Raw genomic sequence first — 116299 nt, 5'->3', positions numbered from 1 at the left:
GGGTAGGGCTCCTGTTGAACCCGAGGGGCACAGACAGGAACTTCTCTTCCACACATGAGCTATCCACACGTGTTCTAAAAATAGAGGGGAAACATCCGACAGAAGTAGGTATTCAGGGTTTTTGCATTATTATGTAAATCTATAAATCTGATAAGCCAGAGACACATCTGGTATCTCTGCTGCCGGGTCTTAACCCCTTCACCCTCCTGCCCATCCCAAGGTATGGGTTTTCTTAGAGTAAAAAATGTATTTTGATATAAGAAGTCTTTATCTCAGATTCTGGAGCTAGCAACAGTTGGGAGATGGTTATTTGGGGTGTGGGGAGGACTGGAGTTACACTTTAGTGTAACAATGATGATTTGTTTTAAAATGTCATCTCTCATGGTGAATTAACTGGTTTCATTCTGTTTGACTTTTTTGAGCCATGCTGGAAACCCTGTAATTTTTCTTAACAGTACCATTTGTTAGGCAAAACTAACCTGTGGAACAGTCTGCCGTGAGATAAAGTTTTCCCTACAGGTATTTGAAAGTCTAGGTTTGCATTAGAGAGGATAAAAGATTGTGATGGGATGTGTAATGTCACATCTCTGGTTTTATTTGGGAACAGAGATGAGGAGTAAAATGGCTCTCAAGAATTCTACTTCCTTTCCATTGGGGGATTCCTGCAGCTTCCCAGACTGCTCTGCCCTGGGGAGGGAAGGGGGCTGATGAGCAGAGCCATGATGCACTGCCTCCTTGTTTCACTGTTAGAAATTTGGCTGGTTTTTGGAATATTTCTCAATCAAAATACCAACATCTCCAGAGTGCCTTTATGGTGGAGAACAGGGCTCTCAATACATTGATGCTGCCTCTTCTGGGTTGTAGCGACAAACTGCAGTGGGAGGGAGATGTTGGGCTTTCCAGGTGAGCCAGGACCATGTGGTTGACTTCAATGTATACATAGTTTGTAGCCCTGTTAATCAAAAATCTGTGAAGATGATCTGAGGTGGTATTCTAATGAAGTCCAGGCCTGATAACGGAGCTGAGCTCTTTAATGTCAGTTGTGGGATATTTACATATCTGTATGGAGCAGGCTGTTAGTTAAATATTGATTTAGCAGAGGAGCTGTATTCTCTTCCTGTTCGAGCTGACTGCAAACACTGTGCTGCAGGTGGTAGGGACAGGCTTGTTGAGTTTTCCTTTATTTTAATTTAGAAGCAGTTTAGTACGAAGGGCAAGGAATAATATTTAAACTTCAAGAAACAAAATACTGTTTTTCAAACCAAGTCCTATTTGGTGGCACCAAACCTCGCTTAAATCTGACCAAATCTTCAAGCAAAGTGGTAAAAGTGTGTGATGGAGAGATCCTGGCAGTAGAAAAATTGAAGGGGCATATTTTTAAAACTGCCCAAACCCAATTTGCAGTGTTTATTTCAGGATGCAGGAGCCTCACGCTGCTCCTGTTTTGTATTTGGCTTCACCGTTTCATTGTGATGAAGCAGAGCACCAGGGCTGGTTATCGCTTGTCACCCAAAGATCCTCTCTGCAAATCCCCTTGTGTCAGCTACGTTTTGTGCTTTAGTGTCTACTGTGGCCATATGGACATCTGTTTGACAGGAGCCTGTGACCCTCAAGCAGCTTGATGAGTCATGGAAAGAGTGAACTCACCCGTATAGAGTTAATCTGTCCTCTGATAGAGCTGATTTCTGCTTGACAGGCGCTGCTCAGTTACATAGTGTCTGACCTGGCTATTGAAACCAAGCAAACAGCAGAACACGGCTTGCAAAAGAGCTGTCTCTTAGGATGGAGGGGGAACATGGACATTCATGAGCTGTTACTCGTTTAGGCTGGTAAATACTAAAACTTCTGTATATCATTGTTCAATCTCTCTCAAGAATAATTGTCTTTTGACAGAGATGTGCACACTCAACAGATACAGTGTGCTTGGTAAAGCTGACTGTTCTAAATAATGCTGATTTCTTTAAGGGAAGAATGTATTTTAATTGTTTTGGTTTTCTGTTTGTAAGCATTTGCCTGGCTTAAGAACAATCATTTTCTAATCTGATGATGGCAAGTAGAAGTGGTTCAAAGTGCAAAGTTCAAAGGGTTTAGGAATAGTGTGGTCATACCTATGCTTCTGGTTCAGTAGCCCCTGAAATTTGTTTAGTTATTTATAGTCCTCCTCTTAGTGCATCAACGTATAGATTCAGCAGAGATGCAAGGGACTGCCCTATCATTTAAGTGAAGTAAATAATAAATAGAAGACCTTATAGCTTGGTGAATATTTGTTGTGGTTGCATATAAAGGAACAGAACCAGGTTGCTGTTGTTGAGGGAGCACTGATGTTGACTGCATAAGCAGTAGCATTATATGATGTTTTTTGAGCATTGTGGCAATCTCTTTTGGACAGATCCTCTTGTAGCAGTGATGGCCACCTCTATTCCCTGCTGTAATCCAGGTGACTACACATGCTATCTGGGGAAACAATTGTTTGTGGAAGTTGTAGTGGGTAAAATAAAGCTGGCTCATGATGAAATCCTCTTTAGTGTAAAAAATACCTTCGTTTCTATGCTTCGTAAGTTGCAATGGCTCATTGATTTGTAAGAGCAATTCAGGGTCTGGTTTTGATCTTCAAGCCCCTCAGGTGAGAGTGGAGCTTTTGCATGAGGCATTTTTCCTTCCACCTCCTGTGTGACTGTGATTGCTGTGGTCACCTGAGGTACATGTGTGCCTGCACACCTCCCCTTCTCCCTTCAATGGCAGCTCGGGGACATGGGACTGCAGAAGTCTTAGGTGAGCATTCTTTGCTCTGAAGTGCTTTCTGAGCCCATATCTCCAGAGCAGGAAATGTTCTGGTTGTCTCAAAGAAACCACAAAGAAAACAAAAAACCCCAAAACCTTCAAACCAAAACAAACAAAAAATCCAACAAAACAAACAATACCCCGCCCCCCCCCAAAAAAACAGCCAACCACTGTTTGTCCTTCCATTTCTTAAATATAACAATTTATAGTTGTGTAAGCTGGAAATTTAAGCATTGCTCAGGAAATGTGAGAGTAATATTCTGAATGAAATGTTGACTTATCCAGAAAGACTAATACCCACTTAACATTCCAGCAAGTAATAATAAATACCATACTTATACAATAAAGCTTTAACACTGCTTTCAAGACATAAATATTTAACACTTCATTTTCAGCCAATGCGGAATAGAAATGGCAGCAAGGCAAGCTTGTGATGAGGTTTTCAGCCAAAGCTGACTGAAATATAAACAAGTGGAAGATTAATAACTTAAAATTATTTTGGACATTTATACATAGGAAAAGATTAAAACCATCCAGTAAGTTCAGCTGTCCAATTTCCATTTCATCAGGTCTGGCTTCTTAAACAAAGTTCACTTAAACCTGGAATTACTGTAGCTCCTCAGGTTTTGGGTTTTTCGCAGCCAATGTCACATGCATCAACTGCATGAGCTGAAAACAATGTGACTGTGTACACTGACATCGTTCTCTGTTAGGACTCCAAGAATTGTCTCTGAGCTGTCCATCCAGCACATCTTTGTCCAGAATCAGATTTCTTCACCCGACTCCACGTCCCAACTACAGGATTCCAGCTGCTCATCCTTTGGAAACTCAACCTCAATGTCGTAGATGAAATCTGGGTCATCCTTCTTCTTCCTGTTCTTTTCAAAGAGCTCATCCATGATCCTCTTCCTTTTGTCTAGCTCCCTGTCATCCAGTTTGTTCATATCCTCTTCTGGGTCAATGGCCTTTTCCTGCCGAAACTTTTCCAAGCTCTCAGCCAGGCTCTCTCCTCTCAAATGACCCTTCAGCAAACTGTACAGCTTCTGCAACTGACACAGTGAGACTCCTTCCAGGTAAGCCTTGTGCCGAGAGTTATTCTTCAGCTGCTCAGCAGCCATGCTGCAGTCTAAAGAGAAAGCCATCATGAAGACTTACAGGTATCCTCCCAAACCCTCATGAGTGAGATGTCCAGACTTAGCAGAGCCACGACCGAGGTTAAGACGTAGCCCTGGGCTTCTCAGGGGAGACAATGTTACCCCAAAACAGCCCCTCTTTGCACTCCCTGCATGCTGGTAAGCTACCCAGTGGCTACTAAAAATGCTATTACCAACTACCTGTTGCTCTCACTGTGTCTGGAGGGGAAAGGGAGAATGCTACAAGTAAGCACACCACACCTGAGAACATGGAGAAATTCCTGACAGGCATGATCCGCTGGCGAGTCTTATCCTTGCTGGCTTCTGTGTAGATCAAGATAATGGATGGAGGCTCAAAGCAGACGCCACACTTCTTTGCAACATAAGTCATTCCAGTTCTTCCTGCTGGCTGAAGTGTGCTCAGCTTTATGAGAGATGTCTTCAGCAATGTCCAAGCTCACCGAAAAATGGGGAAAGAAAAAAGGGACAGAAAGTGTGACTTAGTACTGTTATTTTTATCAAGATCAGAGTGGTACAAAATCAGAAAACCATGCAGCCAAGGTGTAAGTTTCCCCAGTTTCACTGGAAGCTGAGCATGTCTCTACGTGCTCTGTAGCCCAGTAGCAGGGTGCAGAATGATTCCCAACTGCTGGTTAAGACTTCTGTCACTGCTTGGCTGGGATTACCTTTTAGTCTAACAGCTAAGTACTACACAGTCAAATGTTAACTAAAGTATGTTTGGGTTTTTTTTTAATACTTAGTCCTTTTTTAAAGTGAAAAATGTCATAAGATAGTAAATCAACATATTACAGTTTCTTCACAAGCAGTGTTTACTGCATGTTATATCCATTGCTCTGGAAAGCCAGGAATTGCTTACCTACCAAACCCTACCAAACCCTTTGCTGCTCTAACCGCCAGGCTTTTAACTTTGCATTGCCCTGTAGTTCACATGGAAGCTCCATGTGTGACGTCAGAGAGAATCTGACTTTTCAGTAATGATATAACAATACCGTTTTGCTGTCAGGTTATCTGAGCCTATTTGAAAAATATATCTTTAGAAAAAATGCGGGTAACACAAAAATTTGAAACGTCCTGGAACTCCACTGAAAGAGTTCCCACAAAACTAACCTGAATATTGCAGGAGATGCAACAAAGACAAAATCCTATTATACATACTTGGATTTGCTGTGAAAAGATACAAACTGACTGATATGTTTCAAGTATCATTTTTGTGTCTCTGTCACAAACCTGGGGATATCATACTCCTTATTTCATACGGTAAGGGAGAACCTATCAGTGCGTTAGTTAGCTATGACATGAAGAAGGTTAGGAAGTTAATCCATCATCATCCTTTTTAGGGTTATCTGAAGTATTCTGTCTTGCAGGAGGAGAGGGGAATGTTCATCTGACTGGCAGCAGCAACTTCTCTTTTTATGCATTATTGCATTTGTCTGTACCCAAAATGCTCTTGAGAACAACTCGGTGTCAGCTCTGCTCTTGGCTTCATCCTCGCTTTGAGTCAGATAAAATGTTAGAGGAGACTTAAGGATCTAAATCTGCTGCAGATCCTTCGTACCCAGTGTAGGGCACCAAATAACACCAAATGTGTTATTTTTCTTCTGGTTTTAAATAAGTGAAAATATTCCAAATGTGAAGGTTATCTCCTCCAACTGCCCTACAGACTGCAGTAATAAGAAATTTTACCCCCCAAAAAAATAACGTATGTCTCCACATCAAGAAAAATTGTGTTCTTCTTCAAAAGTTTACTGCAAAGTGGGGTAAAAACTCTTCCTTGTTAAAAAAAAATATAGTAAAGAGTTCAATTGTCCAATAATATTCTCAATACTGAAAATTTACTGCAGCTGCTTCTACCTTTTGCTTTTAAATAGTTCTGAGTCAGGCAGAAAAGCAGAATTCTCTCAAGAGCCACTTTTACCATCTGAAAATGAGAAATGATGCTTCAAACTGAGCTGAAATAACTTTTTGAAGGGTCACTGGTGATCATTAGAGTGAGTCTCCACCTCTGAAATGGGAAAGAAATCCTTAGACAAGAAATACAAACATAAGAAGCTGTTTGGATCCACGTAAAAGAGGAGAAAGAGGTTTCATATCACTAGGTAAGGCAAGCAGTAGACCTCTGCTACCAGGCGTGAAAGACTGGCTTCAGGAGCTCTGAAACACAAACAGGTGAGTGTTTTTGACCTGCCAACCTCTGTGCTGCAGAGGTCTACTTTTGCAGTTCAAAACCCGCTTTTCTATCGCTTGTTTCTGCCAGATGAATAATCCATCGGGGTGGAAGCCTAAACGTTGAGGGAGAAGAGGTAAGCGGGGAAAGATGGGGCTCGCCCTTCCGCCTCTCGCCCCTTCCCCTCACCTCGGGCAGGAAAGCGTTCCGCGGAAGCAGCGGCCTTCTGCCGGCGCAGGAGACGAGAGGCGGCGGCCAGGGCGGGCCCCGTATCCACGGTCTCCGTGCTGTGGTTGCCATGGCCCCCGGCGGCGAAGGCCCCCTCTGGGCTGCCGGATTTAGCGCCTGCGGGATGCCGCAGCTCTCGGCTGGCCCCTACCGCTGGAGATCCCCGCAACAGGTGAGAACAGCGGCGGAACTGAAGCGCCGGGGCAGAATTTAGCGGTGAGTCCCGCTGTCGCCGCGTAGCGAGGGGCAGGTATGTCCTCTGGAATCAGGCGGGCTCCGTGGGCGCTCGGAACGGGAGTCAGGCCGTGTGGAGCGGGCCTCGCAATGGCTGGCTGCCTGCGGTGGTGGGGAGAGGCGCTGCTCAGTGCCGGGCTGGCCGCGTTCCTCTGCGCCCTCCGTAAGAGCCGGGCTGGCTTGGGCGCGAGGCAGCAGCTCCCCGTTGTCCCTGCCGAGGGTCGGGGGTTAGGCGGGAGCATGGGAAGCTCCTTTCGCTTCCTGCTGCTGCTGGTGCTGGGGCTGAGGGAGCCGGCCGGGCAGCCTCGGGCCAGTGCAGAAGTGGTGGAGGCTCGTCGAGCAGTGAGCTAATAAACTTCTGTTGTTGGTCTCAGTGAATTGCTGTTACCCCTCTCTGTGAGAGATTTTGCAGATAGTGTGCTTATAGTTTATATTTATACGTACACATGTATTATATTTTGCTTGTTAAAGTTGTCTGTCCGTGTGATAATGATGTGTGCTTATGCTGTTACTTGTTCATTCTGTGCTCTTAGGTGTGCAGGCTGTTTGTGAGGGTGCCACTGTCACACAGGAGCTTTTGAAAGAGGGGTTTCACAGGTAAGGTGTGAAAGCTGCATCAGAATAATGTGCAGGGTAATTTTACCTGTGAAGAAGCTTCTCTTAATTCATGCATAGTTGTATCCGTGCACTGAGGTGTTGATGTGTAGGCATGGTTAGGCACTAGGATATATTAGCATGATCAAGTAACTGACAATTGCAAGCTATAGTGGAGGAGGAATAGGAGGTGCTTTTCTGAGAACTGTGGAGGCTGCTGGTAGTACTGAGGCGTTAACAAAGAAGCAAAACTTCATTTTGGTTATGGATGTGGAGTTAGGGTGAACTGCCTCATCCTAACTAGAGAAGCACAGCATGGCTCGAGAGGGATCCATTTCTGAATTGATTGCACATAGTGAGAGTTGCAGCTCGTTTCTGCACATTCGAGAGTATATTTCTTGTGGGGGGAAAGAGGGGTTGTCATCTTTTGAAGCATGGGTATAAATGTTTTGCTTCTGTTGCTTGTTTTAAGGGACCTGCTTTTGAAGGTAGATCTTGGTGTAGTGGGGGAGCATGCAGGAGGATGCACAGTGGCAGCTAGGACTCATCTTCCACCAGGAATCTACGTGGATCCCTATGAGCTGGCATCACTACAGCAGCACAATTTAACAAAGGTAACAACCTCAAAGCTAAGACATCTGGAGGTGCTCAGATAAGGATGCTCAGGAAGTTGTAATCTCTGGTCATCTGGCTCATTGAACCAAGGTCATGAACTCCTTTTCCTGGAAGGAGGTGCCATGCAGTATCATCTTCATGACATCTCATTGTATCTCTTGGCTTGATCAGCATCACCTGGTGCTCAAGAGTATTTTATGTTGTGAGAAAACTCATGGGTTGAGATAAAGACAGTTTAACAGGTAAAGCAAAAGGCACACACACAAGCAAAGCTAAACAAAGAATGCATTCAGTATTTCCCATGGAAAGGCAGGTGTTCAGCCATCTCCAGGACAGCAGGCCTCCATGACATGTAACCGCCACTTGGGAATACAAACACCACCGCTCTGTCAGTCCTCTTCTTTCTTCCCCAGTTTTATATGCTGAGCATGACACCATATTGTATGGAATATCCCTCTGGTCAGTTGGGGTCAGCTGTCCTGGCTGTGTCCGCTCCCAACTCCTTGCGCACCCCAGCCTGCTCGCTGGTGGGGTGGTGTGAGGAGCAGAAAATGCCTTGACTCTGTGTAGGCACTGCTCAGCAGTAATGACATGTCCCTGTGTTATCAACCAGTTTCCAGCACAAATCCAAAACGTAGCCCCATACAGCTATTATGAAGAAAATTAACTCTACCCCAGCCAAAACCAGCACAGGACAGAATTTTCTTCCTGACCATGAAATTAGGCCCAGTGTTAGAAAACAGAGTAAGGAAAATACTTTTTCCTTCTGTTGCTGCAAGTAGGTCACTACAGCAGACAGTGGCGTCGTAAATCCCAGAATCATGCACAACATGTGCATATGTTATTTTTTATCTGTTGTGGTTTAAGCACATCTCTCTTTTGTGGGGAGTCTGATCTGTATCTTTCTTTACTTGCAGGCAGTTCTGATTCCTGATGTTGTTGACTTGGAGGCTCCTGAGTACTTAGCCACAGATCTTCTAGTTCTGCTGTACCTGGAACCTGACCCTTGGTGTTCTCACTGCTTTACAGCTACCTTGCCTGTGCACAGCCGGTACCACCGGCCGGCAGAAGACAGTGAGGAAGCATTGGTTATTCTGAAGAGCCCAGAAGTACTGGTCTGCTGCTGTGACAGTGAGATTCTTGTTACCTGTTCTACTGGGGAGAGAGGAGTAACAGTGGGCAATATGGAGGTTGGAATCTGGTTCTGTATTTGTCTTCTGGAGATGGAGCTCTCAGTAGTCATGTGAACATGAAGGGAAGATAGCGGCCCTGATAAAGACCCCCATTCTTCCCTTTTGAATGCTGCTGCTGCCTGACCAAAGGCAGATTAATTGTTAATGCACTTCTTGGTGTTGTGCTGCTGCTGTTGTACCATTGTGCTGTAGCAGGCAGCACTGGCAGTTGATTTGTTTGTCACAATCCTTGGCTTGTGAAGAGTTGGGTGCTCGCATGGCTTTTTCAGTGTTTCTCTTGGCAGCTGAACCCATGCAGGACTTACTTAATATTCACTGTCAGGTATTTAGAGTAATCAGTGTATTCTGATGGTTTGTAACACTTCCTGCATTCCCTGCATGGTAAGGGAGGGATGTAGAAAACTCTGTGCCTGAAGGTTAGAATGGTTGGAGTCTCAGACTCCTGTGAAACAAGAACCTGATATCCACTGACAGTATTTTAAATTACATGGATAATGAAATCCTAGATTTTTGCTACAAATTGTATTTCCTTTCACAAAATCATTCTTACTTGCTGCCAAGTCAAACGTGCTAATGACTCTCAGCTACTTTATCATCATTTGCGCATTATTTGAGCAATAATTTTCTGGGATAGACTTAAGGGCAGGGAAGACTGCCTGGTCAATTAAAAAGGGTATGAAGTCTTCCTATTTTTCTGCCACATTTACTACTTATGTAAATAGTAAATAATAAAAAATAAAACATATTTATTTTTCATATGAAAGCATTTGAAGTGTTGGAGGAGAGTTCGTGCATGTGCCAGCACGAGGCCAACAAGAAATTAAAGAATGACTTTGTTTTGGGGGAAGAGAAATAATAACTGTATGGCTGAAGTTGAGGGGTCTACAGGCTAATGATGAATTCTTTGTCTTGTTAAGGATGGAAGGGCCAAGATACCACACAGGTGAAATTGTTTCTTGGGTACTACTGTATTGGAAAGAGTTGCAAAGTACACGAGGAGGACTGGCCAGTACCACTGACTGTGCAGATTAGTTAGCACATTTCTGTCAGTGCTTTTTCACCTAGTGGCTTTCAGGGATTAGATTCTGTCAAGCTGTTGTGGAGGAAAGATACCTCATTTGGAAAAGCGTTGCAGACTGTATTGCTTCATCCCACATGGATCTTGCTGATGCATTAACATCTTCTGCAGATCACCTGCCAGCAGAGTGTTGGAAACCTGCTGAAGTGGAAGCTGCCTGCTCAGGCAAAAATGCTGGCCCCTGTCAGTGGTACAGTGTAACACACAAGTCTGTGAGTTCTTATTTCTGTGGGAATTCTTGCTTCTAACAATTGCTGCCTTTTCTTTTTCCTTGTGAATAGCAACTTCCATAGCACAGGAACTAATCAGTAAAAGACTAGTTGTGCAATTCCCTCTTAGGGAAGCTCCTTTCTTCCTTTCTGATTGGCTTTTAGTGGAGGTTATCCTGCCCTTCTGACATACTTGTAATAACTCTGCTTTTCTGGTCTTTATGATGAGCACATCCTCCCCTTTTTTTTTCCTTAATAGTTAACTTGGAATTCCAGGATATAATTGGCACTGGTCAAACTAAGAAAAGTCTTTACAACATAGGTGCTTCAGAAGAGTAGTGAAATGGAAAACTACTTTATACCCAAACTAAAGGAGGAGTAAAACTGCAGAGATTGACGGGACGGAATAGCATCTTAAAAAAAAAAGGTCACTTCTATTTGATTGGTTGTTACCTGATTGGCTCAGTATCTAGGAAAACACATAGTCTCTTTATTCTAGGTCAAAACCAAGGAAAGTGGGATCTGTAGTGTTGTCAGCAACTGCCTTTGATACTCAAAAGGGTTGCAGTAGCGAAGAGATTCAGAAATAAGACTTCATTTGGCTCATAACAAATTTCTTGGTTTTGTAACAACACATCACACATCAAAGAGAGAAACCAAATAGTTGTTCACCTTGGAGAAAATTGGCTTCTTGGTGGTCGGTGAAATGCTCATAAATTGATTTTGAGCAGATAAATTTATTGTGCTTTGTACTGCAGGAGCAGCTGGGGCTCCATTTGCTGTAAACAGTTTTCATTTTGAGTCCCAGAAGAAGCCTTAGGAAAGGGCTAATTAAATATATTTAATAATCGTCCAAGTTGCAGTCAAAATATATAGCTTGTTAAATGTGGTCATCCATTTATTTTTCTTTTTAGGCACATGAGGAATCCATTCTGCAGGTTCCAGTGGGGCTCAGGCAACATAGTTCCATGGTGTGTGCTGTGACTCTTCTTGCCACAGTGCTCTGTTCCAGTCTGATTCTCGCAGCCGTGTGCAAATATGGACAATTCTCTGAGGTGACCTGCTCAGAATAAAGAAATATGGAATGACTGACCTCCATCCAGCAAAACTTAAAAGTATTACATCTGCTTCCTAAATGAATCCTATTTTACTGTTATTTCGATATAAGTAATGTGCGAGGGTCCCATAATGGGTTATAATCATTTGGCCCAGTTCTTACAAACACCTTTCACACACCAGAACCTGTGGTGTGTTCATACCCATAGCCTGTGGGTATGAGAAACATCAACTAGTCATTAAATTTCTGAATTTTAAGCTCGTTGTCCAGATGTGTTATGTATGAATTTGCGAAGAGACATTCTGTGCTTGCAGAAGGCTTAAATAATCTCTCCCATTCTAATAACTGGGAGCGATTAGTTGCTCTTGGTCAAATTGGTTTAGAAAGAACTTAGAAAACTTGAAAAGAAATTTCACTCTATTTCAGAAGTGGGAAGAAGTAACCCTTGGAAGATAAAAACTGGTGAAAAGATACTAAGTAGAAGCAAAAAAAGACTTGCATTGGGCTGTCAGAACAGCTGATAAATACAAGGAAATGGGAAGGAAAATACTTGACGGAAACCCCGTGTTGCTCTGGATTGACAGAAGGGGTCGGCTGCTGTTTCTTCTCGTTGTCAGTAGGGGGCATTATGAGTTTACGGTAACTCCTGGGACTGTTGGTGGAGAAAATAGGTTTTATTTTCTATAAGCCGAGAGTAAGTCAGTAAAAGCAGGTGATTTTTGGGAGAGTGTGTGTGAGGGGATGAATGAAAATTCTGGTTTTCAAATTCTGTCCTCTTTTGAGGGCTCACTGTGCAGCCAAGGCTTCTCATCATCAGAATCGGCCTTTCATCACTGTCCAGCTGTAGGTTCAGGATCCCTCGGGCATCTTTCTTCTGCTTCTGCTGAATTCAATAGAGAGCTCGTCTTGTGACTTCGCCCACGACAGGTTGGCAAGTGCTCTGACACTGGGCTCTTGTTTTCCCTCGACTGTGCTGAATGACGGTGGCTGCGCCAGTCCTTCATCTGCTACCTCAGAGGAGTCATGCTCTGCATCTGCTTGGGGGAAGGGAGACACTGAACTGAACAATTGCAGTGAGATTTCGTGGCCTGTTTAACCACATCACAGTAGGGCTGTGGACCAGCGTAGTAATGCTTGTCTGCAAGTGGGATTTTTAGTTCCCTGAGTTGAGTTTTTACACTCTCTGTTACAAAGGTAAGTCATTCTGTGTTGCAGTCTGACCCTTAGAAAGGCAACATCTCAGGTTGTCACCCAGCTCTGGCAGGTCTCTTATCACCTGAAAGCTCATGGTTTCTTTGTTTGTTTGGTTTTGCTTTTTTTAACATAATACCAGTTGAGTATCACAAGTTGAGTTCCTTAGCTAAAACAAACTGCCTGGTATCATAGCCTAGTGTAAGAAAATATTAATATCTTTTGGACAAAGGAGAGAAAATACGGTAAGTGGATGACTTGGGAACCTGTACAAGTGAAGATGTGAGAATGGAAACCCACATTAGTGGTAAGATGCCATAGGAGAAACTGAGGCAGGAGGGGCTTGAATTACAGGGGGCTTGGCACTGTCAGGACTAAACAAATAGTTGACTTCAGAAGGGTTTAAAAGTGCACTAATAATTTTGGTTGGCATGTGGCTCAGTGTATGTAAAATACATGAAGATCCCATCAATAAGCTTTTCAGCTCAACTTGAGTAATTCTTATTCTGATCAATGTAAACTATGAGAGAAATCACAGAACTTCTCAATGGATGCTGGTTTTATATCTGTAACATTTGTATTATAAATATAGTAGAGAAGTTTTTGGGGTGGGTTTCTTGGTGGTTTTGGGGTGGTTTTGTTTGTTTTTTTTTTTGTTATTGTTATTTTGGGGGTTTTGTAAGTTTTTTTTTTCAAAGCTGTAAATAAATCTAATAACTCTTGTAAGCGTTAAGTATGAAGGAACTTGCCAGTTAAGCTTTCTTTCCCATACTGAAAATTGCTGTCATTAGCAGGCATGCCCTGATGGTGTGCCAGACACTGGAGGATGCAGGTGCCAGTCCTACAGGGATCACTTGCAGACACAGAGGATGAGCTGCAAAGCAGTTGTTGCCCTTTGGAAAAATCCTGGCAACTTTGGAGACAGAAATGAGTGAATTCTCAGCAAGAGAACACAGATAGAGAGGATGGACACAAACATTATCTATCATTAATGTGTGTAAGGCCTGAATCAGAGCAATGTAAGAAAAGGGGTAGGTAGGGGTGTTAAAGACCATGTTAGGAGTTAAGATTTTCTGAATCACAAAACAGCCTTCCTAGTTGGTTTAAAAAGATGTGCCTGGGGAGGGAGACAGAAGATTGGGAGGGGGGAAAGGATTCTGAGAGTGGTTTGTAGTGGCAGCTGACCGAGTTTAGGGGTACAAGGTTGAAGCAGCAAGAGGTAGGGAGACCTTACAGGGAAGGGAAGTGGAGCTGAGGGAAGTGTGAAGTTCAGAAACCTGCTGTGGTTTGTTGAGAGATACATGCAGAGATGAATTAGCAAAAGCTTGATCCTGGGAAGATCAACTATGGCATTGAGTCAGAATCGGAAAGTAACATAGCAACATGCAAAGAGAAGTGAAGATGATGGCTTTGCCTGTAGTAGGAAGCAGACCAAAGCAGTCTATACCAGCTTAGAGCAGGGTCACTCTGGAGTACTGTTCCTGAAAGAATGGGGCTGAAATAAGGCAGGTCTGTAGAGGTGAGTTTTCTGTGACCATTGCAGTAACTCTGCTGCCACCAGCCCTGTTCGCTCAGTAAGCCGGGGCAGACCTCAAGGAGCCACTGACACACAGATGAAACCATTGTGCTGTGCCAAACCAGTTTTCCTCTCACAAAATGAAGCACTGAGTTAATAATCTCAAATTTAAATGCCAGAAGATAGAAGCAAAGCATGAGGAAGAACCAGTTTACAAGTGCTCTGCTTCTGTTTTTCTAGTCTGGTGGGTTTCTGCCCTGCAGCTGGCTATAGCCCACCAGAAAAGAAGTCATGTATGTAAAGCCTAACGACGTGCCCCAAAACAGCCCTGCTGTGCCTTCGGCGTCTGAAGGCGGAAGCAGGCCCCGAGCACTGACGCCGCAGCCCCTCCTGCGCCCGTCCCTCAGCGGAGAGGCGGAGCGGCAGGACCCCGCCGCGGACACCCGCTTCCGGCGCAGGCGCGGCGCCCGCCGGGAGTTGTAGTCACCTGAGCGTCGCCCCGCCCCCGCCCGCCCTAGCGGGCTGTGGCCACGCGCGGCGGTTCCGCTTCCCCTCCGGCTCCTGCCGCCGCCGCTGCCGCCTCGGTGGGTCCCGACGCCGCCGCCATTGCAGAGGCGCCGAGTGGCGGCCGCGCCCCGCTCAGCCCGTCCGTCCTCCGAGGCGGCAGGCGCCGCCCCAGCCCGGTGAGTCCGCTCCCACCTGCCGGCCGCGCCTTCCGTCCTTTGTGGAGCCCGTCGGGCTGGGCCTGAGGCGGGCGGCGAACTCGGGGCGGCGGCTTCTCAACCCCCCCCGCCCCGCTCCCGCTTCACGGCGCTTCCGGCAGCGCGGGGCCGCTGTCCCTGCCGCGCCAGGCACCGAGGGCGGCCGGGCCGAGAGCGCCTCGCCTGGTCTGGCTTCAGCAGCGCGGTGGTGCGGGACCGGAGATCGGCCCCGGCTTCCTGCAGACCGTAGTGGGCCCCGCCTCGGCCCCCCGCCTCCGGGAGCCCGCCCCGAGGGGACTTGCCGCCTGGGGGGGCTGTTCGTGCTTGGGGGGCTGATTAAAACCTCGTTAGTCCCGGAGGGGAAGCAGCGGTTCGGGTATTGCTGTTACAAGTCCTTACGGAAAGAAATGTGGTGTTTAAGTAGCGAAGCGGAGTGCAGAGCCCTGCCCGTCCCGTGCAGCGAGTGCAGGCGATGCGGGCACTGCAGGTTGTTGGATGGATCGCTTGTCTTTGCTCTGGTACCTGCATTGCCATTAGCCCACGTCTTTTCGTGCCAGTTACAAAGTTACAAACCAATGCTTGGGTTTTTTTCTCCTCCCTGTGTTTTCTGCTTTATTTTTGTTACTGCTTTTGGTATTTATTCAGTCAAAGCCATGCTGGATGGTTTAGTTGTTTAATGAGAGGCTCTTCGGGGAGCAGCTGAAATCAAATAAAGTTGATTTTAGCCTGGTACGTGGGAGCAGCTGCCCAAAGGTTTGTTTGGGAGCAGAGAGTTCACCAGCTGGCTTTCAAGGAGCAGTCTCGCAATTTGCCTGTAGCCAAAACAAACCGGTTGGTTCACTGCTGCCTTACGATGAGTGAAGACAGTCCAGATACTGCAGTATTTTAATATTCGTTATTTTGGAGGTCTTGCAATAATAGCAATGTTAGGTGCAATTGAAACACAGCATTTTGTGGGGTTTTTAATTTTACTTATTTCCATCTTTCTCTTGTTTTGTCTTTTTTTATACTTGAAAAAAGGGAGCTGCTCTTGTGGAAGTCGAGGACCCACCTTGCAGTATGGAGTGTCCTCACAATGTGTTCTCAGGAATGGTACCCCCATAAAAAAAATGGGGACTAGCTCCTTCATTTAGGAGATGGAGGTGATTTAACTTGCAGAGATACTGCGGAGGCAGGCTAAGAAATACCCGTGTGTAGCCAAATGGGCTGTTGCAGTTTTAATGTTACTAGAGAACTGATGAATCAGTGATTTCATTCTTACAGACTAATGGGCTGAAAGAGAAGCAACATAGAAATGTAAAAAGGCGAAGCCTTTGTGTTATGAGTTTTTGAGCATAATCTTTTAAAATAATAGCATTTAAAAAAATTGGCTGAGTAATATTTTAGAGGAAGGAAAGCCTTACGCTAAAGTTCACTGATTGGATATTTCAGTTCTTGAGGCCGGAACAGAAATGCTTGAGAACAAGTAACAAATCTGTGTTGTTGAAGTTGGATGTGCTGACATAGTTGTTACAACAAAACTGATAGGCTATTAAATGGGGAATAACGCTTTTTGTGGATGTATCTTGCACTTTTAACACCATGCAATGTATTTTGGTGGATCTGAGGTGTGTGACAAGCATGGCAGCGTGTCACAGGCTGATTTACTGGGATGAAGCTTGCACAAAGTTAGATGTTGGACCTTTGGCCAACTGTTGGGGAGCTTCTTTCCTGAGGCACTTGCTTGTGTTCCCTCTCTGGGATGGATGCTGGAGTGGCTGGGTGAACGCTTTGCCTGTATATGGTAGGTCACATCCTGTGCTTGTTTTAAAATGTATCCTTTTAAAAACTCATGTGTACTTGTGTTGTTTAACTCAGCCTTTCAGTTGTGTTTAAGAAAAAAAATTACTCAAGCACCTTTGGTTTCTCAACAACTTCAGAATAAGTGTTAAGGGTATTGACGCTGCAGATTTTTGTTCTTGTGGTGATGTGAAAAGCCATGGGGATCCGAATCTAGGTCTGTGTGTTTTATTAACAAAAGATACTTCTGCTTCAGAGTCCTTGTATCAGTCGTTTGGTTTTGGTTGTTGGTTGGGTTTTGGTCATTTCTTGGTTGGTTTTTTTTTCTCCTTTACTATGTGTTTTTTTTTTTTCTTTTACATTTTATCCGTTTTCTGCATTAGGAGGTTTCTAAGGCACTGGAAGCCTCCCTGTGAGTTTTGTGCGAGTATATTCTTGTTTCTTACAACACACACATCTATTGACATGTCTGTGTGACAGTTACAAGAAAGAAAAAGCTATTTGTTCTGAAAACAACCCCTTCGTTACAGAGACACTGTTCTAGATGGCCAGGCCCAGTGATAACACAAGCAGAGATGCAAGTCCTGAGGTCAGAAATTGGGATGAAGGCAGAAAGCTTTGAAAGTGAGTTGACTCACCAAAACATCCAAGGATAGGTAGCAGAGGCAAGGTGATGGGGTGAGCAAGGGGAAGGAAAGGTCTGCAGCAGCCAGGCACCATATATTAGCATGCATCCTAATGTATTTGTGCTGACAGTTGGGAAAGGGCATCTGAGTTGCCAGAAGAAGGTGGTTGTGGAGCTTTCCCTTCCTTTTCTAGAAATGTAGTTGCCATGATCAGTTCTGCTCTGTTCTTGTGAAACCAGGGGCACTCTCTTGGACTTGGGGTGAGATTCAGAAAGGCTGCATCAAGCTCAATATTTAGTTTTCCAAGAAGGCACCTCCTTCCTTAAATCTAAATCAAATTTGTCTGTCTAGCTCAAAACTTGGAGAGAGCTTTGTGATTGCAGAATGTTGTCTTGGGGAGGTTTCTGTACCTGCTGTGGTAGTAACAGTACATTTTCAGTTAAGTTTTAATGTGATAAACGCTGAGGTTACCACTTGCTATGTGCAGTGCTGCTAAAGGTAGCTAATGGCACCCAGCACTTGAGTACCAGGCTGAGCTACTAGATCCATTCTCAGAAACGATGCAGTCCTCTTAATGCAGTGCTTGACTGGGTGCTGTGTTGATTCTGCCTCTTGGCAAGGTCAGTTTGACCATGGAGGAGGCTGCATCTTCTGCGAGCTTTCAGTATTTGCCGGACTTTGTTAGGCAAAAATCAAGTGTTTTCTCCAACTTGCTGGTATAGCAAGAACAGAGTGGAAGGGGTGCACAAGCGTGTGTGAGCAAGAGGGAAGCTCTGAACTCTTGGTGTAGTGTGGGGGCAGCCATGCTTGTGCAGGAGGGTGATAGGTAGTAGGTGGGAAGAGGAAAGGAGTCCAGGGTACTTGCCTTGTGGCAAAGGGCAAGAAACCCTTAGGCAAGGCACTGATTTTGAAGGCCTTTTAGCAAAGGAAACACTGCAGCGTTCCCAGAAGACCTGAGGATTCTTACTGTGCTTTGCTGTTAGGAATTATGGTGTCTTGAGGTTGTGATCTTGTAAGATTTTAGAAAGCTCTTATTTGTATTTAAATGCAGGTGGTAAAAGGCAGTAGGTGTTTTCAGGTGAGAATAAGAGATTTCCTTCTGACCTGCCTAGCTGGGGCCCAGGTTGCAAGTTGTAGACTGAGCTCTCTCTTAATGCAAGTCTTCAAGCCTTACTTCACCACTCAAGGTTTGCCAGATTTCAGAGCATGATTTTACCTGAAGTTGTGACTTACTTCAATTGGACAATATGCACATTAGTGCTTGTTATTTTGACTGATTAAGTGGATGGTGTCTGTCACTAAGAGCTGGAAGCACTGGATTTGGTCTCAATTCTGTATCTGACTTGCCAAGGTTTTTTTAAGTTGATCATACTATTTTCTCAGCTTCTTTCTATTTTCTCAGCTGGGAATGGGGATTAATCAGGCTCTGAGAGTGTCTCACGCAGCAGGTCAGGCAGAGATGTACATGTTAGGAACATGCCTTAAAATTGACATGAGTTTTATTTGTGCTGTTAAGTTTTGGGTAATTAAACACTATCTATGAATTCAAAAGGAGTTCCTCATGCTTTTGAAAGGCTGAGGTTATGGTATATTAAAACACTTCAGAAATTGCTGATGCTTCTTTTTATTTCTTTTTATTTTATTTTGTCAAATGGATGTATCTAACATGTTCATGAATTTCAAAATGCTCTTAAAAAATCTTCGCTTCAGCTGCTAATAATGTACTGGTGCTTAGAATTGTTTTAATTGAACACACCTTATTAGGGAAATATAATATTTTTAAGACTCCTGGAAAATCTTGGGTGCTTCATATAATAGATAGGTCGTTGTTTCCCAAAGTTAAGCCCAGCCTTGGTGTTGGTGTAGCTCTGGCAATAACAAGTTTGCACAAAGTTGAATGCTTAAAAAACATGAGTTTGCTACTGAAATACTTCATGTTGTCCTGGAAGACACGTGTTTACCTCTTGCCAACAACTGTATATATTTGACTCTTTGGTCAGGGCTGTTCTCTCTGCCAATTAGCAAAAATCATTTGCTATCTCTAAAGGAGTTATTTCTATAAGACAGGTTTAATTCTTTCTAATTCTGTAGTTTCATTTCAAAGAAAAGCAGCTGTAGGAAAGAACTAATGTGTTAGGGCAGTGGTGAGTGTGATTTAGAAGTGGTGTACTGTGTCAAGAAAGGGATTTAATATAATGTGAACCAGAATGGGAGCAGCTGGCAGGTGCATTAAGGAATGGAAAAACACTAAAAAGTTTCCAAGTCAACCTTTTTTCTTTCTTTTTCCTTTCAAGTTTTCTGCTTCCTGTTTGGGTGCTGGATATTTGACTCACTGTGTACCCGCAGGAGTGCGTAACTGTCAGCATATGTAGGCTTTCCCCTTGCTTCTCTAAGGAGCGAAGTTAGACTTTTATCCAACAGCATGAGGTTTATTTTAGAAACAAATGTAATACTTTACACTCCAAGTTGTATTCTTTATTTACAATCCTTCTAGAACTGTGTTAGCTAACAGGTATCTCTTTTGGACCTGCCTGTCTACTGCAAAAGGGCTATCCTCATTTAAAGGGTTCTTCTGGAATTTGGGCTTCAGAGAGAAGCCGGCTGGGCAGTTTCCTGTGGGAATAGCTCATTGGAAGGGATTGAACTGGAAATACACTTCAGTTTGTGTATTATCTGCTTTAGGATGTAAAAAAAAAATAATTAAGTTATATTAATGCTTTAAAGTGAACAACTTTTAAAATTCCAAAGCATTGCTGAAAAGGTAAAAGGAGAAAAAAGTGTCTTTCAGCTTTTAATTCTGTTTTAAACTGTTTGACAGATCAGGAATTTATAAAACAATGAATTAAATATTTTTGACCTTTTTGCCAGGATTCAGCACATCAGAATTGAGGAAAAACAATTTCTGGCCCAATTCCAGGTGCTGCTGAAAAGGGCCTCTTTGGAAGTTAGAAGGTCATGGAAAGGATCTCCCTCTCTTGCTACAGGCAGGTCACATCCGTCTGACAGCCTAGATCCGGGCTGCGTAAAACACTAATCGCAAACACTCCCTGAAGGTACTGGAGAAGGGGCCAAGTGGTGAGAACAGTCATCCGTGCAGGGTCTCAGCACACGTCTCTAAGTGCTCTTTTTGGCCATGGAAACGTTATTCTAAATGCGCATGTGGCATGGAGGATGTGATTTTAGTTTTGCAGGTTGTGTAGTTTAGGAATACGGAATGTAGCAATGGGGTTAGTGCTCAGCTTGGGCAACTTCAAAACATCTGGATCTTAGTTGAATCTTCTTCTGAACCTGGTTGACTTCCTGCATGATCTCGGGTGGCTGTTGCACTGTGTTTGCTTATGTTAGGTCAACAGGCTGATTGCTCATGAGATATTTAGTGGTTTATACTAGTGTTAAGTAAGCTGAGTGCTTGACATTAAGGCCATTTGACTGCAATGAATTTAGACCAGAAATAGGGGTGCTGCTTGATTTGACACCAAGGTAAATGTGAGAACAGCCGTTTGGGTTAGAGGGGGAAAGGAGAGGGTATTGTTCTCCCCAGCCCTAAACCAGTTGTTTCTACCCATTCTGATAAGCTGGCACTGCTGCATCCCTGAGTGTGGTGATCTGGGTTAGGGAATTAAATTGATGGGAAAGGAATCACTAATGTTAAACATGACTTGAAAATTCTGCTCAGTGATCTGACACTAACGGCCCAGTTTGTAGTAGCTGGAAAGCTGCATGTTTGGCTTTGTACCTTTCTTGTATGTTTCTGAGCTTTTGGGAATGTTACTTCAGATCAAACACAAAAGTGAACAAATGGGTGTTTATTTGTACATCTCGTCACAAAATCCTAGCATCATTTTCTATTGCATAGAAAATAGGTTCCTAATGTTCCCCCCTCCATGTATGAAATACTTGCTGTCACTATTACAAACATGAGTTATGTGAAATGTGTGATTTTTCAGAGTTGGGAGAGCATCACAAAGTGTGAAATACTTAGTCTTTTATGCTGTTGTCTTGCTTTTTCTGCTCAAGGATGCAAGTCAAGTTCAGGGTTTTCACACATGTTTAGCAACAGGAACAGTTAATTTTAATCTGGTGTGAACATGCTAAGACTCTTATATTAATGACCAAGCTTACAAATTAATTCTTAGTGGTAAAGAGGGCCTTGACAGCCACACTCAGGAAATTGATGCAAGTAACTCCTCCTGATTTTTGTTGCTGGCATGTTGCAAAGTAAATGGCAGAGCAATGAGATGAGGATTATTTCACAGGAACCAAGTATGTCTTGGCAGTGCTGTGACTCGTTGCTTTTGTGAATGCCACTTTTTCTTTCTAGCCCTTCTAGACCTATTTTATATAGACTAGATTTTGTATATGTGGTAGAGTACTGGTTTTGTGTTTTGGGGTTTTTTTAAGACTGGGTCAGTGTTGAGATTTTTTTATGTAGATTATTTTTCCAGGTAGCTGTTGGAAATGGAAAATAAAAATGCAGAATATTTCAGTATGGCTGGTTTGGATGCTCTCTTCACAAGCAGGGCTGTGTGTTCTAGTGAGTGGCTGTGATATCTTTAATCTTCTTATTTATTAATAATTATTGCCTTGTAAAATATTTTACTTCTGAGAGGCATAATTCTCATTCTCCTTGGCTTGTTGTGTACATGATGGACAGTCTTACAGTCTTTTTGCAGCACAAACAAACGTACTCATGCTTGGTAAAACTGGATTGAGTATTACTCATAGAAGAAGTTAAGGCACCTGATAAACCTAAATGATAACACATCCACAGCAATACTACTAGAGCTTGGAGCTCTGGTACTTTGGCAGTACTTTTCTCTCAGGTCTTATTTGGTGAAGTGATGGGTGATGGTTGTACTTTACTTCCTTATTCTTTCAAAGCCTATGGGCTGCAATGAGATGCCAGCTTTCTAAATTTAAGATTGCATCTTAACTGGAGAAATCTCTTTGTTTCAAGGATCTTGGTCAAGATTGAAAACAGATATAACTCTTGTTCCATGTCACTGATTAATGATTGTGTTTCCTATGCTGCTGAAAGAGCTTTCTCTTCCTAACCCTTAAAGTCTTTGTCATTTTGTCAAATAACTTGTCAGTCAACCTCAATGTTTGAGGTCTTAATTGTCCCTTTCTCTTGTTTATGTTTTTAATTTGCTAAATGAGGTACTGAATATCAATGCTTTCTCCTGGGCTTCACATTTGCTGCCCATGTGCTCATACATACCTGGTCAGTGGTGGATGATAGGCCATTTTCCAGTGACCAGTGTGATGGCAAGTGACTGCTCAAAGGGATATTTTGTGGGCTGTCTCTTTGTTGCCAAGTTTAATAGAAATCCTTATCTCTATTTTACTCTATTGAAATGGCTTACTGAAATTTGCTTCCTGTTTTCTTAACAGAATTGAAAGGATCTGAGAAAATTTTCCCTTAGATGAAAAACTCATGGAAAGTTGACCATTTCTAAAGGTATTATATTGAGGTCAACCTTTTCCATAGCTACATGAAATTTTATGAGAGGAAACTATTTTTTTTATTTTTATTTTTATTAGTTTTGAATTTTCATAATCACAGAATTTGTAAGTTTTCCATGCTCATTTGTTGCAAAAAAAAAAAAGTGTTATGTTCATACTTTCAGACTCACTGGTATTAGCTAATAGTATGGTAAATTAAAAAGAGGAGGCCTTGGTAGGTACAAAATTGTTGTGCTGAATCAGGCTGTCTGTGTCTCGCCCAAGGTTCTGACTGCAGTCTCAGTGGATATCTGCTTCAGTGTAAGGACTCTCTTAAATGACTTTTTGGAGGTGGGATGACTTGCTTCAGCTGCTGTCTGCAGTTATGTGGTTTTGCAGTAGCTCCAGATGAAGGAGTAGATTATCACAGAGTAATGTTTTACTGATACATCTTTCATTTTCTATGATTTAAGGCTCAGCTAGTGCTGAAGATTAATGTAGTGCTGTAATGCAGATCTTCAGTTTTTGTGTTGATAGCACAGCATGAGTGATTCCTTCCTTCTGTGGGTTTCTTTTTTTCCATAGATGATTATCATTCATCCCTTGAAATGGAATTAGAGACCCTCAGATAAGTGGGATATCTCTTATTTCTATTACAGTAAATAGCTTCAATTTTTTGTTGGAGTGGTAGTCATGTTAATGAGGACCTTGTGGATAGAAGCTTTCATTTCATGGGTGAGTTTTTGTGTGAACTTGCCTGGTGCAGAATTGGGGTGCTGCAGGGAATTCTTCTCATGTAGGAGTTTGAGTATTTGAAGAAGTCATTGTACTTGTGTCACATGGCACAAATGGAATATAATTCTACCAGGAGAAATTATCTCTAATTTTCTGCATGGTTTTCGGTTGGTTTTTGAGCGAGCTGTTGCCACGCTTATAGACTTTGCTCTTTCTGGCTGAATTTGTGTTCAGCATGGGTATGAAGAGGTAAGCGGCTTGAGCTTGGATCTGTTCACTGGTAAACTGTTCCAAGTGGTTGTGACCATCCAGGCAGCAGCCGCATGCTGTACTGATGTCCACTGGTGCACAATGTGGCTGGGAAAAGTGACTTGGAAGAGGCAGAATTTCCCATTGTGGCGTTCTGTGCCAGGCTAGTGCTGTCTGACAGCGCTGCAGTAAACTGAGGATTTGGCCTGCAGGGCTGTTGAGCTAAGCTGAGGTTACCACTATCTGCTAGCGTTAAGTGCAGTTGAAGCAAGTGTTGGCCAGCCACTGGAGAGAAACAAAGGGCTCTATTCTGTGTGCATATGAAAAAGATAGTTTTTCTGGAGGGAGGAGCTATTTTTCTCTCCTTTTCCCTTTGTCCTTTCACTAAGTATTCATTTTTTCTGTAGCTGACATTTGACAGCTCTACCAGTATGATGAGGAATGGATGGATCCGTTACTCTTGGATTCTTCCTTTTTCTGCTATCCTGGTATACAATGTGTGTTGTTTCTTCTCTTTCCAGTTAGCCCTGCATCTTTACTCTGGATGGGTAAGCTACGGCCTTTGTCTTGCTGTTGCCTATAGTATTTCCAGAGGTTAAAAAATGCCTTTTGCTTTCTATTAAAGTTACTGCTGATCTCTCCATAGTGCCAGTAGCCTGAACAGTTTTTCATCATTAGCATTGCTCTGCTGGGTGGTGATTGTGTAGGTTAAACAGCTGTGAATGCTGTTAGAAGTAAGTGCACCAAGCTATATAGGTACCTTGTGTGGGGTAGCCTTTATTCAAATAACTTCTGCTCTGGAATGTGTGATCCCTCCCTGTCTGTAAATGCCAGCTTTAATTAAGAGAGAATCTCAGCAATGAGATGCAGACTTCATTTTCTTTTTCTTCTTGTAAACTTTCCCTACTTGCCCTTTTCCCCATTCTCCTTTGATCTTTGTAAAACCTCAGCTCATGAAAATAAAGGCTGAAAAGTATCTTCTAGTTAGTGAAATATGAGTAAGCACAAACACCTTGAATCATGGATTTGCATGTGATGTGCATGCTGCAGGCTGTCTTGTCTGTCTTTAGTTGACTCAGGTTTTTAGGTAGGTAGAGGAGGGGTAAGTAATTTCCTTGTTGAAGGTTGAATAGGCTTTTTCAAACACCTTTGAGTACATGTTATCATTATGCAGCATTGCACAATAGTTCGTTGAAGGAAAACTGTGGCTGTGGGCTGTATAAAATGAAGTGTGGCCTGAATTCAGCTGGTAGGCGGTAACTAACCCAACCCTGCGGCAGAGGGTGGAAATGGGTCCTTCTTGGTTTAATTCCTCCTCCACTCTACTGCAAGAGGGCTGCCTCTTGGAGCAAGGTGAAACGGATGTCCATGGCTCTCAGCTCAGCAGTCTGCCTCATTTCATAGAATCACAGATTGGTTTGAGCTGGAAGGGACTTAAAGCTCATCCAGTTCTAGCCGCCTGCCACAGGCAGGGACACCTTCCATTAGAGCAGGTTGCCCCAAGCCCCTACAACCTGGCCTTGAATTTTTGTGTGTTGCTGTAATCAGCTGGTGATAATGACATTGTAGCCTTGCCGAGTGAGTTTTCCTGGCAAACTTGGAAAGTGGGAAATAAGGGTAGCTGGGAAATCACTTCTGAGGCCCATCTGGTACTGTTGCCAGTGTTTGAGCTGTTTCAGAGGTTATAAAGCAGCGAAGAGATTTCTGGTTCAGTGGTGATAAGATACACCACCACAGTTCAGAAGTGCCCAATTCATTTTGTGAAGCAGAAATGATGCTTTGGGTGGGAGTTGATTGCTATGCGTGGTTTAAAGGGAGAAAGTGGAGATGCATCACAAGACTCGGAGATGGCCACAGTATACAGTGAAGTATCATTAATTTGCTGAAGTTTTCTGTGCACTAATGGGCTTTTACCAAAACTCTTGCACAGCTTGTCTTTAGTCTGTCTTTTCTTATTTTTCCCTGTTGATGTCATCTTCAGTCACAAAATGTAGCTGATAATTAAGAAATTAAACACACACATGCAGAGTTAAAAAGGTCAAAAATTGAAAATCTGGGAGTAAAAAACCACCTTACCAAGGTTTCTGTTATTGCTGGTTTGCTTGGGTTTTTTTTTTTTCTGTATGTATACCAGCTTTGTGAATCTGCTCTTCCAGTTTGGAAGGCTGCCAGCGTCTTAACAGTGCAATCTGCTTCACTTGTCTTCATCAGTGATGGTATGAAAATTGTACTTTATCGTGCTTGTACTGCGGAGTGAGGATGACTTAGCTGTCGTCATTGGGTGGTGAAGAAGTTATGGCTGAAATACACTTGGTTGTGTTGGCTGTCTATGAGATGAGAAGGTGATGTCCAGCACTGGTCACTTCTTAGACTTAGAAGATGACTGGGATTGGGTTTTATTTTGAAAGAGACATTTTCACAGACTGGTTGTTTGTTTTCAGTGCAAGACTTTGCTCATCTGCTAAGTGCCTTAAGAAGTAAATAGTGGCTTTAGGTTGTAATGCACTTTGGCAATGTTTTCAAAGAATATTTTTCTTTAGAAGCCTTAGTAACCTTTTCAAATACCCCATGAATATGATATTTGTCTTCTGTAACTTGGTTCATGGTAAGCACACCTCATTACAGTTGTGGAGAGACTATTCCTTCTGAACAAAAGATAGTTTGCTTTCTGCTTTTTACTCTTCTTCACTTGTCTATTAGATGACAGATATTTTTCTCTGTACTGTGTTTTCCCGTGTATTTGTGTGATTTTTCTGTGCTGTGTTTTCCCTTCTGTTGTGTGACTCAGCAAAAATCACAAGGAAATTGAGGGGTCAGGAAAAGGCAAAGTGGAAAGAAATCAGCTGGATATGTTCTATGTGTCACCCAGTCTGATTCTGCAAGAGACTGAGGTTCTACACTGTCATTAGACTGGGAGTATTATGCCTTGTCTCTGTCACATGTCGCAGTAAAGGGAAGACAGCAAGAAAAGACTTGTTGATAAACTTCATGGTTGTAACCTTGCTCATTGAAGGAGGTATATTGGTGCTTATGGCTATTAATCTTGGGGAAAAAAAAAGATGCTGGCCATTTATTGGCTCCGTCAGTGGGTTGGCCTTACTGAGCAGTTGCTTAATGTGCACCCCTTTGTAAATCCTAACAAAAAATTAATGTTTGACAGGCTCAGAAATTTTTATTTCTATTTTTCAGCTATTTTCTCAACTGCATCATTTGAAGGGGGTATCTGGTTTGTGCTTGTAAATGAGAGAGAACCATACTTATTTGGAGTATCTTAGGTTAGTCTAATTTCCTCTCCCTTCCCCATAAAGGAAAGTTAAATAAAAATAACTGTTCGTTTTTGCAAGCGTGTGGTTTGGCGTTGACTGAACACTTTCAGACCCACTAAAGCTGGAAAGAGACGTTGCAGCAAGTCCAGTGGAGTTTGGTGCCTGCCTTCTTAGAGGTGGGGAGGCTTTGAGAGCTGCGTGTTGCGTTACAGCATCTGCACGTGTTTTTAATAACTGTAGGTGGAACAGATTATCCTCCTGGCTCTTAGTGGCCATTATCAAGGTTGCTCTTGTTCCTGCTTTTGCACAAGTCCTCTCTTGGCAGGCAGAAGATACGTGACTGCATTTGCCAAGTCTGTGAGAAAGTAATTCTTTGTCTGCCACTGCTGGATTGTTTTTTTTGTGCACAATTTTTCTGAGTTAAAATGATGAGATAAGTATTTTCAGCCTCTAAAGGTAGTCTCAAACTGTTCCAGAACACTCCTTTTTGGATCCAATTAAATAAATATCATGGATCCAAATGCTTTTAAGTTGGAAACCAAAATATCCCAAAAGGATTTGTTTTGCTTGTCATGGAGAAGACAGTCTGAGATTTACTGGTTCAGTGAATTTTTGTGCAGTGGTGAAATGATTTCAAGTTGATGAGCTGCTGAATTAACGTGCTGTTAGTGCAGGAAGTGAGCTGTGGCTAGGTAGCTCCATCTGAATAAAAACTTGTCAGAAAGCTGCTTTCAGCTAATCCCTGGGAGGAAGTGAGCTATAATCAGTACTAAGTGAGCTAATCACAGGAAATCTATTGCTCAACAGGAGCCTCAGTGAAAAAAAAAAAGGTATGGGGTGGGAGAAAGGGGGAAAGAAAAATACCCGTGGAGACGTTTTATTCTGCTTTTGGGCTCCAAAACCTGCTTGAGCCGAGAAAAGGGAGTATCTGGTGAAATGAGCAGCCCTCTGATCTTAAAAACTGCACGGTGTATGTGTTTGTCCTCATTTTCAGAATAATCATAGAATAGTTAGGGTTGGAAAGGACCTTAAGATCATCTAGTTCCAACCCCCCTGCCATGGGCAGGGACACCATACACTAGACCATGCTGCCCAAGGCTAGCTCCAACTTGGCCTTGAACACTGCCAGGGATGGCGCATTTATCACTTCTTTGGACAACCTGTTCCAGTGCCTCAGCACCCTCACAGTAAAGAACTTCCTTATATCTAATGAATCTCCTATGTCTAATGAAGCATAAAGTCTCATCTCCTCCAATAAAGGTGTTTTTTTCAGGAATTAAAAGGTGGTGGTGTGGAGTGGCTGAGAATAAGCCAGCTGCTAAAACCAGTGAAGTCTTGGGGTCAACGTACTGGGAATCATAGAATAGTTAGGGTTGGAAAGAACATCAAGATCATCTAGTTCCAACCCTCCAGACACTTTCAACAAGGATTATTATAATATAAACCAAGAGTAGGATGTGACCATCTTTAATCTGTCTTGTTACATGGGTCTTTTCTTGGAGCATCGCATGCTAGCTCTGTTATTGTATTGTTTCTTAATTACTCTGTGCTTCTGTGCACTTGACTTCTGCCGTGGGATTTGTTTGTGAGACACATCTACTTTGCTATTTTCTTCTGCTCTGGACCTGGCTGTCCCGGATGCTGCTCTTTGTGTGTGACAAATGTTGCCAGTAAGCACCCTATAAGGCTCTACAGGAAGACAGCAAATGACAGCCACAAGCATGCAGATTGCTGTGAGGATAACTCACTTTACTCGACCCTTGTGGCCTCTCATAGAGCAGGGACAGGGAAGTGCACTTATCATCAGGACTTTTTTCACTTTCAATCTGTTCTTTCCTTCCATTCCTTCTGTCAGACAACAAATGGGTTTAGAATCATAGAATGATAGAATGGTTTGTGTTGGAAGCAAGACCTTAAAACTCATCCAGTTCCAACCCCTGTCACGGGCAGGGACACCTTCCACTAGACCAGGTTTGCTCCAAGCCCTGTCCAACCTGGCCTTGAACACTGCCAGGGATGGGGCAGCCGCAGCTTCTCTGAGCAACCTGTGCCAGTGCCTCACCACCCTCACAGTAAACAATTCTTCTTTAATATTTAATCCAAATCTTGCTTCTTTCAGCTTAAAGCCATTTTCCCTTTTCCTGTTGCTGCTTGCCTTTGTCAAAAGTCTCTCTCCAGATTTCTTGTAGCCCCTTTAGGCACTGGAAGCTGCTCCCACGTCTCTCCACAGCTTTCTATTCTCCAGGTTGTGTTGGTTTCAAGCACTGTGTCTGCTGTCTCTGTCTGTGGCCCAAATGATCTGCAGTTCTCCTTGCAGCAGTAGACATAGTGTCCCAATAAGGTCCTGCAGCCGCAAGGGCGCATCAAGTATTATGGTTTCAAAAGCCAGGTGGTTATGTTTCTTAATGCGTTAGCCTGAAATCTGTTACTTCTGCTTTTTGGTCAGCCCTGCAAAATAGGCTTAAATTTGATGCGCGTGTTCCTCTTTCTGTGTTATATTGCTGGCAGTAAATGAGTTGAGTAATTTTTACCTGGAGTAAGCAGAACTGAGTTCAGTTTGCAGCTCTGTGAGCCTCCTGTCAGGATATATACACACAGAGGATTAGATTTATTTCACTGACTTATTTCTGGCTCCTCAGAGATCTGTAGCTTAAGTGGCGGTGTAAAGCCCCAGGATGTGTGCCAGGAGTAGGAATGTATGTATGTGTTATCAAACAGCTCTGAGCTTGATTTTTGTGTGTGTGTGTGTGTGTGTGTGTGTGGTGGGGGGTTGGCTTTGTTTTGTTCTGTTTTCCAAGCAGTAGTCCAATTTACTTGTGCATCAGATCCCAAGCAGTGATATATAGATGCAGCCTCAACTCCTCAAATACATTTATTTCAACATCTTAAGAAGACAAATTCAACTTATGATATAAGAACTTTCTACACAGTCTGTTGCATTTGACAGATGGTACCATCTTCTTACCTCTGCTTAGGGCCTTACAGTACTGCACTGCAAGACTGATGTGTATGCATGTATAATGCATATTTAAAACTCCATCTGTTCAAGTGCTTGATGAAAACTGTGACTGTGCACTATAGCAGATAGGAAAATGATTGTCTTCAATTTCGTTTTATTTTCCTTTAGTCATTCTGAAAACAAATTTGAGAGGAGAAATGTTTGTCCGTTTTTAGAAGTCAGAGGAGCTAAATATTAGTGCTGTGGTGGAGAGGGGCCTCGGTGACAGAGCCTGCTGCTGAACAAGCGCTCTGCTTCAGCTGGGATGGGAGTGCCTGTCAGCCGTGATACTGATCACGAGGGAGGGTGAGAGAGCCAGAACACCACAAGAGCTGTACTTAGGAAGTTCTTCAGGAAACAGCCCAGCTTTGTGCTCACACGGGGGGAATTGAGGGAACCCCCCCCAAATCAAAGCCAGAGCATCCAAACTAATATGCTGAAGCAGTGTGTGTTCATCAACATTTCTGAAAATGCTGCCAAATTCTCACTTTCCAGCTTTTACTCGCTGTCAGGGTTATGTTTCTGGGTGTTTTCCCACTAGTGACAGTAGCAGGAACTGATGTCTGTCTTCTGTGACCTTGGCATGTCATAGGCTATAGGACCCTTTTCTTCCCCAAAACAAAGAAAGCTAATGAGCAACAGAACTGACTCCTAGAACATTGTGGTAGAAATGAATCTCTGCAGGTCTCTTCAGAGGCTGAGAGGAAGAGGATGGGTTAAGCTGTACAAGGAGCTTCCCTGTGCTTGTCTTGCCTCAGCCTCACTGGGCAGAGGTGGAAAGAGAAGTGTTGCACTTCTGAGCAACCTGGCTTCGGGTTTCCCAGTGGTGGTGGTGAGTGATTTTTGAGATGTCACTTGCTGCTGCCTCTGCAGCAGAGGAGAGGATGCGTTTGCTCTTCAGCTGCTGCAGTTCATGTTATGGTGGTGGCTCAGGCTGCTGAGGATGAAGAGAGCATTTCCATTTCTGCATCAGTGCAGGGCAAGAAACCTTTGTCAAAAGGAGGGAACAGCTGTTGAGAGTAGTGTCATATACTGGAGATGAGGACTGAGATTCTGAGCCTTATCGTTTATAGTGCTGGTACCTGTGAGTGTATTTTGTGGAGTAATCAGCAGAACTGTTGGGAGAAAAGCTTTTAGCTGTTTTTGTGGCTCCTTTTTTGTGAGTATAATGGTTGCAGCACTGTCCTGTGGTGGGAATGAATCTGCCATAGTTAAGTATTGTTTGCAGCTTCACAGCTTGTCTCTGTGGTTCATTCCATTACTTTCTAGCTCTTGTAATTAAATGTAGCACAATCAGTGGTTGTGCGGGAGTTGCTGATGTGCTTGAATACATTATTATTACTGGCATTATCTTCACTGGCAAATATGAAAGTGAAGCCCTTTCCCTTCATCCCTATTATTCCCATCTGCCATATGTTACCTTTGTTGCTTCTGTCCTCTTTCTTCATGATTCAGCATACCTTAGGGGGTTGCTCAAAGTTAGTTTAACCATTTTAGTAAATGTCTTTCAACCAAGCTAAAGAAACCCCCAAAACACCTCCCTATTGTGTTGTCTGAGAAACATGAACCTGACGTCCGCTTTGCCACTATTATAGACTCCTGGCAGGCTCTGGAAAAAAGGAAAATTCCCCATGTCTTTCCAATTCCCTGTGCAAGCCGTGATTCAGCAAGGCAGCCGCGAGGATGATGGTGCAAGAGATATTATGCCTAGCTGGTGTTAAATGAACAGGCTCCTTTTTCTCTTTGTGGGAGGGAGCAGAAAAGAAGCTTCAGGGATTATTTGCACTCCTCTTTCTTTTTCTTTTTCCCCTTCTTTAATCCCGCCTCCAGTCATTGGCCATAATGCGAAACCTCCACAGCAATTTCAAAAGTACTTCCTGATGCTGTGGAAACTTTCCCTGCATAATGAAGACAGGGAAGGGATAAAGGAGAGGGGAATTGCTCTTTTCTTCTCTGCTTAGCTGTCAGAAAGAGACTAGCTGTTTGTATTAGAACCTGAACAAAATGATTGATTTTTAACTTCTGATGATGACTGAAGGATCAGACTTTTGTGTCTTTAAGTGATTTGTTGTGACTGAAGCTGGAGTAATGTAATTAAACTATGAATTCTAAGCTGCTGGGCATTGAAATGGTCCTTCATGCAAAATAGTTTTGGATCTAGCACTTCATTTTAATGGCAGTCTTTGAAACAGCCATTCAGAAATTATAGTACATTGAGTTAGTAAGTCAGTCACATCTCTCAAGTTTTTCTGAAAAGCTGAGGTTTTATTAAACCACAGATTTAATGATTTTGAAGGATTTTGTTGGACTGCAGTTGATGAAGACAGTCCCTTAGTGGGAAGCTGGTGCTCGAGCTCTTTCTTCCACTCCAGTCTGCTCTACCAGCCCTGCATCTTCTCTTCCTCCTGGGCTCTTCAGGGAGTTGTTATGGGCTTGGAGGGCCAAGTCTGTTCTTGTCTGGTTTCAGATGCAGGTTGGTTGTTTATCCTTATATCCTGCTCCTGCTAATATCAGGCAGTACAAAAATATGGAGAAAATAATAGGGCTTATTTTAGAAAGATAAAAAAGGCTACTCATGGTGCTGCTTTTTTCACATAGCATAACATTCTGGTGTTAAAGTTATGTGATATGCTTATTTACCTCCTATTTATTTAGCCACCTGATTTAATGTCTTTGTTCAAAAGGAGAAGTGCTTTCTTTTGAATATTTGTTCCCATCTGGATAAGTAAGTACCCTGTATCCTACTTTTTTGTGATATTAGCATAAGCCCAACTTTAATAGGACTCTTGAGTACCATATATTTCATTTGATGATTCAGATCAGAAATTTATATGTCTCAAATAGGTCGCATGCATTTTGTCTAAACAAAATGTAATGTTAGGGAAGCATTTGGAGTTAAAATCCCTGTGCTGAGACCTGCTGTTAGATTGCAGGGTTCTTAAATTTTTTCCCATATTGCAGTGTAGGTACTGGAAAATACGGAAGATCCTGTAGATAACTTGCAACATCTGAAAGAACTATCACTGAGTGAACTGGAAATATTGTTGGAGAATGGGAATCACTGTCTGATTCATAACAGCATCCCTGCAGATAGGTTTGAATGTTGCAGGTCGATTTATCGCTCCATCATCAGGCAGAGGGCTCAAAGGCACGTTTGTCTAGGTGGGTGCTGCACAGTTTTGACTGCTGATCCCCATCGGTCTTTAAGTAGATGGAGAAACCAGCACATATTCAGTTTTTAGTTGCACTGCCAGAACTTTATGCTGCTTGTGCCTCTGAAGCTCTTTGTGCAGAAATTATGTTTTCATGGGTGTTTATGTTGATAGTTTTAATCATTCTTGAGCTTCATGACATAAACCTCTTGCTTTGTGTCATGTGGGGCCTCCAACACAAGAGGGACATGGAGCTGTTGGAGCAAGTCCAGAGGAGGCCACGGGAATGCTCTGAGGACTGGAGCAGCTCTGTTCTGAAACAGGCTGAGAGAGCTGGGTTTGTTCAGCCTGGAGAAGAGAAGGCTCCAGGGTGATCTTAGAGCAGCTTCCAGCGCCTAAAGGGGCTACAAGAAACCTGGAGAGGGACTTTGGGCAAGGACCTTTAGGGATAGGACAAGGGGGAATGGCTTTAACCTGACAGAGGGGAGATTTGGATTAAATATTAGAGAAAAATTGTTCCCTGTGAGGGTGCTGAGGCGCTGGCACAGGCTACCCAGAGAAGCTGTGGCTGCCCCATCCCTGGCAGTGTTCAAGGCCAGGTTGGACAGGGATTGGAGCACCCTGCTCTAGTGGAAGGTGTCCCTGCCCATGGCGGGGGGTTGGAACTGAATGAGCTTTAAGTCCCTTCCAGCCCAAACCAACCTGTGATTCTATGATTCTCTGTTTTTGTTAAGGAAAGGTAATTGTGGTAATAGTATATGTTCTCTTTACAAATGGAGAAAGTGTAGCACAAAGTAGGGAAGTAATGCAAGTCCTCATTCACAGGTAGAATGTACCCAATGGATCCAAGTCTCATGCTCTTTAATGTAGGCTGCATAATTTGGTAGAGATATTCTTAATATGACTTGATGTGGGCAGTGTGCTGAAATAGCATGCTTACAAACATAAGCTATTCTTTTCTCCTCAAGTTCTTGTCTGATAAATGACATGAAGGAAATAATCTAAGGCTTTTAAAGCTGTTGGAGCATGAAGTCCTTTGGGGTAAAGCTACCAACAAAAGCTGTTGTACTTATACCCTTATGTGGACTGTCCTTTGTGTGAACAGATAAAACTGACTTTTCTTTTTGACTGGGTTAGTTTTATCACTGGAAAAGTTTGTCGCCTCATCCCACAAATGCTGCTGCTGGCACAAATGAATGGGTGTGGGAGTGAAGAAGAGATCGGCTTCCTTTGACGGAGACATCAGTGTCTGCCAGTGCAGTGCTTACTGAGTTCTTCAGAGTTGAATTACACCTCCTTTCCCTGTTGTCTAGCAGAAGAAATGATACATTTATGTGTTCTATGTTCTCTTCTTAAGTTAAAACAGATATTTCTCTTTCAGTGCGTTCACTAGCTATTGAGAACCATGTCTGTCAACGGAGAAGTAGAAGACAAGCCACCAGCTCCTCCTGTCCGGATGAGCAGTGCTATCGTCACCACAGGGGGTAAAGACCAGTTGTCTGCCAACCACAGTTTGAAACCCCTGCCCTCTGTACCAGAAGAGAGAAAACCTAGGAATAAAATCATCTCCATATTCTTTATCACTGAAAAAGGTGAGATACCTCTATTTTTCAAGGTTACTAGTTGTATTCCTTTACTCTTCTTGTAAGTTTTGGTAGTGCTTCAGACATTTGAATCCAGCCTGTCCAAGTGCAGGGGATTGGAGGAAAGGTTGAAAGTTGGATATGTGTGTTCTATGAACTGAGGTGTTTTTTCCTGCTTGCACTGGGATGTTTGAAGATGAAATGCTAAGTAAGAAAAATTGAATAGTTCACAGGGGAAAACCACCACCTATTGCTTCTCATGCTTGCTGCCCAGTTTAAAGTAATGCATTACCAAACAACCCTGATAAATGCTTGTGATTCCTGGGTGTCAGATCACTTACCATTTTGCTACACTAAATGCAGATTTTTAGTTTAAATTTGGGGAGTTCCTTCATGTTGATGACCATTTATGTGGTACCTTGGGAAGAAAAAAATGGTAATAAAGAAATAGTGGTGGGGGTGCACTGTGTTTGAAGGAGCATTGAGAAGTGAAGTCCTTCTGTCTCTGTCACTGTACCGTTAGGAATAATTACTAATGGAAAAATCTGGAATGCTGTAAGCAAGGATTATTTCTGAGAAAAAATGACTGTAATGAAACTGGACTGTATTTGTGCTTTGTTTCTGTCCTCTTTTCTATATGATGAATGTATATACAGCACTAGAGCCCTGATCCTGGTTCTCCAGGGTGTCTGTATCCATGTAGAACAAAATAGTGAATAGATAGAAATATCTTCTAACATTTGGTACAGTAAAACTGTTGCATGGGTGTACAAGCCTGATGCTGCTGATGTGCTGGGCAGGACTGTTTCAGTCATGCTGGCACAGGTTTGACTGTTTCAGGAGACTCTGCTCCTCCGGTTATGTATTCTCTTGGCTCAGTATTTTCCCGAGGGCTGGAATTTACTCTTGCTCAGCTGTATGAGCAGTTCCTCTGCAGCCATGCCTCACCCGGGAGACAAATGCTGGAGGCTTCCCTGTATTCAGAAGGTCAGGCTTTTCATGATCTGGCAGAGTTTCTGCTTTTGACAGCGGGTGTGCTTTCCTTTTTGGAGGATGGAAGGATTTGACCAGTGTAGCTTTTGGAAGCAGAATAGTTATTTCACAAGGTCACTTACTGTGAAATAACTGTCGGTGGCTGGATTTCAGCAATAGAAGTAGTGGTGTTTTTACTGACATGGGTAAAACCTTAAAGAGGTAAATCTGTAAGGAGAACATGAAAAGCTACTACAGGTTGTTGGAACCAGCTCAAGAGAGAGACTCCAGGCCTCTGAGGCTGATAAAGGTGATGAATCTGGGTGCTGTCAGCTTGGTGTAGTGCTGTGTGTCTGGACAAGGTTCTGACTTAACCCTTCAATACTGCAGAAACTGATGTTTTATCATTATGTCACTGGTCATGGGAGGAAGTGCCTTGAAATTGTTATGGTGAGTGCTGCAAGAAAATCTTGTGGAAGGATCACATCTGTCATCTTCAGGCTAGGAGAACAGCTTATGAGCTGATCTGACACTTGTCATTAGGCTGTTGGATTGATTATTCATCAGACCGTTTGTAACCCGTTTTTTACAGTTGGGGATATGATGAAGTGGAACATAAACCCCATGTAAAGGAAGGTTTTCCTTGCTCTGAATTAATAATACTATGTAAGACTTGTTTGTGTTGCGAAATGAATTATGACTGCAAGTGGCTATAGCGCAGCTGGAGAGCTCAGTGACATTTCACAGCATCTTTACTTCTCCTTGGACGTTTCTTCTTTCCATCTTGAAGGTGGGTTTGTTCATTGCTGAAATAGCCAGGGAGGTGATTGAAGACTTGTCTAAAGTTGTATTTGCTTGTCTGAAATTGCTTTGGAGTCCCATTACTAAAGCTTATTCAGACCACTCTTGTAAATATGGACATGTACCAAAGTTATGGACATTGATCTGCGTACTTGTCTAGCAGGTGTCTGTGTACCTACTTATATTTAGTGATGCACACTAAAAATGGAGGAAGTAATTTCTGCAGACTAAAACACTTTTTAGAGAAAATAGTGTCAGTTTTTGTTTTCTAAATGTTAAAAAGTATTTTAAGTAATGTCCTTTACATTAAAGGCAGGTTTTACTGCATGGCAGTAGTGGTTAGGAAAAATGGTAATTGAACTACTTGGTTTAAAGAAACTATCTGAAAGTGGCATTTTTTTTTAATCTGGAATAAACCTTGTGGATTGGGTGACCTGCTGCAGGGATAATGGAAGCATTTAAAGAAATGGTTTTGTCTCTCAAGACTGTGAAACTGGCAGCCAAACGTAAGCAGAATGGAAATGGGCACAGTGATTTTCTGGCACTAAAACAGCAGTCAGAAGTTAGTTGTTCTGTTCATTAGCACGGCTGAGCACCCTCACCAGAAATAGCCATTTAAATACATTTGAGGAAAAAAAAATTTGCTGCTGGGAAGCTTTAGAATATGTGATTCTTTACAGAAATGCTAATAACTTCCTGCTTGGATTTTAAAAATATGTTGGAACTATATGCATAATAATCTGTCAACCTGAGATAGAAATTTTTTCATGGGAAAAATTTCTCCAGCCAGTGTAAATGTTAACAAATTCCTATCAGAATGGTAAATTATCCTTTTCAGAATCTGAAGGGATGCTTTACCAGGAGATGTACAATGCCACCACCAACAGACCTATTGCTGGATAATATTTGACTTTTGTTTTGTAGTTCTGTGTGTGTGATTTTGCAAGGTCCCTTCTGGCCAGCTCTGGCCCTCTATGTCCTCTCTTGGCAGGTTTCTCTAGCTTAGGAGATGGCACTGGGGAGTTCTTGGGGGATGACACACTGCAGATGGTGAAGTTGAGCAAATGCACAGTCTCTGCCCCAGGTCAGAGCTAGTTCTGTGCTGGAGTCCAGAGGAGGCCACGGGGATGCTCTGAGGACTGGAACAGCTCTGCTCTGAGACAGGCTGAGAAAGCTGGGCTGGTTCAGCCTGGAGAAGAGAAGTCTCCAAAGAAACCTTAGAGCAGCTCCTAGTGCCTGAAGGGACTGCAAGAAACCTGGAGAGGGACTTTTGACAAGGGCCTCTAGGGACAGGACAAGGGGAATGGCTTTAAACTGACAGAGGGGAGATTCAGATTTGACACTGGGGAGAAATTCTTCCCTGTGAGGGTGGTGAGATGCTGGCACAGGGTCCCAGAGAGCTGTGGCTGCCCCATCCCTGGCAGTGTTCAAGGCCAGGTTGGACGGGGCTTGGAGCAACCTGGTCTAGTGGAAGGTGTCCCTGCCCGTGGTCGGGAGTTGGAACTGGATGAGCTTTAAGGCTCCTTCCAACCCAAACCAGTCTGGGATTCTTTGAAGTAAGCATAAGAGTTTGAAGGATCATTTAATGACCTAGTTGTGGAGGGTTTTTCCTCCTCGTTTCACTGCTTAGGATAAATGAAGTGATAGTCATCTTTTACTAGAGTACTTAATTGTCATGAATTTGCCAGTCAAATGAACTTGTTTGTGTTTGAAAAGCTTTAAAATAGTCCCCTAAACCAAGAAATGCTTGTCTTCAAGGAAAACTTTCTAAAGGAGGTGCTGTGGGGCATCACCCAGTACCAGGGATCATGCATGGGACATGCTCTGCCCTGCTGGCTCAGGGCAGATTTTGTTGTGGTTTCAGCTGCAGCTCAGTAACTCGAAGTGTACTGTTTGGAGTCATCTTACTACTACAGCCAAGGCTGCTGAGAAACATCTGTGTTTTGTGCTTTGTGTATGAAGGGTGGCTGGTGGGAAGTGAGGTGTGCTTGAGGATGGGTTTGTGATGTAGGAGGGTGTGTGAAGTACCTTGGGTGATGCCATGTAGAGTGCCTGTGGCTTCACTTGGGGAAAAGTCCAGTTTGAGGTACTTCATCAGAGCAATCCTTATGAAGGACCCGTGTCTTCCCCCTCCCAGGAACAGGGGGACTTCATGCTGCTGTCTCTGCACAGCTGAGGGACCACATCTTAGATTCACTTGCCATTTGAAACTAGTGTTGCCCTTTAATAACAGGATTCCCATTTAAGTACATAATTGTGTTGCAGATATAATCAGAGGGTGAAAAGCAATGTGGCCTCATAGTGGCCTTGTTCACAGAGCCCTTGAGTGTGTTCTGCCAACTCATGACTCAAGGGACTTGCCTCTTGATTGAAGCTCACCACTTACGTGCCTTTGAAGTGCTGCTCTGCTGTTCCTGTGGGCAGAGGAGTGAATTTTAGTCTCCTTGCCTAGGTTACTAATAAGATCTGTGTGTTTTTTAGAAGGAGTGGGTTTATTTGCACAGCACTTCTGAGGGTTTGAGCACCAGCTCCTGTTCCCTACATGTCAAGTGCTCCTTAACAGGAATTTTCTGGGGAATATCCCGTCTTCCGTGTTTTCACATGAACAAATGCAAAAGATTGGGGAGAAACAGTACTTTCCTTAAAGGTTTTTACATAAGCAAGTTTATTCTGTCCTATGGCGGCTTAACAATGTTAATGGGAACATTTGGCAGTCCATTTGCTTTTTGGCTCTGACCTGTGCAGCTATATTAAAGATATCCTGTTTATAATAGCAGTGTCTTTCCACTGCATTGTTCAGCTGGAGGTAGCCCACATGGCTTTTCATTTGTACGTATTGTGTTCTGTTCCTTGTCCTTCCCCTCCCACCAACGTGAGGGAATTTCAGACAGATTCTCTGGCTCTGAGCAGCACAATCTATGCTTGCCCCGTGTTGGGGGACTGGACTAGATGAGAGGTCACTTCCAACCCTGACAATTCTGTGATTCTGTGATATTCTGTGATACGCAGGAACTCTTTACCATGTTGTAACAGAGGGTGCTGTTTTAGCTGCGCTTTCTGTACCGAAACCATGTTACTTTCATTTTGAAGGTAAATGTAAAAACAAAGCAGAAAAACCTTTTAGGCTGCAAAATAGTGTGCTGCTTTCCTTTTGGGAGCACTATGGCATTCCTGCTGGCTTCATGCACGCTAGAATAAACGCAGCTGATTCAGCTATATGTTTTGCAAGCCGACAGGCATTCCCAGGATTACACATGCAGTTTTCCTGGTATCAGGTTAGACACGCTGTAGAGCTCACTGCCAGAGCTCTGCCTTTCAGCAGAGGACTGTGAGATGAGGCCCTGAGCATCATCTTTCTACCTGGAGAGCAAACAGCAAGTATACTTCTCTGCTCTGGCAGAGAAAGAAAGCAGGGGTCAGGCTTTTTTGCCAGAACAATAAAACATATTCCTGAAACCTTCCAGCTTCACTCCAAATCTTTTTTGAGGAAAGGGAACAGAGTGGTGTATTTTACATTTAACTACAAATTGTCTTTTAGTTTTATTTATTTTCTCTTTGTCAGGAAAAAAATAATAAAGCCCCAACCAAGCCATAGGCGTTATAAAACATCTTATGAATTTAATTGAATCTAGGTTGGATTGAGCACATGGTCCTTCTCATTATCTGTTTCTGGTACTTAGTATGCTTGCTCCCCCCTGCCTCCTTTAATTGAAATTAGGTAATTGCTCTGAAGCTATAAATTCTTATCTTCATCACAGGAAGTCCTAGTTTGCATTAATTACCTTGAATTGCAGTAGTGAGGCAACTGAGTTTTAACTGTCTTTAGGGTGAACTTGAGGTTGAACTGAAGTTGTCTTCAGTGGTGATTGTAATCCATATTAAAATATTCTCTTTTGCATTTTAAACATTTCATATGTTTAGATTTTATATGCTCAGTGGAGCTCTTTGCACTCTGGTGCTCTTAATCTCTTTATTTCCTTGCTTCTTTATTTTCCTTGTTATGACTTACTTGAATGGAACAAGATGTTGATTCTTACATGAAGTCTGTACCCACTTGAAAACACCAACTGTGCTACATCTGTAAACACCTCCGTCCATTAAACAGAATAATGTTACATTCATCCTAATTGTTGTGATGCTTGGATTGATTATATTAAGTGGAGACGATAGGACTTTAAGTCTTTGCTCAGTAGATCTTTGAATATCTTTTTCAGGAAGCAAGAAGAAGGAAAAGGAAAGGCCAGAAATCTCCCCACCATCAGATTTTGAGCACACCATCCATGTTGGCTTTGATGCTGTTACTGGAGAGTTCACTGTAAGTGTACCTGCCTTGGAGTTGCTCAGAAAACAGCTATGAGTCAGGGCTGTAGTGAAGCCATTGTGATGTTTTACAATAAAGTCTTTGCTTTTATCAAAGAAGTAATTTTACTGTGTATTTGTTCAGTGTGCAGAGTAAAGAGTTTGTGTTCTGTTAGTACTTCTGCAGTGTAAATGTCGTATCTGATGCTTTGAGTCACCTGGGAGAGCCTTCCCTGAGAAACCCTTTTTAGCCCACTCTCATTAGTGGGTAACACTTGTTCTGTTGAGTGCTTTTGTGTTTCTGTTCCTCGTATCTGGCTTCATGTACCTGAATGAGGTGGCATCGTATTGGCATAGTGTTTTGCACTGTGTCACCTATGGACATATGTGCTCCCCATTAAAACTCCATCGTACTTGTTCAGGTGTTCAAGGCTGAATGTGTTCTGCTTTTTACAGAGGAAAATGTTCTACTGTTGAAAAATCTTTAAAGTGTTAAAAGTATGCTTAAAATAGCCTATTTTTTTCAGGGAATGCCAGAGCAATGGGCTCGGTTGCTTCAGACCTCAAATATCACAAAGCTAGAACAGAAGAAAAACCCTCAGGCGGTACTAGATGTGCTGAAATTCTATGACTCCAAAGACACAGCAAAACAGAAGTACCTGAGTTTTTCTGCTCCAGGTGAGATCCAAGTGTGTGCAAGACATATTGAGGAGGAGTACAGAGAATAATAAATCTAATTCAAAAGCTGAAAAAGCAGACTACTTTTCCATGAGGAAAAAATACTTGAAGACAGATTTAAAAATCACTGAAACTGTTTTGTCCAGTTATTTTCCTGGTTTAAATGGAGAAGGGAAGAAATGGAAATAGATAATGCAAAATAGCAGCCAAAATTAACTTGAACAGGCTGTGTTTATAAAGCTATAATCTCTAAGGCTGAGATTAACTGATTTCGTGCTGGAGACATTGCTCCTCCTGTCTATGGCCAAAACAGCTATCTGTGAACTTGATGTCACCATGTGATGACATCAAAGAAGCAAAATAAGTTGTGGCTTCTAGACCAGGAGCTATGGGGCATGGGAAGGCTGAGTGAAGGAGTGTCCTACTACCAGAGGCAGTTTTACCTAGTTTTCTTCCAGGTTATTTCAGAAAATAGCTTAGCAATGAGGCTTTGTAATATTCTTACCCTTGATTCAAGAGACTAAGGGAACAGAGACATCCCTTTGGTGGTGATTTCACATCTCAGTAAGACAGAACACAATAAGTGTGACAAGCAGCGCTCAATTGGAGGACCGTGTGTGGGTACTCACATGGGTGAAGAGCATGTTGGGAAGTTAATAGGTTTCCCTGCTTTTAGGGAGAGTTTTAGAAATGTGCAGCTTCTTTCTGCATGGTCTTTAGTGCAATACTGGTTTCTGATCTGTGACCATAAAATTTTGCTTTTTGAAAGATGGAAAAAAAAAATCTCCAAAGCATCTGTGTTCTTTACTCTTCACTTTTTAAATTCAAAGTTCACTTTGAATTTAAAAAGTGAAGAGTAAAGAACACAGATGCTTTGGAGATTTCAAAGTGAACTTTGAATTTAAAGCTCTCTTTTTAAATTACTATTCTGATGATTTTACGTATTCTGCTATTTGTCCTATTTAGAAAAAGATGGTTTCCCTTCAGGATCACCAACGGTGAGTGTCTTCACTATTCTTTGTAAATTCTTAAGCACGTAAAAATTCAGGTCTTTCTTATTTGTTCCATAATGAATCTTGCAGTATAAACTAAAATGAGAATTTTTTTTTTTGTGGAATAAAAACATAAATTGGGGGATCAACAGAGCATATTTCACTGGAGCAATAGTATTTCAGCCTGATAATAAAAATATTTTCTTTTGACATCTGTAAGAATTCTTTTTATGTGGGGAGAAGAAGGCCTGAAATCTATAACAGTGTGGGGGAGACAATTTTGTTTAGTTTGTTTTGGTTGGTTTTGTTTTGTTTTTTACTTTGGTAAAAATGTAGACCAATGCCAAAGGAGAACCATCAGCAGCTGTGGCAGATGATGATGAAGATGATGAAGAGGCTCCTCCTCCTGTTATTGCTCCACGGCCAGATCACACAAAATCGGTGAGCAGCTGTAAAGTTTATGGATCAGACTTGCATTTCTCAGTATTTTCTACTTCTGTTTTCTAGCAAAGTGTTACATTTGTGAAATGAGCTGTTGTAAGTTTTTTTTATTTGAGTTTGCCAAGGAAATGCCTAATTTCTGAATATCAGTTGGAACAGAAATCCTGATGTTAATTCCAATTTGTTTGTTGGCTTGTGTTGAAGCTCTACAGTTATGCGTATCCTTTAATCCAACATGTGAGGAGGAGGCATTTTTAACTCCTAAAAACTATAGCCAGTGTCTGTAACTTTGCATAGTACAGTGGGACTGTAGTGTAGTGTACTTGATTTTCTTGATTTTATTTGCCTCCAGCTCATTCTTTTGGCTGTGGTAGGTGTACATTTTGCTGCTCTGCCCACTTATTCTTGCTCCAGGAGTGCAAATGTGAATCGTGTTTGTCAAGTGATAGTGCCCCGGGGTACATAGTCATATAAACTATGGCAGATCTACAGTTTGATATTTCTTGAGTAGCTGCATATATGCGAACAGCTCAGGAGGAAGTGAAATAAAGCTCCAAGAAAATTGCCTAAATTGGGGGCAAATGGGGAATTTCTGGGAGTCTCATGCTTCTTTTCATGGCAAAGCATGAATCTTTTTCCTTTAGATCTTAGTAGTAATTGATCTCACTAATAAATAGTGATTTCTGTTCTATAAACTAGCATGGGTTATAAAGAATAAGCAGGTAGAAAAACCACGGAACGTCTGTCTCCTTGTATCCGCCCTGTTCAGGAGGTGCCTGGGGCTTTCTGTCAGAGGTTTCCAGCATCTTGGTTTACTGGACTTTAATGTTTCTCAGGTCTAATTTCTGCCTCAAACTTGTTATATAAAATGGTGCTTAGGGATCTTTGAAGAACTGTGATTGTTTTCAGCTGAAGGTCAATAATCGCAAGGAAAATGCTCAGGTAAATGGTCTCTCTTAACAGATTTATACACGGTCTGTAATTGACCCCATCCCTGCACCAGCTGGCGACACTTCTGTTGACAGTGCGGCAAAATCAGGTGATAAGCAGAAAAAGAAGACCAAAATGTCAGATGAAGATATCATGGAAAAACTACGTAGGTGTTTTTTATTTCAGATAAACAAAGGCTTTAGGACTGGGGGAGGAATATTAAGTTTTTGCCTTCATTTTTGTATAAGGGTTACTGTGCTTAATTGAGTTTGTATCAATGGCTGCAAGAGCTGCATTCAGAAGTTTTGCCAATTTATATGCTTCAGAGCCTTATTGGGTAAAAAAAAAAACCCTGTAGAACAGTTGTTTTGGATTGGAGTTCAGTTGTGATAACGTGATCTATGTGTATAATACAATCGTAATAACATAAAATAGTTTCTGTGGTTGCTTGTTCAGAATCATCTTGAAGATAATTTTTCACTATGTTAAAGTTCCTGTGCTTAAGTTGAGATTTGTCATAACCTCATACGGAGTTTTGCTACACAGAAGGTTATAATAAAATGGAGATATGAGGGGAAACAGTATGACCTGTCTCATGAAGAGTATAACATAGCAAAATGATTGCCTGAAGCTGAGCCATTCGCAGCTGGAACTGAATCAGGAAGCTTTGGCTGTTCATGCATAAGCCTATACTATTTGAGCTTGACCTATCTTGGAAGTATCTTGGAAGTATCAGTCCTACTAAAAGGGGATAGTGGGATTGACTTTTTTTGGTCATTGTTGTTTGTTTGGATTGTTTTTTTTAGGCACTATTGTGAGCATAGGAGATCCCAAGAAAAAATACAACAGATATGAGAAAATTGGGCAGGGGTAAGTGTTCACCCCAACTTCGGTTCCCTGTGAGTCAGTGTTTAAAAGGGGTGTTCTGTTCCCTGTCTGATACTGTCACGTAGACACCACTTACTGAGGCAGGCAGAAATGGCTGTATTGAGCCGTGCTAAACAGGCGGTGAAGGCTTTACACAGTAATGGAAGCTTTGCATTGTGTCTCTTAATGCAAAAGCATAGCTCTGCAACTTCTCTGTGGGTGTATCTAATGCTCTCCTCTCCTAGTAAGGTGCATTCATCCACTTTGTAATATGACTGCTGGATGGCATGAGGACATGTCAGGAAGGTTTCTGTGTGCTAAGCTAACAATATTGCTGTGGCTAAGTTATTCATCTAGTGGTCCTTTGAATCCTTCTGTTATAAAAAAAAAATATATATACATGTTTTAACTTATTCAACTTCAATATGCCTAACTTCTACTGTATACTTTCCAAATAGATCTATGTGTGTTTGTCGACAGGCTTCCCCTGGGGGAAAAGTAATATCTACTATAGAAAGGACTACCCAGCTTATCTCAGCATAGGGAACAGCACAAGTTCTGGAGAGTCTTGGGTGGCATAGTCTGGTGTGAGGCATCCCTGTCCATGGTAGAGGGGTTGGAACTTGATGATCTTAAGGTCCTTTCCAGCCCTAACTATTCTATGATTCTCTTGTTCTATGACTTTGTCTCCTGTATTCAAGATGTCTAAGCTGGTGTCAGAAGAGAGTGTATTTGTAATTGTTTTGTTTTGTGTGGCCTGACTGGCATTTCTGTGATGCCACTTACTTTTAATAGCCTTCTTTTTTGATGCAGCTCTTGCAGCATCGAGAGCTGACACAATTTTGTGTCTGTGATTTGTCTGTTCATGTGCATGTTTGTTACGCTTGCTTTAATGTTGTTCTTCTTCACAGGGCTTCAGGTACAGTTTTCACAGCTATTGACGTGGCAACAGGGCAGGAGGTAAGATTTCTCTGTTCATTGCAATGAAATATAATGGATATAAATGCTCTTCTCTAGGTGGCTGAGATGATTTGATTAGACTCCTTTCTGTGGTTGCCAGTTCTGCTATCACCTCTCAGTGTATTGTTTGCCCTAGTCATTTGTAACAGTGTGTGCACTGTTCTATGGCAATCAGACGGTGAAAGCTAAAAATAGTTCTCTTTCTTTCCAGTGAAAAGCAGAGGGTGTGAGGTGTTCCAAAAACGGGTTTTGAGAACAGGTTCAGGGGGTTTGAAAACCCTTCAAGATGTGTGGGCAGTGGTGCCCTGCATTTTCAGAAATATAGCTTTGTTTAGTCTTTGCCCACTTGTTCTTTAGTCTTGTCTCAGGAAAGGTGATGGATGTGCCTATGTGCAGACAGCTTGCCGCGTATGATTTTTCGTTGTATTTAGAATGCCTTTTCCACATCCTGCTCCTTGCTTTTACTGTTTGGTTTCTCCAAACCCACTTGATGAAATTGATGGCTCCTGGGACTAAAATTTTAGGAATTACTTGCTTTTCTTTAAATTCAGATTTCCTTAACTTCTGCTTTAAGTATCTGCAAGTAAATATTCCTCAGGTCACTGATAAGTAATTGCCCTTTCAACAGCAACCACATTTACCAGTGCAGTAGTGGAGCAGTACTTCTTGTTAAAATGCAAGCCTTTCAATCATCTCAGTACGTTGTCTCTTAATTTGCTTTTACATACTGCACTACTTCATGTCATTTTACTAACTGCAGAGCAAGTTTTGCAGTCCAGTGCCTTTCTTAAGCCTCCTCTGCGTCTTGTCAGCTGGTTGGGCTATTGAGTTGATTGTTTGCAGTGTTTGTGCATTAAACAGATGCAGTATGCTGCTTCCTCAGTGCTTGATGTCTGAGGATAGAGTCAGGTCTGTTCGTTGGTAGGTAAGAAGAAAAACCAGAAGTAGGATTTTATTGTCATTTTCAGCACCCTAATGGGAAGGTGTAGAGAATATGGAGCTAGACTCCTCTTAGAGCTGCGCAGTGACAGGTCAAGATGCAACAGACATAAATTGACGTAAGGGAAATTCTGGTTAGGTATTAGAAATTTTTTTTCCATCGTAGTGAGGATGATCAAACAAAGGACAGAGGACCCAAAGAGGTTGTGGAATATCTGCTTATTGAGATCTCTGTTCAAAACCCGGTTACACAAGACCTTCAGCAACCTGTTCCACATTGGCTGTACTTTAAGCAAGGGATTGGGCTGGATGACCTCCAGAGGCCCCCTCCAATCTTAGTTATTTTGTGATTCTGTGCCACAAGTTTTCTTAATGCTCTAGGCCATGTGATAATGATTGTGTCTACAAGATTACATTGGTTCTTGTGTTTGGTTTTGGACTCATGGGTTGGTCATCTTGTAAAGCTTTGAACTGCCACCTGAAAGCATTGTAGCTAACATAGCTGGGTCAAGTCTCCATTTTAAAGTCTGGAATACTTGTCCTGATTACCTTATTTCCTGGATAAGATAGGTCTTTATCTTTCCTTCTCTCTGTCTCTCTGGGATAGTTCATTGGCTTAACTGCTTTGAGAGGAATTCCTTCTGCGTCCCAGCATTCGTTATACCCAAACACTAATTTGGATAGAATATAGAAAAACTTTGCTTGCATTGGAAGGCTTATATTTCTTCTCTTAGTTGCTACATGATTCTCTTCTGCTTTAGGCTTGTTGTATGCTCATCAGGTTGCATTCTTTTAAGTTGTATGCTAATAAATAAATTACTTGCCAGCTGCAAGCTGTGCTCAACTCCTTTAATCCTGCTAAAGAATTTCTTCTAACTTTTCACTGTATTAAGAATGATCAAAATGTTTTGATACTCAGGTTTGAGTGATTGCTCTTACTTTTTTCCTGTTCAGGTTGCTATTAAACAGATAAACCTGCAGAAACAGCCCAAGAAGGAGTTGATTATTAATGAAATCTTGGTAATGAAGGAGCTGAAGAACCCCAACATAGTCAATTTCCTGGACAGGTAAATGCAGACAGCTGCTGATTCCTTCATCCCTCAGGTCTTCAAGGGGTTATAACATGACATTCTTACACAAACTCAGACTTCTTGTACCTAAGGGTCTTACAAATGAGATGGTATTTGCTGTCATCTGAAAAAAAAAAGGGGGGGGGAGGGGGCAGGGGCATAATCTCTTATAAGGAGTGGTCTTCATTCAGTAAGAAGGCTTCTTCTGTCATGAGTGCAGTGCTGTATGTAGTTTGGGATCAGTGGCAGACAAGAGCATAGCTGGAGGAGTGCTTCTGTTTTGCATGATTGTGTGTGAGACGTGTAGGGTGTTATCCTGCCTGTTTAGGTAATAAGAAGCAGGCAGCTTTTATTGTCAGTGTTTACATTTCTGGCTGCCTTCCAGAGATTAACTTTCTTTGCTGCTTGTCTTTGAGTGCTTATGAATCACTTCATTGACAGGCTCTTATCAGTCATTTTTCAGTTTTCAATCTCTTGATGGCGAACGGACATGCTTTTTGTTTTCTGTTTGTAGTTACCTTGTAGGAGATGAATTGTTTGTGGTGATGGAGTATCTGGCTGGAGGCTCGCTAACAGATGTGGTCACAGAAACTTGTATGGATGAAGCACAGATAGCTGCTGTTTGCAGAGAGGTGAGTATTATAGTTGATGGATAGAGGAACGAAGGTGCATTTTGTTCCCCTAGGTTTTATGGTACAGATAGGATAGGACTAATGGCAGCAGTTGCTGTGGGAGCCATTAAGTTAGAATGAATGAAATCAATACTAAAATTACAGAAAATATCAAAATTAGTTTAACTCAGAAAATTGGGAGTTTGCAAGTTGTGACTCAAAAGCGCTATGGCAGTTTTTGAGCTAGGTTTTGGGAATATTAGGTGGTAGGGCAAACAAAGGTTTTGGGTTTGGTACCTGGGTTACCTTGTTCTGACAGTGTTAACAGAAACAGAATTGAAGTTCAAGGAAGAGCAATGAACAAGTTTAGCAGCTGGAAACAGTGACTTTTTTAGCTTTGACTAACAAAGACTGTTCAGAAGCACCGAAAAGAAAACTGAGTATTCATATGTAGGTAGTGTAGAAAGTAGAGGTGTGAATATAATTTTAAAAGAACAAAAAAAAAAAAAAGGAAAAGAAAGAAGACTGAAAGCTTTGGAGTGTTTTTCAGAAGGAAGAAGGTTAACTGCTAAGAACGTGAAAGTGGATGTGATGAAACCAGGATACTTTAAGGAACATGTACTAAAATAAAGATGAACTTGATGCAGATTTTCCCTTTTCATTTTAGTATTTTTCATAGTGCGTGAAATCTATAGTCCAGTGACATGGTTTCTCAGAAAAAGAATTCTCTGGAAGATTGTAGATGAAATAATTTTAAGATTGCAGGAAGATTTCAAATGGAAGAGTTAAAAATTGCTGATATTACAACTTATCAGTGGTTTCTGCTCTGATTCAGAGTGCTGGCATCCAGATCAGGCTTCATTTTTTATGGCAGAAGTAGAAGTAGTTGTATTATCTGCTGTGCAGGAGAAACTTAGACTTTTAAAACTCCCATTTGACTGCATCACTATGACATCTGCTTTTGATGACTCACCCAAAGTGAGGGGATGGAAAGCAAACTTGCACATTAACGTGTATGGACAGGTAATGATTTCCAGGGAAACCGGAGCTGGAAGCAGAGAACTGAAAGTAACTTTGCTGTAACAGTAATTCACTTTTCTGAAGAAAAAAAAATCTACTATTGTTGAACTATTGTACTATCAAAACTCTGCTGCTCAGCATGTTAGATGTGCTTCATTCTGTAAATCAGTGCCATTGTGCTAAAGTGAATGAAGACATGGGAAACCCCACTGGGCACTGCATCCATGTCAAGTTGCAAATGGTAAATGTTCTGCTTATATTAAAAGAGAAAAATCTTACAATTACATTATTTTCCTTTTATTCTTAAATAGCAAAAGTAAATTCCATTATGTTTTTAGGCAGAAACTAAGTGTGAAAGGCTTTTATCTAAGAAAATGCAAACCCAATATTAGTGACTTGAATCATGAATATGTTTTACAGCCTTTACTGTAAGAGAATTTGAATGCATGTTGAGAAAGAAGTCTCACCAATTCCACCCGGTGAGACTTCAGGGTAAAAAGCACTCACATGACACTTTGTGGTTCCTTTGTAGAATTCATAGGATGTACCAAAATTAACATCTGGGATTTTTGAGACTCTCTTGAGTGATGATGAGTTTAATTTATGGGTTTGTGTTAAGCTATAAGAGAAGCTCCATGGTTAAATGATTTTTGACTTCATGAGACCTGGAGGATATTTTTTAGCACAAGAGCTTCCTCTGCTGGTTATTTAAAATAATAACTGTTGTATTTCTTTACTCTGCACTGGCTAAGGGTATAAGCATTGCTTTTGAATTCGTGTTCACATACACAAATTGAGTTTCCATTTGCTTGAATATCTTTTCTTGATTTGGTTTTGTTTTCCTTTCTTTTGCTTTTTTCTCCCATCCAGTGCTTGCAAGCGCTTGAGTTCCTACATGCCAACCAGGTCATCCACAGAGACATTAAGAGTGACAACGTGCTGTTAGGAATGGATGGATCTGTTAAACTAAGTGAGTACCAGAAAATGGAAAAAAGTATCTGTTTTCCCTTTCCTGCTAAACTTGGACTTATAGAGTATAAACTGGTAGGAAAGCTGGCAAGGAAATCTGAGGTGAATTTTTATTGACTATGAGCAATAGAAATTCATTGAGTGCTATAAAATGTGTAACTCCCAAATAGCAGGTATTGAAATTCTGAGGGCCCTGACACTAAGACTGTGAACATATTTGACCGGAAGGATGTTGAAGCAAACTTGTTGCCACATGAATACGTTGGTAGATGTGAAGTAACTGGCACCGTACAGTGAAGCAAAGATGTGAATGATTGCAAGACAAAAGTTGCAGCCAACTTTTGGTAGTCTCTTCAAGTTGTAATGACTCACTTCTAATGTTTTGCCCTTTTCATTAGAAGGTCACTAACAAGAAAATTGTACATTATTAACCATTTATACTGCAGTCTAGTCTTAATGCTCTGCCAGTTCTGGGTCTCCTTTTCTTGGACTGAAAGTGTAACACACTTTCATTAATATAATCACGAAATGACAAAAGAAACTGCTTGTTTTTCAGGTAATTGTTATGCATGCATAGACTTGTGTACAGTGAGTCAGTTTCTGGTATGTGTAAATGTATGTGTGGCAATAAAAAAAATGTGAAACCACTTGAAGAAGCTGTCAGGATTGTTGAGAGAGAGGTACATTATCTTATTTCTTGGTATGTAGGAATGTGCAAAGCATGAAGTGACCAAAGACTTAAGGGATGGTGTTTTTACAGTTGGGTAGGCATTTGAAATGCCATGAAAATGTATCTCACTAATATTCCTTAGTCTAGTTTGTTTGCAGGCTCATATTGTTTGAGATGGAGTGTGAGGAAAGATGAGCAACTTGATTTGCTTTACGAGCATTGTTGGATGCACTGCTCGCCTGCATAGGTTTTATGTTTTTTAAGGATGTGATATACCTGTGCATAAGCTGTGTAGATTCAGAAGCTGAAGTGAATAGTTATGGTAGAGGATGTAGCTGGGAAGAGTTAGCTGGAGAAGGCTCAAAAATGTAAGAGCTGTCAAGTCAAAGCAGAGTGGCAAAAGGACAACGTTAGCAGCCTATGTAAGGAAGCATCAGCCCCGGGAGACTGGGGGAAGATGAGGTGGAAGGAGAGACAGGAGAAAACATGAGTCAGCTGTAAAAATGCCCTATATGAAGGGGAGGTACTGTAATCACTGTTGAGACTAGCTCTTCTTTGGCTGTGTGATTGTATTGCTTCTAGCAGTTGTTTAGGGTGGAGGAAGTTGTGCCTTCTTTTCAAGCTCTTCTCATTCTCTGGGAGAGCCTGGCTTCTGAGAGACAAGAAGTAAGAGATACCAGGCTGCCTGTCACTAGTGCATATCTACACACACTGCTGGTTGGTTCTGCATCTTGCCTGTCTTTCTTTCTTTGCTGGTGGCATTGTGCTGAAGGCCTAGTTGGTAGGTCAGGAGATGTACACTGCTGCTTCTTCTCTGGTGTGTTCATTGAAATAAGCTGTGCTTTATGTGGAGTATGACACCTTAAGAAAGGCCAAGATGGAACTCAGTGACTCCTATAGGTTCAATTTATATATTTTTGTTTTATTTGAGGCAGCATTTTGACAATCAGGGTGGGGGTAGTTCCTTGTTAAATTGTCCTCTTGGTACAACTTAACACTCTCTTGACTGTGGCTCTTTTGTTAGCACTGCTTGGCATAACACTTTCAAAATCTTAAATTCTCTCTCTCTCTTTTTCTCTCTCTCTCTCTCTCAAACTTAGTGTCAATGATAAAGTAATATCTGTCTCCTGCCTTAACTGTGTTCTTATTGATGCTTTACATGCCTGGGAAGTGGGAGTGCTGCAGCTGGATAAAGTAACATGATGGAACATGCATTGCTGCTGCACCTGAAGGCTATAGGAATAGGTGACTTTTCTTGTTTTCTTGAGTGTGGTTGTTCTCTTTGGTAGTTAACCTTGTGAAAAGGTTTGTTTGTCCAGGTTCCTTCTGCTGAGTGGACTAGCACTTCACTTATCTGAAGCCTTGTTTCTATGTCTGTCAGCTGTAGTACCTGTATTTGGTGGCCTATTGTGTGAAATGTTGAACTCAATAGCTGCACAAATAAAATCTGTTTAGCAGGGCAGAAGCCATGGTTTGTGGATTTGTTTTTTTTTCTAGTTCAGGCTGTATAACATACCATGTGCAGGATACTTGCCTTCTGTGCTCTGCTTGATTACTTTTTCTGGCTGTTGCCAGTCTAAGATCCTTGAAGGAAGGACTGGGCAAAAAACTGTTCTTCTGCAGAGTAATACTTGTGTGCCTGCTCCAGAGAATAAAAAGCTTTATCTTCATTCCATGGAATTCTACCCTGCTTAAACACCTTCAGATTTTGTATCTATCTTGTATGACAGATTTTGTAATATGGAGAATGTAGTGGAGAGACACCCCCCAAACCCTGCTCAAGTGTAGAGGAGTAAAATGTATGTGTAGTATTAGAGAAGTCTTCTAGGAACCCACTCATTTGGAGTGCACCAATTTAACTTTTACAATTGTTACCTTACAGCCGACTTCGGTTTCTGTGCTCAGATCACCCCAGAGCAGAGCAAGCGAAGCACTATGGTTGGAACTCCTTACTGGATGGCTCCTGAAGTGGTCACACGGAAAGCATATGGCCCTAAAGTGGACATCTGGTCTCTGGGCATCATGGCTATTGAGATGGTAGAAGGAGAACCCCCGTACCTCAACGAAAACCCCCTGAGGGTAAGAAGTCTGGATGTTCCTATAACTGTTTGCAGGTGTTTACCATATGAATGGTTTCAGTAATTGTTCATTAATAGTATCTTCATTAAAAGAAAATGAATTGAATAATAAAAGCTTCAGCAGGGCAAGAAAATTCCTCCACAAGGAAGATGGCTGTCTTGAATTTGCTGTCAGCCCTATCCCGAATTTGTCTATTTAGAAGATGAGTACCTGCTTGTAACTTAAACACTGGTCTTTGAACTTGATCTTCTGTGGTAGTTTAGGGAAAATAAATCCATTAGGTTATGAAAAATGCTGCTTGTGTCAGAATCTGATGTTTTATTTGCAAAGATAAGTATCTGTTGCTAAAAGATTTGGACCATTATTTTGCTACTAGCAAGAACAGGTGATGACCTGGTGTCTTGTATAACCAAGCCAGATCTTTACAATATTTTACAGGCTTTATATTTGATAGCAACAAATGGCACACCAGAGCTGCAGAATCCTGAGAAACTGTCGCCAATATTCCGGGATTTCTTGAACCGATGTTTGGAGATGGATGTCGAGAGAAGAGGATCAGCCAAAGAATTGCTACAGGTGAGGGTCAGCTTCTTCTCACAGTCTGAGAAACAGAAATCACGTTATCCTATGATAAACCATGCTGTAGACTGGTGCCCTCTCTTTCCATGTCTTCCTCTGAGTACTCTGATGGATAGCAGTTGGTAGGAGCTACAGTCATGAAAGATTGTACTGTGTACTTTGAAGTCTTTCCATCAGTAATGTGTGTCTTCATTCTGTCACTACTAAAGCATCCAGCAATTTACGAACTTACTGTAATAGAGCCATTGAAGTGAGCAGAATGGGACTGAGAGATGTTTTGATCAGGAAACCTCTTTATAGTGAATTACTGGAAAAGGAAAGGCCTAGGCTCTTTTGGGAATCATAGTATCGTAGAATGGTTTGGGTTGGAAGGGGCCTTAAAACCTCATCTAATTCCAACCCCCTGCCACGGGCAGGGACACCTTCCACTAGACCAGGTTGCTCCAAGCCCCATCCAGGCCGCCTTGAACACTGCCAGGTATGGGGCAGCCACAGCTTCTCTGGGCAGCCTGTGCCAGGGCCTCAGCTCTCTCAGGGGGAAGAATTTTTTTGTCCTAATACCTAATGTAAATCACCCCTCTGTCAGTTTAAAGCCATTCCCCCTTGTCCTGTTGCTACCCAGCCTTGTAAAAAGCCCTTCTGCAGGCTCAAGGAGCTCTGAATTTGTCCCTTCAAGAGCTGGGTATTGGCAGCATTTGCATTGCTTTTCATATCTCAAAATGAAAAGGGCTGTGTAGATACATGGCTTTTACTGGCATTTTAAACCAAGTCTTTCAGTAGTTCACTGTGTTTCTCTTTTCCTGGCAGCATCCCTTCTTGAAACTGGCCAAACCTCTCTCTAGCTTGACGCCATTGATCCTGGCAGCCAAAGAAGCAATGAAGAGTAACCGCTAACATTACTGCCACAGCCTTCATCCTTTTTTCGTTTGTATTTTACAAATCTTTATAATATATGAAATTTTTACACTTCTGGGGGAGGGAAGGGATTGGAGGGGGGGGACGCGGGACAACACACGTCTGCGAAAGGGAAGAAACTCTCATCCAGAAGACGCCCAAAATAAATTGTGGTGACTCCAGAGATCCCTGTCTGGGGTCCAGAAGGAATTGAGGACTGAATTACTGTTACTGGCCTTTTTTTTTTTTTTTTCTTTTATTATTTCCCCCCAGACAGCTTAGAAATGCCACTTACCGTGCCCAGGGTTTTAAGGGTTTTTAACGACTTTGCTGTAACAGCTCCCATTCATTGTACCCCATTGTCTGGGTACTTTCAATACTTGAATGACAGATTCAAGCTTTCAGAGAGCAGTAGTAATTTTACCTGCTGATCTCTTTCACACTTCTCTTCCTCCCCTCTACCTGTTTATTTTTAAATCACTCTAGTGAAGCTCCCATATGACGAGGTGCACAGTGAGTGTGACAAATGTGAATGTGCATCTTGCCTGTCATTTCATTTATGGATTAGTTGTCAGAGTACTGTAGGATTGGCGATTCGGCTACTTAAAACATGGTAATGTATTGAAACATTTTTTCACTTCTAAGATGAATATGGAGGGAGGAGGAAGACAAGTATTCAGCTGTTTCTTATGTGCCTGTGCTCTGTGGACTTTTAATCAAAGATGTGGCCTCTTTGTAGAAACTTAACGATTGGTCAAGTCTTTGGATGTCGGTTTATGGATATGTAGGCAGGGGTCAGATACTTTATTTATGATCAAATGATCAGCTATAGTCAGGGCAAGAAAAAAATTCCAGCTGTCTTCCTGTCTGCTCTTTTTTTTTTTTTTCCCATTAGAATTGTTGGCCGGAAGCTTAAGGGATAATGTGCTTAGTGCGGTGGATGGTTCAAAAATGTATTGTATCTGTGCTCTGACTTGGGCTTTGGAAGTTATGCTGGTGCCTTTGACTTTTTTATTTTACATTTCTTTTCTTTGTATCAAATACATTTTTGTATATGTTGTATTTTTTCCCCCAAGCAAATAATGCATCAGCCTATGGAGTTGTCAGAGTTTAAGTATTAGAGCTATTTTTCCCAGTTTTTTATGTGCTTCATTTGTACTAATGAAATCAGAAGAACAAGTAATCAAATCTGAGGACACTGAAGATACAGGATTTTTAAATAGGATTCAAATGGAGGATTATGAACACCTGGAATTGCCAAAGTGCTGTTCTGAGAAGATGAAAGCTGCGAGGGGAGATCGGTGCTGTCAGATGTTCATGGGGCTTATTTGACCAGCTAGTTCGAGGCTGAGGAAATGTGATGTGTCACACTGACCCTTTCTCACCTAAAGACATTATACCAGCTAGAATGGCTGAAGTTAAACATTCAATGCAAGAAAAAGTGTCTCCCTCTGAAGAACAGTGACCAACTTGAGCAGCTGAGTTCTTGAGGTGTTACTAGAGACAAGTGTAGAAGATCCTGTGGCTGCTTCTAGTGCTACAGTCTATGCATTTCAACTTCTCCAACAGTTTAACGAAGAGCTAACTGTAGTAACAAAGTGCCAAATGATTCTGTGAAAGAACAACCATTACTTTAGTGGGGTTTTATTGCATTCCCAGTAGGGCAGGACCTGGGACAGGCAAGGTTACAGCTGGGTATGGGGTGGAGGACCCTGAATAAAAATTATTTGCACACTTTTACAAATGTTGCTGGCAGAAGATAGAGGTCATTTCAGATAATTTCAGTATTTGTATAGTGATAGAGATAACTGTGTTTTGGGGACTGGTAGCCAAGGTATGGCAGAACCACCTTCCAGCTGAGAGCAGTTGGAGGCTGTTTGTGTTGATGATGGAGGGGAAGCAGGGCATTGGTGTGGTACCAACAAGATACCTTTATTATGCAGGGCACTGCAGTATCACAGTTCAGCGTGTGTTCTGCTCAGGCATGGTAGTACGCTTCTAAGTCGGGTAAGTTATGTTACTTGTTCCATCACAGGAATGAATTCCTCTAGCTACAAGCCTAAGAAGAGTTCTGGCTTTAAACTTAAGTGTCTTATTCCAGACAAGGAAATCTAGATGCATTTCCCAGGCAAAATCTATTATGAGCCATAGACACTGTAAACACTGTAATGGCGATGCCCCTGGTTTGAATGTGTCTGGCTCCCTGATCAAATGAAGTAGTGAGGAGGCTTGGCTGAGAGAAAAAACCCTGTCATACCAATGATTCCTTCTTTGTCCATTGCTGGCAATGGACTTTGTGAAACTCCTTGTGCCAGAGTTAAACTGGGAACTTTTTTTTCTTCTTTCTTTTTTCCTTTTCTCTTTTGATGGCACAATCTAGACAGTAAAATAACTTGTGGTAAATTTAGGGTTTGTTGTTGGGTTTTTTTTAAATAGAAATAAACAAATCGTAAGTAATTTTACCTTATTAGTTCACTTCTATTGCTAAATGAAAATGGTTTAAAACGTGTTACTAAAATTGCCCAATATAGTCTACTTAGGAGATGATTTCCAAACTTTCAGCCATCTTGGCACCCAAAACTTGGCCGAGTCCAGCACTTACCAGAACATACCTTGGCACTTGCTGTGTGACCTGCAGAGGTGTTAAGCTCTGAGTTTGAGAAGTGTCCCCATCTCTCCTTCCCCACGCAGCAGCTTTATCGTTATGTGGTAAGGTTTCTTACCCCCATGCTGCCAGAAATCAGGGTCAGAGATGGAGCTGGCAGGAGAGGAGAGCCACAAGAGGGTTGTGCTTTTGTGTCTTAGTGGATTGGGCATCGCTTTTCTAAGGATGTCAGCTGGATGTGTCTGCAAGACTGGAAAAATGCAAACTGTGAGTTTTTTGCCCTGATGGGAGCAGATTTATGTCCCTAAGACTTGCTGCAGGGCTGTTCAACTCTGCTGTATCACTAAGGCAGACAGGTAGAGACCAGACAGAGTTTGAGTAGATGATGATAAGGGAAGGAGTGCATCTGAATGCAGTCTGGGATTTCCTGTACGTCTCACTATCGGGTGCCCATGTAAGATCCTGAGTCAGAATCAGATATGCATGTGATACGTATGAAGTGTAATATACAGGGGGGTGGCTAGTTTGGTATATGGAGCTGGGCAGCTAATGGCTGAGATGCACGTATGCAGGCAATGTGTGATTCCTGAGGTTTTCTTGTTACCATGGAATAAACTGTACTTCTCACTAAAAGCAGCCATGGCGCTGGGAATGTGCACTTTGACCTGCCTTAGGTGTTAATGAGACTAATTGTAGGCTTTCCCCAGCTCTCCGGTGCAGGGAAGTGCAAAGGGGTGGTTAGAGCAGACGGGGGAGCCTAGGTCCCTTTGTTAGAGGGGATAGTGGGTGGGCTGGGGAGGGTGCAAGGAGGTTGTTAAAGGTCTCTCCAGCTAGAGTTGAATAAAATAAATGTCTCTGGTCTGTTTTTCCCTCTGTTCTTCATGCTGTCAATGGAAATGGAAGTAGGTGCAAGCTTTCTTTTTATTTTTTTAACTGTCTTCAGATTTTAATGTTGCCTTTTATGTAATTTAATCCCATTATGTTATTTAATTGTTACTGCAATATTAACTACTGTATTTGTTGACTTTGTTTAATAACTGTTCTTTCAGGGCTAGAAATAAACTTTAAAAAACATTTGGGTCTTCCCCATCATGAGTTTATACCTTCTAAGACAAGAGTAGCTGAAAGAGTGCATGTTTAGATGTCTTAATGAGATTAACAGAATGTATTTGTAATTAAACTTCTTATGAATGCTTTAACGATGACGGATATAAGTTTATGCTATACTAGTCTGCCCTGTTTCTTTTAAAACTATTACTTGTCAGAGTCTGTACTAGCCTTGGGATAACTGCAGACTCTCCTTGCTGCCACTGCTGGTGGAATGTTTTGACTCCCACAAAGTGTTCCAGGTTGCTGGCGGAAGGGGAGCAGCTCTGAAACACCCTTTTCACGCACTGTGGAAAGAGATTCCTTGCCCTACTTACAAAGGGAGCAAAGCAAAGGCCGGCCTAGTTTGTCACAGTCGCATCTCCACCATCCATTCACTGTAAGGTAGCCTTTTGGTAGTGACTGGGGTGGGACTCATGGGCCAGTCACAAACCATGATTGTGGCAATATGGTGGTATTGGGGAATTAATCTGAGCAAGACTGCTTTATTGCACCATGAATGTCATCCATTATACTGTGTATAAACATTACAGCACAGGAAATGTGAGGACTGAGCTATCCGGGTGCCTGCTTGGAAGACTGGGTCTGCACTGTCACTGCTGATCAGCAGTTTGAGCCATAGAGCCTGATGGGGCAAGGATACTGCGTGTTGACAGCTCACCTAGGACTTGGGATGAGAGCAGTGGTGCCTGTTTAGGCTGCAGAGGGTTGCTTCTGTTTTCCATTGAAACAACAAGAGTGTTATGGTGTGTTGGCATGGCAGTCTAGCTAAAGAAAAGGACGTCTAAATGCATTTACTTTGGGGTTGAGAATGTCAAGGACTCATCATGTTGTGTGTTTCCTGTGTAGTATTGGGAAATTTTCTCTTCCCCTTTCTTGCATGTTGTACAAGCTTTGCTCATACCACTGACAAAGGGAAATGGAGAAACCACTCGTCTTCAGAAGTCTTTTCAACCAGACATGAGAATGTTGTTTTGCACAAAGCACTGTCACTTCAGGTTAATTTGTTGTAAGATCTTTGTCTTTTATATAATTGATGCATTTAAACTGATGTTCTCTAACACTGCATTTAAGTGATTTTGCATTTAATTTGTGGGGGGAAGTGTTGACAAGAAGAGGGAGAAGGTGCCTAGGTGGAACTCACTGATTATCTGTGTGTTTGTCCTTGTGCTGCTTGAAGGAGAGCAGGAGTTTGGCTCAGTGTGGTTTACACAAGTTGAAAGTTGCTAGTCTTTGCTTGAGAAATAGTGTTAAATCTTGTGTGAGCTTGCTCATCCCTTGCACATAGCTGGCCTAGACTAAAACCAAGAGCAGCCCTAATTTTTTGGATCCATTTATTGAAGATGGGGTATTTAAAACATTGTTCTTTAACATAGTGAAGGTGAGGGGCAACGATTTCTCCCTTTCGGGGCTATTTGGTTGCAGTGAGTTGAACGCAATTATTTGTGCTGTGCCAGGAACACTGGTTAAAACCAGCATGGCTGAAAACTGAGGAGCTTCATTTCTAATACGTGTTTTCACAGCGGTGCCTTGAGGAGGGTGGTTGTGTTTCAGCTTGAGTCATGTGGCTCACGTGTGAGCACAGCAGTTGCCTGCAAATGCCTGCTCCCAGGGACTTGTGCAGCTGCATTTTCCCTATTGTTATAACTTGCATTTTGCTCTGAAGATTGTTTTCCGTATAACCAGCGATCCTGAGTGATGTGAGGAAGATACTTGCAATTGCGCTGAGCTCAGCTCCATTCTTGATGCTGCTTTCCAGATGTGTGGAGGAAGCAGGTTTTTCCAAGGGATTTTTTTCCCTACTTTGAACTCCAGCCTAAAGAAGGATTTTCTTTTGAGGCAGTGGAAATGCTGAGAAATGAGAACAATGAATCTGTCTGACTGTAATTTTTCTACCTGTGCTCTGTTACAAGGGAGGAGGGCAGTGCTGATGCAGCTTCTCATGCTGGTGTTCCCTTAGTTCAGTGGTGATACTGCTTTTTCCCCTTCCTGTCCACCAGCGAGCAGGGGGGAATATCTTCCAACACATTGTAACTTCATTTCAAATCCTGTCTACTTATTGACCTGATTATTGAAACAGCATGTAGGGAGTGATTGTTATTATTATTTTGTTTATTTTTTGTGTTAGTGGGATTTGCCCACTGGGAAGTTAATGGTTGCTCATTCTCTTTTGGACACTAAAAGGCCACCAGATTTCTCCTTTGGAGAAGATGTATTGGACCAGAAGCAAGGAGGATGGGAGTGGAACAGCAGGCAGTATGTCTTAATGCACGGATGTGTCTCAGTGCACGGATGTTTCTCAATGTGCAGATTGCAGTTTGTGGTGTTTCCTGAAGGGTTTGTGATAATGAATCCGGCTCGGTTTAAATGTGGATCAACAGAGAAGGTGCTGCTGTGACTCCAGGCATCTCCACAGAATGTTCTCGAGGAGGAGCAGCCGGGGGCATTTTATGCCCCATACCAGGTTCAGGGGTGACCTTACCAGGGTCAGATGTGTCCCTTGGATTCAAGGTATCTGTAGCGGAGGATGACGATTCTTTATCATTTTTGCCTCCCAGTGCATGCTTGTTCCATGGATTCAGGTTTTTTCATGAAGCACAATTAACTGGTGCCTCTCCTTGAGCCCTTTTCATCCGGCTGCCTGTGGGAGGAAACCTGCTGCTGGGTTTCCGCAGCAGCTGATAACAGGTGCCTGCTTTTGGAAAGCTCTTGTCTGCCCCCCTGCACAGTAAAACTCTCCTTAAATAACCTTACAGCTCTATTCAGCTGTGGCTGTCACCTCTTTGTGGGTGAAAACTGGTGTGAGGAAGCCAGGGTGCTTCTGTTCAGCTTTTGTTACCCTCCAGTGTTTCTGGAGAGTGTGTGTTTACTTACCTGTGGAAATGCCAGCTTGTTCCTACCCCATGGCTGAAAACCAAAACCCCTTTAAAACACTTGCGTTTTAAGCTGTTGTAGTTCTTGACAGCTCTGAAAGCAAAGTTTGGTTCAGAAAAGACACTGATGTTCCAGCCATGGAACGGTGGGTTTCAGTGGCAGTATCTGAGTTTTTAGACAGTCTTGTTTCTGGAAGAGCAGCTGTACAAAGCTACATAGGCTGTTGAAGGGGTTTTGCCTTTGCAGTGCTCCACAGCGGAGCTTGCAGCATCCCCCCTTCTCCTGTCAGCACTGAAGGGAGATAGGAAATGAGCTGCTTGTGTATCTGTCACTGGTATTATTTAATCCCATAAAACTACTCTTACAAGCAACAGCTTCCAGCTCCTCTCTCCAGCCTGGGATAAGTGTCCCACAATGGCAGGATGTGCTGTGGGCAGAATTACAGGCAACGGACGGGAAATAGTTTTTGAAGACCTCTGAACATTTACTTCCTGCGGTCCAACTCTTCGAATGCTTGAAAAGGAGAAGGGAAAAAACCTGTTCTGTGGGAAGGAAGAGATGCTGGGCTTTTTCTCTTTTCCCCGGTTTTACCATGGATGCCACAGTGTTTTCTGTGTCACAGCTGTGTTTGGAGGAAGGGGATGAGAATGTACTTTGCATCATAGAATTAGGTGATCTTTAAGGTCCATTCCAACCCACACTGTTCTATGGTTCTGCGTGCCTCAATCCTGTGTCTCCTGACAGTTTATTCTATAAATGGCTAGGTGCTGGAAATAAAACCGCATTAATAGAAGCTGTTGTCTCCTTGCCTGTGATGGGGGCAGTGAGAGGGGCCTGTGTAACCTGCTAGCACTGCTGGTGCCCGAGAAGATACATACTGAATGGTTTATGCTCTGTTAACCGGGAGTTCCTGGTAACATGACATTTCCCGCACCATCCCACCCTTCCTGGGACACTTGCAGCTGATCCAGCTGTGGGTGAGTTCCTCAGCTCCCCGTGGCAGCAAGCACTGCCCTGGGCAGCATGTGCAGTGCTTCCCAAGCCTGTCAGGCTGCGCCACGTTCACTTACATGCGGCTTTATAAAGAGGAGGTGCAGAAGCTTTCCCTGCTCCCTCTTGGGGTTTGGTCCGGTCTTTTCCCCCAGAACAGCCTTTGCTATGGCTGGCCTGAATGTCTCCATTGCTTTCTTTTTACTGGTGGTTGGGGTGTGCCAGGTGCTCAGGCAGCTTTCCAAGAGGCTTCTGTCTCCTGGAGCATATGACTGCCTTGCCAGAGAACTTGCTGGCTCATTACAGTTGTGCATGAGCTGCCTTGAGCTGAGGATGCTGGTGGAGATTGGCCCATGGGGTGGTGGCTTTGGTCCAGACGTGGTCCTTACGCTGCTCTTCCTCCTTTTCGCTGTTCATGGTGTCTCTTTTGATGGAGCATCCGCCAATCCGACCGTCTCTCTTCAGGAGTTCTTGCTCCTTGAGTCCAGCCTAGCAGCAACTGCTACCAAGCTGCTGGCCCAGGGTGCAGGCATGGGCATGGGCTGGGCTGTCACCAAGCTCTACTGGTCCTGGGAGCTGACGCAGTTCCACCTCATCCAGAACCTGATAGCACCAGAGTGCAGCTCCTCCATCCGCACTGCTCTGCACCATGCTGCCTTTGCAGAAGGCTGCTGCTCTTTCGTTTTCCACCTTGTCCTTCTCAAGCTGCGACAGAGTCACCCAGTGTACCGGGTCCCTGCACTGGCAGTGACTGTCACCTTCCTGAGCTACACAGGTGAGCAGCACTTGCTTTTCTAAGTCATTTGCAAATATACCTAATTTGCCAGGGAGGAGCAGTTCCTTTTTCATCTTCAGGTGAAATTGTTACCTCTTGGTAGGTAACAATTATCAAGATGTTTGTTTTCTACTTATTTTGGGGAATATCCATTAGGCAGCAGGTGAAACGCTAGAACATGAGAAGCCATAGCTTGTCCCAAGACTGGGACTGCTTTCCTCAAATGATCCTGCACTGAGCTCTTCCCACAAAGCTCTGGGTGACAAGGGTGGGATTTCCGCATGTGCTGCTGTTACATGGTACAAGACATGCAGCTACTGGCAGGCAGGAGAGGTCGTGGGTCTCCTGGCCCAGCTGTGTCAGTCTTTCAAAGCATGCAATTGAGACTGCTGGCCATGCTTCTCTTCCCATGCAGCTGGACCATACACAGGGGCCTTCTTCAACCCTGCCCTGGCCACCGCCGTCACCTTTCACTGCTCTGGGAGCAGCTTTTGGGACTACACCCGGGTGTACTGGCTGGGGCCCCTCACAGGTGAGATCTGCTGGGGAGGTGCCAAGGGGCAGGGATGGGGATCAATGTGCAAGGCAGAAATGTTGGGACATAACACAAGCTATTCCTGGCAAAGCACTGAACTTGGGAATTGCCATTTCCAAGTGTCCTCCTCTGTCCTCCTTCCCTGTCACTTGAGTCATCTCTTTGCTGTCCATTTTGTGAGTTTCTACCTGGGAGACAGGAAGACCCTTCCCAAAGCCGAAGTTTGGGGGAGATGAAATGAAGATGTTTTAGGGCAACAATAGCCTGAGCTATGCTGTAGAGGTTGTCCACAGCTTCCAAATGACCACAGGGAGCTGGGTAAGCATTGCTTTGAATGTAGAAAGCTGAGACAGAAGACTTCTGCTGTGGTTTACGGCTCTTATCTTTGGGTCAAAACAAGCCTTGCTTGTTACATTAAGGACATAATGGTTAAGTTCTCCTTAGAGTAATTTAGCAAGGGTTTGTCAGGTGTCACTGGGGACTCCAGTGGTGCTGGGCTACTTTTTGGTCGTGATGAAGGTTGCGGGGAAGGACCTGAAAATCACTGCTGAGCCATGGGGAGGGTGGAGGTGCTTGGTGCAGCACACAGCAGATGTCCATGCTCTTGTTTCAGGGATGCTCACTGCCCTCTTGCTGTTCCAAGGCAACATCCCACGACTCTTCCAGAAAAACCTCCTTTACAGACAGAAGAGCAAATACAAGATACCCAAGGCAAAGGTGGTGGCGCACGTGGAGGGTAACGAACTGCAGAGGAAGAGGAAAGGGGAGAAGAGCAACTCCAAGCCCTGTGCCTGAGCCACGCATGAGGGCCAAAGAGGTTCCTGCAGCCCCTCTCCTGGGAACAGGTTTCTCCTCTCACCCATCATCTATCCTGCCCGTTCATTCCCTACCTCAGGGTGAGATACTTCGAAAGCATCGCAAAGGAATCAGCCAAGCTGGCCTTGCAGGACATCAGAATCCCTGAGCTCCTTTGGGAATAACTTGAAAGTCTCCCTGGAGAGCCCAGAATGTTTTGAGACTGCATGACTAGCTTGGTGGGGGGAAAAAAAACCCAATACTTTTGCATAAATTGCTGGTTGTCTTGCATTGCCAGGAAGCTTACAGAAAGTCAGGACCATCCCGTGGGTAGGCTTGAGCAACTCCTGAGTTATTGCATTGTGGAGTGCTTGAAATAACCCGACTTGCAGCCATAAAAACACAAGCGTAAGCCAGTAACTGCCTTGGAAACTTAGGATGAGGAAGAAGTGGGCTTGATCTTTCAAGTTACTAAATGTGGATGTTGGTCAAAAATGGATGTTCTTTGAATTAAACTGAGATCCTTGAATTGAACAGGCTGAATCTGGCAGTTCTTAGAGAGGAATTTAAACTGCTTCAGGGCAAGGGAGCTCACTGGCCAGAGGAGACCCCACTCCCCTGTGGACATGGTGCTTAGCCTGAGATTCATGTGCTGTAAAGCATCAAGATACAGTGCAAAAAGTGTGTGTAGTTAAAAACGAGACCTGGGCAGCCAGTACCTGCTGGTGTGGGTGAACAAATGCGTCCCTGGCTCCTTTCTGTGTCCACGTGGAGTATTCTTGAAGGTGAAATTACAGTTCATGGAAATTGGAATGAAAATAAATGTTGTGATTGGCATTTGGGTGAGTGATGTTGGTGCTCTGAGCAATGTGGAGGGTGGTCAACACATCTGATACCATCTGAGACACTGCCGAGAATCATACAATCCCAGACTGGTTTGGGTTGGAAGGGCCCTTAAAGCTCATCCAGTTCCAACCCCCTGCCACAGGCAGGGACACCTTCCACTAGAGCAGGGTGCTCCAAGCCCCTGTGTCCAACCTGGCCTTGAACACTGCCAGGGATGGGGCAGCCACAGCTTCTCTGGGCAACCTGTGCCAGGGCCTCAGCACCCTCACAGGGAAGAGCTTCTGCCTAATATCTATTCTAAATCTGGGCTTCTCTCCACAGGGAAGAACTGGTGAAAAATGACCAGCTCCTGCATTTTGCAGAAAACAAGTCAGCTTTGCAGGATCTCTCTGGGCAGAAAGTTCCTGAGCTTGAATGTATTCTTGGGGCGTCACAGCTCTTTCGGGCAGTCTGTGTTTTTCATGGGAGTGTGCATGATTGGGGATGCAATGTTCTTGGTTGTACAAGTGTCCCTGCCATGGATCACCTTAGCAGGCACTCAAGCAGGGAAGATCTGCTTCTATTTACTGAGGTGCAAGCAGTGAATAGCAAAGTGGCACCTGATTAAAAGCCAGAGTGAAGGTGTAAAATGCAGGTTTGATACCTGGTGTCAGCTGTGCTCTTCCCTGCAGCCCTGCTTATGTCCTCTGTGGGGTTTGAGGGGGACAGACTGGCTATGCTGACTGTGGGCTGCTCATCTCCCTTGCCTGTGGGATTGCCCTCTGGGGTGAACTGCAGACCACCAAGGAACCCAAAGGAGGGGAGCTGGGCCTCTGCAAACCGTGAGACCATACCATGTCACAGGAGGAGAAATGAGGGAAGGGACTACAACACAGTGATCTGTGGGTATGCCTCAGACATAAAACTTTATGGAACAAACAACACCAAAAACCCATTTGGCAAACATCCCCAGAACAATGCCCATGCATTGTGCCGGGGTGGATGCTCAGCACTGCCCAGTCACTCCTGGGGAAGAGCAGTGGGAGCATGGTCTGTTTCTTATCCTAGTTAAGCTGTGAGCAGGAAACAAAGTGCCTTTGGGTGGAAACCAAAACCTTTGATGTTCTGATGCTGGCCAAGGGAGAGTCTGGGATGCTCAGATCCTCCTGTAGATTTTTACTGAGCCTCTTCAGGATTGGGAAGCATGCTGAAGATCCTGAGCCTGGGCTTCTGTTTATCCAGACTCATTTGCTGGCTCTGCTTTTGATTCAAGGGTAAGCGTAGGCTGTGAAAAGTATGGCTAACAAGTCCACCACAGCCCATTCTTGTATTGTGCCCTTGGCACAGCACAGAATATTCCTACAGAATAGCGGCTCCAGAGCGGTCGGTCAGGATGTCCGGCTGCAGAGATGCTCACGAGACATCTCCCAGAGGCAGGGGTATTTAACTTGCGGCCTGATGCTGCGGGGTTGGCATCAGCTCCAGGGTAGGATGCTGAGCCTATAAATGCAGTGTAGGAGTGCAGCATCCAAAGCAGGGTGAACCACAGAGCCAGGGAGAAAATGCTGCTTTTTAATCTTCTTTTTCCCCAGGACATTTTCAGGTGCCTGAGGCCTGTTTCTTGGGCTGCTGGGCAGACTGGTGTAATTGCAGGGAACTCCATAGGAGTGATGGTGAGCATTGTTATTTTCAATTAAGAGGCTGCTTTTCCACAATAGTAGCATTAAGACACAGTGGAGGAGAGCTGCTGCAAGGCAGACAAACTTGTTCCCGAGCTGTAAATCAAGCTCCACAGCTCTGATTTACAGCTTGGTCCTGCACTGCTGCCATATCCAGAGCAGGGCTGAGAACTTGGGTTGACCTCCTGATTCTGCTCCTTACTGCTGGAGTGAGTGCTGTGCAGCACAATGCCCTGCACCACCTCCTCTAAGGGCTCAGCTGCCAATAGGGGGTTTGCCCTGTTTGCTCAGGGCCTACCCTGGAAGAGTTGTGTCACGTTGCACCCCTGGGGACCCCCTGTTGCAGCCCATCCTGCTCCGCACCAGTAGCACCCAAGAGCTAATGCACGGCCTTGCACGGACAGAGGTGTGCAGGGGCTTTGGTGGGCCGGTGCCTCGCTGTCCTTGGCAAAGACAGCTGGAGAACCGTGCCTGGAGGGGACAAGGAGGCTCAGTTTTGGGTGCCCTCCAGCTTGTTCTTCAGGGCATTGTCCTGCTGTGAGGGACTGGGCTGCTGGGTCTGGGGCTGCTTCTGGGCAAACTGCTTCTTGTAGAGAATGCTGCTGTACTGCAGCTCTGGGGTCACCAGCCGCCGGCATGTGTGCTCCATCTCCTTATGCAAGCCCTGCTTGAGGTTATAGCCCAAGATCTTTGCATTGCCATGCTGCAGTGGGCGCAGGGAAGAGTCTTTGATGTCCTTTGGGGCCACGCTGCCTGTCCCTTGCAGGCAGGTCCTTGCCAGCTCTGCCTGCCTGTCCCGAAGTGCCTTTACTTCCTGCTGCATGCGTTCCCTGCCAATGTCCCTGTCAATCCTTTCCCAGAAGGTCCTGTTGAAGTAGATGTAGATTTCCCAGTCCAGCCTATTCCAGTCCTTTATCTTCTCCACAATGCTGTCTGGCAGGGGCGACTTGGTGCTGCTGTCCCTGATGTTGAGTGGGAAGGAGACAACGCTGTCCAGGTCCCAGCACAACATCTCCTTCAGCAGCACCATGGACTCATCAAAGTACTCGGAGATGAGGAGCAAGTCAAAGGATGCCTCAATGGCCTTCAGCATGAGTTGCACCCGCTCAGCAGAGACCTCTCGATCGGGGTTGAAGCCAAAGTCAAACGTCATGAGGTTCTTGGCATAGTGGCTGTCACTGTTTGCAGGGTTGTAGTAATGGTAGGGCTGGCTGAGGAACTCCTCCAGGCTACGGGCGCGGGAGAAAGCTGATGTGCCCTTGTAGTACACAAAGGAGGACTCCATAAGCTGCACAGGGTTCCTCAGGATGGAGAAATAGACAGCTGAGCTGGACACCACTTTCTGCACCTGCAGAGGGGGAAAAGGAGGTTTCAAAGGGAGGGCAGGGAGAAGGGACCTGCTCGCTCGCACTCCCGTGCTCTGGAAGCAGAAACGCTTGGTGAGGTTGGAGATGAGGGATGCTGGGGTGCAGCTCACCAAAGGAGCATTTGTGCCAGTTGTGGGAGCCCCAGAACAGGTACGCAGGGAGTTTAGTGACTAAAGCTCCCTACTGCATGCTTCCGCAGCTGGGTGGCCTGCTGGGAATTAAGTTATGTTCTAACTCCTTGCCTTTCCCCAGATCTGTGAGGTGAGACATCTCCAAGGGCCCACCAGACAAGAACAAGATGATAGCAGCTGACTGCTATAGTTGCTATCTCCTGGCTTGTCTCAGGTCACAGCACAATGATTCATCAGATCTAATTATGGAAGCTCTCCAGAGATGCCTGTAATAGGCAAGGTACAATCCTGCCTCTCTTTAGCTTCCTCCCTGAGAAGTCTACATGCTCTACAGGTGTCCCACCTTGTTCCCCACCATCTTCTCTCTCTCTTCCCCATTCCCCCCTCCTAAGGCATCAATGGCTTTGCCCATACCTCTGGCTGCAGGAACCGCATGTGGTGGCAGAGGATGTTGAACCGCTGGGGGCTCCAGGGGGAGAAGCCCTGCACAAAGCTGGCCAAGAAGTGGCGCGGGTAGAAGAGCTGGTTGCCCCCTCCATTGGGGAAAGCAAAGGTGAGGTTGTGCGTCTCACCGAAGCGGAAGAGGATGTTCATGACTGTGCTGCTGGCGCTCTTGTGGACCTTCAAGAAAACAATGTCAGTCTTGGGCTCGCATCTCTTCCCTTGAGAGGAGACTCTTCTGCCCTGCTGGTCTCCAAGTGTCACCTCCTCAACCTTAGGGACTTTTGTCCGGCTTGGGAATAATCCCCTCTCCGTGTGTGTCTTGTGGAAGTCCTCTGCCTGTGGAGGCTTAGCAGGATTTGTCATGGTGTATTTAAGTGAGGTGCCCCACTGGTCTTTGGGGGAATCTATGGCTTGAGGCTGAGGCTGGCTCTGTACCACCACCTGTGTTGCTCCTGGTGGTGACATTCTCTGGTGCTCCTCTGTGGTCATCCTGTTTGCAAAGATCATGAACTTGCTGGTGACAGCACCAGCGGCTCCCAGAACGGTGGAGGTTCCCCCAGGAAGACCTGAAGAAGGGCCCTCTCTGGTTGCTTTTCTCAGGCCAGGAAGCTGGGATTTCAGCCTCATGGGTGACAGCTGGACTTTCACCTTCTTGCTGCTCTCCACAGGTGGCGAGGTCCAGTGCTCCTCTTGGCTGCCTGGGCTGGTTTCCAGTGGGGTCTCCTGGCTGAGGTATGGTTGAGTCTGAAGAATGTCTTGTGTGCCCTCAGTCAAGGTGGTGTCGGGCACAGGTTTTCTCTGCCAGGACAAGGAACCATCCTCCCACAGCAGGTCAGGGGTCTGGAGGGCATCCCTCAGCCGCTTCTGGCCATGGTCTGTGGTCTGCTGCAGGGCACGCTCCAGCTCGCACTGACAGCTTCTGTAACAGGGAGGGCACAAGTCTGAGATGCAGAGGATGGAAAGAGGGCGGCTCCTCTGCAGCCCAGCGAACCCCCCTGCAGGCAGCCCAAACCATGTTCACCCATCTCTCTTGGGGTGGGTGTTATTGCTGCTGGGTATGAGACTCAAGCACTGCCCTGGGAGGTTGCCTTGGGTGCAAGAAGGGAATTGGAATCACAGAACTTCCCCTCCTGTCTAAAGAAAACACTGTTGGGTGGTTTTCAGGAGGGCAGTTCTGAGCCCACAGCAGTGGTCAGTGGGAGGCTGGAGGATGAGGTGCAGGTTTGCAATCTTGCTTGTGACCTACCTGGCAGGCTGCAGCTTCTCCGCAACCTGAAGCATGACCAAGAAGAGGACGAGGAGGCTGAAGAAGACCCAGAGTCCACCTGGCTGGCACCTGTATATTGCTTTCAGCTTCCTGCAAGGAGACAGACATTGCAGGCCAGTCGTAGGAAGGGAAAATGTGAGGCAGAGGGGAAAGGTGCCTTGAGGCTTTTTAATTGCATTGCTTTTCGAGGTGAGGTGGCGTTTCCATGGGTGGCAAGGGCGCACAGGCAGTGATAACCAATGCACCTCAGAGCTGTGCTCGAGCAGTGTAGTCTAGTGGAAATTTCCAGCTGGGACATGAATATCACACTGCAAGGCAAACAGCGATAACCTGACAGTGCCTTGGCTGCTCAGGAATGCCTCACCGGAGCAGCCTCAGCACCCTCTTTGGCCACAGGATCAGGCACCGCTTGCATTTTCCCTGCCCTGCCTGGCCTGGAAATATTGACACTGTATCCTTATAAACAAAGACAGTGAATCTTTGTTTTCCCTGCTGTCTGATACCTGCCCTTGGAGGTGATTGCCACCTGCTCCAGCTGTGGCTGCAGATACAATGTGTGGAAAAGCTGTCCTGCCCTGAAACGCAAAAAACCAGCAAAAGGACAAGTCAAGCCTTGCCCTTCTCTGCTCCTTGTCCACCCTCTCCAAAACAGAGGCTGTGGAAGAGTGTACCTTACCCTAAGATGCCTTCATTGGTTGGACTCATCTGCTCTGCAGGTGAGTGTGCAGAGCTGAGAGTGGTGGACCCTCTCCTGACCCAAGGCAGGAGGGATCAGCATCCTACTTGCCCTACCAAGATCTTTGCATTATTCTTCCTTTGCTGTTTCAGGCCTTACAAAAAGGGGCAATTTAGATTAAACATTAGGTAGAAGTTCTTCCCTGTGAGGGTGGTGAGGCCCTGGCACAGGGTGCCCAGAGAAGCTGTGGCTGCCCCATCCCTGGCAATGTTCAAGGCCAGGTTGGACAGGGCTTGGAGCAACCTGCTCTAGTGGAAGGTGTCCCTGGCCATGGCAGGGGATTGGAAGATTGAAGGTCCCTTCCAACCCAAACCATTCTGTGACTGTTATTTTCCTGCCTAGCAAGCAGGGGAGCAGTGCTGCCCTTAGAGCTTCACACAAAGAGAGAGCCCCGTCAACCCAGACCTCCCTGCGTTTATGCGGAGCAGAAGCACTCCTCTGCCCATTGCCATCATCCCTTCAATCTCCAACCATTTCCCAGCACAGAGGAACCTACAAGGAGATGACCTCTAGGTAGGATGGAAACACAATTTTGCTTACTGAAGTAGTATTTTACTTAAACGGATAAATAAGTTAAAAATCCACTTACGTGGTCAAGTATCTCCTGAATCTGAGCATGGTGAGCTGGAGCCTCAGCTGAGGAGCGGGTGGTTATCGGCACACCGGGAGAATGGAAAGCAAACACCCGGAGCCTGGCTTGTGTGCCTGTGGCCGGCAGCCCCTCCCAGGAGAGGACCTGCTCCCTGGTGCCTGCCCCAGGGAGTGACCAGCCTCTGCTCCAGTGAATGGCACAGTTACATGGCCCTGGCCTCAAGGGCTGTTGGCAGCAAGCTGCCTCCTCCAAAATACCTGCCACATCAGGCAGAGCGGTGGGCAGGCTGTGGACACTGCAGGCGGGCCCGTGCCACCAGTGTCTGCATCCCTGCCTTACTCCCTGGTGTCACCCATGGCTGCTGATGTTCAACATTGACATCTAGTGTCCTCCTGCTCTGCTCTTTGTGGTTGTCCCTTCTTTTCCCTCCTTGCATCCTGCTTTTATGTCTTGACAAGGCTGAGTCAGAGATGGTGTGGTTATGAGTGTTTAGCTCTTGATTATGTGTTGACAGTCTGTAGGTCTGTGCTGCTGAGACCCTGTGCAGTCTGGGCCATACCTCATGCCATGGAGATAATCCTCTCCTATGCAAGCTGGCTCCATCAACCCTGGGCTGAGGTTACAGCAATCCCCAGCACCCTCCTTTATTCCTCCTCACCACACTTGCTGCTCCAGGTCTGCAGCCAGCCTTTTGACCAGGCTTTTCCTCCACATCCTTTCCCTTGAGGCTCATCCCAGCCATGGTTGGTCCCACTCATATTTGAGCACCAGACTCCTGGGGCAGTGGTGGAAACAGAGTATGTGTGGTTGTGATGTGTGCCATGAGGACCAGTGGCCTTAGGCTGTGCAACAGTGCTTGAATTTGGCAGTACCAGCCTCCCCACGTCTCCTGGCATCAGTGGAGAAGACCCTGCTGATGCTGCTTTCCCTTCACCCGTGCCCATGGGTCTCAGGAAATGCACACCAGGCAGATAAGTCACTTCCACCCCAGACCTTGGCCTTCTTGAGGGACAAAAGGGCCCAGCTTCCTCCTGGCCCTGACCTTGCAGGCAGGCAGGCAGGCAGCCATTCCCCTCACCCCGGCACAGGCAGGCGCTGCCTCTCCCTGTCCACCTCATCAAAACCGCAAGTTTGCTGTGGGGCTGCGGTGCTCTCCGCCCATCCTGCACCCCTGCTGTCTGCCTCGGCTGGCTTATCTGGGAGCCCAGGGCTGGGTGAGAGCCGTGAGGGAGCTCCCCATTTGCAGGGATCAAATCCCTCTCTGCTGTTGGAACCGAGGGCTGGTGCTGCTCCCCTCTCCTTCTCTCAGGCCAACCATGGCAGATGCAATCTGGGAAGGGCACAGTGATGTAGGGTAGGTGGCTGAGGGCTCAGGGGACATCCTATTGCTGCAGGGCATGGGCCACCCTTGCCTGAGAGCATCCAGAGACTCTTCGTGCGAGTGCCCAGACAGGCTGCATCTTGTTCCTCTTTGGTTGTTTCCTTTTGCTTGATTGTCACGTGTGTGACTTGCTGCTGCTCAGCTCACCTGCTCTCCTAAGCACAAGCCTGTCCATGGGGACCTCACAGGAGGTCCGGTTGTGGTATGTAATCCTGGTCAGGATCTCTTGTATTCTTTCTTGGGCATGACCTGGTGCGTCTCTGGAAGAGAAACTCAAAAGGCAAAGTTGTCTGTTCCTGCTGGGATCTGGTGATGTGGAAATTCAGAAAGGGACAAGCTTTGCTGCCCACCCCCAGAGAACTCTTTGTGCCGCTTTGCTGTTTGCTTTCCAGACCAGTTTCCAGACAGACCTATTCATAAAATGACCCACAATAATTCCTGCATTACTTTCTCCAGGAAATCCAGCACACCACATTATCAGCAAGGCCAGAGTTTGCTTTCCAAGTCATTTTGAAATCTATCACACACCGGGCCTCCTCTTCCGCTGCTGGGCAGCCACCGGTCCATTAGTGCCTACCTGAACTGATATGTAGTTAATGTGCCACTTTGGAGCCAGTGAGGCATGTCCATTAAATTCATTTTTAATAACTTCCACAGCTCTCCTGGGACACGGCAGTCAGACTGCTCTCCAATGAACTGCCCTTCTGCAGCAGCTCCCTCTCAAAGGATGCTCAAGGCTAACGGGAGCAAATGTGTCTGGCTGGGAAGTTGGGAGCAAAGCAAAGACAGTGGGACCAGTACTGACCTGCTGCAGCTGCTGGAATCCCATCAGCATGGGGATCATGTTCCAGAGGGGACCAGGCGGAGCTTGCCTGGAGCTTGAAGGCTGAAGAACATCTGGATGTGCTCGTGTTTAGGTGAGAAGTGCCTCTTTGCTTCTGGCTTTGTATGCTTTCTGGCTTGCACTGGGACTTTGGCCCTAACCATACGCTTATTTGTTCTTTAATCTCGGTCACCTTATCAGAAGCCCTTGAACAACCAAATCCATCTCCATGCACCAGGGGAACAGGCTTTGCCATTTCTTTTTGGTTGGTTTTGTTTCTTTGCCAGAGACCTCTGGGAGATTAGAGTGATCCCTCACAAACCAGGACATTGTCTTGAAGCCTCTGAAGCCCACAGTGGAAGACCTGTATGTATTACAGCGGCTTTGACCTTAGATCAGATCCCTCAGGGCTCTGAAGGATCCAGGATCTTCCAAACAATTTCTGATGGCTGTTCATATCATATTCACCAAAGACACCAGGTCACATGTTATGGGGAGGACTTGCTGATCTGATTGCAAGTGTCTGGAAGCAGAAATGAAAGTGGGCATCCCAAGTGTGAGCTGCTATGGGCTGTCCTCAGCAGAGGTGGAGAGAGGCAGCCCCTGTGGGTGGATCGTGTGTGTTTTAGTTTGCTCTCATTACCTGTTGTTCTGTCACTGGGCACCTCTGAGAAGAGCCCTGCTCCCCTGTCTTCATTCCCTCCCGTGATATATTTATATACAGCTATGAGATGTACATCCACCTGAGACTACTCTTAGGGCTGAAAAGCCTCAGCTCGCTTAGCCTGCCCGCATATGAAGGATGCTTCAGACCCTCCATCACCTTTGTGGCCTTACATTGTACTGGCTCCAGTAGTGCACCTCTCTCTTGTACTGTGGAGGCCAGAGCTGGACCCAGCACTGCGAATGTGGCCTCACCAATGCTGCGCAGAGTGCGAAAGGAGGCTGCTGGAGCTCAGGAAGCTGTGTTTGACCTGGGATGGCCAAAGATGTCTTTCGGACTCTCCATGGCAGGAGTCCTGTGCAGCAGCATCTGATCTGGAAGAGTGGGTAAGTGCTGCGTCCAGTCCTGGCTCTGCAACAGAAGTCTGGTTCTTGCAACAGAAAAGTGGAAATGGTTTTCAGATGGAGCCTGGCTAGAAAAGCCATGTTGGCCAAGGGAAACCAGGTGGAGCAGCTGTTTACAGAGCAAATGCCTTTTGAAACAAATCATCAGGCAAACAGGGTGGGGACCTCATGGTCTGATGCCACCTCCTATTTATGAAAAGCATGACAGGGCACCCAGATAAATGTCCATGCTTCATCCGGTGAAAAAAAACCCAAACAAACAAAACAGAGCAAAACGCAGGAGAGATTTTATGGTTTCTAGGAAAGCTACAGCATTGACATTAAGTACTGAACAGCTGCCCCAAAGTATCACAGTATCACAGTATGTTAGAGATTGGAAAGGACCTCAAAAGATCATCTAGTCCAATCCCCCTGCCAGAGCAGGAACACCTAGATAAGGTCACACAGGAATGTGTCCAGGCGGGTTTTGAATGTCTCCAGAGAAGGAGACTCCACAACCTCCCTGGGCAGCCTGTTCCAGTGTTCTGTCACCCTCACTGAGAAGAAGTTTCTTCTCAAGTTTAAGTGGAACCTCTTGTGTTCCAGTTTATACCCATTACCCCTTGTCCTATCATTGTTTGCCACTGAGAAGAGCCTGGCTCCATCCTCATGACACTCCCCCTTTATATATTTATATACACTAATAAGGTCACCCCTCAGTCTCCTCTTCTCCAAACTATAGCGACCCAGCTCCCTCAGTCTTTCCTCATAAGGGAGATGCTCCACTCCCTGAATCATCTTAGTTGCCCTGCGCTGGACTCTCTCCAGCAGGTCCCTGTCCTTCTTGAACTGAGGGGCCCAGAACTGGACACAATATTCCAGATGTGGTCTCACCAGGGCAGAGTAGAGGGGGAGGAGGACCTCTCTCGACCTACTGACCACCCCCCTTCTAATACACCCCAGGATGCCATTGGCCTTCTTGGCCACAAGGGCACAGTGTTGGCTCATGGTCATCCTGCCGTCCACTAGGACCCCCAGGTCCCTCTCCCCTACACTGCTCTCTAACAGGTCGTTCCCCAACCTATACTGGAACCTGGGGTTGTTCCTGCCCAGATGCAGGACTCTGCACTTTCCCTTGTTATATTTCATCAAGTTATTCCCTGCCCAACTCTCCAGCCTGTCCAGGTCTCGCTGGATGACAGCACAGCCTTCTGGCGTGTCAGCCACTCCTCCCAGCTTAGTGTCATCAGCAAACTTGCTGACAGTACACTCAATTCCCTCATCTAAATCATTGATGAATATATTAAATAATACTGGTCCCAGTACTGACCCTTGAGGCACTCCACTAGATACAGGCCTCCAACTGGACTCCGCCCCATAGACTACAACTCTCTGGGTTCTCTCCTTCAGTCAGTTCACAGTCCACCTCACTACCTGATCATCCAGACCACACTTCCTCAGTGTAGCTGTGAGGATGCTGTGGGAGACTGTGTCAAATGCTTTGCTGAAGTCAAGGTAGACCACATCCACCGCTCTGCCATCATCCATCCACCATGTTATTTCCTCATAAAAGGCTATGAGGTTGGTCAAGCATGACTTCCCCTTGGTAAAGCCATGTTGACTGCCCCTCATAACCCTCTTATCCTTGACATGCCTTAAGATGGCATCAAGGATAAGGTGCTCCATCACTTTCCCAGGGATGGAGGTGAGGCTGACCGGTCTATAGTTACCCGGGTCCTCCTTCTTGCCCTTTTTGAAGACTGGAGTGACATTTGCTTTCCTCCAGTCCTCAGGCACCTCTCCCGTTTCCCAAGACTTGGTAAAGATGATGGAGAGTGGTCTAGCAATGACTTCCACCAGTTCCCTCAGCACCCGCGGGTGCATCCCATCTGGACCCATGGATTTATGGATGTCCAGATTGCTCAACTGGTCCCTAACCCATTCCTCATTGACTAAGGCAAACTGCTCCAGTGACCTGACTTCATCTGAGGTCTCAGGGATACAGGGCTCTTCAGGACTGCCTCCGGCAGAGTAGACAGAGACAAAGAAGGCATTCAATAACTCTGCCATCTCTGTATCTTCTGTCACCAGGGCACCCATCCCGTTCACCAGTGGGCCAACCTTGCCTCTGGTGTGAGTTTTATCAGCTATGTATTTGAAAAAGCTCTTTCTGCTGTCCTTGACCCCTCTTGCCAGATTTAATTCTAAGGAGGCCTTAGCCATCCTAGCTGCCTTCCAAAATCCTCTAGCAGCAGTCTTATATTCCTCCCAAGTGGCCAGCCCCTCCTTCCGTGACCTGTAAACTCTCCTCTTCCACTTGAGCATACCCAGCAGTTCCTTATTTAGCCACGCAGGTCTCCTGGCCCTCTTCCTTGACTTCCTACGTGTCGGGATGCTCTGATCTTGAGCTCGGAATAAGCAATCCTTGAATGCCAACCAACTATCTTGGGCCCCTTTACCTTCAAGCAGCCTTGCCCATGGGATTTCCCCTAGCAATTGCTTGAAAAGGCCAAAGTTTGCCCTGCTGAAGTCCAGGGTTGCAATTCTACTTGCTATTGTACTGGTCCTACCACACAAGATCCTGAATTCCACCATCTCGTGGTCGCTGCAACCAAGGCAGCCCTCAACCTTTACTACTTTGACCAGCCCCTCCTTGTTAGTGAGGATGAGATCCAGCAGCGCTCCTCTCCTGGTTGGCTCATCCACCATTTGCATGAGGAAGTTATCATCCATACACTGGAGGAACCTCCTGGACTGTGGCTGGGTTGCTGAGTAGTCCTTCCAGCAAACATCAGGGAAGTTAAAATCCCCCACGACGACCACGGCCTGTGACTGTGAGGTGAAGATATGCAGGTTACCCTGGCCTCAAAACTCACTGAGGGGTATTCCTTGGGTTATGGAGGGAACCTGAGGGTCATCATCTGAAGATGATGGCCAAGATGGGCTGCTCTGCTGGGTCTCCGAGGGGAGTATCCCTTACATACCTGTCCTGCCGGCTGAGATGTCTTTGCAGGGTTATGCCACAACCAGTGTCCTGACTTCTGCCTTTGACAATGAGATCAGAAGAAGGAAAATGTTGTCAGTGGTGGAGGGTGCATAGAGAGATACCACAGAGCGTTCCTGTGAGCTCCCTGCAAGCAGGGCATCAGAGCAAGGTGTGTGCCATTTGATACTCATTTAACAGCCTTTTGTCTGAGATCTTTTAAAACACTGGTTCAGTTCACATTCGGGATACTTGCAGCCATGACGAAATGTAATTACTGTGTGGGCTGCAGTCAGTGTTGGAGGAGGTGTCCACACTTAAATCAGATCTTTCCGTCTTCTCTTCTTGTCTTCGAGGAGGGACATGACAGTTTGTTCTGCTCTCTCCAAGTCCCAGCTGCATGCGAGCGCGAATCAGTTCAGTAAAAGGAAGGATGCTGAAGTCACGGAGTTGTATTTTCCTTTAAATCACAACAGCAGAGCTGCCTCCTCCTAAAGTATTACCAAGAGTATTAGTCCTTGTATGAGGCTATGTCGGATCTGTTGAGAATTTGATCATGGACTCCCATCAGGAAGGAGAACAAAAGAGCTAGTGCTAGTGTCCTTGAGGGACTTGGAGAAGAAAGGGTGCCCACCAGAGAATGGGAAAAAGAACTGGCTATGTGGCTATGTAGAAGGATGAGCTTGAAAACAGCCATCCAGAGATGTAGGAGTTTTAGGTGGGATGGAGGACCTCTGTGTGTCAAAAGCAAAGGAAAGATGGGAAACTTCAGATGTCCTTGGACATGCCCAGCATCACTCTGTGCTGTCAGCAATGTGTGTGCACTCATATTTGTCTCTTTTGCAGCGATTTCCATGCAGCAGATTCTGTATCTGGTTCCACCACTCACATGCAACTGCAGCTGGATGCTACTGAGGGTCATCGCTCCCTGTACAAGGACCTCAAAATCTGGGAGCTTCCTGTGAGTGTTAAATCTTTGCTTTCCCCCGCGGAGGAACTGAGTGTCCCCTAAAAACCTGCAGTGCCCGTGTTCAGAGCACAGCTCTTCTAGGTGAGGAAGGGATTAAAAACTCAGGGCTTTTTACTGCTTGTCCCTGCAGGGGTCATCAAAGCAGCGTGGCAATCGCAGGTAGCTGCCCACAGAACAGGCACAGCAAAGTATTTCCTGATCAGAGCTACTTCTTGTAAGGAAAAAAGCCCCTGAGATTTGCATTTTCTGTCCCTGGTTGTGCAAGAGGAATCTGTTGACATGTTCAGGATGTTTTTCAGGGTGAGGTTGGAACTTGATGATCTTTAAGGTCCCTTCCAACCCAAACCATTCTGTGAATTAAATGAAATCCCCACAGAAAGACGTTCAGGTCTGAGCTGTGCCCACCAGCTTCTTGGTCTGGTCCCTGGAGCTTGCATGAGCAAGTGTATGACACCTTCAGCTAGGAATGGAAAGCTGAGAGCTGATGCTCCGTTCCTACCTTCTCTGTTGTATGCGTAATGTACACAACAGGTAGGGATCTGCCACTTTTCCCTTTGGCCAGGAGGACTCTGAACTTGAAGATATTCTCCAAGGGGAGTTGCTCCTTTTGGCGACCCAGTGCCTGCTGATGGATCTATTTATTTATCCATTTGTTTATTTATTTTTGCTGCTTTTGCAGGCAATGGTGCTGCTTTGTGGGGTTCACAGCTCAAGGTGTAAATGAGGAGCATTTGCTTAGGGCAGCAGCTGTAGATCAGGCTCTTCCTGGGGCTCTCAAGCTCTCTGCTTGGTTCTGCCACAGTTGGCACCAATGTTGCAGATAAACCACATTCCCATCACTTCTTGCCTTCAGGACAGTGTTGACAGAAGTAATCCAGGGCTTGAACAGTGGCCAAGTTACTGTTGTCTTTTCCAAGACCAACAGCTCCCCACTGTACAATACTGCATCACGTTTATGCTTGATTATCACATGCAACCACAGTAACTGACTTGGATGTCGGTGCCCCCTTGAGACACGGCAGGTGAGTTGAGGAGTGATGAGTTGAGTCATGGATGGAGTGTGAGCCTTCAATCTCTGCAGCTGAACCATGAACTCCTGCTTGTGAGCTCCCGCAGGCACTAAAGCAGAGATGGAGGTGCACAGTGTGGCACTGTAATCCTGCTAAGGCAGCAAGTCGTGGTGGGAGGGAGGTCACAGCACTGATGGTGGGGAGGTGCAGAGCACCGTGCAGAGCCAGCTCTGGCCATTGTGTTTGAGCAAGGGCTATGCAAACAGCACTACGTGCCGGGCCAAGGCTGCTGTTGCCATTTCTTATTGGCAGTGGCAGATCGGAGGTTCAAAGGGACAGATTGGGGTCCAGAGTCTATGTGTGAGGAGAGCTGTGACTCATCAGAGACTGATAGGGTCGGGGCCTGAGAGAACTGTGCTGTGATCTCAAGAGCCAGAGGGGGTGCTCTGGGTAGACCGGTGGGGCAGGAGGAGAAAAGAAGATTGAAGTGGATGCAACAGTCCTGGGGATGTGGCGAGGAAGAGGAGCACGATCAGCTCCTTTCCTTCCTGCACAGCTGAGCACAGGCATTCTGCCCCTGCACAGTCTTCTTGGCCTTCTCTCCTTACTCCTGCCCTGATGACTCTGATGTCCTTGCTCATCTTGCTCCTAGGCCTGGAGAGCTCATTCTCTTCCGTGGGGTCTGAGGGCACATTTACCCCAGAGGAACAAACACTGCTGTGCACGCACCATGCTACAGAAAGCCAAGGAGCTGAAGGTGGGAATGAAGCCCCTTGTGCGCTGTGTATTTGGACATGGGTGTTTACCAGATCCTTTTGGTAGACTCTCCTGCATCCAGTAGAGCAAGGGCACTCCTGGTTGCACCTCTGAAGACTGATAATGGTGGTTCAGCGAGGAGAATGGGGTGCACTGTGGCTGCATGTACACTCTTCCCCACCAACACACAGCAGTACCATAAATGGTCCAAATACCAGTTCTTTGGAGATGTTAAAACATCTCCAAAACTCCTGCCCGAAGCTGCAGCAGCCGGGGCTGGGGTAGGTGTGTTTGCTGAGCAAGCAGCTGCTGTTTGCACAGAGGGGATTCATTAGGCTACAGTTTGATTGAACTTTGTTCTGAGGATCACTTATTATAACTTGTGCCCCTCTTACCTCCACTGCCTTGGCTTTGGATCCTGTTCTCTACTGTGGGCCAAGAGAATGACCTTCCTTGTGGCTGTTTATTCCTATGTTTACTGCTTTATGGTTCTTCCTCATGCTTATCCTCTGTATTTTGTGCAATACACTGACCCAGGGCAGCCTGCAGGACACCTTGGAGGGGCCTGTGGATGGACATCACATCCCAGGAAGAGCCATCTTCACATTTGCTGACCCCATCTTCAAAAAGGCAATTCCAGAATAAGGAGAATGCAGGTCCAGGCTGGGAAGAAGTTAAGAGATGAGGAACTGAGCCTCAGGAGAGAGATGCTGGAGCATTTTGGGCTGATTAGCATTGGCCTTTCAATGCTAAAAGAGGGAAGCCATAGATGTATGTATGGCTTGAAGTGGCCTGGGACTAACTACAGACATGAGGTCAGAGCACAAGGAATGGAAAAGCTCTGATGATGTCTGTGTAGCTGCAGCGGCTTCCACCAGCCTTGGAGAGTGTGAAGACCATCTCTGGAGGGTGGTCTCTGTGTTCCCATGCATGGTAGCTCTAGGGAGGCATTGGCATGGCGCCCCTTCACAACAGTGCCTGTGCCCCAGGGAATGGATATATTCAGAGTGTTCAGAGACCTTTGGGCCATCTTCTTTCTGTTGGTGCAGGATGTGTCTCTTTCCAGATGTTCCTTAGCCGGTCTGGGACCATTATTTTCCTTTGGATGGACCAACATCCAGAGACAGTGCACAAAGCCTTTCTCTATCTTTACATTGCTCCTTACCCTTAGCTAACCATGTAGATATCCCTTGCTTTCCCTTTCACCATCCAAGTCCCTGACCAAGAGGTGCATGAACAAGAGAGTTTGACAACTGTGAGCTGGGAAAGGGTTGAGTTAACAAAAAAAATTAACCAAAACAGTGGGATCTTTCCTCAAAGTGGCAATCAGTCTTGCTACGTGTTAGATGTCAAAAAGCAGTCCCAGGTCAAGTTGTATGAGCAGACAGAACTGCTGATCATGGAGAGGAGGGCTGTGTCTTGTGCCCAAGTTTGCTTCTTGGCTCAGCACCCTGATGCTGAAGATTGCAGATGCAGGAAGGTGAGTTTAGCAGACTCAGCACCCTGCTGAAAGCCTGCAGGAGATGATTACTTCCAAGGTTTGAGGTGGGACTGCTCTCTGGCTTGTACCCTCAAGCCAAGACCCTGTGTGCTTGCAGTGCATGAGCTGGGACAGGAGCTGGTCACAGCCCTGAGCTCAGAGGGGGACATTCCAGGGGGCAGGAATCTGGCCATGGCATATCCTCCGTGTTTCTCTCTGCTACCTTTCCACCCCCAACTCCTTTATTTTTAGGCGGTCACCTGTGACCAGGAGAAATTGCACCATGGACAAAACAGCAACCTGTACTAGGACATCTGTGAGTACAGTAGGTTTAACCCTGAATTGCCCCAGGCATCTGCATCTCTCCCTAAAGCAAGGACAGCTTGACTTGCAATCAGTCAACCCTTGAATTCAGCTTTGATTGCTGAAGGTGGGAATAACCTCCCCAAGCCACCATGTCCAGTACCATGTCCACGAGATGCTTTGTTTTATCTCTGCTGTAGTGGAGTGAATTGGCCTCTGAAGATCTCTACCTTCAGGTTTAACTTGTAGAGGGCTAAACCAGACCAAGATGGCCCCTTCTTTTGGCTTCTCCAATTTATTAAGTCCTTTGTCTTAAGGAGCTTGACAGAGCTCAGACAAAGACCAAGTAAGACAGAGCCTGCAAGTATTACTATTAGATATAACATAAATGAGCAAAAAGCTGATTGTTCTGGTGTAAAACTCTCCCCTGAAAGACTGTTTGCTGCTGTGCTCTTATGCTAGCATTCTCCATGGTAGACAAGGAGATGCAGGTTGGTAGCTCCAGCTTCCCTAGAGCTTGCTGTTATTACGCAAGTCTGATGTCCTTTGACAAAAGGCCAGCCTGGTCTTTTCCTGGGGATTTCCCACTACAAGGGGAACAAATATCTTCCTTGTAATAACATCATCTTAATGCTTTTCATGCTGTTTGTTCATGTTATTTCTCTATGGCATGTTTATAGAATACAGCTCAGGGCTGTGGAATCCTTCAAGAGACAGTGCTCAGTAGAAGTGTTTGGTTTGGTGGAAAAATCGTTACTGCTGCATGTAAAAACAATTGCCCAGGATCAAGTAGACTGTAAATGAATTGAAGTATGGGATCAGAGCCCTACAAGAGAATCAGGATCTTGCTTGTCATTCCCTGGTCTAGACTGGCAACAGCTTTGTGTTCTCTCCTACAAGCCAGGGTACTACAAGAGCTGATTGTTCCCAAAAGGATGGGGAGCCCAACATGATGGCACAGATGGCGGGACTTGTCCATTGCTGTCTCCATACAAGGTGAGCAGGATGGGCCTTGGGGTGGCAGCTGGAATCAGCCCAGAGTCCAGATCCCCTGGGAAGCAGGTGGTGAAGAGGCAGGTCTGAGGCTGGGATCAGGCCTGGAGACAGTAGCAAGATGGGACAGAACCTGGGGACCAATAGGCATGTCCAATGTGTGGCTGGGATGTCTGCCTGTAGGTTGGGGTATGGACCAACAGGGCCGTGGCCTGGCAGAGGCAGAGCTGTGGTGGAGCTGGGGACCAGTGCTTCTCCAGCATTGCTTGGACAGGGACTGATGGGTTGAGCATCCTGGAAGATTCTTGCTGGAGGCTCCTGGTGATGTTGAAAATCTGGGAGGACGTTAAGAGCTGGTGACGCCTTTTGGTAAGGGGTGTCTCCTGCAGCACTGCACAGCTGACCAGTGTTTCTCCAAGGCTTGTTCCCTCTTTCTGCCCTCGACATGTGGTCCTGGTGCACCCTGGCAGTGGTGTTAATCCAGGTTTCCTATGGCAGGGCTTTCTGCCTGCAGTGGATGCTTCTGGCAGACATGGATGTTGGGAGAAGGGTGTTGGTGATCAGAGGGCTGATCGCCACCGCTGATGGAGGGGAGAACAACAGATCTCATGTCTTGCAAGGCTATAGACATGGCCATGCTGAGACCCTCAGTCACTACCAGTGACCAGACTCCCCAGGAGTTTGTTCTCCTTTTCCACTGCGATTCGAAGGTTAGCGTCACGAAGCTGTTTCTCCATACAGCACCCTTCGTGTATACCATAACCAATCATCCCACCTCCAGGGCACAGAGATGTTTCCCCACACGATGCAACTTTTAGCAAAGCCCCTGAAACAAGAAGTTTTTCTGGTTCCTTCCTTAGTCTTGCAACAACTTTCAGGATCTGTTAGGGCCACGTCACCCTTCAGCTGGGCTTTGCCACCATCTTCCCAGCACTAAGGTATCCACATGAGGAGAGTGTGTGGGCCAGGGGCTGGTGGCTGATGCTGGGGTGGGGCTGTGGGAGATGACTGCTGCATCCTACTGACCACCCCACCCTGGGACCAGCCCCAGCCAGACATGTGCCCTGAAGCCCCCCATACCTCTGCCCAGGATTTCTGCTCGTTTATCCCTGTAGCTGGAAATGCCAAGAGGATTAAAATGCCACAAGAGTCTAAAAGCCCCCAGGAGGAGGTTTGAAATCTGCTCGGCTTTTGGTCTTTTGCTCCCCCCTCTCTGCTCCTCCCAGAGCTCTTATTAGTCCCAAGACTTTTATTACTTTCTACATTGCAAAACAGTAATTACTGGAAAGGACAAGGTGGTTTGAGAGCCAGGGTCCAGTAGTGCCTTCCAGCCCCAGGTGACCAGGGAGTGGAATGGTGAGGATGGGAGGAGTCTCTGGATTTTATCTCTGAGAACATCTTAACCAGTGACCAGGAAACAAATTCCTCTACCACTTGGGAGGGAGAGGGGGAACTGAAAGGTCAACCTTGCTCGTGGGGTCCTCAGAGATCTTGTAGGCAGGGGAGGTGTTTCACTGGGGGTATGGTGGTTACCGGCACTGGTAGGGAAGAGATGTCCTGCCCGGTCCTGGGTCTGGTATTTTGTCACTGGTGTCATAGTTTAGCTATTGACCTGAGAAGGATGAGATGTTTGCATGGCTCACGAGTGCTGAGCTGCCAGAAATGTGTTTGAAAATCTCGAGAGCAGGAGGAAAATTAATTTAACAAGAGTTCAAAGGGTCTCCAGTAAAGACTAAGCCTTGCTGTTATTCTGAAGCCTTATTTTCATTAATTCCCTTTAATGCTGCTTTAAAACTATGAAGTGGAAGGGAATGCTGGTCAACAGATTATTTTGTGGTTTCAAAGCAACCACTATTAATCAGCAAGGAAATGTATTGGCCTTAAGAGTGTTTAAATGGGAAGGTGGCTTCAACCAGGACACATGTAACAGTGTGTAACGGTGGTGACAGTTTAAAAATTAGCTATTGTGAGGCCCCACATATAGACAGAAGCTTGGTATTAATAATTACCATGAAATAACTAACTGGAAAGGGGTTGAACAGCAAGTGGTAGAGTTCAGCTTGACCTACTGGTGAGCTGACCCTTTTCCCATTCATTTAATGTCCAAATCTCATTTCTGGCTAGCATGGTTACCCAAGAGCTGAATGCAGTGCTTTGGGCACTGCAGTGCGAGGCTGTGCCAGCCCAGCTGGGCTGCCCATGGGCTGCAGAGGTTGAAAAGAGGTTCAGCCCCAGCTCCTTGGGCCACAACCAGCAGCAAGAGCTGCTCCAGCAGCCGGCCAGTGCTGCGAGCCCCAGGGCTCCTGTTGCCGATGCTGCTCCATGAAACCAGTTCACAAGTCTTCCCTTGGTGTTTCCCCTTGCTTTCTCTTTGTGCCCTTCTGCCTGACCCCATCGGCAGCTCTGTGCCCACAGCTCCTGTAGAGTCACTCTTGGACCACCCAAATCACCAGCATCCTTCTGCATCATGTACAAAGCTGGCTGCATCTGGCAGGAGGTTTCTTTTGCCTGCTTCAGTAATGTCCCCCTGCTCCTTTGGCAGCCAAACATGCAGGACCCAGTTTGGTGAGGTCTTGGGGTGGAATGGCTTTGGCTCACTCCAGGCTCACCTTCTTCACCCTTGCTCCCCTCTCACCATAGGGTCTTCTTGACCAGCTCTGCCACTGTCTTGTCTCTGCCCCATCCTGGTGACCTGGGCTCTGTGATCGCAGTGCAACATCACAGCTCACATCCCTACTCCCTTGTCCCTGGATGTGTGCATGGGGGCTCATGTGAGCTATGGCTCCCTTCTCCTCTGGAAATAAGCCACTTGTTCTCCTGTTCTCACCCAGCCACATCCTCTTGGATGGTCCAGCATCTTGTTGCGAGTACATGTTCTCATAAAAACCGCCTGGCATGTCCCATGGAGCTGGACATAACCGTTTTATGGACAGAGGACTTGTGCAACTACTTGGTGCGTGCCCTGGCACGGCACCTGGAGGTCCTGTGGGAGAGGAGCCAAGGGCACTGTGGCCATGCAGGGCTGCTGGTACTCCTGCCCTTTCTTTCCTGGCTATCAGTATTTACTGATTTGTTCCCACAGATCTCTGGAAAATACACGGGAAGCAGGGTGAATGTTATCGGCCGCTCTATTTACAAACGTGTCTTCAGAAGGAATGATTAACACACGTCTTTCTGCCTTCCCTTCCTGAAGCCCTCCAAGAATATCACAGTTCCCAAGGTTGCACAGAGCTGCTGGTAATCCTGTTAACCTTTGGGTTAATTAAGCAAACAGGAATCCTTCATTAGGAGGAACAGCACTAATTGCATATCCCAGAGGGTGAGTTTTGCATGGGCCGCTAGCTGTCGGAGCAGAAACCACTGCTGACTTCAGCAAGGGGGCTGGGTCGTTAATGACGATTTGCTTGAGAGAGGAGGTCAAGAAAACCTGCTTCTTCATCAGTGCTGGACCGGTTGGTGTTTGCTGGAGGGGGGATGTGCATGGAGAAGATGCAGGGCAATGGCACTGTCCTGCAGAGATGCTGTGCAAGGCAGAAAGAGTCGAGCTGCTGATACTTGGCTTTTGAGTTGACCTTAGTTTCCAACCTAAAAATGCAATCCTTTAATAGCATGACATGGTAAGCAGCTCTGGACAAGGGGCTACAGTGTGCAGCTGGGCTTAGTGCTCCATGCCGGGAAGAGCTCCTTAAAATGGACAGAGAGCTCTTTGTTTGCTGTGTGTGGTTTAGAAATTAAGCAATACTTAGGAGCAAACATTGGTTCAAATAAGATCAGCTCCCACTCTCCAGTGGCCAGTTCAGCTCATTTCAGGTAGAAAACAGCATATTGCAACACAGTCAAAACCTGACACCAAGTATTTCTCCTAACTAGCAAGGAAACTGGTTTATGGCATTCCTTGAAAAAATAAACTAACCTCAATGACTCTGGAGTTCGAGCACAGCCTCAAAATTGACCCGTAGGTGCGATCAGGGGCTGAAAGCCTGTTTCTGGAAGGACTGGAACAGCTCTCCAGGTATCTCTCAGGCCCTGGGAGCCATGGGGAATGCAGAGCTGGTCCCAGTTCCTCCATCAGCCATGAATGTGGTTGCAGAGCTGGACTCCCATGGTGCATCTTACAGCTGCTGCAAGCCCCGTGCCAACCCAGCTCCAGAGGACAATGACCCCCTCTTCCAGGAGAGAGCCGGCACTGGGCTGGGAATTCCCTTAGACCCTTACACTTACCAGGTAAGCCAACCCTGCAGAAGCCCCCTGACTTCTCCCTATCCCTCTCAGGTACCTGAACATTGAATCACGGAATGGTTTGGGTTGGAGAGGACCTTTAAAACTCATCTAATTCCAACCCCCTGCCTGGAAGGCAGGGGCACCTCCCACTAGACCAGGTTCGCTCCAAGCCCCGTTCAACCTGGCCTTGAACACTGCCAGGGATGGGGCAGCCACAGCTTCTCTGGGTAACCTGTGCCAGAGCCTCAGCACCCTCACAGGGAAGAACTTCTTCCTTATATCCAGTCTAAACCTACCCTCTTTCATTTTAAAACTGTTGCCCCTTGTCCTGTCACTACAAGCCTTGGTAAAAGGTCTCTCTCCATCTTTTCTGTTAAGCCCCTTTTATATACTGGAAGGCCACAGAATGGTTTCCCTGGAGCCTTCTCTTCTCCTGGCTGAATGACCCCAGCTCTCTCAGCCTCTCTCCATAGCAGAGGGGTTGAGCCCTCTGACCATCTTTGTGGTTTTCCTCTGGACTGGCTGTAGCAGGTCCATGCCTTTCTTCTCCTGGAGGCCCCAGAGCTGGACACAGGACTGCAGGTGGGGTCTCACCAGGGCAGAGAAGAGGGGCAGGATCACCTCATCACCTCCTGTGACCTGCTGGAAGTGCTGCTTTGGATGCAGCCCAGGATACTCTTGGCTGTCTGGACCACACAATTGCACAGTGCCAGCTTATGTCCTATTTGTCATCCACCAGTATCCCCAGATCCTTCTCTGCTGGGCTGCTCTCCATCCATTCGCCACCCAGCAGCATCCTTTCCCATCTCTTGAGATGGGCACGACTGACAGTTCAGTGCTAATCTCAGCCCTATGTGCCACCCTGGGCTATTGACGAAGGAGCAGGGAAGATGATCTAGGAAAATGGGTTCCCATCAGGCTGCTCTTCTTGCCTTCACCTGCTGCAATGTGACCTGTAGGGCCAGGACAGGACAAGAACTTGATCTCAGCTCTTGTGGCTGCCCATGCTTATGTCCTCGTGGGCAGGCTCCAGCCTTCTCCAGGCCACAGACTTAGAAATTTATGTTTCTAGAGGGAAACAAGTCAACTTTATAGACAAGCCCAAAGTCCCAGGGGATGTATATTGTCCTCTGCCCTCAGCTTATCCCTCCTCAAGGTTCAATTGATTCTTTTTTCCTTTTCTTCCATTTTCAGTGCTTTTTATCCTTAATATCTCAAGGTGAGCTGGGTCTCATCACACATCTGCCAGCCTGGTGACACCTGGGAACATCAGCATTATCTCCAAAGGCCTCCACTGCTGGATAGGAGCACCTCTACAGAAGTAACTGCTCCAAAGAGTCAGGTGAGATGCTTGTGTCAGTGTGGTGCCTTGACTTTAAGCTTTCTCTCTCCTCAGTTAATGTTTTCCCCACATGCAGACACAGCCAGAGCTTGGGTCCAGCCTCCTTTCAGCTGCATTGGCTCCAGGATGAGCTCTGCATGGGGAACAGCCAGCACCATGATAAAGCCAAGCCCTATCCCAGACGGCTTGTTGTGCCATCTCTAACTTTATCCCAGCCCAATTACAACAAATGTCCTTTCCTTAGGACACAACCAAAACTCCACTCCAGCCTTGTCTCAACCACAAACCACAGTGTGCACATAAAGGGTTGCAGTAATAAGGGAGATGTAGAAACAAGCAGTATTATTTTACCTTCAATTTTACTTAGGATGGGGCTGAGCCCTGTTGTTTCCTGCGGGTTTGGATGTGTTTATCACCATCACCAATGACCCATGGTTGGCCAGAGGGTGTGCTAATTTGTATTTCTTCATCATCTGTGTCATTTTTAGCAGCATCCTCTTTCTGAAAACAGAACAGTCAGGATCCAAAGTGTTGCAATACAACAAACTTATGATCTGTAATAATAGTTCAGCTTGTTTCGTGAAGATGTGCTATAGAAGTCTTGATGCTTTCTGGATAACAAGGGCAAAGCCTGAAAGGCACTGGTGTAGTTCTGTCCTTTCTGGTAAAGCTGCTCCAGCTTGCATGAGCCAGAGCATTGATGTTTTACTTTGAAAGATAACAAGAATGTCCATCATTAGTAAGAATTGGCCCTTGCTGTTCAATCTCAGCTTAGCCAGATACATGCATTTGATCATGGAAGGAGCTCTCTTTTTGCACAAAACCATGCACCCAGGTACTGAGGCGTGGTTCTAGCTAGAACTTGTAGAAGCATGTGTGTGTATTTAGTGAGAGAGAGGACCTGCTGTGTGAATAGAAGTGCATTTTCTAACGCAACGCAGGCTGCTTCCAGCCAACCTTAGCCAAGAGCCTGTTATGGGCCAGCCCATGGATCTGCTGCATGGAGGGTGTGGGCTGTGGGAGAGGATGGACCTGTGCAGGAGATCCAGAAGATCACAAAAGGAGGATGGTGCTCTTGAAAGCCAACCTGGGAGGTGGACTTCACTGCTGGGCTTCCTACAGCACCCCTGTAGCTTGTGTTGGGTGGGCATGGTGGGTGGACCAGCCCCCAGTGCTGTCTAGGGATGCTGTTAGAACTTGTGGGTTAACTGATGTGGTACAGGGACTCTTATTTAGTGTGCGTGTGCCAAAGTCAACCAGAAGCTGGTCTTGTAGCCTGCAGCAAAGGTCAGGACAGCCTTTTCGAGACAGATTTGAGCCTGGGACAGCATCACAAAGGCAGACCTTTGTAAACCAAGCCATGCCCCACTGGTCCTGGCTGCGGAGAGATAAATCACGAATGGTACAATCAGGTGGAGAGGTTTTGCAGAGAAAAGGAGAGGAAAGTGACTGCGAATCTCAGCATTTCTTACTAGGTTCATCTTGAGAACTTAACAAAGGTGCAGTGTGATGTTTCCTGGTGGCTGCAGGGCATCTATCGAACTCACTGCTCACTGCCATTGACCCTCCTTGCCTGTGCAATGAGCTTGCCAGATCATGTGGAAGGATCATTTACTGCCTTTCAACCCCATTGCCAATGCACTCAGTGTGCTGCAAGGCAAAGGGCGACAGGCACAACAGCAGCAGTTACTGGCAAGCATGAAAAACCCAGGGCTGGATCCAGCAGGGACTTTGAGAGACCCCGCTGTGCAAGGCAGGGGGTGGCCAGCACAAAAAGAGCCTCTCCTACAGCGTTTCAGCCTGCAGGGGAATTCAGATGTCACAACTTGGGAATTTTCCATCTGAAGCCCCTTGGAAAATGAAAAGCACCTTACCCTGCTCTGACTCCCGCCTGCAGAAGGGTTCAGTGCCAAATTGAAAGGCTTCCTAAAAATGGGTTGATCCAGGGAGGGGGGCGATTTAGAAGCTATTGAGAAACAAGGAAGAACAAACAGTGTTAGGTCATTGCTTCTGCAAACACAGCCAGGGCTGTTCTTCTATAAAAGGGGGAGAAAGCAGCTCCAGAGCCATCACAGACTTGGAGGGGACAGTCTGTGACCAAGGATACTGCATCTCCTCCGCGGCACCTGACTCCCTGCCCAAGTATGAAACTCATACTCTCCACTGTGCTGTCCTTTGGGATAGTGGGTAAGTGCCTGCTGAAAGCAGTTTTGGGGGAAAGGAAGAGTCAAAACCTCCCACGACCCTAGGCATCTCCCCTAGATGAGGCTGTTTTAGAGCTGCAGCACGTGCCAGACCCAGGCAGCGGTTAAGTATAAGCCAGGATGTAAAGCGATCCTTGCTTCGGCAGCTGTGGATCTCTGTCAACAAGGACGGTATTTTGGGCATTAATGACAGCCAGCTTTTTCCTTCGGCCAGCCCATAGAGGTCTGCAGCTCTCCACAGCAAGCTGCTGAGCACCCAGCTGGCAAGGAGAAGGGATGCTTGGCATCTATGACCAGGGAGGAGACTGCTCTGGAGAGGCTCCACACCTCTGCTGTCGTGGGGCAAACAGAAAAGTCATCCTTCAGCCACTGCTGTGTCGGGAGAGGAGTAGGGAGAGGAGCTCTGTCAGCCAGCGAGTGGGAGAAACCAGAGGGAGACCTGCCTGCCAAGCCTGCATGTGTGTTGGGCTAAACCTTAAGGCAGTGATAATAAAATAGAGCTTATACAACAGACTCCGCACGCTCCCCCCTCTGCTCCTGTGCTGCTCTGTCCCGCTGCTGTGGCTGCACTTTGCTCTGGCTCCCCTGTATCTCATGCCTAAATTGTGCTGCTGCAAAGCAGGCTCTGCTTGAAGACATTCTTTCTCTTTATGCTTACAGCTTTGGCAGGCAATGAGCAGGTAGACACGGGAAGATTGCTGCCATCTACACCTGACCTGGGGACCACTGCCTAGAAAGAGGGGTTCTCTTCTTGCTGTAGGCATCCCCCAAAAAGTGTGGTGGTGATAAATGTCTTCTGGTGGGAAGTGCTCCCTGTGCTGCTGGCATCAGGAAGTCTTCGAGCACCTTTGCTGAGTACTAGCATGCAGTGTCTTATTAATAGTGAAGAATCCCTCCTCCTCCCCTGCATAGAAGGAGCCAGGAGGTTGCCCAAAAGCTCTGTGGCACAGGTTAATATGGAGCTGTTTGAATGAAATGTGCCATCAAGGATTTGGAGAGAGTGAGCTGTGCAGACACCTCTTGGTGTGCACAATCCTGCCAGAAAGGGACAGAGTTAGGGTGAAGTGTGCAGCACAGGCTGGCCACATACTTTAACTGCAACTGAAGGGGGTGTGAGACCTCCACCTGAGGTCTTTGCTATGCTTTGGTCTCCTAGAGCAGCCAGTCAGCTGCATTTACTGACTGGGGGGTTCTTAGAAGAGAGGACTGTGGCGGTGGTATGGCATCTCTGTTACTAAGTGTAGTGGAGGAGGTCAGATATAGACAGTTAAATAGATCATCTAGCTGCCAAGGTCACTTAGTAATGTGCTGAGTTGTGATGTACTAAGTTGATGACGTACTGAATACAGTCTGGCCAGGTCAGAGTTGCTCTCTCTTTGGGGTTATTTCTAAAGACACTGCTTCAGTGCACAACTTTTCTTCCTCTGTTTTTGCAAAGTCTTGACTTTGATTGCTATTGAAGTGTGTGGATTTGTCCTCCTACTCCTGTGGATGTTGCTGTAAGCCCAAGCTGCTTGAATCATTATTCTGTGCAGGACATCCATTACATAGAGACAGGAATGCTTCTCCCAGGTGTCCTTGAAGGTGCACACATCAGGCAAGAAAAAATTACCTAAGAGATGTGCAAGGGAGATCCTGAGTCCGGCCACCACTCAGCCATGATTGCAGGGAACCAGAGATCTTGTGTTCACAGAGATGCTGTTTCTCTCCAGTTGTTGTCTTTCTACCTCTCTGAGACTACTTCTGGTTCTTTCCACAGCCCTGTGTTTTGCTGCTTCCCCCAAGGCCAGCATCAGATGGTGCACAATATCCTCAGCAGAAGAGAACAAATGCAATAGCCTAAGGGACCACATGCAACAAGAGAACACTGCATTGAGTTGCCTGCAGAAAGCAACATACCTTGACTGCATAAAAGCCATTTCGGTGAGTGGGCAGCATCTGTGCTGGGCACTGTGAAGATGTTTCAGCAGCCTGTTACACCTGGAGAAGGTTGGAGTTTCCTTTGGATCGTTGGTTATTACTCGTGATCCCCCTGCAGAGAAGGACTCATCCACAAGGATCCAAGGGAGACTCTGGGCTTTTCCCTCCTTTTTTTGTCCCTGCTCTTTGTTTATTGACTGAAATGTTCTTCTTGTTTAGAATAATGAAGCAGATGCCATCAGCTTGGACGGCGGTCAAGTTTTTGAGGCAGGCCTTGCCCCCTACAAGCTGAAGCCCATTGTCGCTGAGGTCTACGCACAAAGTGGAGGTACATTTTCATGCAGTATTTTTAAGCCAAGTGGTGGTAACAAACCGATAGTTCAAGGGCCATCCTCTCCATGCAGAGCTCCCATGTTTGTGTTGAGTGCCCAAAATATTGGCCCTGGCTCCCAGATCCCAGAGGGAAAAGGGTGGTGGGTGCCCCATTATTGATGTTGGCTGCAATGGAAGTTACTGAAGCCAATTTTGACCTCTGCCCTGGAGCTCAGCCTGTTTCAACATGATATTCAGGATCAAAGCAATGTGGAAGAGTCATTTCCAACATGGTAGCTAAGAAATTACTGATACTAAATCAAAAGATGTGGTCTCTACTGCCCCTAAGACTCAGTAATTTTATTCATATGTAGCATGTGATGGACTATGTGTAATTTTGAAGACTAAATGTGGGATTTTGGTCTTGCAAGGCTTACAGGTATGCTTCAGTGGGCAACAGCACTGGAGAAAAGACTTGTCAAAGAAGATTTGCTAAAAAGACTTGCTGAAGCATCTTTACAAAACTACTGGCATGTCTAATGTCTGCCCAGTGGCAAAGCATTTTGTGTGTGATTGATAGTATTTCCAGGTTGCTTATCATTGCAAGTTGTGAGGTTCAGTGTTGGTTTGATATTGGCAGAGTAGTTCACCCCTAAGAAAATGGGAAGACTATGTTGCTGATTATTTGGAAGTACAGCACTTTATTCTCTGAAACTGGGTGTTTGGCAGGATTTGAAATGTTCCTGAATCCCACTATCTCCTTGCTTTCCTGTTTTTACCTACACTGCAGGCTCCACAACCAGCTACTATGCTGTGGCAGTCGTGAAGAAAGGAACAGGCTTCACAATAAACGACTTGCAGGGCAAGACCTCATGCCACACAGGCTTGGGCAGGTCTGCTGGCTGGAACATCCCTGTTGGGACACTCCTCCGAAGGGGAGACATCAAGTGGGAAGGCAAAGACTCAGGCTCCATCGAGCAAGGTGAGGTGGGAATCAGTGGGAGAGATGGGCTGGAGTTAAGCTGGTGGTACAGTGAAAGCGATGTTGCCTGATCTTCTATAGAGGTCCAGAGATGGCTCACGGAGGAATAGAGTCATTGGCATTCTTTGTGCGTCCCCTCCCTTCCAGGTCCTTGTACAAGTGGATCTTAGAGTAACCATTGTTTCTTTCTCATCCATAGCGGTGGCCAATTTTTTCTCTGCCAGCTGCGTGCCTGGTGCCACCACTGAACAAAAACTGTGCCGTCAGTGCAAGGGGGACTCCAAAACCAAATGCTCCCGCACAGCGCCTTATTCTGGATATTCTGGAGCTTTTCAGTGAGTGAAAGTTATTTTTCCTTTGGGGAAATATTCTCGCCCTGTTTTTGTTATTCATACCAGCTTTTGTTATACTAGGGAGGGCTGTGTTGTAATCAGGGGTCCTGAGGAAACTGAATTTATAGCACAACTGGGAGTGCTGGTAATTAAAGATCCAATTAGTAATAACTGTCAAGCAGCTAGTGGGAGATGACAGAGGCAGCTGCCTCACATGGTTTTGCACAGACTTAAGAATAAACAGCATTAGCATTGTGCTAAGTCTAACTGAGCTTCTTGAGCATTACTACTTTGCCATTACATTTTCTTCCCTGCCAGCATAGGATTTTGGGAGGAAAACCACTGCTCTGTGTTTGCAGTTTGTGCTGCAGTTATTTGCAGAAACAGTAGATACGGAGTTACAATGTCTGGTTTTTAACATCTCTTCTGTTATTCCCCCCTGCAGCTGTTTGAAAGATGGAAAAGGAGATGTGGCTTTTGTGAAACACACAACTGTTCAAGGTAGGCCTGCAAGATCACTTGTTTCTCTCCTTTCTAGTCAACCTCTTGCTGCTACTCTATCCTGCAATTAGTCTACACAGTGCAGGCTTTCATTCTTCTCCACATTTGCCATAAACCTCTTCTCCTTACATTGTTAGAAACCCGTTTTGCACACTGTGGACTGACTCTTCCTTGTTAGTGAGAAATATGATGATGGTGGGGTCCACTTTTTCTTCTTGGGGTTTCTTCTTTGAAGAAGGAAAATCTGCTTGATTTAAGTTCAATGATACTATCATTGGTAACACATCTCAAGGCCAGCTGTACTGTTATCACAGCAAACACAGGATGAGAGGGTGTATGCAATTACACTCACCCATAACTCCAGGAGGGAATTTGGAGGGCATTCAGCCCACAGCAAGAGTTCACTAACTTCCTGGAGATGGAAGATGGCCTGGCATGCCCAGGACCTGCAGTGAGCTCAGTGAACCACCAAGATGGTCATGGGGCAGGCACACTTGTCCTGTGAGGAGATGCTCAGTGTGGTGGGCTTGACCAGCCTGGGGAAGAGATGGTTTTGGGGGGACGTCAGAGCAGCCTGCCTGTCCTTATAAGCCTGTACTTACAAGGAGGCTAGCAAGAAGATGGAGCCAAGATCTTTATGGAGGTGGACAATGGAAAGATGAGAGACAATAATAAATGGAAACAAGGGAGGTTTGGACCAGATAGAAGGGGAGATGTTTTCCCCTTGAGGACAATCAAATAGTGGGACGGGTTACCCAGGACAGCTACGCATTCGCCGTTCTTGAAGGTTTTCAAGATCTATCTAAAGCAACCTGGTAGCATTACAAAGCTGCCCGGGCTGGCTTTTCTGTTTTCATGGTGATACAACTCACAATTCCTCTCTTCCTCAAGAAAATGCCCCAGATGAGAAGGATGAGTATGAGCTTCTGTGTCTGGATGGCAGCCGTCAGCCTGTGGACAACTACAAAGCCTGTCACTGGGCCAAGGTTCCTGCTCATGCTGTTGTGGCTCGAGATGATAGCAAGGTTGATGACATCTGGAACTTCCTCTCAAAAGCTCAGGTATTGTCAAGCTGTCCTTTCCTTCCCCTAGAATCCCTGCTTCTGTCCTCTGACTTTGCTTGCTCTCTCCAGCTTTCCAAGAACTTTGGTACAGTCATTTGCAGATTATTTTCCCTCAATACAGGAAAGATTTGGTGTGGGCACAAGCAGCTCCTTCCACCTCTTTGGGCCACCTGGCAAGAAGGACCCAGCCCTCAAAGACTTGCTTTTCAAAGACTCTGCTGTCCAGCTGAAGCGTATCCCAGCACTGATGGATTCCCAACTCTACCTGGGCTTTGAGTACTACACTGCCATCCAGAGCATTCAGAAAGGTAGGCAGGATGTGAAACACTAATGTTGTGTCAGTGCGAGCTGTGCTGAAGAGATGGCATCAACAAATACACCTAGGCAAAAGGAACACAATTATTTCAAAGACAGACAGTATCCTCTGCAGATTTCCTGTGAAAGGTATTATCATTAAAATCACACCATCTTCACAAACTTCACTTACATTAACAAAAGGAATTTGTTGATTCCAAAATCAAAGTAACGTCATGATCGCACCAACAAAAGTGGAGAATTTACACACACTCCACCCCTTGTCCCTTCAGTATGATTACAAAAATTGCCCGTGGCTATTCAGCTGGTGATAGAGATTTGGCATAGTCAAAACTGCTGCTTAGAAAAGCTGTTTCTGAGATGGAAGGGGAAGGAACATCCCAGGACGCCAGGTCCAGTATTGGCCACTTGAGGGAAACAGTGCGCTTTATTTCCATCTAGACTCATCAAGCTTTTATTGATGTCCTACCTGTATTTCTGGAAGTCAAACATCCCACAAATGACCTTCAAAACCCACTTAAAATGTAGAGTTGCTCAGAGATCTCTGTGCCAGGCTCAGCCACTGTGGCTTTTATGGAAGAGTGTGCATGGGCTTTGTAGCATCAAAACAGATTATTCAGATGCCACTCGCGTAAACATAACTAGGTTGTACTTTTCCAGCTCAGTCTGGTCTTAGTCTTGTGGTTGTCTGGGCTGTGAGGTCTGGAGAAATGTGAAATATCTCATAGGTGGCAATACCAAGTACTATTAATGCATGGTGGTTTAGTGATTGTGATGCTTCAGCTGACACGAATCTACATGAACGGTTTGTGTTATGCGGAAGTTCTCCTTTCTGACCTGTATATTGGCTTTTGAGCACCCTTCAGCTCAAGAATCATCCCTTCTATTCACACCAGCCCAGGGCTTATTAAGCAAGAACCTTTTGCAGTGAGCAGCAGCAGCAGGTTGGTGTGTACAGGTGGTTTCATGGCTGAGTAAAAGAAACAGAAAGTAGCCTGCTTGTAGCCTTATTGTTCACCAGGGCTCTAAGCTTATCCTTGGTTTTCCTCCACTGGTTTTACAGATCAGCTGAACCCCAACCGCAGAGAAAACAAGACACGGTGGTGTGCAGTAGGCAAGAATGAGAAGAGCAAGTGTGACCTCTGGAGTGTGGTGAGCAACGGGGATGTGGAGTGCATCGTGGCAGACAACACCAGGGACTGCATCATTAAGATCATGGTACGGCTTTTTTCTTCTCCCTGTGAACCTTCCAGATGGAGAGCAGCATTGTTTCCTTCAGCCTGGGAATCGATGGGGTGGAGACAGGGCTAGATTTTAAAATAGTGGGAGCTTTGTGAGAAAAACCAGTGGGTAGAAACCACCCTCATCACAGGGAATGGGGCTGACTAGTTTTTCACCAATTAACGTTCTTAAAAAGAAAATAAAACTATTGAACGTGTTCTTTCTTGAGGTTTCCTAAATAAAAATCAGTTTTCTGCTGTGAAGCAACTTTTTATCAGGAAAAGGAAGGTGAAATATAAATACTGAAAAATACAGAGAAAAACAGTTGCCTGTTTAGAAGAGGAGTGATTCCATAGCACAGATGAGGACGCTGGTGGCAGCTCAGGGCATTGGGTTGGTACTGTGAAAACAGTATAAAAGGTGAACTTGAAAAGACAGGTGAGATGAGGAGATCTGTTTGACAAGGAAGCGTGCTAGGAGAGGTAAGCCTGTGAAGCAAGCTGCTGCTGCAGGTGGTTACAAGCACAAGTGAGCATCAAAACTCGCTCTACATCAGTGAGACCTTGCCTGTCCATAAGCTAACGGGTGGCCTCTACTTCACCATAGCCCCAAGCCCTTCTCCTTTACGTCAAGTGCTGCTTTTACAATCTGATTTCTGGGGACATACAGGGTTGTTTGACTGCTGTGCCATTTTCATTGCAGAAAGGTGAAGCAGATGCTATCAGCTTAGATGGAGGTTTTGTCTACACTGCTGGTGTGTGTGGCTTGGTGCCAGTGATGGGAGAAGTCTATGAGGGTAAGCACAGCCCGGGCTGCCCCTCTGGGTTGTGGCGGTGGGGAATGGGCTGGTGCAAAAGCACTGCTTTTGTTCTGTTTTTTGGTTTGCCGTATCTTTTATCTACTATCTTCTTTTTCCTTCCATCAGATGACAGTCAGTGCTACAAAGCAGAAGGAGAACCAGGTAATTACTGCCAACAGAGGGACAGAAAACAGTCCTGGTAGGTATAAGTAGAAAAGTATATATGCAGTCATGAGTAGAGAATAAATGTCCAGTCTCCACACAAAGAGCCACTGTGTACATGTAGGTCCCGTCTCCTAAGCGGAGCCAATGTTTTCCTAAGGGAGCATAGTGGGATCCTCAGCTCAGTCCTTAATTCTCCTTTATTTTATCTTCTGAAAGCGTCCTACTTTGCTGTGGCTGTTGTGAAGAAATCTGATGGTGATATCACATGGAACAATCTGCAGGGTAAGAAGTCATGCCACACTGCTGTCGGGAGAACTGCTGGCTGGAACATCCCCATGGGCTTGATTCACAACAGGACAGGGAGCTGCAATTTCGGTGAGTTGAGTTTTGCTCCATTCGTTCAAGCTGGGGATCTGCTTGCAAAAAGGTTTTCACATCCTTCAGCTGAACTTCAAAGTTTCTTATGCCTCGAAGATACCCACCTGGAGGTGGGAAATGGAGAAGACTTTGTTATTTAAGGTTTCACTGAGCAAAGGTTTAGGCTGTTGGCAACTGCTTCAGAGTAAGATTTCACATCTCTCCCCTTCCCTTTGCAGGAGCCCAAAAGGTACTCCCAAAAAGGGAATAGGGCTGCCCCAGGTAGGGAGGTCCCGGTCCTTTTGGAGGGTGTGGACTGGGGGTGAAGAATGGGTTTATCAAGCTCAGAAGGGAGGGCAAGGGCTGAGAATAGGGGACAGAGACTTATCTTTGTTCGAAAAACATAAAGCAACTGCTCTGACTGCCTGAGAATAAGGGAGTAAATGCATTTACTCTGGGACTTCACAAATTGTTCACAAGATCAACCTCTACATCCATCTTTCAATCAGTGAGATTCACAGGGAGTCCAACAAAAATAATATGGAAATACTATCCACCAAGGCAAATCAATGATACCGTTATTAAAAGGAAATATCTAACTGCAAGAAGATCGTAGTGTTCGTGAGTTTCAGACTCAGCCTCTCCGTCCTCCTGCCTGGCTTTTCTACTCTCCCTTCTTCCCCCAGAGATCTGGCAAATGCTGCAAAATGAACCTCTGACAACCTATAAAGGCTGTTGGAGGCTTGGGCTGGCTCTGGGTGACCTGAGAATGGTTTGCAGCAAAAACATTCTTCTCTTGCCAGATAGTGGCTGTTGCACTTGAGCTGTAGGCCCTATTTCATTGTCAATAATAATGACACAAGTTTCATAGTGAAAACTGGATGCATGCGATTTGCTGCCCACTGAGTTGTGCTCCTTCTCACAGCCTGTTTGCAGCTCCCAATGACCAATAATACAAATTCAGCACAAGAACATATTATTAAAAGAAAATCCAGCTTTTCAGTGCAAGGAAAAGTCAATATTTTACCTATTTCTGCTTTCAGATGAATACTTTAGCGAGGGCTGTGCTCCTGGGTCTCCTCCTAACTCCCGCCTCTGCCGGCTCTGCAAGGGCTCAGGAGGGGTTCCACCGGAGAAGTGCGTCGCCAGCACCCATGAGAAATACTATGGATATACTGGAGCTTTCCGGTAGGTGGTGGAAACATTCAGGCTGCTCCCAAGTACTGTAGGGCTAATGACAGAAGTTATGGGTAGATCACATACAGAGTACAGCCTTACACTGAAGATAATCTGCTGACCTCCTTTTTTCCTCCATTACACTGCTGAAGGCGCATATGTCTGTAATATTGTACATATGCTACATGGTTTTTTTTTCCTTAGGCAGCTTCATGCAAACTTATATAAAATGTTCCCATTTTATAAAACCAAGATCCTGGTATCTCCATGCAAACCTGGAGAAACACAAGCGTTTTGGCCAGACCTCTTACAACGGCAGCAGTGCTTCACTTGTAACGCAAATAAGGAGTGTAAAAGATGTGGACACACAAACAGTGCTGCCCATAGACCCTCTCTGTTTACAACACTGTTTGGCTTAGTTAAAATGAGCCATCTTCTAAAAAGTGCAGAGACCAGAGGTCAGCCCCAGCACCATCTCTTACATAGCTGCTCAGTATCAGGTCAAGTCTAAGTAATACATGTGGGACATGAATTTAAAAAGAGAATTAATCTTGTTTCATTTACATCTAACAGCAAAGAGACCCTGCTTCAGGATTTGCAGTCCTTTGGGGACAAGTTAGTGTTTTTACAAAGCAATTAAAGCATTCAGGCAGCATTGCAGAAAGCAAAGCAAATTCTGAACCTGGCCATACTGCTTCTGTCTGACAATAAAATAAATTGGCTACTTTTCATGTGAGAAGGACGCATGTTTTTCTCCAGAATGTGTTCAAAGACTCTGTTTTCCATAACCTGAAAATATCCATGGCATGGCTCCTTAGAGACCTGTCTTCGGAGATTAATCTTACAAAATAAGACATAAGCCAGAATAAAATCTGTCAGGAAAGGGCCAGGATTCAAGCACCCACATCACTTGCTTTTCTTTGTACTTCCCAGGTGTCTGGTCGAGGAAGGGAATGTGGCCTTCATTAAGCATTCAATTGTCGAGGAAAACACTGATGGTACGTGCTTATTCTGTTGAACGGGTCTTGGCAGGGCTGCCTTCCCCTGCTTGCATTCTTTTTGTTCCCAGTGCAGAACACAGTAGGAGGCTTTACCTGCTTGTCTTGTCAACCTCACCCTTCCCGCAGGAGAGGCAGAATTCAAGTGTTATCAGGAGCTGTCTGCCTGTGATGGCTTTTCCCAGGCATTTTTGCAGGGACACTTTCCTGCTAGCTATCATTTAATCTATGTTATTCAGGTGGTCCTGAATAATAACCACAGGTTCCTGCCTTGATACCTTTGAGCAGTGCTCCAGCAGGAACAAATGCCTTGTTTAGGTGTTGTGAGGCTGATGTTCTTCTGCTACACGAGATCTTTGACTCTCCAAACCAATTCTCTTTAAAGGCAAAAATAAAGAAGACTGGGCCAAAAATCTGAAGTTGGACCAATTTGAGTTGCTGTGCACTGACGGGCGACGGGCAAATATCATGGATTACAGGGACTGCCACCTGGCCAGGGTTCCTACCCATGGTGTGGTCACGCGTCCTGAGAAAGCTAAGAAAGTCCGTGAGCTGCTGGAGAGACAAGAGGTCAGTAGCACTGGCAGTGCTGGAAACGTTCTGGGGTTGTTTTTATGCAGCATATTTGTGGTTTTAGAGGAACGATGCTCTGAGGTTCCCCGAGTCAGTGCAAGGTGAAGATTTTAACTTACTGATACAAGGTGACAGCCTTGTCCCTCAGCCTCCCCCTTCCTTCATCCCTTCCAAACCACTCTGTCTCCTCTGCCACCTCAGTAAATATGCATTTAGGTAACAGCCGCATCGTGGTGGTTGCTGTGCCATGCTGTGCTTGTGAGACATGAGGTTATCTCCTCCTTCTCAGGATATGCTCTTGCAGGTGTGTTTCAGAAACTCATCTGAGGTCTCTAAACCAGCTGGGTCAGGCAGAGCCCTGAAGAAGACAGAAGCCTTCCTGCACACACAGAGCCTTACAGCTACTGCCGTAAATGTAACCAGGATGAACCAGCTCTGATTTTACACTAAAACCCTTAGTATTTCCCGCACCCATCAGGGTCTGCTCAGAGGCACTTGAGAAGTCAGCTCCTTTTTCTTCCGACTTATGGCTAAGGCACAGAACTCACCAGCAGCATCTGCTGATGAGTTCTGAATGTAGTGACCTGTTAAAATGGAAAAAAATAGTTTTGACAGTTGTGCCACAACTCTGCCTACCACTGAGATCCGCCATCTAACCACACGGACACAGTATTCAATCCTAAACCTCTGGAGCTTGGCTGGGGACTCCCCAGAATGATGGTGGAGAACTAGGACTAAGAGCTAGGCTTGTATGAGCTGGATCTTGCCAGCTTTCTATGCTTTATGTACACTTACCTCTTTGTGCCTTTATTTCAGAAACTGTTTGGAACAAAAGGAATTGAGAAAGAAAGGTTCAGTATGTTTCAGTCTCAAACCAAGGACCTTCTGTTTAAAGACTTGACCAAGTGTCTGGTCAAACTCCGTGATGGCACAACGTACAAGGAATTCCTCGGAGATCAGTACTACGCTTCAGTTTCTAGCCTCAATACCTGCAATCCATCAGGTACCTGTAACAGCCTTAGGAAGAACTGCAATTCTTAGCCTCGCAGGCATGAACAGTTTATTCTGCAGCTGTCCATTTAATTATTTTACAGCAAAATTAGGATAACTCATGAAATTGCCAGTATAGTTTATTCAAAGTTTCTTGAATGATTTGGAAACAGTCTTAGGGTCTGCTGCTCTGGCATCAACAGGGATCAAATGTTTTTACTCACCTTTAGAAAACAGACATTTTGAGAGATGACAGAAAGAACCCACCCTGTCCCATCAGTGTGTGTTCAGTATGATCTGTGGTTAATACACATGGGGCGGTTGTGGCACACTGGATGTGGCAACAATGATGTTGGCATGGGTGGGTGTGGGCTGTTGGGATGAGGGTGTTTAAAGGCAGGATCTGAACTTCTCCCTGTCCTTTCGCTTTTCAGATCTCCTCCAGGTGTGCACCTTCCTTGAGGACAAGTAGTGAGATGGGAAGGACCCTTGCTGGAGGGGGAGGAAACTTCAAGCAATGACTCCTCTTGTGCCCTCAGCACCAAACACTGACCTGCAGAGGGCTCTTTACCTTCTCTGCTTTCTCTGCCCCTCCTCATCACTCTAAAAGTGGCTGTTGGAGATTTTACCCTTCTCTGCTGCCATCACAGCAAAAAATAAACTCTGAAATCTAACCGAGTTTCCTGAGATTCTTCAATACTTAAGCCCATTCCTTCCCCAGTACCTCTTGCCGTAGGACAGTACCAGAGGCTATTGCCACTCAAGGCTATTGCTGCCCACTAGAGAAATTTGTTTCAATGTTTGCCAAAGCAAAACGGATTAAATATGCCCTAAAGCCTAGTCAACAGCTGTTTTGTACTCTCTGTGCTTTTGCTTCACCCAGGTTATTCCATTATCTCCCCAGCAGATGACAGTTGTCCCATGTAGTTGGGACACTGGAAGAGGGAGAATATTTATGTCAGGGAAGCTGAAGGGGGAAAAAGTTAAACCAAAGACAGCGGTTGTAAGATGGAAGGTGTGAACAGAAATCGCTGTCTTGTATCTCAGTCATTTGCATCAGGCAGTGACTGATGCTTACTCTTAAAACACATTCTAAGTACATGGACTGGGAGACTCCAGGCTTTCTGGACTCCAGACTTGCTTTCTGTAAGAGAATCTAGGACTTGACTTACTTAGAAACATGTGTTTTGGTATTCCGTCTGATGTGCTGCTGGCCTGAAAACAAACATGTAGCTGGGCAGCCTGACTCTGATCCACAGTGAAATAAAAAGGCAAGACAAAAAGGCCTGATGAGGCTCTCTGCTTCAGAGGAACAGATCCTGGGGTAATCCAGCTGGTCCCAACCAGTTTATGAAGGCAGGCATGGAAGAGCTGCTGGCTTTTATTAGGAATTAGTATGTTGATGGGCCCACAGTGATGGCTTGTGGAAGCATATGGTACATGCTGTGAGAAGCCCACTAGCCTGACTGAGATTGCCTTGGAAGACAGAAATGTAGATGGGGAGTGATGAAATTTAATTCCTCACATTTATGTAGGATGAAGTATACTGGACAAACGGATTTCTTTAACTAGCACAAAATCCAGTGCCTCTGAGAGCCTGCTTCTGCAGCTAACTGGCTGCAGTTAGAAAACCTGCCCCAAGAAAAGCTGCACCATCTGCAGACTGTATCAGATGTTAACCTCTTGCCCCATGAGTAGAAGGCATGGAAAAAAGGAACCTCACCAGAGGATCATAGAGTCTCTGTCCTACCCATGGGAGCCAGCTAATGGGAGCCAGATTCTGGCTGCACTGCTGAGGGAGAGGGCAAGGGCTGGAGCGAGGGAGAACTACAAGCTGCAGGTCTGCTGCATTATTTTTTGCAATGAGGGTGGTGAAACACTGGCACAGGCTGCCCACAGAGGTGGTGGAGACATTCAGTGCCAGGCTGGATGTGGTTCTGAGCAACCCTGATCTAGTTGAAGACCTCCCTGCTCATTGCAGGGGAGGTTGGACTCAATGAGCTGTGAAGGTCCCTTCCAACCTTCTGCGATTCTGAACCCCAGGGAGTGCAGGCATTCCCTACAGCTGCTGAGGGTCTCTTCAGCTCTTTGTAAACCCCCCCACCAAAGCTGCAATCATCCTTCCCTCTTATGGGAAGAGCTTCTCGCCCTCACACTCTTCGGTGTGTCTGGTGAGATTGAGCCCTTGCTGAAGCTCGTCTTCAGTACCTTGAGCTAAAGCGCTTTGCTGACATGAGGTTACATTCACCTGGGGGAACACATTTTAATGCAGCCGGGGAGAGGAAACTGGGTTATCTGAGATACTAAGGTCTGTTTGGCATGTGGTTCACATTGAACGTTTGCTACCACACGTACCGCGTGTGAACACCACCCAGCTCTGGGGAAACCGGCTTTTATTTCAGCCTGCTTGAACTGGTCATTTATCAGAGAAGCAAGTGTCACATCTTGAAAGCAAAGCTCCTCTAGTGCAACTGATGGACCCCTGAGCTTAGCAGGAGCCCTGAGGCTGCTCTGCCATTTACCTATAAGTAAAATGACACCTGAACCACAGCTGGATGTAGAGCTTTCATGTGCATAGCCCCAGATTTACCTACCTTTCCAAGCCTGTCAGGCATGCAGCACTAGTGCAGGTTTCTAGTTCAGTAAAGGGTATTATCTGCTAAATATTTTACAGTGACAAGACTTTAAATGTATCATAGCTGATGGAGATGCTTATAGACCATATACACACAGTCTGTTCCAGACTCACTTTCCTGGCAGCCTGGGGTACCATCCACAGGGACAGAGATGTGTATTTAACCCCCTGATTTCAAGAAAATACCATAACAGAAAGGACCACGCAGGCAAAAAGCACGTTCCCAGAGACCCATATATACTGATGCCTCTGTCGCACCCTGGTGATCACGGAGACTCTAGGAAGCCCAGCCTTGCAGATGATGCATGCTGCCCAGCACACAGTGTGCTGATGAACCCAGACACATAGGGACAAGGTCGTTGGATCCTGCAGTGAAGCAAGGCAAAGTGGCAAGGGAGGAAGAGGAAAGGCTGCTGGGGATGCAAATGGAAAACTCTTGTAATTGCTACTTAGTGCACACCCAGCAAGCACTTTGAGAATCTGCCTTTGCATTCCCCGCACACAACAGCATCCCCTCCTGTTCAGTGGCCGCTGACAGAGCTTATCTACTCTGTTGATGGCGTTAGTGTCGCTGCATAGCTAATATTGATGGGTGGCTATAACAGATCACTGCTCAGCTGTTCACCTTGGGAAAAGGATTCCCTTTGCGCAGCTGCCTCTTGCAGTTTAGTGACTGCTGCAAAGTTTTAAAGCTCCATGACAGAAAAGTCTATATACTTTTAAAGAGAAGATTCCTGCTTTTAATAAAATTAAATAGTTGTCATGAAAAAAATCAGGATGTTATTATTGCAGGGCCACATTTCTCTTGTCTTCTCTAATATTCTTTTAGTCTCTTATTGCCTCTTCTCTTATATTCTCTTATACTGTCTTGTAGTCTCTTACATTCTATTTTTATATTCTCTTATAATCTCTTCCCTTCTCTTAAGATCTCTCCCCTTCTCTTATATTCTCTTCTCATGTATTCTCTTCTTATATATTCTCTCAGTCTTAGATTCTCTTCCCTTCTTATATTTTCTCATAGTCCCTTCCCTTCTCTTAGAATCTCCTCCCTTCTCTTATATGCTTTCCTTCCCTTTTCCTATATTCTCTAATTTTCTCTTCCCTTATATTCTCTTATAATCTTATTGTCTCTTCACTTCTCTCATATTCTTTTCCCCTCTTTTCTCTTACATTTTGTTCTCTTCTGTTATAATCTCCTATGTTCTCTTATATTCTCTTAATCTCTTCCCTTTTCTTCTCTTACATTCCCTTCCTTTTTTTTTCTCTCATATTCTCCCCTCTTCTCTCCTCTTACATTCTCTCTTCTCTTACATTCTCTTCCCCTATATTCTCTTAAAGTCTCTTCTCTTAGAATCTCTGCCCTTCTCTTACATTCTCTTCTCCTCTCTTATGTTCTCTTACAGTCTCTGCCCTTTTCTTCTTTTATATTCCCTCTCTTCTCTTACATTCTCTTTTCCTCTTTTACATTCTCTTCTATTTGCTTCTATTCTCTAAAAGTCTCTTCTCTTAGTCTCTTCCCTTTTCTTCTTTTATATTTCCTTCCCTTTTCTTCTCTTACATTGTCTCCTCTTCCACTGGCTCCTCTTTTCTTATACATTCTCTCTTCTCATTTTTATATTCTCCTGTATTCTCTGTTAGAGGCTCCTCTCTTCAAGTCTCTTCTCTTCTCTTATATTGCCTTCTCTTCTCTTAAAGTCTCTTCTCATAGAGTCTCTTCTCTTCTTTCATATTCCCTTCCCTTCTCTTATCTTACGTTCTCTTTTCTTCTCTTGCATTATCTTCTCTTACATTATCTTATCTTTTCTTACATTCTCTTCTCTATTCTTATAATCTCTTAGATTCTGTTACATTCTCTTCTCTTAGATTCTTTTCTCTTGTATCATCTCACATTTTTTTCTTAGATTCTCTTCTCTTATAGACTCTTAGAGTCCCTTTCCCGTTCTTAATATTCTCTTCTATTATGTTCTCTGATATTGTCTTGTCTTACATTCTCTTACATTCTCTTCCCTTATAATCTCTCTTGTATTCTCTTACATTCTCTTATGACAGAATATAAGTGAATACCAGAGAATGCAAGAGAATCTAAAAGAATCTAAGAGAATACAAGGGAAGACAGTCTAAGATATTCTAAGAGATTTTAAGAGGAGAGAATGTAAAATAGTAACAGAGCATCAATTAGAATTTAAGAGAAACTAAGAGAATCTAAGAGAAGAGAATGTAAGAGAATAAAAGAGAAGAGATTCTAAGAGATTCTGAGAGATTCTGGGAGATTGTGAGAGAAGAGAATGTAAGATAATAGAAGAGATTTTAAGATACTGAGAGATTCTTAGAGATTCTAAGAGATTCTAACATCTTATAAGATATTCTAACAGATTCTAAGAGAAGAGAATGTAAAATAATACAAGAGAAGAGATTCTGAGAGGTTCTCAGAGATTCTCACAGATTCTTAGAGATTCTAACAGACTCTAAGACATTCTGAGAGATCCTAAGAGTCTGAAAAATTCCTAGAGATACTGAGAGAAGAAAATGGGAGAGAAGAAAATGTAAGCTAATACACGAGACGAGAGTCTAAGAGATTCTAAGAGAAGAGATTCTGAGAGATTCTAAGAGATTCTAAGTGAAGAGAATGTAAGATAATACAAGAGAAGAGATTTCAACAGATTCTGAGAGATTCTGAGAGATTCTAAGTTAAGAGAATGTAAGATAATACAGAAGAGATTTTGAGAGATTCTAAGAGATTCTGTGGGATTCTAAGAGATTTTGAGAAATTCTGAGAGATTCTAAGATATTTTAAGATAAAAGAATGTAAGATAATACAAGAGAAGGGATTCTGAGAGATTCTAAGAAATTTTCAGAGATTGAGAGGTTCTAAGAGATTCGAAGATAAGAGAATGTAAGATAATACAAGAGATTCTTAGAGATTCTAACATATGCTAAGGACAGAGAACGCAAGATAATACAAAAGAAGAGATTCTGAGAGATTCTAGGAGATTCTAAGAGAATCAAAGAGAAGAGAATGAAATACAAGAGATTCTGAGAGATTCTGAGATTGGGAGATTATGAGAGATTCTATCGGATTCTAAGAGATTGGGAGATTATGAGAGATTCTATCAGATTCTAAGAGAAGAGAATGTAAGAGAATAAAAGAGAAGAGATTCTAAGTGATTCTTACAGAGTCTAAGAGAATCTAAGAGATTCTAAGAGAAGAGAATGTAAGGTAATACAAGAGAAGAGATTCCAAGAGAATCTAACAGAATACAAAAGAAGAGATTCTGAGAGATTCAGATTCCAAGAGAAAAGAGTGTAAGTTAACAAAAGAGAAGCAAATCGATGAGAATCTAAGAGAAGAGAATATAAGATAATATAAGAGAAGAGATTCCAAGATAATCTAACAGAATCTAAGGATGAGAATCTAAGAGAAGGAAATATGAGAGAATCTAATGGAAGATAATAGAAAATAAGAGAATCTAAGAGAACAGACTATAAGAGAATATAAGGGAAGAGAATCTAGGAGAATCTAAAGGAAAAGAATCTAAGAGAATCTAAGAGAAGAGAAAAAATATAAGGGAAGAGACTGTAAGAAACGAGACACTAAGAGACCAGAGGAGAGGAAAGTGAATATAATTAATGTTGCCCAGGCCACCCTGTGTGAATCCAGCCTTGCTGCAGAGATGAACCAATGCTTCAGAGATGCTGTTCATACCCACACTTGGTACTTGAGCTTTTGCAAACAACAACCACAATGAATTTTAATATCCTGATATTTAAAATTAATCATTAACCCCCTTTAGTGATCACAAGACTTCCCCTTACAGTGATGGAGCCCTCTATATTTATAAAGGCAAGTGAAGAACTGAATTTAGATTTAAACTCAAATCATGTGGTCCACCCTTGTGAGGACAGAGATGAGTGTGAGAGGATGCTGTGAGAACTTCGGGGGCACATTCGAGCCACAGAGCTCTCTCTCCCTTGCACAGCACAACAGCCTTGCTATTACCCATTTGGCACCTTCCAAGCCCTCTCAGAGATGAGAACAATTATAATAGCAGAGGGGAAAGATACCAGCACAGCAGATGGAAACAGGTTTTTTTCTTCTCTCCCCTCTTGCCTCCCTATATGCTTTGGGAGAGATCTGTGTTAATATTGGAAACCACAGCTTCCACAAAGCAGTCAGGAACAGTGAGGCCTGGTCCCTCTGCCCATGCAATGAAGGTCCCTGCAGGTGCTGTGTGGTCCCTGTCCAATGGGACACAGCCCAAGATCACCTTCATCTGGTTACAGACAGCTTTAAGTGCTTTTGGTCAAATTTCCACAGTATCATTCTTGCTAATACACTTACAGTGGGAGATGGTTTTAATGGCTTTGGGATAACAGAGGGGAGATTTACATTAGATGTTAGGCAGAAGATTTTACTATGAGGGTGGGGAGGCCCTGGCACAGGGTGCCCAGAGAAGCTGTGCTTGTCCCATCCCTGGCAGTGTTCAAGGCCAGGTTGGATGGGGCTTGGAGCACCCTGCTCTAGTGGAAGGTGTCCCTGTCTGTGGCAGGGGGCTGGGACTGGATGAGCTGTAAGGTCCCTTCCAACCCAAACGAGTCTGGGATTCTGTGATTTTCCACAGCCTTCATTTATTGGGGAAAAAAAAACCAACCAAAAAAAAGAGATAATTCGCAGAGGCAAATCTTCACCCAACTCTTAGAGCTGAGCAGAACCAAGGGCACAGCCCAAGGGTCCAAAGTTTTATTTGGACCTGCCAGAAGGGATTGTTAGTGTCCTCTCTGTATGAACAGGCAAACTTGGGATAATGCTGGTGTAAACCCACCTCATTAAGGCATATGACCATACCCTGCTCTTAGGGTTGAAGCTGTGTGGTTTTGAATGCAATTCGATGCATAGGCATTCGTGGGACTCAGGAACACAAGATGTTCTGCACATCATGAGTGGTTCTAACATTTGTCATCTGGTTCCCTTCTCCTGTAGCACAGCCAAGTAAGGTGGAAGTCTCTACAGCACTCCAGGTCAGCCCAAACTGTGCCTCAGTAACTGAGGGACTGAAAGGTGAAACAGCACAGTGGGAAAGCTGGGGAAAAGGAAATACTTGGCTAGAAAAATATTTCACTTAAGTGGACTTTTTTCAAGCTTCAATAATAAAAAAGTATTAATGCCACTGAAGACTTCTTTGCATTGCCATGTACCCTGAGAAGAAAGAGCTCCATCTCTTAGCTGTGTAATCCATAGACATTTGCCTTTGAATCTCTACTTGGACAAGAAGATCTGCAGAAGGATGGAAGTCTGGTTGCAGTTAATTAGCGGTTGGAGGCAGAAGCCATTTCTTACATGTTTTATTCCTCCCTGTGCACGAGGTGTTCCACTAGCCATAAAATCACACTTAGTCCTAGGCAAGAAACCAGGTCCCAAGAATGCTGTGGTCATGGAAGAAATGTGCTATAGCTACTGTGAGTTCCCACAGCTCTCCATGCACCACCTGCAGACACGCTCGCTTCCTTCCTGGAAATCCTGAGGAAGGTTTCCCAGCCTCAGGAATAAGTGCATTTGTGCTCCTGACACTAACACTAGTGTCCTGGTTTCAGCAGTAGCAGTCATTTTTTCTCCTTCTTAGTAGCTGCTGCAGCACTGTGTTTTTGACTTTCGGCCTGGGAGCAGCACTGATAACACCAATGTTTTTAGTTACCGCTCAAATGTTTAGTCTGACCACGGACTTTCTGAGCCTCATGCTCTGCCAGGGGAGAGGGGAAGCCGGGAGGAAGCAGAGACAGGACACCTGACCCAAACTGACCAAAGAGGTATTCCATACCACAGCACATCATGCCCGGGAGGTAACTGAGAGTTACTCGGAAGGGCTACTTCACTGCTGGGTGGGGGCGAGGTATCGGTATCGGTCAGTGGGTGGTATTGTATTCTCTTCCCTCGTTATTTCCTTTGTTATTATTATTATTGGTGGTAGCAGTAGTGATTTGTGTTATGCCTTAGTTATTAAACTGTTCTTATCTCAACCTGTGGGAGTTACGTTCTTTTCAATTCTCCTTCCCATCCCTCCGGGAGCGGGGGAAAGAAAATGGGGGGAGTGAGAGAGAGAGACTGTGTGGCTGATTTATGGCTGACTGGGTTTAAACCATGACAACTAGCTATCTGAAATCAGTTCCTGTTTCTGTTCCCCACTGCTGGCTCAGCTTTGCTTGGGCTGCAGCAGGAGACAGAAGAGCTTCCCAGTTTCAAACCAAAGGCAGATTTGGGATACAAAGTTATGCAGATATAGACATCTCAGAGGGGCTCAGTAACCACCCTCTTGCACATAGGGAAGACCTGGACCCTAACAAACCCAACCAGCACGGACCTTGCTTAATTAGCATTGCACAAGGGCACTAGAAAAGGTTTGTCTTGGACTCAGATGAAGGAATTTGGGGTTTTGTCACCTGGACAATGACAGTCCTAAGCCTCGGCATATCCTAATTTACTAGATCTAGATCAGGTAAGAGCACACCAGGAAACCCGTGAGGCAGAAGTCTGTATATGACAAACCAGCATCGTTGCTGCTTTTTTGCCTCAAGCCATTTTAAGCCCTGTCTCCAGCTTTGCTCTTCCCCATCTTTCCCTGCACGGTGCTGCAGTGAGACCTGCTGGGTTCAGGACTGTTACGCTGGTGTAACGAACCTGATTTGTGGAATAAAAGCACCAGATCTGACAGGAGAAAGCTGTGTTCCTCTCATGGATGAGTATTAAACCGAAATGGAATACAAAGTGGGCAACTTGCTTTTCTCACTCTTGTTTCCATGACAGGGCACTGAATGCATAAGGAGTTTAAGGGAGCCTAAGCTCCAAATCAAAGATTAAATGAAAACATTTCTGTTATGAATACAGATAACCTGTTCTTGGGTTTTATGATTGCAGTGAGAAACTTCTAAGCATAATTCTAAGAGTCATTTTAGGAGGGATACAAAAAACTTCCTTAAAATCCAACTTGATCTTGCAACATTTCTGGATGGCAGCATCAGACATCTATTTTCCTTGATAAACATCAGTATTTCCTCTCCTTTCTAAACTCTATTTTATTACTAGGAGAGACCACAAGCTCCTGTTAAACCAGCCACTCTATCACTGCCCACTGTTTCAGAGATTCAAGGAAATTCTCATTAAGCTCCAGCAACAGCTTCCAAGGCAAACTTCTTACTGTAAGCACCCTCCTGACTTACTGAGTGAAGCTTTCTGCTGGGTTTCCACTTCTTTTTGTTCAGCCATTGCCAAGCAAGCCTATGCTTGCAGAGGGAGGGTATTCTTGTGCCACGAGCTCTCATGGACTCTGAAACTCCTATCCCCACTTATCAGACTCCCCTAGCAACCTACTCCGTGCACAGGATACACCCAAGGTCAATTTAAGCACCTTTAAAGCAACACCCAGGTGTATTGTGTGTGCCCAGAGATGTCCTGTTCTGAGTTTTGAACATCAACCAAGGTCAGACAGCAGTCTCCTTGCTTAACAGTGAAGCCATTCGCTGGCAGGATCAGGCTGAAAACTGCAAGCTTTTATTGTTTTAGGAAAGGATAAAATTAAATACATGGTGCTGTAGGTTTACCCAAGAAGGGTGAGTTGTGCTGGTAGAACATGCACCGTCAGAAGCACCCCTCCAGCTTTATGTCAGTGCTCAATCCAGTGACAAAAAGCAGCTGTTTCTCCCCATTTAGCTGTGTGTCACACTGCATCAGGATCTTCAGAAAGAGATGCGGAGACCAAGCATTAGAGCAGCTGCCTGTGACCAGAGCTCAGCTAAAGTTCTTAAATGGCAAATACATCCAGAGTCACAGAATCACAGAATCCTGAGGGTTGGAAGGGACCTCAAAAGATCATCTAGTCCAACCCCCCTGCAAGAGCAGGGTAACCTAGAGTACATCACACAGGAACTTGTCCAGCCGGGCCTTGAATATCTCCAACGTAGGAGACTCCACAACTGCCCTGGGAAACCTGTTCCAGTGCTCTGTCCTCCTTTCATGTTCAGTCTCAGACTAGGCTGATTTTGACCTGGTAAACCTCTGTCTTTTCTGACCTTACCTGAAGGAAGTTGAAAGGGTTGGTGGGCTGCCTTGTGGAAAATCAATAGAAATCAATAATAAAAAAAAGGAGGTTTGGCTCTCCTCAAGGTGCACCACTCGCAAGCCATCACCCACCACCCACACTGGGTGTCTTCTGATATGGGGATTGTGGAGGAAGGTGTAAAGAAACTGGGATTTAGTGTGGGAATAAATGACCCTGGTAGCTGGCTGCCAATGCATTTCCGTGCCTCTTCATGGGAGCCTAAAATTCAAGCGCACATGATGCAAAGTGCAGCTCCTCTTTCATCTCCATCCCTGCACACACATGCAAACCTAGTTAAATCAAGAGAGGCAGTTTTAAAATCACAGGCTAATCTTAACATATTCATAGGCTGGGAGGATCACTCTGAAACAACCCAGACTGCAGAGGAGTTGTCCTTTCTACAGATGCTTTCTTAATTAATATAAAAGATAAATCTATTTACTAAGATTGGGTTGGGGCAATCTCAAGCACTAACACAGGCTGCGCAGAGAATGGATGGAGAGCAGCCCTTAGGAGAGCAGCAGGGGGCTGGAACTAGATGAGCTTTAAGGTCCCTTCCAACACAACCCAGTTTGTGATTCTATGATACTGTGATTCAATGACTTGCAGTCCATGCCAGACTTTTTCACAGCACTTTATTTTTGCCCAAAGTTTCCTTACAGAAGTTGTTTTATTGTCTTCTCACAGAACAAGAGAGAAGGCAGCATCAAATGTTCTTGTGCTACCCACACTGTTTATATGTAATTTTACTTTAAAATGCATTACTAGTTTTATGCACTTTGTCAGAAGGCTACATGGCATCACAGAGATAAGTGTGAACCCCCTGTCTCTTGCATAAAGTGTAAGTTATCAGTGGTGATAAAAGGAATACATTGGCAGCAGCGTTGAGACTGACAATGAAATTTGTTACTGAGATGATAGAGTCTGAGAGCTTCTCCAGGACTTTTCAGAGGACTTTCCGATTATTAAGTGGAACAGAGCATGTCTTGAGATGCTTAACCCATGCTGCATGACAGATTAGTAAAACATGTCAGGAAACTAAATTGGAATGGTCTCAGGCACTCTCATTGGCCCTTTTGCCATCAAGAGAGCTGAACTGGAAGCATGGATACACTACACAAGGGTGAAGAAAGCCCCACCATCATGGAAAATTGTTGACAGGGATATGATAAGACCTCAAAATCGACTCTGAAATGTCTAGTTTTGTGTATCCTTTTCAAAGCTGGGGAGAACAGATACGGATTTGGATGTTAGTGGGAGCCAATTTTGTGGTAAAAGCTAAACCAGAGGGAGAATTAGTAACACATGGACATCTACTGAAATTGGGATGGCATTCTACTCCAATTCCAGACCTTAATCCCCATGAGATGTCAAGTGAACCAGGAAAAAATGGGGAGGAAAGAAATAAGAAATAAAAGGCAAATAGAAACAGACCAATTGATCTATTTGCCAAGAAAAACCCAGAGTGAAAATCTGATGTTAGGATTAATGAAAGAGTTTGTGAATTTGCAAAACGTGTCACAAATAACTGCTTGTTTCCCAATTCCAAGAGCAGTGGGTGAATCACTCCCGTGGGAAATTTTAACTGTGAATCTGACAATCTTTATAGAAAACATGAAACCACACCTTGTGAACAAAAACCTGTGGCTGCATAGCAACAAGCGGAAACCATTTGGAAACAATGGAAATCCCCAGGTAGTGCGGCTGACGGTGAGAAATTGTTAAATTATGTTTTTACCAAAATAGGGAGATCTAAGACTGAAGGATGGTGTTCCTATGATGAACAAAGAAAGAAAAATGGGAGTCAAATGATCATGGAATGAAATGCAATGAGACAAGTCCGATACAAAAGAGCGAGGCAAACTGGGACTCTGGCGGACTATGGCCACTTTACCTCCATTTGAATACACGGCTGAGGCACCTTGGTGTTTTATTTGGGGTGGAATGACTTTTGCAACCTGACCAAATGTAAAGGATAGGAGTAGTTCATGGCAAGAAAAGGAAAACTGAGTGTCTTGGTGGAAGCGTAAAAAGGTATATAATTGTAAGAGCACTGATATGGTGATACAGGCTAGTCCTCCTTTAGCTGCTGCTTTAAAATATGGATGTTTGTGTAGGGGCCTTAGGAATGACTTCAAATTGATTGAGACATACATATCCAAAAGAGGAGCAATACTTAGTTGCAAAGAAATCTGCACTCCGGAGCCCGGGACACTTAGTGTGGACAATGAGTGATGGGACCTGGACAACTGATTTCCTCTAGCTGGTAAAGGAAGACAAATAACATGAGGCATGCCAATTCCACGTCCAATCTGGAAAAGAACTCCTCTTAGAGGAGCATTACAACATTCAAAATTGGAATGGGTGAAGAGGTCAGAAATAGAGGAAGAATGGAATGAACCTTCAACTGGAGTGAAAGCTGGTTGGGCTTTGGAGTATTTGTTGACTCCTTTAGCAATACAGGAAAACAGGGAATACATCTGTCAACTAACAGGACAAGTAGAAAGGCTAGCAAATGCAACCAGTAAAGGATTTAAGGACTTGAATTTACAATTACAGGCAACTTCAAGGATGGCTTTAGAAAACGGAATGGCTTTGGATATGCTCTTAAAGAGCATGGGGTTTGTGGCTACTTTTGAAAGACAGAATTGATCACTGTTGTATACACATCTGAATGTGACTCGTAAAGGCAGAAAAGAATACTAAAAGCTTCAATAGGACATACAAGAAAGTTGGAGAGATAAAATCTTCAAGAGGTTAGGATGGAATTTGAGTTCATGGATAAAATCACTGATTAGCACTACATTAGGTATGTTGATAATCTTTTTAATAATTGCTTTGATCTCCTATTGTTTACAAAGTCAAATACAGAGCAACAGTGCATTTAATGGCATGACAATCCAAGCTGTGGCCAGGCAACATGATAAAGAAGAATCAACCCCGAAGACTCCCGCTAACATACAATGATTCCCACCACTAAGTAATAAATATATTAGAATAAAATTATAAATACATAATATATAATTATAAAAAAATATAAATGTTAGAATTAAAGTACTGAAATGATTTTAGAAACTTTGCAAGGGGGGAAACTCCAAGCAGGGAAACTCCAAGCAGGGCCGGGCTCGGTTAGTATTTGGATGGGAGACCACATGGGAATCCTGAGTGCCGCAGGCTTTTGCCAGCCGATAGGGAACCCTGCGAGCCATGGCAGCCCCTTTTCCTTGGCGGTGTGTTTCAGAGGGTGAGGTCCGCCGGGGTCCGCCTTGCCTCGTCCCGCTTTGCCATTTCTTCTTCAATCTCAACGCATCCCGGTTC

The 116299-nt window shown here is 45.0% G+C and overlaps 5 protein-coding genes across 10 annotated transcripts; 4 read left to right on the top strand and 1 right to left on the bottom strand.

Annotated features, from left to right (window-relative positions):
• Positions 1–2574: 2574 nt before the first annotated feature.
• CEP19 (centrosomal protein 19) lies at positions 2575–6399 on the bottom strand. Of its 4 annotated transcripts, XM_080623917.1 has the most exons (4): positions 6289–6367; positions 5787–5853; positions 4176–4370; positions 2575–3907 (listed from the first exon to the last, which is right to left on the bottom strand). In XM_080623917.1, exons 2-4 carry the CDS (start codon positions 5851–5853, stop codon positions 3546–3548), a joined length of 624 nt encoding a protein of 207 aa, XP_080480043.1. In that variant the 5' UTR covers positions 6289–6367; the 3' UTR covers positions 2575–3545. The 4 variants fall into 4 exon arrangements, with proteins under 4 accessions (XP_080480043.1, XP_080480045.1, XP_080480044.1 ...); XM_080623919.1 differs by lacking the exon at positions 5787–5853 and having other exon boundaries at positions 6289–6399; XM_080623918.1 differs by having other exon boundaries at positions 5091–6391.
• Positions 6400–6651: 252 nt separating this feature from the next.
• PIGX (phosphatidylinositol glycan anchor biosynthesis class X) lies at positions 6652–13263 on the top strand (the record flags this gene model as incomplete). Of its 3 annotated transcripts, none has more annotated exons than XM_080623889.1 (7): positions 6652–6724; positions 7095–7158; positions 7628–7769; positions 8688–8901; positions 10153–10253; positions 11165–11365; positions 12149–13263. In XM_080623889.1, the coding sequence occupies 6 exons, from the start codon at positions 6652–6654 to the stop codon at positions 11321–11323; spliced, it is 753 nt and encodes a 250-aa protein (XP_080480015.1). In that variant the 3' UTR covers positions 11324–11365; positions 12149–13263. The 3 variants fall into 3 exon arrangements, with proteins under 3 accessions (XP_080480015.1, XP_080480014.1, XP_080480013.1); XM_080623888.1 differs by having other exon boundaries at positions 11734–13263; XM_080623887.1 differs by having other exon boundaries at positions 11165–13263.
• A 1266-nt stretch (positions 13264–14529) lies between these two features.
• Positions 14530–58220, top strand: PAK2 (p21 (RAC1) activated kinase 2). Its single transcript, XM_080622698.1, has 15 exons — positions 14530–14697; positions 34347–34557; positions 40536–40636; positions 41148–41298; positions 42265–42296; positions 42627–42731; positions 43695–43827; positions 44468–44531; positions 45440–45488; positions 47382–47494; positions 48012–48129; positions 49999–50098; positions 52650–52846; positions 53285–53422; positions 54233–58220. Exons 2-15 carry the CDS (start codon positions 34371–34373, stop codon positions 54317–54319), a joined length of 1575 nt encoding a protein of 524 aa, XP_080478824.1. The 5' UTR covers positions 14530–14697; positions 34347–34370; the 3' UTR covers positions 54320–58220.
• A 3843-nt stretch (positions 58221–62063) lies between these two features.
• Positions 62064–64076, top strand: LOC308224081 (aquaporin-12-like; the record flags this gene model as incomplete). Its single annotated transcript, XM_080623715.1, has 3 exons — positions 62064–62670; positions 63086–63202; positions 63819–64076. 3 exons carry the CDS (start codon positions 62064–62066, stop codon positions 63998–64000), a joined length of 906 nt encoding a protein of 301 aa, XP_080479841.1. The 3' UTR covers positions 64001–64076.
• A 26333-nt stretch (positions 64077–90409) lies between these two features.
• On the top strand, positions 90410–102855 carry TF (transferrin). Its single transcript, XM_080623916.1, has 17 exons — positions 90410–90537; positions 92314–92477; positions 92694–92802; positions 93577–93768; positions 93968–94103; positions 94546–94601; positions 95493–95662; positions 95787–95973; positions 97044–97198; positions 97904–97997; positions 98127–98162; positions 98382–98540; positions 99566–99710; positions 100632–100696; positions 101082–101266; positions 102086–102272; positions 102694–102855. Exons 1-17 carry the CDS (start codon positions 90495–90497, stop codon positions 102729–102731), a joined length of 2121 nt encoding a protein of 706 aa, XP_080480042.1. The 5' UTR covers positions 90410–90494; the 3' UTR covers positions 102732–102855.
• The last annotated feature ends 13444 nt before the right edge of the window (positions 102856–116299 follow it).

The sequence above is a fragment of the Psittacula echo genome, assembly GCF_963264785.1.
Source record: "Psittacula echo genome assembly, chromosome: 7".
NCBI lineage: Eukaryota > Metazoa > Chordata > Aves > Psittaciformes > Psittacidae > Psittacula > Psittacula echo.
The sequence above is the reverse complement of the archived record's forward strand: the minus strand, read 5'-3'. Positions and strand labels throughout refer to the sequence as shown.

Bases quoted from the DNA above. Each gene is read 5' to 3' on its own strand.
- TF (XM_080623916.1), top strand. From the start codon at position 90,495: ATGAAACTCATACTCTCCACTGTGCTGTCCTTTGGGATAGTGG. The intron at 93,769-93,967 runs GTGAGGTGGGAA...TCTCATCCATAG, and splicing joins CTCAGGCTCCATCGAGCAAG to CGGTGGCCAATTTTTTCTCT. The intron at 97,199-97,903 runs GTACGGCTTTTT...TTTTCATTGCAG, and splicing joins ACTGCATCATTAAGATCATG to AAAGGTGAAGCAGATGCTAT.
- CEP19 (XM_080623917.1), bottom strand. From the start codon at position 5,853: ATGGTAAAAGTGGCTCTTGAGAGAATTCTGCTTTTCTGCCTGACTCAG. The intron at 4,371-5,786 runs GTAGAAGCAGCT...TTTTTCGGTGAG, and splicing joins GAACTATTTAAAAGCAAAAG to CTTGGACATTGCTGAAGACA. The intron at 3,908-4,175 runs GTGTGGTGTGCT...CTTTCTCTTTAG, and splicing joins GAATTTCTCCATGTTCTCAG to ACTGCAGCATGGCTGCTGAG.
- PAK2 (XM_080622698.1), top strand. From the start codon at position 34,371: ATGTCTGTCAACGGAGAAGTAGAAGACAAGCCACCAGCTCCTCCTGTC. The intron at 44,532-45,439 runs GTAAGTGTTCAC...TCTTCTTCACAG, and splicing joins TATGAGAAAATTGGGCAGGG to GGCTTCAGGTACAGTTTTCA. The intron at 53,423-54,232 runs GTGAGGGTCAGC...TTTTCCTGGCAG, and splicing joins CAGCCAAAGAATTGCTACAG to CATCCCTTCTTGAAACTGGC.